At 36.4% G+C, this 121,896-nt stretch overlaps 1 protein-coding gene across 5 annotated transcripts; it reads right to left on the reverse strand.

Moving 5' to 3' along the window:
- Positions 1 to 64,678: 64,678 nt before the first annotated feature.
- Positions 64,679 to 121,339, reverse strand: TCAIM (T cell activation inhibitor, mitochondrial). Of its 5 annotated transcripts, none has more exons than XM_087917763.1 (12): positions 119,213 to 119,378; positions 118,296 to 118,361; positions 117,599 to 117,722; positions 116,288 to 116,441; positions 113,630 to 113,882; positions 112,085 to 112,207; positions 101,848 to 101,945; positions 101,065 to 101,156; positions 99,886 to 100,118; positions 96,553 to 96,684; positions 95,836 to 95,981; positions 64,679 to 65,672 (listed from the first exon to the last, which is right to left on the reverse strand). In XM_087917763.1, exons 2-12 carry the CDS (start codon positions 118,322 to 118,324, stop codon positions 65,602 to 65,604), a joined length of 1,455 nt encoding a protein of 484 aa, XP_087773889.1. In that variant the 5' UTR covers positions 118,325 to 118,361; positions 119,213 to 119,378; the 3' UTR covers positions 64,679 to 65,601. The 5 variants fall into 5 exon arrangements, 4 of the variants coding, with proteins under 4 accessions (XP_087773889.1, XP_087773888.1, XP_026573565.1 ...); XR_015740341.1 differs by lacking the exon at positions 64,679 to 65,672 and adding an exon at positions 93,732 to 94,301 and having other exon boundaries at positions 94,336 to 95,981; XM_087917762.1 differs by lacking the exons at positions 64,679 to 65,672; positions 119,213 to 119,378 and adding an exon at positions 121,298 to 121,339 and having other exon boundaries at positions 93,732 to 95,981.
- Between the last annotated feature and the right edge of the window lie 557 nt (positions 121,340 to 121,896).

Consider the following 121,896-nt stretch of genomic DNA (forward strand, 5'->3'; position numbering starts at 1 on the left):
GAAGAACAGTAGATTATTGACTTTAGAAGGGCATGTCTTGCTGCTGAAATGACATGCTTTCCTCTGGTATAAGGGAACTAAAACAGAGGGGTATTTTAGAAGACATTACATTAGAGAGGCACTGTTTTTGAACTGGGAGAAGATAAAAAGACAATACCACTTAAAAATCCCTTTATGGATATCTACTATTGAAGCTTTTTCTTATCCAATAATATATAAAAAGGAACAAACAGTTAGATATGATGAGATAGAATTAAAAGGGTGAACTTAAATCTATGCAAGCATTGGAAGAACAAGCTGTAAAAATGAATTGGTTTTCATATTTGCAAATACAATCTAGATTTGATAAAGATTTCAAAAGAGAAGGTATTTATGATAAGTTGACTGATTTAGATAAAATTCTGATGGGTACTGATGAAAAGGTAATTAAAAAATTCTATGGACATTTATTAGAATTTGAGTTGGAGGAAGAACAAGTCAAAGAAATGATGATTGCTTGGTGGGAAAATTTTGGATATGGGATTGATTTAGAGAAATGGCAAAAATTGGAGTCTCAAAATTATAAAATGACAATTCAACTGCATAGAAAGAAAATTTGTATAAGACGTTTTACAGGTGGCACCCACCCCTGTCGAGAATTGCGTGAATGTTTAAGAACAAATCGGATAAATGTTGGAAATGTCATCAGATACCTGGTTCATATTACCATATGTGGTGGACATGCTCGGATGCAAAAGATATTGGACTAAAATCCACATATGGTTGGAAAAAATGATAAAACAACACATAGACTTTAAACCAGAGATCTTTTTATTGGGAGTTATACTGGAAATATACAATAAAGAGCTGAAATATTTGATTGTAAATGTTTTAACAGCGGCTAGAATTGTATTTGCTAAGAATTGGAAAAATGAAAAAATACCTATGCAGGAGGAAGTTATTAAGAAAATTATGGCTTGTGCTGAAATGAATAAACTGACATTTGAAATTACAGAGCAAGAAGATAAGCAATTTTATATGATACGGGATTTGTTTTATCAATGGTTGGACAAAAAGACATGGTAATGTAATAGATTAGATAATTTTGTAATAGAAGTTCAGTAGATTGATATAAAATATAATATAGGCAGAGGGTGATGTTGCTGCATGTGGAAGTGTAGACATTTTGCAGGAGACAGTTTCCTCCAAGTCCAATTTCTGCCTTGACAGATCTCTGGAGAACAAGAGGATGAGGCAGGGGAGCAGTGTTCCCCAGTCCTGCATGAGGAAGGCTGGCCCTTCTTGAAAGGGAATCCCCATTTCCAATTATGCATGGAAAGGATGCTGGCTTGTTGGAGCAGTCTTCCCTCACGCAGCTACTCTACCCCTCTCCTCTCCAGAGATCTGTCAATACCATTTCAAATAGGTGGCTGTCCAGTCTTTTCTTTAAAATCTCAAGTGTTGAAGTACCCGGTGATAAAGAACTAGACATAGTAGACCACTATATATAATTTATTCAATAAATCTCAGTGGAAGGTGAGATCAACGCAGTCATAAAATGGATTCCACTTGATAAAAACACCCATGAAAGAGATCTAAAACAAAATGACATCAGCAAGTGGGCCCAATTGGCAAAATAAAACTCAGGACCATATAGGTTGGAAACATGCTGAAAAGGCCTTCAACCTGCAGTGGATAGACAATAGCTAAAATGATGATTCCTAGGTAAATAAGTACTTTGCTCCTTTTCCAAATAGCAATATATTTGGATTCTAATTCATTGTCCATTGACTAAAGGGTCACAAATAGGTTGGATCCAACACAAAGGTTTATGTTAAGCCATGATTTGCTTTAACTATACTTCAAATAAACCACACATTCATACTATGTTTACAATTCATCCTTTTGGTTCCTTGCACTCATCAATGACAAGAAAGAAATCAATTCAGTATGATGGTGATGTGTGAACCCAAGCTAAATTTCTTATTTCTACAAAGGAATCAACCGGCTGAGGAGGGTTGAGTTTCCTTCCTCTAATGAAAACCAAAAAGATTCTACATTACACTTCTACACTTTTTCTTTTTATTCCATTGGCAAAAGCTGTGAAGCCTCATGAATACACAACATACTCCCTGTATGGATTAAGAGACAATTATGCTGAATATTGGATGGGAGAAGAAGAACTGTTCTTACTGTAGGATAAAATTGTTTTTGGAAATATTCTCAGTGCCACAATGTTCATTGGATAATAAGATACCTTTCAGTTTTGTTTATATAAAACAACACTGCCCCTTTGTGGCTATATTTTTAATCACAGGTTTCACCTCTGCAGAGTCTCCTTTGTTTTTCTCAAATGCCATCATCCAAAGCAAGTTGCAAAAGACCCAGATTTGCAAAGTACACTTCATAGAGCCACTAGCAAAACCTTTGAATGTTTTAGAAGGCTTAAGTGGAGGAAAGAGTAAAAGAGACTAGTTTGAAAAATATGGTAGACAATTGCCTTTTTTAAAAATTCACATTCTTAAAAGGATGACATTGTGGATATTTTAACAGAAATTAACAGAATAAGAGTTGAAAGGGACTTTGGAGGTCCAATCACTTCTTTAAAACCTCCAGTGATGGAGCACCCACAATGTTTGAAGGCAAGCCGTTATACCAGTTAATTATTCTCACTGTTAGGAAATGTCTTCTTAGTCCTTGATTGGTTCTTTCCTTAATTGCCTCCATCCATTGCTTCTTGTTCTGCCTTCAGCTGCTTTAGAGAATAGCATGACCCTTTCTTCTTTGTGGTAGCCCCACAAAGCAATGGAACATTGCTATCAACCAATATAACATCTTGCCTTCAGAAGTTGTGGCAGTTAGGCGAGGGGGAGTTGAAGTCGCAGCGGTACAGTGGAGGTTCACTGAATTCCTTCTGCCAGAGGGTCCCAATGGACCAAAGCCACCTTGGAGGGGTGGTGAAGAAGAGAGGACACTCTGTAGATCACAGGGAGATTGCGAACTCCTTGTTTGATCCAGAGGAAAGCTCTCAAATCCAGTAGAAAGAAAAAGATGGCCATTGCATGCCTGACCAAAGCTGTGACAGCCAACTGGAGAAGAATGAGAGAAGATTAAGGAGGAATGGTGTGGCAACGGGGTGAGAATTTTCCAACTTCTGTTGGGGAATTAAAGGAAGGAAGTGGGTTTGTTTATCTGCCACCCCTTAAGAATAGTGGCAAACAAGCACAAAGCCAAAATAGATCTGGACAAGAAATTTGAACTATTTGAGATGCTTTAGAGAAATAAGAATTAAAAGAGGAAAATTGGATTGTTATTCTAAGGAAATTATTAACTGGATTTTTACTGAAGTAAAACCTTCTTTTGGAATATAAATTTAGGCTCTGGAACCCCTAAAAAGAAAAAGAATTGGCTAAGTTAAAGAAAGTTAAAGGAGAAGTGGAGTGTTCTGACCTAGGCTTCCCCAACAGCACAAAACCAAATCCTCATCCTGATAAACCTCCTTTATTTGATTTACAATGAATTCCCTATCCAACAAAGTCCTGGCCAACAGTCTTTCAAAATCGTTTCCAATTACAAACCTTTATCAAGCTTGGAGCATGGGCAGGCTGATATCTTTCAGACATCACAATACTTGGCAAGCATGCTGGAAGGAACTAATTGTCTCCTGCAAAGCCTCACTCCCCCTTCGCTCCTCTTTTATTCTCGGGGGGGCATTCACTGTCCACCTGTGAATTTACTTCCATGTTGGCCCTTGTTCCTCAGCTATTCCCTTCACATGGCAACTCTGCGCATGCACACACTGGGAACAGGCTCCAGTTCTTCTAACTCACTGATGTCTGATTGTCTGATTCTTAAGGCAGCTAATAATTGTCAGATGGCCCTGGACAACCTTGTCTCACTCCTTTCTCAATTTCAAAATCTTCTGTGTGATCTCTATTTAGTAATACGCTCGCTTTTTGATTTATATTTCTTGTAATGTTTTTTCTATGTTGGTGTCGAAATTCAGTTTTTAAATTTGATATAACATGAATTGCCAATTAAGATTATCGAATGCCTTTTGCGCATCTAGGAAAATTAAAGCTGCCTGTTTTTCTGGGTGTGCTTTGTAGTATTCAGTTGAATTTAGGACTATCCTAATATTGATTTTAATTTGGCAGGAAACCATTCTGATCTGTGTGTATAATTTCAATCAAAATTAGTTTCATTCTTTCTGCCAATATTGTCATGAATATTTTATAATCTGTATTTAGCAACGAGATTGGCCTATAATTTGAGATTAGTTGTTGATCAATGCCATCTTTTGAGATTAATGAGATGTATGCCTCAGACCAGGAGCTTGGGAGTCTAGCTTCCATTAATGCCTCGTTATATATTTCTAATAGTATTGGTTCAAATATTTCAGATAAGTTTTTATATAATTTGCCGGGTAAACCGTCTGGACCTGGCATTTTGTTTTTTGTTTTCATATCACCTTTTGTAGCTCTACCAATGTTATTTCTTTATTGAGTATTTCTCTTTTTTCTTCAGAGAATGGGCTCAGATCGTTTCCCTCCAAATAATGTCTAATGCTTTCTTCCATAACTACTTCTTGCTTATAAAGCTCGCCAAAATACCTTTGCATAATTTTCTTTTTCTCCTCCATCTGATGGTATACTATCCCTTCCTCATCCGTAAATTGCTGGATTAATCTTTTCTTTCTCTATCTTTAATTTATGGGACAACCACCTGCCTGGTTTATTTGCTGATTCAAAACAATTATGTTTAACAGTTTTTAAATTGCATACATTTTCCTCTGTAGCTATCAAATTTAATTTATGTCTGATCATCCCTATTTCTTTCTTAGCTTCCATATCTTTTGGATACTTTTGAAGTTCATGTTCAAATTTTTTAATCCTTTCTTGTAATTCATTCTATTTCTTCCATTTTTCTTTGTTTTTCTTAACTATATAAGCTATCGATATATCTTTCACAAAAACTTTTGTGGTGTCCCATAGATTTTGTAAACTAGTGTGTTGTTTTAGATTAACCTTAAAAATATCTCTAATTCATCCTTAATTCTTTGAATATATTCTTTTTCTTTTGTTATTTGTGAGTTTAGTATCCATCTCCTTTTTCTTTTCTTTTGATCTCTCCATGTATTTTTCACTGGGCTATGGTTGGCCCATATATTGGGAATTATTTCTACTTCATTGATATCTTTCTTAATTGCCCCATTCACCCACACCATGTTGATTCTTGACCAGGATTTTTGTAGACTAGAATAGAATGTAAATTTCTTCTCATTTGGGTTTCTCTTCCACCATATGTCTTCCAAGTTGGTCTCTTTCGTTAAATTGAAGAAAATTTTTGGTGGAGTTCTCTTTTTTTTCTTCCTAATCTCTTCCATGCTAACATAATCCTATTTTACGTCTACAATGGCATTGAAGTCTCCTATTAAGCAAATATTTTCTTCACCTACACTAATTATTTTATCATATAACCTCTTATAGAACTTCTTCTGATTGTCATTAGGGGCATATATCCCCACCAATATTAATTGTTTTTGATGTAAGTTGATTTGTATAATTAAAATTCTGCCTTGTTCATCTGCATACATTTGTTTTGCATTTATCCCTTTTTTACATAAATTGCTAACCCCCTTTTCTTTTGATCTGCCAATGCTTTGAATAATACACCTAACTTGGGGTAGTCTAAATATTTTCTGTGTTATTTTTGGATATGTACCTCCTGTAAGCATATAATGTCGACATTTTGTTCAGTTAATTTATTTAGTATTTCTTTTCTCTTAATCTGGAAATTCAATCCATTGATATTTATTGAGAGTAATTTAATTTCTTCTTCCATCATCAGTCCTAGGTCTATCTAAATCTTCTGTTGGTTCTTGCTTCTCTTTGGGGTCTTACTCTTAGTCCTTCTCTCCTTGGGTATTATCTCTCTTCTTTACCTCTCTCTTCTTGAACCTTCTTCCTGTGTTCCCTGCTGTTGGTCTTCTTCACTCTTACTTTCCAACTCTTCTTTGATGCTCCCCTCCTCCTCTATTTCTACCAGTGGGTCATAAAATTCTTGCGCCTTTTCAATACTATCAATTTTTACTCTTCTTTCTTGCCATGTCACCAGCATTCCTTCAGGGACCAGCCATTGGAACCAGATATTTTATTTGTTCAGGAGTATCGCCAGAGATACTTCCTTAGCTTTCTCACCCGCCTCGGGATCTGTTTCAAGGTTGTAATCTCTTTTGTTTGGACACTATTGGCTTGTCCTTTGTAATTCTATATACAATATCTCTTACATTTTTCCTAGTGAATCTAATATGGACCTCTCTTGGCAACTTGTTTCATCTTGCGTAGATGGTGTGAATTCAAAAAATCTCATCTAATTCTTTCACTATCTCCTGTTGATCCCTCTGCAATGCCTCTGCTATTAACTGGGACAATATGGCTCCTAGGTCTTCATCCTTAGTTTCTGGTACATTTTGGAACATTAGATAAAATGCTGCACATTCCATTTCAAGGTGGATGACCGAGTCTTCCAAATCTCTATTCATCTCTGTTACTTTTCTGCCCATCCTTTCCAGTCTCTTATCTGTTTGTTCAGCTGTAATTTCTATATTCTTTATTTTTTGTTAATTCTTCTCTATTGTCTATTGAATCATTCCTATCTTTTCATCCAATTTTTGAATATTGCCCTTCATCTCTCCCATTTCTGTTCATATCTGTATGATTATTTATCATTGTCTCTTGCATTTTGAGCACAGTTTCCTGGATGGCTGACAATATTGCTTGCATCATTTGCATATTAGCGGTGTTGCTTGTTTTTTCTGTATTCAACATTCCTTCTATTGTTTTTTGGCCCACTGGAGAAGCGATGGACACTGATGAGCCTGAAATCATTTTTTCCTTTTTCAAGGTCATTGTCATAATACTGGTCATATTTCTAACTTTGTTATAAATTTCTTCCCGCTATTTAGTTATATCTTTGTTATCAATTTTGTTCAGTGATTTGCCTTAAAATATATCTTTTCACAAATCCAACTTATAATGATACATATCTATGTTATTCAAAACTGATTTTATCTTATATTAAAGCTAAGAGTTAAATAAGTCACCAATATTAGAAAAGAGAGGGAAGACAGAAGAAAAGAAGTGAAAGAGAAAAAATATTATCAAAAGAAGAAGGGGAGAGAGGGAAAGAAAGATATAGGGTAGAGTAAAATATAATTGCTATAGATTATCCTTATACAGCTATATTATTATATTATATTGTACCAACTATATTATTTATCCTTAATGATAGAACTCAATTTATTTTACACAAGTGGTAGATATTAAAGTATAGAATTAGACAAATCTAGATTCCACTTCTTATTTATATAACCTTACTTATTTCATTAATAATAGTCAATCAATAATCATCAAGGTAATCGTTTAGCAATCTTCTCACAATTTCATATCAAAAGAGAAGGGGAAAAGTGGGGTAGAGTAAAATAAAGTGTGATTACTATAAATTATCCTTATACAGCTATATTATATTATTGTATTGTATCAACTATATTATTTATCGTTGATTATAGAACTCAATTTCTTTTAAGCAAGTGGTAAATATTTAAGTATAAACAGACCCACTTCTTATTTATATAACTGTATTTATTTCATTAACTAATAGTAATCAATCAATCAATAATCATCAAGATAATAGTTCATCAATCTTCTCAGAATTTCATATCATTTAAGCTTTTAGGTTTCTAATAAATTCAATCAAACCTTAATCGAAATGTTACTTCATTAATTGCATTCTGGAAAAAAGTCCAATATTATTCACTCATTTTCCCATCCCTTTACATTCACGTTTCATTTAGTTATGGTCTGTTGCATCAGCTTCTCTTTTCTCTATACAGTCTCAGAATGTCACTTCTGTTCCTAAGTTCAGTCCTGTATCTTTCTTCTTCCCACCATTCCTCTTCATTTTCAAGTCACAAGTTCATCAGATTAGACTCCAAATTTCTAAACAATCAGTCTTAATCAACTCCAAATTAATCAGAACATGTCCAAAACACCAGTCAATCTTTAATTAAGTAAATTGGCTTCAATTTTCTGTCTGAAAAGTTCCTTGCTTTCACCAGATTGCCATTTCCACTCAGACTTTTGTCCACTATTTTAAGACTCACGGTTCTGCCATCTCTCTCTGCCATTTCTTCTCCTTGACTTTCACTTTCTGCCTTCTTCACTTTCCAGTCTGATCTGCTGTTTGATGTCAAAAATGCTGTTCATACTCTAGTATCTTCCTCATTGAGTGAGAGCACTATGGCTTTGGTTTGAGATGGCCTATCTCTCACACATCAGAGCAAATGGGGTCTCCCCCGAAGCTGCCAACAGTTGCCACCATCAAACTTCTCCTTGGACATCCCCACACCTTCGTTGTCCCCTCCAGGGTCTACATACCCCTCACCAGGGCCTCTGAATGCACAAATTGGGGATGAGAGAGCAGAGCTTGCTCTTGTCTCCCCACTCCACTGTGGCACTGCAACCGGAAGTCAAAAACCATGTTTCAACTACTACAAGAAGCTATGGCTAAAAATCATGATGACATGGCAGATAAGATGCAAAAGATGGAAAAAAGGATGGAGGATAAAATAGACAACATCCAGCAAATAATTACTAAACATGAACAACAGATTCAGAAAATGGAAGAGAATACTGAACAAACAAATAAGAAAGTAGAAGACATGAATTACAGATTGACCAAGGTAGATAACGAACTTGAGCAATCTATAATTACATTAGAGATGGATAGAGGAGAATACTTTCTGAGATTTCAGAATATTGAGGAGGAAAAAGGAGAAGATCTCACTGAAAAAATGGCAGAATTGTTGGCAGATGCATTGGAAAAGAGTAAGCAGAAAGTCCACTCTGGAACTGATGAAATATTTAGAATATATACAAGTTATGCGAGAAGGAATAAATTTCCCAGAGTGGTATATGTGAGGTTTACAAAGAAGGCAATAAGACTATGAAATACACCAATAAGAAATACTCTAAAGAGCAAAAAATGCAGTGGTGGTATTCTACTGGTTCAGCCCAATTTGGCCAAATTGATAGTAAAAAATTTGCTATCAGTTCAGCCAAACTGGTAGTAAAAAAATCTACTAGTTCAGCTGAATCAGTATTTCCAACAATCAACTGGGCGATGATCAGCTGTGCCATGTGACTTAGATTAGCTAGAAAGCAGGAAATCCTTGGATTTCTTGCTTTGTAGCTAATCTAAATTGCACAGCACAGCTGATTCCTGTCCTGGCTTCAAAATGCTGCTTTTTTTCAGCTCCCAGGAGGCTTTCCTGAGTCCCACTAGGCCAAAAATGGGGCACAGGGTGGGTGCTACAAAAGAAAAAAAGAAAGAGAAAGAAAGCAGGAGGGAGGGAAGGATGGAAGAAAGAAAGGAAGGGAGAAAGAAAGAGAATGAGAAAAAGAAAGAAAGAGAGGAAGATAAAAAGGAGAGGAAGGAAGGATCATAAACCTTGCATCTAGACCAATGGTCTTCAAACTTGGCAAGTTTAAGACTTGTGGACTTCAACTCCTAGAATTCCTGAGCTAATTCCTGACTGGAGGAGGGATTCTGGGAGTTGGTCCACAAGTCTTAAAGCTGTCAAGTTTGAAGACCCTGCACTAAACACAGTTTCAGAGGATGCTTTGAAACAGCACAGCAATCCAGGGCTAGAAGGTACCTGGAGGTCATCCAGTCCAACTCCCTGCTCCAGAAAGTGATTTTCTGTCTTTTTACTCCCCCAGTCACATGTCCACATAGCCCACCCAGTCACATGTCCACATAGCCATGCCCACCAAGCCACATCCACAGAACTGGTAGTAAAAAAATTTGAATCCCACCAAAGAGAGAGAAATAGCACTTCTGAAATAAATTTCCAGAAGAGTAAGAGATATAGGGAAACAATATCAATTTTTGACAAGACAACTCATAAAACACAATGTAAACTTCAGATGGCTAATATGTACTTCTTGTAGGCAAATTATATCAAATTTTAACTTCTCTAATTTATGAAAGATTTTTCTTCTTTTAATAGCTGAGTTCAATCCATTTATATTCATAGAAATCAATTCTTTTTCCTCCATGGTTATGTTTTGTATTTAGGTCTAACAGTTCTCGTAGATCTTACTTCACGTTGTTCTTTGGTCTCCTACCGCACCTTCTTCTTTTCCCATTCCTATTTGGTCTTCTTGGGGTTCAGTTGGGATAGTCTCTTTTTCTGTCTCTATTTCTCTTCTCCCAAAAAATTCATTGTAGAATGTTTCTGCTTTCTCAATTGAATCGATTCTGTGTCTCTGTTCTTGCCATATGAACATTAATCCTTCTGGAATCAACCATCTATAATTCACCTCTTTTTCCAATAACTTTTTGGTCAAAAATCGATATCTTCTTCTCATCTCTCTCACTCTTCTGGGCACTTGTTTTAGAACCACAATCTCTTTGTCTTTGTATTTCAACACCTTATCTCTTGCCACTTGTAGTATTTGTGTTTTAATAGTCTTTTTAGTAAATCTGACATGGACCTCTCTTGGTAGCTTATTCCTCATCGCATATCTTGTGAAGACACGATATATCTCATCTACTCCATCCATCATTTTTTCCTCTGTTATCTCCAAAGCTCCAGCCAAAATTTCTATCATTACAGCCGCCAAATCTTGTCCCTTTTCTTCCTCTATATTTTGAAATCTGAGGTAAAATTCTGACCTATCCATCTCCCACTTCAACATCCCAGTTATATCTTGTTCAACCATTGTTAATTTGCTAACAATATTTCCAATTGTCTCATCTCTTTGTTTGTCTTTCTCTTCAATTTTTTGGAGTCTCTCCTCATGTTTCGCCATCATTTGTTGAAAATTTTCAATTTTATCGTCAGTCTTCGCAATACTCCTTTTGAGTTCTTATATTCCCTGTATAATCGTCACTAGGTCCATTTGTACTTTATCTTGCTTCACCATTATTGATAGTCGTCCTCCAGTTGATGGAGAAGCAGAAGCAGAAGTTGAACTGCCAGGAGGTAAAGTTTTCTTACTCATTTGAGTAACTCAGAATCTTTAGGCTCCTTTAATCCAATTAATAAGGTAGCCAATTATAATCCAATTGGGAAGAAGAAAAACATTTTAAAAAGCCAATTAAAAATAAAAAGTCCAGAATTAAAAAGAGAAGGAGAAGAAGAAGATTAAAAAGAAAAAGGAGGAAATTCTTCAGGTTCTTCTAAACCTTAATCCTATTGTGGGATAGTCAATTATAATTCAAAAATAAAACTTAAGAATAATAAAAAAAAGAAAAAGAGAGTAAAACCCGATAATATTAGAAAGCAATTATAGAAAAAGAAGAAGAAGAAGAAAAAAAAAGAATTCTTCAGGTTCTTCACACCTTAATCCAATTATGAGGTCTCAGAAAATAAAAAAATAACCATAGAAGTAAATAAAAGATGAAAATAGAAAAGGCAAAAATCCCAATAAGAAAAAAGAAAAGTATTCTGAGGCTTTCCCTTTAAGGGGAAAAATAAAAATAAAGTCAAACAAGAAAAAAAAATAGATATAGAAATATTACAAAACACTGTGGGATTGAAGAGGAGGGATGGAACAGCTAAAAGAAAGTAAAAAAGAGAGCACACTGCATCTTGTTTAGTTATCCAAGGCTCTTATTATGGCTTCTCCACAAATTCCAAAGCCAAGCTTCAAGTACTCAATTAATAATAGAAGTTCCAAGGAACACCTGTTAAAACATTCTCCAGTGCTCTTCCCTCTATCTTATCAAGTTCCAGTGTCCTTGAAAAAGGATTTTTTGCCTACAAGAAGTACATATTAAAAAACAACATCAACGATTATTGGTATGACCAAAACTGGAGAAAATTTTTACCTCCTTGACTAACTGTAAGAAAAGAGGAGTGGTCCTGTACATTAAAGAAACTATTGCAGCAAAATTGATTTATACTGATGAAGATGGAAGAGTATTAATGGTTGAAATAGCGGATAACAATACAAAAACACTCCTGGTTGCAATTTATGCTCCGAACAATAAGCAAGAAGAATTTTATAAAAAGTTACATATGAAAACAATTGGACTGGACTATATCAATATAGTTATGATGGGAGATTTCAATGGAATTGTGGATAATAAACTGGACTATACAGCGACAGCATCAAAACAAAATAGAAAGACTCTCCCCAAATCCTTTTCCAAAATGATAGATGAGTTAAATTTAAAAGATATATGGAGAGAAAGAAATGGTAAAACCCAACAATATACTTTTTTATTCAAATAGACATTTATCATGGTCCAGAATAGATATGATTTGGACTTTATCAGAATTAATATCTAATATTCAAGAAATAAATATTGAAATGGGTATATGGGCAGACCATAACCCAATGACAATTAAATGGAAAGGACAAAAAAGAAGATCTAGATGGACATTAAACAATACTATTTTAAAGGAAAAAGATTTTACACAATGGATGGGCAAATAATTGGCTTTCTTTTTCAGTGAAAATAAAAAAGAAGATACTTCAATGCAGAATGTTTGGGATACAATGAAGGCATATGTGAGAGGATTAATAATGGACTATTCAAAGAAAAAGAATATTAGGAAGAGGCAAATTATTAAAGCTTTAGAAGATGATTATAAAAGATTGGAAAAAGAACTGCAGAATATGCCACAGAAAAAAGATATTAAATTCAAAATGGATATAATTAAACATAAGATGGGCCAGGCAGAGAAAGAAGAACTGGCACAAAAAATTAGAAGTGTTAAACAGAACTATTTTGAAGATGCAAATAAACCAGGTAGATGGCTAGCATACAAATTGAGAAAGGAGAAAGAATCTAGGAAAATATTACAGTTAATAGATGATCAAGGCCAAATGTGTTATGGTAATAAGGAGAAAAAGATAATTATTCGAGATTTTTATGGACAATTATATAAAAAGGAGGATTTTGATGAGGAAAGAATTAAACTCTATCTACAAATGCTAACCTACCTAAGATATCTGAAGAGACTGAAAAAATGTTAGAAAGTACTATAACAATGATGGAATTAACTGAAGCATTCAATAGGCAGAATAACGGAAAAGCACCAGGCCCAGATGGGCTCCCGGCAGAATTTTATAAAACATTACAAGAATCGTTGAGCACTCCACTATTAGAAGTCACGAATGAAGTCATGTTAAATAAGAAAATACCTAAAACATGGTCAGAAGCTTATATTACACTTATTCCAAAAGAAGGGGCCGATCCATTACAAATTAAGAACTATAGACCTATTTCTTTACTGAATGCAGACTATAAAATTTTTGCCTCAATCTTGGCAGAAAGGCTCAAAAGATACTTAAATAACTTTATTCATCCTGATCAGAATGGATTCCTGCCAAAGAGACAAATTAGGGATAATATGAGGGTAATTCTGGATACTTTGGAATATTACGAGGCACATCCTGAAAAACAAATGGCTTTGATATTTTTAGATGCCCAAAAGGCATTTGATAATGTGAACTGGAGATTCATGTTTTTGTTATTGGAACAGATGGGCTTTGCTAGAAAATTTATTCAAGCAATAGAAGCCATATATGATAAGCAAACGGCAAAAGTAATGATAGAGGGAGAATTTACAGACTCTATTAATATAAGAAAAGGCACAAGACAAGGATGCCCATTATCACCTTTGTTATTTGTATTGACTTTGGAAGTGCTGAATAGAAATATTAGAGAGGATCCAAATATAAAAGGAATGAAAATTAAGAAGGAGGGATTTAAACTGCAAGCCTTTGCGGATGATTTGGTTTTTATTCTGGAAGATCCTCTAGAAACAGCTTTAAAACTATTGGAAAAGATAGAGATGTATGGTGAGATGGCGGGTCTGAAAATAAACAAAGATAAAACAAAGATCTTGACAAAGAATATGTTACCAAAACAAAGAGATGAACTGGCAGACTTATTGAAAATTCAAGTTACGAATAAGGTTAAATATTTGGGGATACATTTGACGTCAAGATGTACTACATTGAAAGAGAATAACTATATTAAACTTAAACAACAGATAGCATCTGATCTGAAGAAATGGGAAAACATACAATTGTCATTGATAGGTAGAATTTCAACGATCAAGATGAATATTTTACCCAGAATTTTATATTTGTTTCAAACCATACCAATTTGACTTGGTAAAGATTATTTTGAAGAATTAAATAAAATTGTGTTGAAGTTTATATGGCAAGGTAAGAAAGCCAGAATAAAATTAAAACTTCTACAAGATGCTAGAATTAGAGGAGGATTTGGCCTTCCGAACTGGGAGTTGTACTACCAAGCTGCAAATTTAATGTGGGTTAAAGAATGGATAACATTAAGAAAGACCAGATTGTTGACATTAGAAGGACATGATTTATTACTGGGATGGCATGCTTTTCTGTGGTATAAGGGAACTAAATCTCAGGGCTACTTCAGAAGGCATTACATACGGGAGTCTTTATCGTTGAATTGGGAGAAAATTAAGAGAAAATGTTATTTGAAAATCCCAGTCTGGTTATCAACTATTGAAGCCTTTTCTTATCCTATAATATATGAGAAGGAACAAACAGTTAGATGTGGGGAAATATTGGATGAAAAGAGTGAACTTAAAACAATGCAAAAACTAGAAGAACAAGGCATAAAGATGAATTGGTTTTCATATGTGCAAATACATTCAAGGTATCTTATAGATTCTAAAATGGAGGGATTTTATGATAAATTAACTGATTTAGATAGGATCTTGACAGGTACTGATGAAAAAGTGATCAAAAAATTATACAGTTATCTTTTCCAGCAGCTTCAAGGCTGTTTCCATAGGGTCTTCTAAGATAAAGACTAGATCATCTGCAAAAGCTTGTAATTTAAATTCTTCCTTTTTGATTTTCATTCCTTTTATAGTTTTATCTTCTCTGATATTTCTATTCAACACTTCCAAAGTCAATACAAATAGCAAGGGAGAAAGAGGACATCCTTGTCTTGTGCCTTTTCTTATATTAATAGAGTCTGTAAATTCTCCCTCCATCATTACCTTAGCTGTTTGTTCATGGTAAATTGCTTCTATTGCCACATATGGTGAGGTGGCTGGTCTGAAAATAAATAAAGATAAAACAAAGATCTTGCCAAAGAATATGTTATTAAGACAAAGAGAAGAATTGGCAGATTTGTTGAAAATCCAAGTTACAAACAAGGTTAAGTATTTGGGGATATATTTGACACCAAGATGTAGTACATTAAAAGAGAACAATTACATTAAACTTAAACAACAGATAGCCCTAGATTTGAAGAAATGGGAAAACCTACAATTGTCATTAATAGGGAGGATTTCAACAATCAAGATGAATATTCTACCCAGAATCTTATTTTTGTTTCAAACAATACCAATTAGGCTTGGAAAAGACTATTTTGAGGACTTAAATAAAATTGTGTTGAAGTATATATGGCAAGGTAAGAAAGCGAGGATAAAGCTAAAGCTCTTGCAGGATGCTAGAACTAGAGGAGGGTTTGGCCTGCCTAATTGGGAGTTGTACTATCAAGCTGCAAATTTGATGTGGGTTAAAGAATGGATAACATTAAGGAAGACTAGATTGTTGACGCTAGAAGGTCATGATTTGCTGATGGGTTGGCATGCTTTTTTATGGTACAAGGGAACCAAAACACTGGGCTATTTTAGAAGACATTATATACGGGAGTCTTTGTGGTTAAACTGGGAGAAGATAAAAAAACAATGTTATTTGAAAATTCCAGTTTGGTTATCGATGATAGAAGCATTTTCTTATCCCATAATTTATAAAAAGGAACAAACAGTTAGATATGGGGAATTACTAGATGAAAAGGGTGAACTTAAATCGATACAAAACTTAGAGGAACAAGGTATACAGATGAATTGGTTTTCATATGCGCAAATACACTCAAGGTATGATGAGGATTCCAAAACAGAGGGATTCTATGATAAACAGACTGATTTAGATAAGATTTTGATGGGTACTGATGAAAAGGTGATTAAAAAACTATATGGTTATTTATTGGAAATCAAGCTAGAGGAAGAACAAGTTAAAGAAACTATGATTGCTTGGGGGAGGAATTTTGGATATGGGATTGACTTAGAGAAATGGCAGAAATTATGGTCGCAAAATTATAAAATGACAATGTCTACAGCCTATAAAGAAAACTTGTATAAGATGTTTTACAGGTGGCATTTTCCTCCGACAAGGATAGCAAGAATGTTCAAGAACAAATCGGAAAAATGTTGGAAATGTCATCAGAAACCGGGTTCATATTACCATATGTGGTGGACTTGTGAAGATGCTAGAAAATATTGGACTAAAATCCGCATGTGGCTGGAAAAAATGACAAAGAAACATATAGACTTGAAACCGGAGCTTTTCTTATTGGGAATCTTACCAGATGTTTATAGTAAAGATTTGAAATATTTGATTGTAAATGTATTAACTGCGGCTAGAATTGTATTTGCAAAAAATTGGAAAAATGAGAAAATTCTATTGCAGGAAGAAGTTATTAAGAAAATATTGGAATGTGCTGAGATGAGTAGATTGACATTTGAAATTAGAGAGCAAGAAGATAAACAATTTTATATAATTTGGGACCTTTTCTATCAATGGCTGGATGATGAAATACAAAAATAGAATATTTAGAATGTTAGACAATAAGGAATATTATTGACTTCACTTTTCTTTTTTCTTTTGGCATTTGACATTATATTTATAAAATGTTTTTTCTTTTTTTTTCTTTCTTTTTGTTTAGGATAGAATTGGTATGATTATATGATTTGTTATAGAATAAATTACTTAAATTATAGTTATCTCATAAGGCATGATTGAATAAAAGTATAGTCAAATCTTTTTAAAAAAATAATGATATGAGGATATATAAGTTTGGATTGATAATAAGAGTTATTATGTAAGGTAATTGTAATTGTGACTACGAAATGAATGCACAAAACTGATGAACCAACCGACACACTGTTTGTATATAAGTACGGATGAGAGCTGATGTTTTTATATTTTGTTTGTTTGTTTGTTTGTTAAAAACAATAAAATTGTTTTCAAAAAAAAATTATACAGTTATCTGTTGGAAATTATATTAGAGGAGGAACAAGTTAAAGAAACAATGATTGTTTGGGGGAAGAATTTTGGATATGGGATTGATTTAGAGAAATGGGAAAAATTGTGGTCTCAAAGTTATAAAATGACAATGTCAACAGCTTATAAAGAAAACTTTAAGATGTTTTACAGGTGGCATTTTCCCCCGACAAGAATTGCAAGAATGTTCAAAAACAAAATCTGAAAAGTGCTGGAAATGTCACCAGATACCTGGCTCATACTGCCATATGTGGTGGACTTGTGAGGAGGCTAGAAAATATTGGACTAAAATTCGCATATGGTTGGAAAAAATGATAAAGACACATATAGACTTGAAACCAGAGATTTTTTTATTGGGAATCTTACCTGATATATATAATAAAAATTTGAAGTATTTGATTGTAAATGTATTAACTGGCTAGGATTGTATTTGCTAAAAAACTGGAAGAGTGAGAAAATTCCATCAGAGGAAGAAATTATTAAGAAAATATTGGATTGTGCTGAAATGAGTAAATTGACATTTGAAATTAGAGAACAAGAAGACAAACAATTTTATGAAGTTTGGGATCTTTTTATCAATGGTTAGATAATAAAACATAATAATAGAACATTTAGATTTAGGATATATTTTTTTAATATATTATTTTTATAAAACTTTATTAAGATAGATTTGGTATGATCTTATGATTTATTGCAAAATAAATTAAGTAAATTATAGTTATCTCGTTAAAGTATGAGTTAATAAAATTATAGATAAACGATTTCTTAGTGATGATATTGGGTTATACAATTATTGATTGATAATATGAGTTATTATGTAATATAATTATATTAGCATTTAGGAAATGGATGCACACAAAAAAGTGGTAAACCAACCGATACACTGTAAATTTATGAAGAAGGATGATGTTTTTATGTTTTATGTTCTATGTCTTACGTTGTTTTGTTTGTTGTTAAAATACAAAACTTTTTTTTAAAAAAAAAAAAGATGCCTGGAAGCATCTTAGATTCTGCTTTGACTAGTACCGGGATCACTTCCTTTCAGTAAAGAATTCTGTTTGAAGTACCTATCTTTCAGAAGTTCATTCTTTTTGGTTGAAGGGGAAAAGTCCAGTGCTTACATAAAGGAGAATCTGCAATAGAGGTCAACCCAGAGAGGGTTTTTTTTTAAAAAAGAAGTTCATTTTACCAAGGAGACCCTGCAAAAATGTCTGAATATAGCAAGGAGCAAGGGGAAGCCGAATGCTGAGGAGAAACTTCAACAACTATTCAGCCAGACACTAACTTTGTGTACCCCATCGAAGACATTAAAGTGGCCGGTGAAAATTCCACAGAGACCCGATAGTCTATAGGCATAGGAAAGAGAGACAGCTGGGATGGAAGAACCAAGGGAGTAACCCTCACCCGGGGTAACCGTAAACCTGGGTGCAAAATGGAACTGAAGGCCCTCTCTGATCAGGAAGAATGGGTCAAGGAACCACTGGCAGATGACTGACTGAAACAGTACATAAATCGCCTTGTGAGGGAAGCCCTGGAGGACCTCAATGTGTGGGAGGAACCAGGTTGCCAATGATGAAGAGCGAGTGAATCAGAAATTGAGAGAACTTGAGCCATCACCCCGAATCCAGGTGAGAATGATCAAGCAATGGAACAAGCCGGAGGACCAGCAGTCATACCAGGTACCTGACCCCATGCCATCCCAAAGCAGGGGATTAACCCTGGCCAACCCAGAGACATACAACTGCAGAGAAAGATCCCACCCTTGGGGGTAAAATTCAACGGGGACCCCCAGAAACTGGGATTCTTCCTAGTGCAAGTCCCCACTTACATGAAAGAATATGGGGGGAATTTCCTGACCCAGGGAGCCAGAGTGCGAGTTGTCACTCTGGCCCTATAGAAGGGGCAGCCACCAGATGGATGGTAACCCTCCACAACATTAACACTCCAGAGCTGAGGAACCTCGATCATTTCATAACAGCCCTTTGCCACCACTTTTTTTTTTTTAAAAAAAAACTTCAGATGGCTAATACCAGAGGGAATATTGGTGACTTGGATGGAGAAAAGACATAGATTAGACACAATAGAGAAAGCAGAAAAATTCTATTATCACTACTTTGCAGCACATGAGGAAGAAGAGAAAAGGGAAGAAATAGATAGCAAAAAACAAGAGGAAGTGACAGTAGAGGGAAGCACGCAACGAGAAGAAACTGAAGCAGAACAAAAAAGAGAAAAGGGAACAAGAAGGAGCAAGACAGAAAGAACAGAGAGAAATAAGATCAACTAGAACAACAAAGCCTATCTACAAGTAAACAATGGAAGAAAAAAGACAATTATTATCAATTAACATAAATGGACTGAACTCATCTATGAAAAGAAAAAGGATTTTTAATAAATTTAAAAAAATGAAATTCAATATAATTTGTCTCCAAGAGGTACATACTAAAAAAAAATATAGTAAACTATTAGACTGCCCCAAAATTGGGAAACTATATTTTTCATTAGTGCAGCAAAAGAAAAAGGGGTGGTGGTTATATATTAAAGAAACAATAAAGGTTAGACAAATCTTTGCAGATGAAGATGGGAGAATATTGATGGTGGAGGTAATAATGAACCAAAATCAGATATTGCTAATAGCGATATATGCACCTAATAACAACCAAGATGAGTTTTATGGGAAACTTCATAAGAAAATTATAGAATTGGAGTATGAAAATATCTGTATGGTAGGAGACTTCAATGCAATTGTACATGCAAAACTTGACTATAAGAGTAGCAAAACAGATAAAAAATGACAGAAGAAATAGGAATTCAAGATGTGTGGAGAGAAGCGCACGCCCAGAAAAATCAGTATTCATTCTATTCAAATAGGCATAAATCCTGGTCTAGAATAAATATGGCATGGACATCCTCAGAATTGAAAACATGTGTACAAGAGAGAAATAGAACCTAATGTATGGGCCGTCCCTGTCCTATTGTCCCCAATTATTTGTACCCATTTCCTATATTTATACTTATGTTTATTATCTTGTAAGCTATTGACAAATAAATAAATAATAATAAAGATCACAATCCAATAAAAGTTATATGGGAAGGACAAAAACGAAAATTGAGATAGATGCTGAATCAAACAATATTGCAAGATAAAGAATTTATACAAAATATGGAAAAAAGAATAGAATATAACTTTATTATGGTCATAGACCAGCAATAGACATCACTATTTACAATATGAATAAAAAAATGCTGACACATTATAATACATTAATAGTGGATAAAAACATTTGTTAAGAAAATACATGTTCTCAAACAGCTAGGGGCACTCCTTGGTTTATATGAGTGGAGAGCCAATAAGTATGTGTGTAAATATCATTTTCCAAAGATTGTTCTATCTCCAAAAATTGTCACAAATTGACAGCTATAATTCTGTAACCATTTTTTTCTAGTAGAAATTGCAGCAACAAGAATTTTGCCACTGCATGCGTAATAGCTGGGTTTGAATCCTGGAGGAGAAAGTCTACATAAAAATTGTCTACATAAGTCTACATAAAAATTGTCTGCCCTCCCTGGCAATCTCTCTAGTAAGGGAAGAATATACAGTGACCTATACACTCTGTATAACTCACAGTACAATATGGAAAAAGAAACAAATGGCATTAGTGTTTTTAGATGCACAGAAAGCGTTTGATAATGTGTATTGGCAGTTTATGTTGATGCAATTGGAGAAGATGGGTTTCAGAGACAGATTCATTAAAGGCGATATATAACAAGCAAACGGCAAGAGCAATAATAAATGGAGAATTGACAGAAAATATTAACATTCAAAAAGGAACCAGACAAGGCTGTCCACTATCCCGGTTATTGTTTGTATTAACCTTGGAAATATTGAATGGAAATATTAGGAAAAATGAAGAAATAAAGGGAATGAAAATAAAAAAGGTAGAGTATAAATTACAAGCTTTCGCAGATGATTTGGTCTTTATATTGGAAGTACCATTGGAAACAGGCTCTAATAATAGAGGAATTTGGCAAAGTAGCAGGACTGAAAATAAACAAAGAAAAAACAAAATTTTTAGCAAAAAATATGACAGAAAAACAAAAGAAAAAATTAATGGATAAATTAAATATTCAAATTACAAAAAGGTGAAATATTTAGGGATACAAATAAGAGCTAGTTGAGGAACACTTAAGGAAGATAATTATGAGAGATTGCAACAATAGAATGCGATAGACTTGGAAAAAATGGAAAAATTTACAACTATCTTTAATAGGTAGAATAGTGACAATTAAAATGAACGTATTGCCAAAAATATTATATCTATTCCAGACAATTCCAATAAGACTGAAAAAAATATTTTGAAGATTTAAATAAAATGATGTTGAAATTTATCTGGCAGGGGAAAAAGACAAGAATTAAGACAAAACTATTGCAGGATGCAAGGGTAAGAGGGGTTTTTGGATTACCCAATTGGGAACTATATTACCAGGCAACAATATTGATGTGGATGAAAGAATGGATTGTATTGAAAAATGTCAGATTGTTAACACTAGAAGGGCATGATTTACAATTGGGATGGCATGCATTTTTATGGTATAAAGAAGGTAAAGTACAAGGATATTTTAGGAGACCCTACATTAGGGCCACCTTATTGACAGTATGAGGAAAAAAAGAGACTATCATTATATGAAAATACCAGTCTAGTTATCAACATTAGAAGCTTTTACATATCCACAGCTTTTTAAAAAGGAATACATTATTAGATATGAAGAAAATTTAAATGAAAAGGGTGAACTCAAAACAAAGCAAGAATTAGAGTTACAAGGGATAAATATAAATTGGTATTTGTATTTGCAAATACATACAAGGTATGAAAAAGACATCAAGATGGCTGGGTTTTATAAGGAACTGTCTGAACCGGATAAAATCCTAACAGGCATTGAAGAGAAGTTGATCAAAAAATTATATAGATATTTATTAACAGTGAAATTAGAGGAAGAACAAGTAAAAGAATCAATGATTGTTTGTGGGGGGGGGGAAATTTTGGGTATGGGACAGACTTGGATAAATGGCAGATATTATGGCCTAGAAACTATAAATTAACTATGTCAACGGCCTATAAAGAGAATTTGTATAAGATGTTTTACAGGTGGCATCTACCCCCAGTGAGAATTGCCAAGATGTTTAAAGATAAGTCGGCAAAGTGCTGGAAATGTCAGGAGTCATCAGGATCATAGTACCATATGTGGTGGACATGCACAGAAGCTAAAAAGTATTGGACTAGAATAAACATGTGGCTGGAAAACAACCTATAGACTTAAAACCAGAGACATTTTATTGAGAATTTTGCCTGAAGGTTACAACAATGAATTAACATAATTGATTATTAATGTATTAACAGCAGCTAGGATTGTATTTGCACAAAATTGGAAAAATGAGAAAATTTTTCTTTTCTCTTGTATTTTCCCCTTTATTCTTTCACTCCAGTTTTTATCACCCTCTCTATTTATAACTCCCTTCTGCCCTTCGAATTTCTGCTGATTCTTTTTCCCTTTTTAAATTTTCTGGATATTTCCCTCTTTATTCAATTCCCCAAATCTTCAATATTTATTTTTAACTCTTTTCCTCTTTCTTTCCAGAGTTCTTTGTTCTCGGTGGTAATTAAAGATGGCCCCTTCTATGATTTGCTCCATCTCTTCTTCCGTCCTTTGTCTTTGTTGTTCATACTCTGCTATCGCATTTTCAATGAATTTTGAAGCAAAGCCCAGCATTTCATCTCGTTCTTGTAATATTTCTTTTGTGTTTCTAAGTTCCATTTTTAATGCCAGAAGATATATCGCCATTTTACAGCTTTCTAATTAGCAATTTAGTCCAAACAGTGTCTTTAAAGTTAATTTCCAACAGTCAGCTTTGGTTTTCTTCCTCTCAAGTTTTAATCCTTAGCTAATCCAATGCCAAATCCATATCAGAATCAACAATTAATCCAAGGGCAGAATTTCCTGTTTCTTTCTTTGTTTCAATGTTTCAATTTTTCAAAGTTTTTGTTTTATTGTATCAATTTTCCTTACAGTTTTAAGAAACAGTCTTTTTTTAAAAAATACACTTTATTGGTTTTACAATTAAAATAGACCAACAACACATACATAAGAGAGAAAAAGAAAAGAAGAAAAAAAATAATAGAAAGAAAAAGATAGAAAACAATTAAAAACATTTTCATCTTCAACAGTTTGTGAGACCTCCTTTTTATCCTTATTTTATGCCATATACACAATTAATCCTTACATATATCTGTATATCACTACTACAATTCTATCATATCTTCTTTTGCCTTTTAGTGTGAAATCTATCTTTGGTCTATCCATTTGTACCAGCAGTTCCAGCTGTTGTAATATATTGAAGTGTCTTCGTCTTTTAATGCCAAGGTTAATTTGTCAATTTCTGCACAACTTGAAATTTTTTGAATAGTCATCTCCTCTGGTGGAACATGAAGCTGTTTCCAACATTGTGCAAAAGCCAATCTGGCCACTGTCAAAATATGTATTATTATATATTTCACTTTTTTTAGTAGTTGTTTATCAAAGATCCCTAATAGAAAGGACTCTGGTTTAAATTCGATCTGTTCTCTTGTCATTTCCTCCAGCCAATTTCTAATTTTCTGCCAATATTTTTGAGCTTCTGTACAAGACATATGGAAGAAAGTTCCCTCTTTTTTTTCCCATTTCCAGCAGTTCGGACTCATATTGGGATGCATCTTCACTAATCTTGGAGGAAGGTGCCACATGTAAACCATTTTATAGGCATTTTCTTTGCTACCGATTTTGTGATTTTGTTATTTCTACCCCAGAACTTTTCCCATTCTGTTAAGGTGATACTACGTCCTATATTCCTACTCCAGGCTATCATGTTCCCTTTAACAATTTCTTCCTCTAATTCTACCTCTAATAAATAATTATAAAATTTTGTTTGTTTGTTTTTTGCCCGATCCTAATAAAATTTTATCTAATTGCTGGAGTTTATTATTAATTCCAAATTCTTTCTTGTCCTGTTTGTATCTACTTTGAATTTGAAGATATGTCCACCGATCAATTTTTAATTCCTGATCCTGAAGGTCTTACCATGATTTCAGATTTCCTCGCATATGCAATAGGTCTTTATATTTAATCATTTTAGTAATATCCAGATTATTTGGGTGGATCATTGCCTACATTGTTGAGATCCAGATTGGTATCTTTAAGTAGTGTTTTTTCCGTATTTTCTTCCAATTAGTCAATAATGAATCTCTGATTAGGTGCCTGTGAAAATATTTCTGGCTAGTTTTCCCAATATCCCATAAAAAAGCATGCCACCCCCTCTGTAAGCCATGGCCTTCTAAGAGTAATATTCTCTTATTGGTTAAATTCACCCATTCTTTCAACCATACTAGAGAGGTCACACTATAATACAACTCCCAATTTGGGGGTGCCAGCCCTCCCCTGCTCTTCATATCCTGCATTGCCTTTAAGTTTATTCTAGATTTTTTTCCCTTGCCAGATGAATTTTGCAATTATTTTGTTAAGTTCTTCAAAAAACTTTTTGTGTACTTTAATTGGAATCGTCTGAAATATATAGAGGAATTTTGGAAGAATATTCATTTTAATAGCAGCAATTCTGCCTAATAGTGAAAGTTGCAGTTTGCCCCATGTTTCTAAATCCTTCTTTACCCGTTGCATTAATTTGTCATAACTGTTTTCCTTTATTGTCTTACAATGTGCTGTCAACCATATTCCTAAATATTTAACTTTCTTTATCACTTGTAGTCCCATAACTTCTTCTAGTTCTAATTTCCTGTTAAATTTTTAGTCATTAATTTTGTTTTCTTCCTGTTAATTTTTAGTCCTGCTACTGCTCCAAATTGTTCTAATTCATTCATCAGTTTTTGTCCTCTTTCTATTGGTTCTTCATTGAAAAAAGTCATATCATCCGCAAACGCTTGCAACTTATATTCTTCTTTCTTAACCTTTAATCCTTTTATGTCTGGGTTCTGTTTAATTCATGCTAATAATGCTTCTAGTGATAATATGAAGAGCAGGAGTGAGAGTGGGCAGCCCGTCTGACTCCTTTTTCTATTTTTATTGGGCGGGTATATTCCCCGTTTATTATAATATTCGTTTGTTGTGTATCATAAATGATTATTATAATATTTTCAAATTTGGTGTCTAAATTCATATTATAAATTTTTTGGATTAAAAATTGCCAATTTAAGTTATTGAAGGCCTTCTCTGCATCTAAAAACATAAGTGCTATTTTTTTTTCAGGTGGGCTTCGTAAAATTCTAAAACATCTAATACTATTCTTAAATTATTCCTGATTTGTCTGGTCGGGAGAAATCCATTTTGGTCTTCATGTATATGCTCATTTAAAATTATTTTGAGTCTACTTGCTATAATAGAAGTAAATATTTTGTAGTCAGTATTTAGCAAAGAAATCGGCCTATAATTTTGTATATATTGGGGGTCCGAATCCTTCTTCGAAGGAAGAAACAGAATCTTTTGAAGGAAAAATCAGTTAGATTTAACTCAAATGGCACTTTTTGTTCTGACAAGTCCACACACCCTCTTTTCTTTTTTCTTCCCAATTATTCAGAGCTTTTAAACCACAATCTCCCAAAAAGTTCAAATCCAACTGATATTAAATTTTCTATTTAACAATCTATAATTCAGTTTTATTAGTGCCCATATAAAATCAAAATATACTTATCCAAATTGATTAGATGATACCTTGTCCAGCTTCTGCCTTTCTTGGTTCAAAGCCCCACTGCAGTCAAAAGCAATTCACACCATTTTTTCCTCTTTTTATTCACCGCTTTAAGTCCTTTCTTGAAAATTCTTTGTAATGTATATCATCTCGCTCTTCCTGCTGTTTGCTTCTTTCTCTATCTCCTTTTAATATCTGAAAAATTAAAAAAGGGAAAAAGGGTCAGCAGAAATTTGAAGGGCATAAGGAAGCTATAGATAGAGAGGGGGATAAAAGCTGGAGTGAAAAAATAAAGGAGAAAAGACAAGGGGAAAGATGGGGCAAGAAACAGGATTTGGGAATAAAGAAATATGGGAATTCTAAAAAAAATGGGGAGAAATTGCTTAATTAGACACAGAGACAATGGGTGATTAATATTTAGAAAGGAGATTCTGCAAGGTATTGGGGGGTAATATAGATAAATATATAGTTATGATAAGGACATATAGATTGATAAGATGGAAAACAGAATTGTGTTTTTTTTTATAATGGAATCTAATGCTCTTCTTTATACATAGAGATAATTGTAACAAATAATGGAATATTTTTAGAATTGGAATGTTGGCTTTCTTTTTGGTTTAAATATGAATGGAATAATTAATGGAATATATGTATTAAATATATTGAAATAAATGAAATGATATAGGAGGAGAGCTAAAACGGAATTAACCTTAGGGTTTAGGATTGTTTCATTGTTTGAATGAGTAAATTAATATGTCCTTTTCTTTTGAAAAAAATAATGAAATTAAAAAGGAGGGAAACCATGCAGAATCTGATTTATATGTGTTATGTAGTTTTAAAGGGAATATTAAGTTTGATGGCTTAGGTAATAATGTTAAATATTTAGTGGGATTTAAAAGGGGAGATAATTAATGAATATGTAACTTAGAAGTTGAGCACTTATATTGATATTTCAGGGGGGGAAACCAATTTATAGTAGAAGTGGTTTTTTAATTAGAATTTAAGATGAAATATACAAATGTGACAATTAAAAGTACTAAAGTATAATGATTATGAAGTTATTATTAGTGAATTAAATAATGAGAAGTATTTGGAATAATAGAAGAAAATGGAAAATTTATAAAAGCATTTCTAAGATAAGAAACTGGATACAAAAATTGAACGTGTAACTATAGTCATATTTATATGTATATGTGAAACCTGTAATCATGCTATTCACTAAAAAGAGATGTTAAAATGTGGAAAACTGAATAAAACTTGTTTTTAAAAAAACGGAAGCCTACCCCATTTTGTGTTTAATTTCCATTTGAATTTTAATATTTTTCTTTTGTGGATATCTTGTAGGTCTTTTATAAATTTTTATAGTCTTCCTCTAGTATTTGTTGTTTTTGTCTTTTTAAAATGTTCCTTCTTGTGTAGTTTATGATAGGCCTCTAATGTAAGCCTTCATTGTATCCCATACATTTTGTAGTGAAGTATCCTCCTTTTTATTTCTTTAAAGAAGAAAGTCAATTCTTTTTCCATATTTTGTGTAAGTTATTTTTCCTTCCAAACTGAATTTTTCAGAGTCCATCTTGATCTTTTCTTTTGTCCCTGCCATTTGACCCATATTGGATTATGGTCCAGCCAAGTACTTGTTTCTATATTTATTTCTTGCATATTAGGGATTAGTTCTGTTGACATCCAAATCCTATCTATTCTTGACCCTGATAGATGTCTATTAGAGTAGAATGTATGTTGTCTATTCTTAATATTCATTTCTCTCCAAACATCTCAAATGCTTAATTCCTCTACCATCTTGAAGAAGGATTTTGGGAGTGTCTTTCTATTTTGTTTGTTAGCTTTCTGTGTTTTATAGTCCAATTGTATGTCCACTATCGCATTAAAATCTCCCAACATACATATATTATCATATTCCAATTCTATTATTTTCGCATGCAATTTTTTATAAAAATCTTCTTGCTTTTCATTTGGTGCATAAACTGCTACTAAAAGCATCTTTAAGTTATTATCGATTATCTACACCATCAATATTCTTCCTTCTTCATCTAAAGCTTTCTTAGCTTTAATTGTTTTCTTAATATATAACACCACCCCTCTTTTACTTCGTTGTGCCAGTGAGGTATATAAATTACCAATTCTAGGATAATTTAATACTTGGACCTGTTGTTTTTTGATATGGACTTCTTGCAAGCAGACTATATCTAATTTTAATTTTTCTAATTTATCAAATGTTTTTTTTCCTTTTGATGGCTGAGTTTAATCCATTTATGTTTATTGTAATCAATTTTTTTCTTCCATTGTTTATACTTTATATGTAGGGTTAATTGCTCTCATTGTTCTTTGTTCTCTTGGTTCTTTGAATTCCACCCTTCCACCTACTGCACCTTCTTCCTGTATCTTTTCATTTCTTTTTTCTTTATCTCTTACCTTGACCATCTCCTTTTGAAATTTGTCTATTTCCTCCTCTCATCTTATCTCTTCTTCTTTTCCTCTAAAGTATTCATCATAAAATAATTCTGCTTTCTCTATTGAGTCCAATCTATGTCTTTGCTCTTCCTTTTTAATTAAAAATTTAATCAAGAATTGATATTCTCTTCTCAGATCTCACTTTTCTAGGCACTTGCTTCAGGACTATAATCTCCTTTCCTTTGTATTTCAGTGGGTCATCCCTTGCTCTATGTAATATTTGCATTTTGATTGCTTTCTTAGTAAATCTGACATGGACTTCTCTAGGTAATTTATTTTTCATAGCATATTTTGTAAACACTGGGAACACTTCATCTATTCCATCCATAACTTTTTCTTTAGGTATCTCCAAAGCTTCTGGCAGTACTTCTATCATTAATTCTGCAATATTTTCTCCCTTTTCTTCTTCAATATTCTGGAATTTCAGATAAAAATCAGCTCTGTCCATCTCTCAGGCAAGCATTTCTCTTCCCTTGTCCTTTTTAACCACTGTCAGACTGTTATCAATTTCTCCAACTTTTTTATTTGTTCGGTCTTCTTTTTCTTCTATTGTTTGAAATCTCTCTTCATTCTTCATCATCATTTGTTGTATGTTCTCTATTTTCTCATCTGTTTTCTCTGTTCTCTCTTCTATTCTTTCCATTATATCTTGCAGGCTTTTCCCTTGTTCTTGTATTGCTTGCATTATCATTTGTAGTGTAACCTCCTTTCCCCTTTCCTTCTCCCTCTCTTTTTCTTTCTCCTGCTGTAGCTTAGTATGAATTGACTGCTAAGAATTTGGACTTAGAGAGGAGGGTGTCTTTATCTCTGATTAGTTGCTATCCCAGTCAAAAAAAATGTCTGCATACAACACCAGGAACAATTATCTTCAGGTTCTTCTTTACCCTGATCCAATTCTCAAAGAGGAGTGGGGGAGAAAAAGTTGCAAATAAAAAAAGAACAATAAAAAGAGAAGAGAGAAAAAAGATAGACCAATTTCATCCAAAAAAAGCCCAAAGGCCAACAAAAAAAGAAAAGAGACTAAAATATAAAAATGTGAAAAAAGAAAAAAGGGAAAAATATAAAAACACCACATTTTAAAATAGTATATATAAAAAGAGGAAGAGAAATAGTGAGATAAATCCACCAGTAGTCTTAAAAGGGGGAAAGAAAAAACAAAAACAATATATTCCAACAGTGAGGCTGAAGCCAAGCTAATAGCTTAGAAAAAAAAAAAAGTAGGCCAAGAATGGCCACCAGCCAGCAGAAAAAAAGGGAGATTCAATTCTAGTTTACAGATGAGTCACAAAATGAATTACAGCTGCCATACATTGTCCAAGGAACAATATCAAAGTTTCAATAATGTTCAGCAAAGGTCACATATCTTGTCTCTTTCAGCTTCAGTCTCCAGCTGTTAAATTGTTTTGCAAGAGAAGCACCTGCATAAACATTTATTCAGTGCTCTACTCTCTATCTTAATTATAAACAGCCTGTAAGCACTGGACTTTTCCCCTTCAACCAAAAAGAATGAACTTCTGAAAGCTAGGTACTTCAAAAGGAATTCTTTATTGAAAGGAAGTGATCCAGGTACTAGTCAAAGCAGAATCTAAGATGCTTCCAGGCATACAGTAATAGATAAAGGGAGTTAGAACCCCTCCCCTTATTCTGATGTGGATTTAGTCAAACAAAGAACCAATATGTTAATTCCCTCCCCCTCTTTTTCTGGGAACGTATCTTAGAAGAGTTTCCCAGAGAGTATCTTTCAGAACTGGAATTTTTATGGTCCCTTCTCCTCTTACTAACTCTCCAAGAGGTGAAAAGTTTCTAGCCATCTGGCTCTAGTCCTCCAGTTGTATATCATGTGCATGTTATACAGATTCAATATAAGATTTAAGATATTCAGGTTACATCAAAAAGGATTACTTGTACCAACTCCCCCCACCTTCTTCTTCCATTGAAGAATGGCAGATACACGGATCTGACATATTGCCCTCCTCGAAAATTTGAAAAATCCACCTGGAAGACATAAAACATGTGTTACATTTACAACTTAGGATGGTTTGTGTGGGTATTTCAGGTGGAACTTCCATAGTAATGTGGGTGCTTTTACATGTCGTTTGGCTACCCACTCATTTTCTGAGGAGGGAAGGTGCTTCCAAGCTACTAAATATTGTCTGGATATCTTTAATTTCAAAATGTTGTTCCCCATGTACCATAATGGGAATTGGAGGTGTAGGAAGGGGGGCTCTAAATTTTGAAGTGATCTTTGATTTGAGTAGGCTACAGTGAAATACTGGATGAACCTGTCTAAGTGTTTTGGGAAGTAGAAGCTCTACAGTTACAGGATTAATAATTCTGGAGATAGAAAATGGTCCAATGAATTTAGGTCCCAGTTTCTTAGAGGGTTGCAATGATTTTAGGAATTTTGTAGACAAATATACATGGTCCCCAACTTTGAATGGTTTAGGATCACAGCATTTTTTGTCCGCCTGAGCTTTAAAAGCTGCTCTAGCCTCTAATAAGGCTAGTCTGACCACTGGCCAAGTAGTTTGCAAATTAATTATCCACTCCTTAAGGGAGGGAATTTCAGGTTCCTTGGTAGGTAGCTCTGGCACAGGGTTGAATTCTTAGTCTGTGGCTACCCAGAATGGGGTGAACCCTGTGCTACTATGGACTGAGTTGTTATATGCTACCTCTGCAAATGGAAGGTCATTCCAATTGTCCTGTTGGTAATTAATAAAGCATCTTAAATATTGTTCTAATATGCTGTTCGATTGTTCTGCTCTGCCATAAGTCTGGGGGTGATTTGATGACAACAATCCCTGGGTGGAGCCTAATAGGTTTAAAAATGCCTGCCAAAATGTGGATGTGAATTGTACACCCCTATCTGCGACAATCTGTTGGGGAGCTCCATGAAGGTGATAAATGTGTATTAAAAACATCTTTGCCAATGCCTTGGCTGTTGGGCTCTTTTGGCATGGTACAAAATGAAACTGTTTTGAAAAAAGATCAGTTACAACCCAAATGACAATATTTCCTGCACTTTCAGGGAGCTCCCCTATAAAGTCCATAGAGATCTCTTTCCAGGGTGCTGAAGGTTCTGCCACTGTTTGTAAAAGTCCAGGAGATTTTCCTTATCTTCTTTTTGCAGCAGCACAGATGGGGCAACTAGCAACATAATTTTCAATATTCATAATTTTTGAGAGTTGGCCACCAAAATTGTCTTTTGATGAGGTGCAGGGTTTTTACAAATCCAAGGTGTCCTGCTATTTTTGAGTTGTGGCATTGTTTCATGAGGTCCATCCTCTGGCTGGCAGGAAGGTAAATTATGTTTTCTATCCAGGCTAGACCATCTTTGAATAAGCAAGTGTCTTTGTTAGCCTGGAGCCAGTCATCCTTAAGTAGTGCCTCCTTAAATATTGAAGTCGTTACATCATCAGTGATTCTTTCTTCCCTTGTGCCCGGGTGATTACTTTGGCTGCAAGTTGGGTAGGTTGGATCATGGGTTTTATAACTTCAATCTTTTTGCAGTTGTATTCAGGTTTCCTGGACAGGGAATCTGCCAAGAAATTTTTTCTCCCTGGGAAATATTTGAGAGTGAAATTAAACCATTTAAAATATTGAGCCCACCTCGCTTGTTTTTCTGAGAGTTTCCGTGGAGTTTTCAGGGCTTCTAGTTTTTTATGATGTCCAGACTTCAAAGGAGATTTGGTTCCCTTCCAGGAAATGTCTCCATGTGAGGAGTGCCCATTGCACAGCATATGCCTTTCTCCTCTATGGCTCATCTTTCCTTGGTTCCTGTCAGTTTCTTGGAAGTATAAGCACATGGTTACAGCTGTCCACATTCATTCTTTTGGAGTAGGACTGCTCCAACTGCTACAGTGCTAGCATCTGCTTGGATGACAAATAGTTGTTCAGGGTCTGGGTGTTTCAGGATTGGTTCTGCTGAGAATAGTTGTTTAAGTTTTTTGAATGCCGCTTGGCATTCCATTGTCCAGGTAAGGGGTTGCCTTGGTTTGGGTTTCTCTCCCCTTTTCGTTTTTAATAAGTTTGTGATGGGGAGGGCGATATTCACAAAAGCTGGAATGAACTGTCCGTAAAAATTTGCAAAACCCAGGAAGCTTTGCAGTTGTTTGCGAGTATGGAGCAGCTCCCAATCAATGACAGCTTTTACTTTTTGTGGGTCCATCTCTATTCCCTCGTGGAATATTCTATATCCCAGGTAGTCAATTTTTTCTTGATGGAACTCACATTTAGAGAGTTTTGCATATAGTTTGGCGTTTTGGATTTTTGTGAGAATTATTCGGAGTAGCTTGATATGCTCTTCTTTTGTTTCGGTGTAGATTAAAATATCATTGAGATAAACTAGAACCCCTTTGTAGAAAATCATGGAGAGTCTCATTAATTAATTGCATAAATATGGCAGGTGCTACTTGTAGTCCGAAAGGGAGCACTTTAAATTGGTAGCATCCCAGTGGGGTTTTAAAAGCTGTCTTCCACTCATCCCCTCCCTTATTCTGATGCAGTAGTATGCCTCTCATAGGTCTATGTTTGAATTTTTTTTCCTTTAGAGAGGTGGGCTAGCATGTCCTTTATGAGGAGGAGTGGGTACATATTCTCCACACTGATCATATTTAGATTTCAGTAATCCACATATAAGTGCAAAGAGCCATCTTTCTTTTCATGGAATAATACTGGGGCTGCTATTTTTTGTCAGATAGGTTCAATGAATCCCTTTTTAGATTTTTATCGATAAATACTCTGAGTTCATTTAGTTCTCTGGGGGACATGCAGTACATTTTCAGTTTTGGAAATTTAGCCCCTGGTAGGATTTCAATGGCACAGTCTGTGGCATGATGGGGTGAGAGTTCATCAGAAGCCTCCTCGCTAAATACTTGAGCTAAATCCTGGTACTCTTTGGGGAAGTTAATGGGTTCAGCCAGCTAGCCAGCCATGGCTGGTTCTCTGTTCTCTTTCTTTTTCCTCTGGGCTGTTTGCAAATGCTACATGATTCTGGAATGTATGGTTCCTCTCTTCCAGTTTATTTTTGGATTCCATTTCTGTAGCCATGTGAGTCTTAGGACTACTGGCCCTTCCATACCTGGGGCTACAATGAATGTGAGCATCTCATTATGGTTCTCTAGTTATTTTCAACGTTTTTGTGGCACAACTGGTTGGCTCTCCTGCCGCTATAGTTCCATCTAATTGGCAGAAAGCAATGGGATTTTCCATTTTCCTTAATTGGATTCCCAATTTCCCTGCTAGTGTGGGGTTGATTAGGCACCAGATGCATCCCAAATCCAGTAATGCTGCTACTTCCTCCTCCTTCCCTTGGCTGGGGATAAACAATCTTAGGGGTAGAGTGAGTGGTTCAATTGGGTCACTTACCAGTGGGTCATCTTCTGGATCACTTTCAGACTGGGTCAGGTCTCCTCGTGGCATGGAGGATTCTTTCTCTGGATGGGGGGAGGCTGGAACCTCACAGCTTCTTGGCTTCTCAGGCCAGTTTCTTTTCCTTGAGGGTTGGATTTTCCAGGTTTCCCCCCTGATGGGTGGTCTGGCTTTCTGGCAGGGTTTTTTGAATGACATTCTGCTGCCCCTCTTTTCCACACTTAAAACAGCCAGATGGTCTTGGAGTCGTGGTGGTTTGGGGTTTTTCCCTGGGGTGGGGATCTTCTCCAAACTCTGCCACTGCGGTACTAGTTATGGGCCATGTCTATCTCCACCTCCTCTGCCATCAGGTACCATTCATGCAGGAGGTTTGGGGCCCCACAGGCCAGGCAGGCAGTGTACCGGTTGTCATTGAGTCCATCTTTGAACCCTAGATACTAGGATATCTTCTGGCCAGTCAACTCGGCTGGCCAGGTCACAAAATTCCTCAGTGTACTTGGCTACTGAGCGACAGCCTTGTTTTACGACTCTAATGCGGTCACGGGCTTTTCTATCAGTGAGGGGTTCTTCAAAGTGGTGGCATAGGGCTGTTATGAAATGATCGAGGTTCCTCAGCTCTGGAGTGTTAACGTTGTGGAGGGTTACCATCCATCTGGTGGCTGCCCCTTCTATAGGGCCAGAATGACAACTCACACTCTGGCTCCCTGGGTCAGGAAATTCCCCCCATATTCTTTCATGTAAGTGAGGACTTGCACTAGGAAGAATCCCAGTTTCTGGGGGTCCCCATTGAATTTTACCCCCAAGGGTGGGATCTTTCTCTGCAGTTGTATGTCTCTGGGTTGCCAGGGTTAATCCCCTGCTTTGGGATGGCATGGGGTCAGGTACCTGGTATGACTGCTGGTCCTCCGGCTTGTTCCATTGCTTGATCATTCTCACCTGGATTCGGGGTGATGGCTCGAGTTCTCTCAATTTCTGATTCACTCGCTCTTCATCATTGGCAACCTGGTTCCTCCCACACATTGAGGTCCTCCAGGGCTTCCCTCACAAGGCGATTTATGTACTGTTTCAGTCAGTCATCTGCCAGTGGTTCCTTGACCCATTCTTCCTGATCAGAGAGGGCCTTCAGTTCCATTTTGCACCCAGGTTTACGGTTACCCCGGGTGAGGGTTACTCCCTTGGTTCTTCCATCCCAGCTGTCTCTCTTTCCTATGCCTATAGACTATCGGGTCTCTGTGGAATTTTCACCGGCCACTTTAATGTCTTCGATGGGGTACACAAAGTTAGTGTCTGGCTGAATAGTTGTTGAAGTTTCTCCTCAGCATTCGGCTTCCCCTTGCTCCTTGCTATATTCAGACATTTTTGCAGGGTCTCCTATTTAAAAAAAAAAAAACCCTCTCTGGGTTGACCTCTATTGCAGATTCTCCTTTATGTAAGCACTGGACTTTTCCCCTTCAACCAAAAAGAATGAACTTCTGAAAGAGAGGTACTTCAAACAGAATTCTTTACTGAAAGGAAGTGATCCCGGTACTAGTCAAAGCAGAATCTAAGATGCTTCCAGGCATCTTTTTTTTAAAAAAAAGTTTTTTATTTTAACAACAAAGAAAACAACATAAGACATACAACATAAAACATAAAAACATCATCCTTCTTCATAAATTTACAGTGTATCGGTTGGTTTACCACTTTTTTTGTGTGCATCCATTTCCTAAACGCTAATATAATTATATTACATAATAACTCATATTATCAATCAATAATTGTATAACCCAATATCATCACTAAGAAATCATTTATCTATAATTTTATTAACTCATACTTTAACGAGATAACTATAATTTACTTAATTTATTTTGCAATAAATCATAAGATCATACCAAATCTATCTTAATAAAGTTTTATAAAATTAATATCAAAAAAAAAAATTATATCCTAAATCTAAATGTTCTATTATTATGTTTTATTATCTAACCATTGATAAAAAAGATCCCAAACTTCATAAAATTGTTTGTCTTCTTATTCTCTAATTTCAAATGTCAATTTGCTCATTTCAGCACAGTCCAATATTTTCTTAATAATTTCTTCCTCTGATGGAATTTTCTCACTCTTCCAGTTTTTAGCAAATACAATCCTAGCCGCCGTTAATACATTTACAATCAAATACTTCAAATTTTTATTATATGTATCAGGTAAGATTCCCAATAAAAAAAATCTCTGGTTTCAAGTCTATATGTGTCTTTATCATTTTTTCAACCATATGCGAATTTTAGTCCAATATTTTCTAGCCTCCTCACAAGTCCACCACATGTGGCAGTATGAGCCAGGTATCTGACGACATTTCCAGCACTTTTCAGATTTATTCTTGAACATTCTTGCAATTCTTGTCAGGGGAAAATGCCACCTGTAAAACATCTTATATAAGTTTTCTTTATAAGATGTTGACATTGTCATTTTATAATTTTGAGACCACAATTTTTCCCATTTCTCTAAATCAATCCCATATCCAAAATTCTTCCCCCAAACAATCATCATTTCTTTAACTTGTTCCTCCTCTAATATAATTTCCAACAGATAACTGTATAATTTTTTGATCACTTTTTCATCAGTACCTGTCAAGATCCTATCTAAATCAGTCAATTTATCATAAAATCCCTCCATTTTATAATCTATAAGATACCTTGAATGTATTTGCACATATGAAAACCAATTCATCTTTATGCCTTGTTCTTCTAGTTTTTGCATTGTTTTAAGTTCACTCTTTTCATCCAATATTTCCCCACATCTAACTGTTTGTTCCTTCTCATATATTATAGGATAAGAAAAGGTTTCAATAGTTGATAACCAGACTGGGATTTTCAAATAACATTTTCTCTTAATTTTCTCCCAATTCAACGATAAAGACTCCCGTATGTAATGCCTTCTGAAGTAGCCCTGAGATTTAGTTCCCTTATACCACAGAAAAGCATGCCATCCCAGTAATAAATCATGTCCTTCTAATGTCAACAATCTGATCTTTCTTAATGTTATCCATTCTTTAACCCACATTAAATTTGCAGCTTGGTAGTACAACTCCCAGTTCGGAAGGCCAAATCCTCCTCTAATTCTAGCATCTTGTAGAAGTTTTAATTTTATTCTGGCTTTCTTACCTTGCCATATAAACTTCAACACAATTTTATTTAATTCTTCAAAATAATCTTTACCAAGTCTAATTGGTATGGTTTGAAACAAATATAAAATTCTGGGTAAATATTCATCTTGATTGTTGAAATTCTACCTATCAATGACAATTGTAAGTTTTCCCATTTCTTCAAATCAGATGCTATCTGTTGTTTAAGTTTAATATAGTTATTCTCTTTCAATGTAGTACATCTTGACGTCAAATGTATCCCCAAATATTTAACCTTATTCGTAACTTGAATTTTCAATAAGTCTGCCAGTTCATCTCTTTGTTTTGGTAACATATTCTTTGTCAAGATCTTTGTTTTATCTTTGTTTATTTTCAGACCCGCCATCTCACCATACATCTCTATCTTTTCCAATAGTTTTAAAGCTGTTTCTAGAGGATCTTCCAGAATAAAAACCAAATCATCCGCAAAGGCTTGCAGTTTAAATTCCTCCTTCTTAATTTTCATTCCTTTTATATTTGGATCCTCTCTAATATTTCTATTCAGCACTTCCAAAGTCAATACAAATAACAAAGGTGATAATGGGCATCCTTGTCTTGTGCCTTTTCTTATATTAATAGAGTCTGTAAATTCTCCCTCTATCATTACTTTTGCCGTTTGCTTATCATATATGGCTTCTATTGCTTGAATAAATTTTCTAGCAAAGCCCATCTGTTCCAATAACAAAAACATGAATCTCCAGTTCACATTATCAAATGCCTTTTGGGCATCTAAAAATATCAAAGCCATTTGTTTTTCAGGATGCGCCTCGTAATATTCCAAAGTATCCAGAATTACCCTCATATTATCCCTAATTTGTCTCTTTGGCAGGAATCCATTCTGATCAGGATGAATAAAGTTATTTAAGTATTATTTAAAATGTATAAGGATAGAACTGCTAAATGTTGGAAATGTAATCAAACACATGGTTCATATGTGGTGGACATGTCCACAAGCTAAAAAATATTGGATGAAAATATATACCTGCTTGGAAAAAATGATAAAACAACATATAGATATGAAACCAGAAATATTCTTATTGAGCATTCTACTAGAAAACATGATAAAGAGACTATATACTTGATTTTACATATATTAATTGCAGCTAGAATTGTATATGCTCAACAATGGAAGTGTGATTGTCTTACAGACTAGAATGTAATTAAAAAAATACTAGAATATGCAGAAATGGATAGACTAATGCTTACTATTAAGGACAAAGAAAAAACTAAATAGTTTTTGACATGGGACTCTTTTTATTGATGGTTAGACAGTAAAAACAGAAGTTAGAAAGAAAGGGATATAAAAAGGATAAATGTTAAAAAGGAAATTTGTTAAAATGGTAACAAATTATTGTCATAAATATTAATGTTATTGTGATGGATGTTATTGTAAACAGTTTGATTATGATTGCCTAAAAACAATTGTACTGAGACAACACACTATTTGATCGAAATGGAACTTTTATACATTATATTAATAAAACAAATAAAATTCGAAAAAAAAGTTGTGGAGCTTCATCACTGGAGGCTTTCAAGAAGACACGAGACTGCCATCTGTCAGAAATAGTGTAGAATTTCAACTTCTGGTTTGTAGGGCTTCGGCGGCGGCAGGAATCCACAATCATGCGCGGTTTCTGCTTGCGCTCGCCGCTAGAGTGCCCCGAGCCAGCCGAATTCGGGGCTATAGTTACCCCATAGAGGTGACTGAAGATAGGGGAGACCCGGCAGTGGCTGAGGGGAGTCACACCTCCCCTCCTCAGCTGGCTTAACTCCCTTTTCTGAAAGCGGTAAGAGTGGTGGTCAGAAATGGCCACCACAAAGAAGCACTCATCTGGAAAAGTATGAGCAGGAGGAAGCTGAGAAGTGAAAGTTTCGATTGACTGGGATAAGAAACAACATTCAAGATATCCTGGAATTTAAATTTTGGCAAAGGATACGTCACTCCCAAAGAAGATCTGGAAGCAGCGAATGAAAGTGAAAAGGGGAAAGTTTGTTTTTTCTCACTCTCCTTCCTTATGGTGACAGCAGATGAATGAGAAATTGGAAAAACCCGCTTTGGCATCAGCAGGTAATTAAACTGGAAAATTAAAGCCAAGGGGACAATAAAGATTTCTGAACACTGAAAAAAAAATTTCTTTGCTGTAAGTGGGAAGGGAGAGGAAAAGAATTAAGATTAAGATTCGGCTGGAGGAGACTGCTTGGAATTTACAAGACTAGAGTTAAATTGTAACAAGACTTCTAAAACATACATTTTAATTGGAACTTTGTAACTGAATTGCAACCCCAGGAAGAGAAAGTGAAAAAAGGAAAAAAGTATTAAATGAAACAACCTGTGTGTATTTGGACTGCTTGGTGACTTTGGGACTTTTGGAAATTATTATTTGAATAATTAAAAACATTTGGGTTGTTTAAACAATTTTCTACAATGCCATTACTTGTGCATGAACTGAAAATGGAATTTAAAAAATATAAAGAGGAACAAGAAGGGAAAGGCTCTTTTGGGTAGAGTGGAGAAGTAAGGGAGGAAAAAAGAGAAGAGAAGCTACAAAGGTTTGAAACAAGATGTAAAGAAACAGGATTTATTTAGAGATAATGGGTAAAAATATAACTGAAAAAGAGATTCTGCAAAGGTACATAAAATTGTATTGTTGTATTTGTATTAGAAATAATGTTAGAAAATTGGAAAAACATATGATTATAAAATGGGATAAAATATTCAATGTATCTCAGTGAAATGTTCTTATTTTTTGAACAAAATAAATGAAATGAAATATGAGAGAACTGAACTAAGAAGGAATGGGAACATCTTAATTACATAATGTGTTAAAATATAAGTGAAATGGGGTGGAAGTAACTACGTAAAATTTATAAGTGTTCCTATAGAAGTATGATACCTATTTGAAAAGGAATGTGTAAAATGCTCAAGACTTAAATGAATATTAATTTTAATGATAGAGTTTAATTGTTATGGATTGTTGTTTTAATTATATTATATATTTATAATTTTTTCTTATTTTAAAATATAGTGTGTAGCTTTAGGATGTACTAAGCAGAATCCGAATGAAAAATTATGCATTATTTTAAGTGTTAAATTTAGGGGAAAGATGTAAAGGCATCACACTCCAATCAGTGATTACAGGAGAAACGAGAAAAGATAATAGACAGCTGAAACAGGACAGACAAAGGATATAAGTATAATGATTTAAATTGAGATGAAATAAATAAAATAGAATTAAGAGAGTGAAAAGAGGGGAGAAGCTATATCGAAAATGTAGAATGGTAAATAAGATATGGAATGGTATATAAAAGTGAGCATGAACTTGAATTTATGTCTGTACAAAAAGAAGTAACCCAGGATCAAGCTGCTTTCCAAAAAGATGTTTTATATTTTCATGTTTTGTGTTTTGTTTGTATATGTTTGTTTTTTAAAAATTAATAAAATTCTTGGGAAAAAAAAAAAAGAAATAGTGTAGAGTCTTCTGCTTGAGTGGGGGGTTGGACCAGATGACCTACAAGGTCCCTTCCAAATCTGTTAATCTGTTAATCAACCCTACTCTTTCTTTTCACTAGACTAGTCTAGGTGTTGGCAACCCATGCTCCAGAGGCAGATGCGGCTCTTTCATCCCTCTGTTGCGACTCCCTGTCACACTTTGGTTTTTTTTTTCAAGATGGTGTACACATGGATGCGGCTTACCACTCCTTCTTTGAGTGTATGGTGTGTATGATTCTCTGTGTGTTTCGGGTCCTTTCCTTGATTGAATCCTGTGGGGCAAGGAGCATCTATAGTCGGCAAGCCTTGTTACAAATTGGACTGAAATGTGAAAAGGCTACTACGGATGATTTCATACATTCTCATAACATACCAAAGGAGGCAGCTAGGCCCCTGGGGGAGCCATGAATTACTTTCCCTATAGGAAGGAGGAAGAGGTGGAGAAAGAGGAACAGGAAGAGGAAGAGAGGATGCCGTGCTGGGATTTTCTTCAGGCTCAGTAAGTTTCCACACAAGCTTTCAATTCCAAGTATATGTCTTACCAATGCAAGATCTCTGATTAACAAAATGGATGAATTAAGGCTACAGATTGCAAAGACTAAATTCATCAAGAACTGCTGTGTTTTGCTAATCACAGAAACTTGGCTTCCTTCACTCATTCCAGGTGCAGCTGTTGAGCTGGAAGACTACATAGCTCACCAGCAGGACAGGAGTAGAGATTCTGGAAAAATCAAAGGGGGAGGTTTAAGCCTTTATGTGAACAAAAGCTGGTGTATCAATACAAAGACTGCAGGCAGCCACTGCTCCATGGATCTGGAGTATATGACTCTTAAATGTAGACCCATATATCTTCCACGGGAATTCAGTGTGGTTTTGATTACTGCAGTCTATATCCCACCTGATGCCAATACTACCATAGCTTTGGGATTCTTGTATAACATTGTTAGTAATCATCAGAATAAGTATCCTGATGCTGTGCATATCATAGTGGGGGACTTTAATCAAGCTGATTTAAGAGCAGTGCTCCCTAGATTCTATCAGCATGTTAAGTGTGCTACTAGAGGAGCAAACATATTGGACAAAGTATATACCAACATCAAACATGGCTATAAGGTTATACAATTACCACAATTGGGACAATCAGACCATATGTCACTGCTTTTAACACCAGCGTACATCCCTCTTAGGAGACAGGCTCTGCTTATAATAAAGACAGTGAAATCTTGGCCAGAAGATGCTTCCCAACAACTTCAGGATTGTTTTGAGAACACAAATTGGGACATCTTTTGTCACCCTGACCTAGAGGAGCACACTGCAACTGTTCTGTGCTATATCAAACACTGTACAGATACTATCACAGTGGATAGACGTATTAGGATCTATCCCAATCAGAAACCCTGGATGACCAAGGAAGTCCAGCACTTTTTGCATGACAGGACCAAGGCCTTTAGGTCCAGTGGTGGGACAAGATACAGTGTTGCCAGAGCTAATCTGAAGAAAGATATTTGGAAGTCCAAGACTGATTATAAGAGGAGGATTGAGGATAATTTTTATAGCAATAACATGAGGCAGGTGTGGCAAGGGATTCAACAAATTACAAACCATCAACCGACCAATGTCATCCCTGCTGAAGGGGATGCTTCATTGGCAGAGGAACTGAATCATTTCTTTGCTTTGAAGTAGAGATCAGAGACAGATAAAATACAACCACCAGCCAATTGTAGCCCCCACCTCATTGTTGAGGAATAGGAGGTGAGGAGCATTCTGAGGACTGTGGACCTGAGAAAGGCTGCTAGTCCTGACAGTATTTCTGGCCCAGTGTTTAAAGACTGTGCTGATCAGTTGGCTGGAATCTTTACCAGGATCTTCAATCAGTCTTTATCCCAGGCCACTATTCCATCTTGTTTGAAAGCGTCCACTATTGTTCCACTGCCAAAGGTTCCCTATCAATAACCTCAATGATTACAGACCAGTGGCATTCACTCCTATCATCATGAAGTCCTTTGAGAAATTGGTCTGCTGGAACATCATTTCTGTTCTTCTGCATACATTTGATAAACACCTGTTTGCATACAGAAAAAAATAGATCTACAGGACGCTATAGCCATCACTCTTCACACTGCTCTGACTCATCTAGAACAGCAGGGGGGTTATGTGAGGATGCTTTTTGTGGATTTTAGTTCTGTGTTTAACACAATTCTTCCACATAGACTATTGTCTAAACTTCTGGACCTTGGGCTTTCTAATTCAATCTGCCTTTGGATTATGGATTTCCTGTCTGGCCGCTCACAGAAGGTCAGATTAGGTATCATACCTCTTCAGCCCTTATTCTTAACACTGGTACACCACAGGGTTGCATGTTGAGTCCCTTACTCTATACTCTTTATGTTCATGACTGCATTCCCGCTCATGCTAGTAATACTATTGCTAAATTTGCAGATGATACAACAGTGGTGGTAACACTGCCTACCGAGATGAGGTGGACCGGTTGGTTTCGTGATGTGGAGACAATAACTTGGTCCTCAACACCAATAAGACCAAGGAACTTATAGTGGATTATAGAAGGAACAGATCAGATGTCCAGTCCTTGCTTATCAATGGAGACCAAGTGGAGCAAGTGGCCAGTTTTAAGTTTCTGGATGTTACCATAAAAGAGAACCAGATTTGGGGTGCTCACATTGCAGCACTGGTCAAAAGGGCCCAGCAGAGATTTTACTACCTGAGATTTCTCAGAAAACAACAACTGAATGAATAACTGCTAGTGACCTTCTACCGCTGCACCATAGAGAGCATTTTAACATACTGCATTTCTGTATGGTTTGCCAATTGCACAGTGGCAGATAGGAAAGTACTCCAGAGGGCATCATTGCCCAGAAGATCATTGGTTGCCCTCTCCCCTCTTTGGAAGAGCTTTATAGCTCCCACTGCCTTAAGAAAGTTCAAAACATTCTCAAAGATCCATCTCATCCTGGGAATCCTTTTTTTGAACTATTATCATCTGGCAGATGGTACAAAATAATAAAAACAAGGACAAATAGGCTGAAAAACAGCTTCTATCCTAGGGCAGTAGCTCTTTTGAATTCTGTTGTATAGTGCAGTGTTGGTGTGGTGTCAAGGGTTTCCAGTTCAATGTGTGATGGGTGAAGGATGTGTGTCTGTGTTTATTATCATGAGGTGCACTGAAGATGGTGTTTATTTCATTGTACAAGGTGCAATGACAATAAACTAAACTAAACTAAACTGTTGCGGCAGAGGGATGAAAGAGCTGTTGCTTTGTCGTGGTGGTGACGATGGTCAGAGCCTTAGTGTGGGAGCAAAATGCCCCTCTACTTGCCTTTGCATGGCAATAGGATTCCACCTTCGTTGTGGTGATTAATATTTATATGTATGGGTATAGGTATATACATATGTACAGATGAAACTCAAAAAATTAGAATATCGTGCAAAAGTTCATTTATTTCAGTAATGCAATTTAAAAGGTGAAACTAATATATGAAATAGACTCATTACATGCAAAGCAAGATAGTTCAAGCCATGATTTGTCATAATTGTGATGGTTATGGCTTACAGCTCATGAAAACCCCTAACCTTTTAAGTTGCATTATTGAAATAAATGAACTTTTGCACAGTATTCTAATTTTTCAAGTTTCACCTGTATGTATATAGCATATCTATATGTGTGTTATGTCTGTGTACACTGTTGAGAGCATGCAACAGAATTTCATTTTAATGTATGCCAGAGTGCCAACAGAAAAAAAATGACAATAAAGTTTATCTTATCTTACTTTATCTATATATCTATGTGGGGTCCTTCTATCTAGTCTGCAAGAAAACAAATAAGCTCAGAGAGCACCAAGGACCCCTCATTTCAACTCTGAGCTACAAATATTCTCATATGTATGTAAATCTACAACTTCATGTATTACTTCAGAGAATATCACCCAAAACATATCCTAGATTTATAATCTGAATTAGAAGACAGAAATATATATTTTTATATAATTCATATTTTATTTACTTTTCTTTTCACACCATACGTATTTTGTGGACAATATATTGACTGGGTCAATGTCCTTTTTAAAACAATGCTAACAATGATAATACAAATAACTATACATAATCTAATCTCCCAACTTCAACAATACTATTCTTTCTATAATTCTTTCTCATTTTTTTCCTTTATTAATTTTCCTTTATTCGTTTAAGCATAAATACCTTTTCTTTTCACCATGTACTTATTATCCCCTAATAAGTCACTTATATTTAATATATTAAAAATTACATTATTTCACCATAATTTCAATATCCCAAATGTCTAGAACTACTAAGCAATGGCATCCTTCAGTCTCAAAAGACTATGGTATTGTGCTCTGCAAAGAGATCCTAAAAAAGCATTTGTGTGACTAAAAAGGCCAATTCAAGAGTGGCAATCCCTTCCACACTGAGGACAGGTGCAGTCTGTCTCCTGTCCAGCCCCCAGATTTCACTGGTTCCAGGACTGCCTCTTTGCCTCAGCCTACCAAATGAGTGTCTCTTCAAATTGGAGGATGCCATGCTGTGTCTTTAGCCTCCAAGCTGAATGATCAGAGGTGAAGGTTTCCCAGCTGTTAATGTCCATTCCCAAGGCCTTTGGATCCCTCTTGCAGATATCCTGATATCACAGCTGTGGTCCCTCTCTAGGTTGCTTTCCTTGCACTAATTCTCCATACAGGTGGTCTTTCGGAATCTACCCATCAGCCATCCTCACGACATGCCCAAGCCAGTATAGACATTGCTGTTTCAATAGTATATTCATGATAGAAATTCCAGCATGTTCCAAGACTGCGCTATTTGGAACTTTGTCATGCCAGATAATGCCAATAATTCATCAGAGACAATACGTATGAAAGGTGTTCAACATTTTCTCCTGCCATGCATAAAAGACTCACTGCAGTACAAGAGTGTGCTCAAGACACAGGCTCTATAGACCTAAATCTTTGTATGTTCTGTCAGTTTCTTATTAAGCCATACTCTCTTTGCAAGTCTGGAAAATGTTGTGGCCACTTTCCAATATGTTTATTCAGCTCAGTGTCTAAAGAGAGAGCATCGGAGGGGAACTTCCAGTTTGCAGGGCTTCGGCGGCGGCAGGAATCCGCGATCGTGCGCGATTTCTGCTTGCGCTCGCCACTGGAGTGCCCTGATCCAGCCGGATTTTGGGCTATAGTTACCCCGTAGAGGTAACTGAAGATAGGGGAGATCCAGCAAGGGTTGAGGGGAATTGCAACTCCCCTCCTCAGCTGGCTTAACTCCCTTTTCCAAAAGTGGTGGAGCGGCAGTCAGAAATGGCCGCCACAAAGAAGCTCTCATCTGGGAAAGAAGTGCAGGAGGAAGCTGAGAAGTGAAAGTTTTGGCTGACTGGGATAACAAGCAACATTTAAAATACCCTGGAATTTAAACTTCATTAAAGATACATCGCTCCCAAAGAAGATTTGGAAGCAGCGAATGAAAGTGAAAAGGGGACATTTTTTTTTCTCACTCTCCTTCCTTACGGTGACAGCAGATGAATGAGAAATTGGAAAAACCCACTTTAGCACCAGCAGGTAATCAAACTGAAAAATTAAAGCCAAGGGGACAATAAAAATTTCTGAACATTGAAAAAAAAATTTTTTTCTTTGCTGTAAGTGGGAAGGGAGAGGAAAAGAATTAAGATTTTGCTGGAGGAGGCTGCTTGGAATTTACAAGACTAGAGTTAAATTGTAACAAGACTTCTAAAACATACATTTTAATTGGAACTTTGTAACTGAATTGTAACCCAAGGAAGAGAAAGTGTAAAAAGAAGAAAGTGTTAAATGAAACAGTCTGTGTGTATTTGGATTGCTTGGTGACTTTGGGACTTTTGGAAATTATTATTTGAAAGATTGAAAACATTTGGGTTGTTTAAAAAATTTTCTACAATGGCATTACTTGTCAATGAACTGAAAATGGAATTTAAAAAGTATAAAGAAGAGGAACAAGAAGGGAAGGGCTCTTTTGGCTCCGTTTTTCATTTCTTAGAAATAGCGATTTCTACTTATGAGAAACTATAAGAACAAGAAGATTGGGCTAAAGAAGAAGCCATCTTTAATGAACAAGCAACTCTAGCTGGGGAAGAAAAGGGAAAGGGGGGAAAGAGAATGGAGAATTTAAGACTTAAAAAAACAACCCAAAAAGGGAAAAATAAGGTGAAAAGTGGATACAATGTCAGAAAGCAACAGAAAAGAGGAATACAGAAGAGGATGGAGATCAAGAGACAAGGTGGTAAAAAGGGTAGAGTGGAGAAGCAAGGGAGGAAAAAAGAGAAGAGAAGCTACAAAGGTTTGAAACAAGATGTAAAGAAACAGGATTTATTTAGAGATAATGGGTAGAATTATAACTGAAAAAGAGATTCTGCAAAAGTACATAAGACTGTATTGTTGTATTTGTATTTGAAATAAATGTTAGAAAATTGGAACAATATATGATTATAAAATGGGATAAAATATTTAATGTAATTTAGTGAAATTTTCTTTTCTTTCTTGAACAAAATAAATGAAATGAAATATGAGAGAATTGCACTAAGAAGTAATGGGAACATTTTAATGTTATAATACTTTAAAATATAACTGAAATGGGGAGGAAGTAATTAAGCAAAATTTATAAGAGTTCCCATAGAAGCATGATATCTATTTGAAAAGAAATGTGTAAAATGTTTAAGACTTAAATGAACATTAATTTTAATGATAGAGTTTAATTGCTATGGATTATTGTTTTAATTATATTATAAACTTATAATTTTTTCTTATTTTAAAATATAGTACGTAGCTTTAGAATGTACTAAGCAGAATCCAAATGAAAATTATCTATTATTTTAAGTGTTAAATTTAGGAGAAAGATACAAAGGCACCATATTCCAATCAGTGATTACAGAAAAATTTTGTGTTAATGAGAAAAGATAATAGATAGCTGAAACAGAACAGACAAAGGATATAAGTATAATGATTTAAATTGAGATGAAATAAATAAAACAGAATTAAGAGAGTGAAAAGAGGGGAGAAACTATATAGAAAATGTAGAATGGTAAATAAGATATGAAATGGTATATAAAAGTGAGCATGAATTTGAATTTATGTCTGTACAAAAAGATGTAACCCGGGACTAAGCTGCTTTCCAAAAAGATGTTTTATGTTTTAATGTTTTGTGTTTTGTTTGTGTATGTTTGTTTATTGAAAATTAATAAAAAAATTTAAAAAAATAAAAATAAAGAGAGCATTGGAGATAGTTGAGCCAAGGTACACAAAGTCATGGGCGGCCTACAGTTCTTGTGCAGATATTGTAATAAAGGGAGGTGAATCCACGTCCTGACCCATGACTTTTGTTTTTTTCAGGCTGATTGTTAGTCCAAAATCTTGGCAGGCCTTGTTAAAATGATCCATAAGTTGTTGAAGGTCTTGGGCAGAGTGAGCAGTAACGGCAGCATCATCAGTGAAGAGGAAATCCTGCAAAGCATATCAGATGGACTTTGGACTTTGCTGTCAATCTAGAGAGATTAAAGAGTTTTCTGTCTGATCTGATCCAGAGATAAATACCCTCTGTTGCAGTTCCAAAAGCATGTTTTAGCATGACAGCAAAAGAGATCCCAAAGTTGGTACAAGGACATAGCCCTGCTTCACTCCACTTCGAATGTCAAAGGAATCTGATGTTAAGCCATAAAAACTACTGTGTCTTTCATTTCCTCATGAAAGGACCTGATGATATTGAGAAGCTGAGATGGACATCCAATCTTGGATGGACATCCAATCTTTATAAAGACTGTCCCTACTAACCAAGTTAAAAGCCTTCATAAGATCTATGAAGGCTACAAAAAATGGCTATCTTTGCTCGGAATTCACACTGTGATTCTGGATAGACTCTCTCTGCAAGCACCTGGAGCCTCTTCAGTCCGACACAAGCAAGCAGCTTCCCTACAACACTAAGAAGAGAGATACCATGGTAGTTGTTACAGTCACCCCTGTCGCCTTTGTTCTTATACAGTGTGATGATATTTGCAACCTTCATGTCCTGTTGTACTCCACCTTCCCTCCAACAAAGACAGAAGATTTCATGCAGTTCAGTGGGGATGATCTCTTTGCAGCACTTCAAAACTTCAGCAGGGATGTTATCTTTCCTGGGTGCCTTGCCAGAGGCAAGGGAATCCAGGGCCCCGTTGAGTTCTTCTAAAGTTGGTTCACTGTTAAGCTCCTCCAAAACAGGCAGGCACTCAATGTTATTTAATGCTTCTTCAGTTACAACATTTTCTCTGGAATATAACTCAGAGTAGTGCTGCACCCAGTGTATCATCTGCTGTGCTCAGTCCTGGATGACCTCACCTGTAGATGACTTCAGGGGAGCAGATTTCTTCTGTGTTGGACCTAAGGCCTGTTTGATGTCCTCATAACCCGCCTTGATGTTATCTGTATCAGCTGCTATCTGAATCAGAGAGCAAGACTGCAGCCAGTAATCATTAGCACAACTCCTGGTGGTCTGTTGGATTTTACTATAAGCCACTTGCAGAACTGTAGTTTACACTCATTAGAACAGGCTTTATATGCAATTAAAGATCTCCTCTTTTCCTTCATGGCTGGTGTCAGCTCCTCCAAGTGGGCATCAAACCAATTTGCTGTCTTTCTGGTGTCCTTACCAAATACTGACAAGGTGGTGTTATAAACAGCATTCTAGAAATGTTCCCATCGTTCAGATGCATTTGTTTCAGCTGGGCCTGGGAGAGTTTCGTCGAGTGCTTGAGCAAATTCCTCCACTCTCTGTCCTAATTGTAGGTCTTCCGATGCCAATTCGTGGTCTTCCTTCCTTCTTTGAGTGATGCAATCTCTTTGTTTGCGGTTTCATTCTGATGCATACCAAGGAGTGGTCTGTATCACAATCAGCTCCCTGATAATTACATACAATCGTGATACTGGGAAGGCTGGGATGCCTGGTGAGAATAAAGTCAAGGTGGTGCCAGTGCTTTGATCTTGAATGTTTCCAGGAGACTCTGTGGTTAGACTTTGTATTAAAGAATGTATTACTAATGCAAAAACTGTAATAGCAGCAAAACTCCAGCAGGTGTTGGCCATTTTCATTCATCTTCCCAATGCCGAACTGAGCTAAACAAGTGGGCCAAGAACTATGGTTGGCTCCAACTCTGGCATTAAAATCACCAAGGATAAACTTCCTCAGGGATTTTCTTAATAGCGGCAGCCAGATTGTCATAGAATTCATCTTTAGATTCCACTGAAGATAATGTTGGTGCATATGCACTAATAAGAGTAACTAGCCCTGTTGATGAATGGAGCTGCAAGGATAGGATTCTTTCACTTCCTGCAGCAGGTGGAGTAATTAATCCTAATAGGGTGTTTCTGACCGCAAAGCCAACCCCATATTCCCTAGTCTCATTTGATGGTTTTCCTTGCCAGAACAACGAGAAGTTTCTCTCCTTAACAGATCCTGAGTCTGACAGCCTTGTCTCTTGAAGAGTGACAATGTCCATCTGCAGTCTGCTCAGCTCCTTGTCTATGCCTATTGCATTGCCTATTTCCTGCAGATCATCAGAAAGGCTGGGGATCATTGTCTGAACATTCCAAGTGTCCAACTTTAGGGCTAAAGTTTTCTTATTTTTGTTGCGTGGTGCAGGATTATCGATCTGCTTGTCGGCTTTCACCCTAAACCCCATGCACCTGATGAGGTTAACAGACCATGGTGGCAGCACCTTACTGTCTGGGGGTTGTCCAGTTTAAGGCAGGCAGAAGCGGCTTCTAGAACTCTGGCTCCAGATTTTGCCTCAACGTTGACTCCTGAAACATTTTCCAATAATAGATATGCCACAAGGCAGTGGAGTTTGAAATCAGAGTTTTCTTCTCCTAGAAGATTGTTCTACCGTCTATTAGAACTACTAATAAAGCCAAATATTAACCAAATTTAATCAATCCCGGGACTATACCTCAAAATCCCCACAATTTTTAATCCTTAAAAGTTTTAAATTTACAATATATTTTAACACATTGTTAATATTAATACAATTAAATTACCTAATCCTAAACTTCTATTTTCTACCCTTAGCTTACTTTTAAATATAATAAATTCTATTATCTCTTAGTATCTATGCTACTATTTTTCCTATTTATATTTTCTACTTTTCCATTTTATTAATATATTTATCATTATCCACTGTCTCTTAACTTTTTTGGAGTTCCATCATTTATTGACTTTTTAATCACCTTTTTATTTCTTTCTCGGAATCTTATATCTTTTCTTTTAGTATTTTTATACCAAGTATTATCTTCAGGTTGCCCTTTGTCTCTTTCTGCTGCATCCTTTGAACACCCATCCATAAGTCTTTTCTGAAGAGATTTTTCTTGTTTTTCTCTGTTCTATTATAAACTTTTAAGGAGTTATCTATTTGCTTCCTACTTCTCAATCGTTTCTCTTCATTATCTTTGCCTTCTTACATCTCATTTTGATTTTTCTCTTCCACTGCTTCTTCTGCTTTCTGATGAGGCTTCTACACTCATTTCTTTATTTTTAAACAATTCCCTTGGTCTCCTTGTTCTTTATAGTTTCATGCATGTTTTTAAACTTCAAAATTATTTCTTCATATCCCTCTATTATCCCCTGGTAATCCATTTTTTTTACAATTCAATAAAAATTACTTACTCTATAGTTCCAACATTCCAATATTTAAACACTTCCACAGAGACAGTTATTAATAAGATTGAGTCAATCTCTTAATTATATTCCAAATCCCCATAATTTATAATTTTTAAAATTCTTTAGTATTTTACTATCTTTTGGCTTTCCAATTATTTGTCTTCTCAATTGTCCAAATTTTAAAGTCTTATTTAATTTTTCTTCTTTTCTCTTCTATCACTTTTCTTCTTTTGCCTTGTGGGATGTTCTGTCAAATAACATTAGTAATCCAAAATGAAATTAATCCACTATGTTTCCTCCAATCTTTCAAGTTCTCAATCCAATAACTAGATTTTAATTATTTGCAATTTAATTTGTCTTAGAAATCTTCAAGAGGGGAAACTCACTCAGAAATTCAAAATATCCAAGTCATCTTTTAAGATAAAGTCAAAATAGGGCTGCCTTCCAGGTATTATTTACTTTCTTCTGTTATATGTATAAACATTCCTCATTTTTATTGAAAGTTTTCATACTGTAGTGCTCCTCTTCTTCCAGTAGATGGCTCTCCTTCCAAGTTCCAACATTAAACAGTATGTCAAAAACAGCTGATTTTCTGATAAACCCAAGGGTATAAAAATACAAATAAGACAGTTTCTCCCCAAAATAACTTTTCAGGTTGTTTAAGCTTTTTTCCAGGCTTTTAATATTTTAAAGTTTCCTCTGGGCATTCTTTCACCTCTTAATTTTCAATCTTTAATCTTCTCCATGTGTCTAATTGCCGCTTCCTTAGCACTTGGAGATTATTTTTAAAAAATTCTTATATTTAAGATAAGCCTTTAGAGTAAGAGTTGAATATTATCTCACCCAGTTTCAATGCTCTGTCCACAAACTACTTCAACACAAAACTTACAATCCTGATTGTCCCAGCTTGCGTCAAAAATGGCTGTCACCCCTGCTGCTGCTCAGGAGAGCTTGCTTCGGACCTAATGAGGAAATTACGAGTTCCTCATGGTTCACGAAGCATCTCTCCTTTCTTTGCTGCCCCTACAAGGTGGCTTTGACCCCTAGGGTCTCCCAACAGCAGTTGGCAGCTGGATTTTGTGAGGCTCAGCTAATTTCCAAGCCTTTTTCACTGTGACATCAACTGGAAGTCCTAGAAGACAGAAATACTGATGCTATTGAAAAGTCACCTTAGGATTTGTGCTATCAGGCTGATATCAGGACTGAGGACCTTTACCACTTTCTGTCAATACCCAAGCTGTAAGGAAGTCATATTGGCAGCTAGTGATGTGATCTCACTTTGCTGACATTTTAGTTCAAGGCTGCTGTTAGCCAGAGGCAGAAAAGTGAGTAGGTTGAGAAAAGTTCACCATTCTGATTAAACCACATAAAAGAAAGAAGAAAGCATTTCCTTCAGTCTTTTGCTCTTTCAGTAAACTCTTGCATATCAAGGGCTCCCTGATTAGTTAATCAGTATTAACTAAATATACCACACTGATTGGTTAAATCTCTTGTTTATTTTTTCCTTTTCATCTTAGATGTAAAGAACTGAAAGAAAGAAATATTGGGAGTTGATTGACACCCCCCCATGAACAATATATGAGCATAGAAAACAAAACAAAACAGTAGAATTTTGAAACTCAGCCATTTGATTAGAACAGTATTCACCACCGGTATTGGTTGATGAAGTCCTATTTCAGCATATTTGGAAGACAAAGATTAAAACTTGACCTCAATATTAGATCAGAAAGTCTGTGATTCCTGCTCACCTCTTAATCCTTCTTTGTCTCTTTGGGTTGTGATTTTATAGCCTACCTCTCAGGATTGTTCTGAAATCATTGGAGAGGAAAAGTTCTACTAGGATCTGTAGGTTCTAACACCACATTAACCAGGTGCTTTATCTCTTAGATTGCTGTTGTGGACTAAGCCCTGATGTTTAGAAACTAAATTCATGGCTGAATGCATTGTGAGGACACAGACTACTTTCTAGTACAAAGTATAGTAGAAAAACATAACTCAACGTGTGCACCACATTTGTATGTGTATTTGTATGCCTGCATTAAGGACTGTATGTATGTATGGAATTATATATACGTGGTTCAATATTTTACTGTAAGAAAGAACCATAAATATAGTGACTATATTTTCTTTGAAAAAAATACAAGACAATTATGAAATGTGGGCAAATCTGAAAAAGGTTCATAAAGATAAGAAAAATTGTACAAAAGCAAATTCAAGAATGATATCAAGGAAATAAATAATTAAACTATATAATTATAAAGGACAACTTTAGGAAATAAAGAACTATCCTTTATAACATGTTTCATTTGCATGATTGTGCATGCATTATCATGAGCCATAAATAAGCCTTTTGCCCATGTATGCGACCTCTTATGATGGAGTAAAGAGTAAAACCAGCTTCAGATTCAGCCAGTTTCCCATTCTGTCTGCAGCAGAAAAAGATGCTTACCAGTTTGTTTCAGATGTAGTGTATAAATTGGTAAATTGAGATGGGAAACTATGGCTAATTAGGGGTTTCCTGGGTTGCTTGCTTCAATCCCACCCCCACCCCCTAAGCAGGAATGAAGGGGCTGCACAGCAGGCCAAATATATGTGCATTAACTTAAGAATGACCCTCCAGCTATACTTTTTGAAAGCCTCTTTTTAAAGCTTAAATAAATGGAAGACAATCATCAGTGGCTCTTCTACAGGAAAGGTGCTTAAGCACAGGTCCTCATTATAGACTATAGTCACATTAAAAACAAACTCAATGAAAGGCTATACTTCAGCTTTTATTTAAAAAATGACAAGTAATGGTCATATCAAGTTCTAACTATGAACTGGGCCATCCCCTGTTGAAATGTTACATTTTAAGAGGCTCCACAATATTTGGTGCTGCTTTTTAGCACATGTAAGATGTGCATTCCCATTTTACAAGGCTGTCCAGCCTTTTTTTGTCAGTTGCTCCACAGCCAATCAGTATCTATATTTCAAATGAGTGTGGAATTAGGCTGAATTTATATTTGATAGGATTCACAAGTAAATACAAAGAATATTAAATGAATTCCTTAGAGCTAATGTGCATTTAATAAATCTCCCCCTTTGTTAAGAATTTGATTTTTCTTATTTTTAAAAAAAGGCTATATACATACATATATATATATATATATATATATATATATATACACACACACACACACACATACATACATACATACATATATATATATATATATATATATATATATATATATATATAGCGCATGCATATATATATATATATATATATATATATATATATATATCATGCATATATATATATATATATATATATTCTTAAGTTTTCAGCTGGTACTTACATGTATGGCATTCAGCTTTGTTCGGGTATTTTCCCACGTCATTGTAGTTGTGCTTTTAAAGTTGTAGCAACGTTTCGGCACAACTCATCTGCCATCATCAGGCTTCTGTATAGTGTTCATCTGTGAGTCAGGCTTTTACAGTGGTTTCAGATTTAAATTTGGGGCAGCCTATTGCTGTGCCACAATGTTTTTTTCTTCACCCTGATTGGTTGGGAGTCTTGGTCTGTGTTTATTGGTCTTGGAGTTTGCTGTGTTCTGCTTGATTGGTGTTTCTAATATCTTTTGTCTGTTTTTTGGCTCTTTTTGTATCTTGATTGGCTGGCAACATTGTGTTACTTTATTGGAGGCCTTTAGTGCAGCTTGGCTCCAGGTAAATGGACGGCTATCATTAGTTAGGAAGCTAGGTTTCATCTGGGTGCCTGGTTGGGGTGTGTTTGAGCTGGAGGTATCAGGGGGGATCTGTCTGTGCCCAGGTGTTTGCCTGGCTTGTGGGGTGGAGATTTTTTTGTTTGTGAGTACAGGCTTCCAAATGATTGACAATCTGGTGGACTCATCTCTTCTATTCATGCTTTCTGGTCTTTTTTCAATCTCTATGGCTTCTCTGATGATTCTGTGGCTGGGGTTTTTTATAGTGGCTAGGGTTTTGGTGCCATTGAAGTTGATGCTATGACCTGTGGCTTCCATGTGTTGGACTAGGAACAGCTATCCTGCCCTACATAAGAGGTACTACAGACAAAATTAGTAAGATACTACACAGACATCACATCAAGACTGCCTTCAAAACAGACAGAAAAATAGCAGCCATCCTTAGAAACTCCAAAGATAAAATTGACCTGGAAAACCAGGGCATATACGAAGTCCCCTGTGCATCATGCCTGGCCACATACATTGGACAGACCAATAGAAGAATAAGTACCCGCCTGGATGAACACAAAAATGCAGTCAAAAAGCTGGAACACACTTCCTCACTAGTCCACACCACAAGCCAGGCAAACACCTGGGCACAGACAGATCCCCCCTGATACCTCCAGCTCAAACACACCCCAACCAGGCACCCAGATGAAACCTAGCTTCCTAACTAATGATAGCCGTCCATTTACCCGGAGCCAAGCTGCACTAAAGGCCTCCAATAAAGTAACACAATGTTGCCAGCCAATCAAGATACAAAAAGAGCCAAAAAACAGACAGAAGATATTAGAAACACCAATCAAGCAGAACACAGCAAACTCCAAGACCAATAAACACAGACCAAGACTCCCAACCAATCAGGGTGAAGAAAAAACCATTCTGGCACAGCAATAGGCTGCCCCAAATTTAAATCTGAAACCACTATAAAAGCCTGACTCACCGATGAACACTATACAGAAGCCTGATGATGGCAGATGAGATTCTGCCTAAACGTTGCTACAACTTTAAAAGCACAACTACAATGATGTGGGAAAATACCCGAACAAAGCTGAATGCCATACATACATATATACATACATACACATGTTTCAACAGCTATTAATGCAGAATGTGGAAGAAACTCCTGCTGAATGTGGACCAACAAGCCAGATCCATTTTTTCCTTGATCCTTTCTATGAGCCATGCCTATGCTCATTTTATAGAAATTTGAATTAAGTGTCTGATCCCAGCTCAGTTCCAGGAACTTGGATTGGATTTTAGTCTAGGAACAATCACAAAATCATCTAGCTTCTTAAAACCTCTGCTCTGCATGTGCAAATCCCTTCTGCAACTGTGGGAGTTTGGAGCAGTACTTATACTGAGTCTGCTAGTAGCGCTGGCCCACCAGAATCTTCAAGCTAGTATCAGTTCCATCTAGAATTAATAAAATTAATATTTTGTGCAAAATGTCTAAAGGTATAAATGAATAACTATGGTTAAAAATAAGAAATTACATTCAGAGGAAATTTTTCTAAAGAGGCATATTCTAAAGTTATGCCAATTTTTACATATGAAGATATTTGTTATTATGTAATTTCTTACAGGGCACAGGGCACAACTAAAGTTCAGTGATTCACACCCAGTCACACCCAAATTATTTTAATCTTATACTCACAAAACAATATCATATTTTAGTATCTTACTGCCCATTATTATAATTATTTTTAACTGGACTTATCTCTAACTGGCATGAAGTTGCTTGCTTGTTTATTTATTTGCAACATCTACAGTTTATCACCTGCTAGTAAAAAATATTGTTATTAAAGAAGGTTTAAATTGAAATTCTAAACAGATGTTAACTCCAAGTAAACCCTGTTGAATTCAATGGGAGTTATTTCTGATGAGTCATCATAAGGAGCAAGCCGTTAATTGTTCTTTTTAAGTCCCTCTTGCTGATATATACAATAGCTCTGTTGGATTAGGCCAACCAAGGTTTATTGTTGTTTAGCATTTTATTTTTCACAGTAGCCAACAAGATGCTTTTGAGATACTCAGGAATAGGAGATGGAGACATAACTTTCACATTGTTTTTCTCTTGCAACTGGTATGCTAAAATTCAAATTGTAAATAGCTTGGGGCAGAAATTAATGATACCTGCATGCTTTGTAAAGTGCTATACAAGGATAATTAGCATTAGCTTGAGACATTTTGCTGCCTGAAGAGAAGTCTAAACGGTGCCTCTCCAGAGGGCTAATACTTTGTAAAACTTCCTGCATCACCCCTACACACTTGTTTTTCTGTTTTTCCTTGATCTCATTGAACAAGATTGCATTGTTGAATTAGTCCCAGCGTTGATATTGCTACCTAAATAAAACACACCAGTCTGATTCTGCATATACATACATACATACATACATACATACAATACATACATATACATTTTAAAATGTATCATAAATATCATTGGCTCTGATGGTTGATAGTGGTTGCTGCCAGCATCCTAGGTATCAACCTATCTTCTTAAAATGAATGTTGTTCCAAGTAGTGCAGTCTTTTGCAGCTCCATTGGCGCTACCTCAGGAAGCTGCAACTTCTTGATGTATTTTGCAAAATTCTTGGACATAGTACCAAGTGCCCCGATGACAATGCATATCACTGTTACATGTTTCATCCATAATCATGTAGTTTCAATGGCCAGGTTGTGATATTTTGGGATATATTTTTTTTGCAGTTCTTTTTCTTTGACTCTGGCATCTCCTAGTACAGCAATATAAATAAATTGTATATTTCGGTTTTTGACAGCTGTGATATCTGGCATGTTGTGTTCCAAATGACGATCCATCTGTATTCGAAAGTCCCACAAGATCTTCACCTTCTTATCTTCGACAACTTTTTCCACTTTGTGTTTCCATGAGTTTTTGAATATAAAGTGGAAAAAGTTGTCAAAAATAAGAAGGTGAAGATCTTGTGGGACTTGTGATTATGATTATTATCTTCAATTTGATTCAAAGTCTGGGACTGATAAAAGCTTAACAGATCTAAGAGCATACAGGCAGTTCCACGTATGGTGGTTCTTAGTAAAATCAGAAAATCCAGGTGTGATATGTTCAAATTTTCCATGTATCGAGGCAAACCAGACTCCTATTACAATTGCTACAACAATTGATTTCTTTGTCCACAATCGCTCATTTTCAACTAGCAGATCATGATATTTCATTATTTTTTTCTAGTTCTTTCTCTTCAATTTACCTGGTATTGCAATAGCAATGAACCAGACTTTTTTCTTTTCCACAATAGTGATGTCAGGCATGTTATGGGCCAGATGTCTGTCTATTTGGATTAGAAAATCTCATAAGAGTTTGACTTGTTCATTTTCAAATTTGGTGTTTCCAGAAATTTTTGCTGCATTTGAACCCAAACTTCTGGCAAAGCTTCCAGTGTATCATTTTGGCAACTCAATCATGACATCAGTTTGTGAGATTTTCTTACAGCCACTGATAAGGTGATCCACTGTTTCATCTTTCTCATTGCATAAGCAGCATTTGCTGTTGTTACTGACACATTGAATTTTTCATGGAATTGGTCTGCAGGACTTGTTCTTGGGTAGCCAAAATGAAGCTTCAGTTTCTTTCGTCAGCACCCATGATCTCAACCATCTCCATGTTAGCTTTATATCTTATCTTTCCTTCAATGTCCTTCAGGTATTGATTGTGCCTAGGCTTCTTTTTTCAGTTAGAAACTCAATGCTCAATTGTTTCCTTTTCTATATTTTGTTTTCAATCTCATTGTTTTCAAGATGTTTCCCTTGTTCACCTCTTTCAGCAGAAGCTTTTATGCTTTTTAATGTAGTCATTTAAGCCATGTTTTTCTTATTCCAGTTTGTTTCACCTGTAAGAGTCCTTTGCCACCCTGAGTTCTCGGCAAGTACAATTGATCAATATCATTTTTTGGGTGCAAAGCATTAGTTTTCTTGTCTTTTAATCCAAGTTATCAAGTTCTAGCTGAGTCCAATCAATTATTTCAGCTGAGGATCATATTACAGGCACTGCCCAGGTGTTAATTGCCTTTATATTTCTTCCACTTAGCTTTGATCTAAAGATTTTCCAGACTTTGTCAGAGTTTGCAGCAATCCAACCAGCACACAAGTAAATAATTCAGCAGGATTCATTATATACAATAATATAAAACATGATGCATATATACAATACCCAGGCAGCTCTTGCAATGTGGTAGCAAGTACAAGAAGCAGAAGCCAGAACCACCAGAACTCAGGATCACAGAAGCTCTATTTTTATACATACCAATTACCCTAAACTACAGCCAGTCTTCAAGCTGTCTGACATGGCTCACAACAGGTGCTATTTCATAGTCACCAAACAGTTCCCATTGGCTGGCTTGTTGTTATGGCTATCCCAACTCATAATTTCTTATATACTGACACTCTTCCCTTTATGATGAATAGACATAAAACTGAATAACTTAATATTCTTCCCATGGTGCACTCCACCCAACAAGCCATTGGTCATTATATCTGCCAGATTGTCCTTTGAAGTATAGTGAAGCAAGTGAATTAATTTACATTTGATGGCTTCTCTGACATTACCATCCTTAATATCCACATGTTTGCTTCAATTTTTCAGTTCAACTCTGTCACCTGTTGCCATTTTTAATGCATTATCCTCACTGTTACAGCGTCATTTACCTTTATGCTTAAATCCTGTAACAGCTATATATACCAAAGTTCAGATAGAGCTATAAATTCTGCCTCCGCAATAGAAATGGTTTGAGTTGTTTGTTTTTTGGATTTCCAACCAATTAAAGCCCCTCCAAACAATACCTCAATCCCAGAATTGGACTTTCTGGTTTTTACATCATTGGCATAATCACTGTCAACATAACATTTCAATTTCAATTCTTCAGAGAGCTGTATTTGAAGATCCAAGTTCACAGTTCCCTTCAAATACCCAAGAATCCTTTTTATACCCATCCAATGCAATTGGGTTGGTGTACAGGTAAAACTCGAAAAATTAGAATATCATGCAAAAGTTCATTTATTTCAGTAATGCAACTTAAAAGGTGAAACAAATATATGAAATAGACTCATTACATGCAAAACAAGATAGTTCAAGCGGTGATTTGCAATAATTGTGATGGTTATGGCTTACAGCTCATGAAAACCCCAAATCCACAATCTCAGAAAATTAGAACATTACATGCAATCAATAAAACAAGGATTGTACATAGAAAAATATAGGACTTCTGAAAAGTATAAGCATGTGTATGTACTCAGTATTTGGTTTGGGCCCTTTTTGCAGCAATTACTGCCTCAATACAGCGTGGCATGGAAGCTATTAGCCTGTGGCACTGCTGAGGTGTTATGGAAGACCAGGATGCTTCAATAGTGGCCTCAACTCTTCTGCATTGTTCAGTCTCATGTCTCTCATCTTTCTCTTGGCAATGCCCCATAGATTCTCTATGGGGTTCTCTATGGGGTTCAGGTCAGGCAAGTTTGCTGGCCAATCAAGCACAGTAATCCCACGGTCATTGAACCAGGTTTTGGTGCTTTTGGCAGTGTGGGCAGGTGCCAAGTCCTGCTGGAAAATGAAGTCAGCATCCCCATAAAGTTCGTCTGTGGAAGGAAGCATGAAGTGCTCCAAAATCTCCTGGTCGATGGCTGTGTTGACCCTGGACTTAATGAAGCACAGTGGACCAACACCAGCAGATGACATGGCTCCCCAAATCAACACAGACTGTGGAAACTTCACACTGGACTTCAAGCATTCTTGCAGTGTGTGCCTCTCCATTCTTCCTCCAGACTCTGGGTCCTTGGTTTCCAAATGAGATGCAAAAGTTGCTCTCATCAGAAAAGAGGACTTTGGACCACTGAGCAAAAGACCAGTTCTGTTTTTCTTTAGCCCAGGTAAGACTCTACTGATGTTGTTTGTTGTTCAGGAGCGGCTTGACAAGAGGAATATGACATTTGAAGCCCATGTCCAGGATCCGTCTGTGTGTGTGGCTCTTGATGCACTGACTCCAGCCTCAGTCCACTCCTTGTGAAAGTCCCCAACACTTTTGAATGGCCTTTTCCTGACAATCCTCTCCAGGCTGTGGTCATCCCTGCTGCTTGGGCACCTTTTTCTTCCACACTTTTCCCTTCCACATAACTTTCTATTAATGTGCTTTGATACAGCACTTTGGGAGCATCCAACTTCTTTTGCAATTACCTTTTCAGGCTTTCCCTCCTTATGGAGGGTGTCAATGATGGTTTTCTGGACAACTGTCAGGTCAGCAGTCTTTCCCATGATTATGCTTCCTACTAAACCAGACTGAGAGGCCATTTAAAGGCTCAGGAACCCTTTGCAGGTGTTATGGCTTAATTAGTTGATTAGAGTGGGATACTTTGAGCCTAGAATATTGAACCTTTTCACAATATTCTAATTTTCTGAGATTGTGGATTTGGGGTTTTCATGAGCTGTAAGCCATAATCATCTCAATTATGACACATCACAGCTTGAACTATCTTGCTTTGCATGTAATGAGTCTATCTCATATATTAGGTTCACCTTTTAAGTTGCATTACTGAAATAAATGAACTTTTGCATGAGATTCTAATTTTTTGAGTTTCACTTGTAGCAGTAAAACAACTTAAGATGCTTAATGCACAAGCTGTGTCTGGTCTGGACCACTGTGACAAATATAACAAGCTCCCTATTACTGATTGATATATCTCTTGATTACAGGCTTCACTTTTGTCCTCACCCATACTTTTATGAAAATCTGTGCTCATAGGTATTGGAATAGAATTACAATCCTTCATGGTGTATCTCTCTAAGAGTTGTTCAATTTTTCTTTGACTGAGAACATAACCATCTTTCTCAGCTTTTTGTATCTCTACACAGAAATAATTTTGTATTTCACCCAAATCTTTTAATTCAAATTTTTTCTCTAACTGATTAGAAAATTCTTTTACCTGTGACACATCATTTGCAATGAAACAAAGATCATCCACAAATGCTAACAATTGACAATCCCCACCTTGTACTTTCCAATATATATGCAAACATCAGCCTTGCAACTCTTGAACCCAAGACCTTTCAGTGCTGTATCTAAACTAGATATTCCAATTCCTGGCTGACTGCTTCAGCCCATAAATGACCTTATTCGATTTATACACAGTGTTAGGCTTTTTACTTTCATACCCTAGTGCTTGAAGCATGTAAATTTTTTCCTCTAATTCTGCACTGAGGAATGCTGTGGTTATATCAAAATGCCAAATTTTATGGCCACATGCCACTGCCACTGCTAGTGCCAACCTTATGCTTTCACTCTTTACCATAGGTGCAAATATCTCATCATAGTGCACATTTTTTCTCTGTGAAAAATCTGGTGCCACTAATCTTGTTTTATATTGTACCTCATTGTTGGGTAGTACTTTCTTCTTGTATGCCTATTTACACCCTATGGCTTTGCAACCCTGTGACAAAGTCATAGATGTGAACACTTTATGTTCACCCATGAATTTCATTTCTTTGTACATAGCTTGTTTCCACTTCACTTGTTCAAATTTAGGTAGTGCCAATACTTCTTGATAGTTTCTTGGCTCATACCACATATTACACATCTTAACTTTACCAGCAGAATGGAAGGTGGAATCTCCTTGTTCCATCGTTCTGACCTGTGTGAATTGATTGCTCTTGTGTTTCAACACCTTCTGGCTTCATATCCGAGTCATCATCTTTTCCTGGCTCCTTTTCTAGTTCTTTTTCAGTTTCTCCTCCCTGAATGCTGACACTGTCACTGAGTTACTGTCACTAAGTGGATCACCATCACTAAGTGGATCATCCCAAAAATTGGCATCCAATTTTGCTCTGCAAAGCTAGCAGACCTGGAAATCACTATTCTTTTGCTCCCATCACTAAAGCGATAACTCTTTGAGCCAGGCTCATAGCCTGTAAACCTGAGCTTTCTAGCCTTTGGTTGAACTTTTATCCTGATTGCTTTTGGAATATGTACCCATGCATTGCTTCCAAACACCCTTAAATGTGCCAGAGATGGCTTTTTCCCATATAGCACTGCATACGGAGTATCATTAATTGAGGAACTCCACAGTCTACTGGTTAAATAATTAGCAATCAACATGACTTTACCACAATATGACCTGCTCAGACCAGAATCCTCCAGCAGTGAGCTGTTCATTATTTGTAAAACTCCATTTTGGAAAACTTGCGGACATGAATTCTGTTGTCAGTTTTCAGATGACATACCTGTTGTTTATATCTCCATTCCATGAAGCTTACCCCCATTGCTTAAATTTCTGTAGCACCTCTATTTTACTCTTTAGTAAATAGCAGAACCCAATCTGCTCTAGTCATCTACAATGACCAGTGCATACTTTGCTCCTCCCAAACTGTCTTGCATTGGCCCAACCAAATCTGCTCTAGAGCTCTTGTTGTCTGTCTTGTGCTACTTTTGCTTACTGGAAATACCTTGGACTTTGATGATTTACATACTGCACAGTCCAAATATGTGTTACACCCTTTTAAGTTTAACCCTTCTCCAAACTGTAGCATCTTTTGCAAAACTCTGAAGCTGATCAAACTTTCTATGCAAGAGATGAACACATGAATAATGTTGTGCCACATTTCCAAATGTTTGGGCACATTGAATCTTTTGTCCCTGCAACATATAAAGATTATCTTGTTTTATGCACTGTGCACATACACTTCCATTCTTTTTTATGAGACATTTTCCATTTACAAATTGTCTAGACTAGAAACACTCAGTAAATTATGCTCCATTTCAGGCACACATAATATGTTACTAAACTTTTCCTCCAGACATGGAATCAGCACACTGCCTTTTCCTGTGACTTAGCCTTCTGGCCATTTGCTAAGGCTTCTGCATCTCCTCCAGCTGGATCCATCCTGAAAAACAATTTAGAATTATTATCAATTGCTTGACACTGCACTCTGTATTAACCATTTGTCTCTGCTATTACAAGAGCTAACTTTTGCAACAGCAGCTCGTTCATCTGTTGATTTTCTTCCCTGAAAACAGTCTTTCTTCAAATGATTCTTACCACCACAGATGAAACACCGCTCTTCTTTTTCTTTCTCTTTCTTAGTATAAAATATTTGCTGGGCTCTCTGGTCTTTGCAGACATCCTGTCTATTGCTTTTCTCTCTCTGTTTCTTGGGCCCCCACCTCAGGAATTTCTCCTTTTCTTTTGGCTTTTTCTAAAATGGCATGTTTTCTTCAGAAAGCAAACAGGCTTTAAGGGCTTCCATTAGTAAGTCCTGTTCTGGTTTGCACTCAAAAACAGCTGAAATAATGTTCCACATTTCATCAACACCAACAGTACCTTCTGAGATTCAGGAATCTGCATTCCATGCTTTCCCAACTCAATAAATAAAGTCTGCATGTGCAATAAATGCTTTTCCACATTCTCTTGTGGTAGCAACTGGGCTCTGTATAAATGTTTTGATAATTAACAATATTGCATGCTGATGCATTCACATACACACTTCTCAATTTCAGTCAAACTTCCTTTGCAGTTTTTAAATCAATTACATTCAAGAATTGTTCACCTCCTAAACTTAAGATGATGTAGGCCAGTGCTTTATCATGCTGCCTTTGATCTGCTGATGCTAAAGCTGGCTGGTGGATTAATAACAATATCCCAGAGCTTTCAGCTTTCAGGAAGTATTCAAATTTTGCAGCCCAAGCAATATAATTCTTCTGTCCCAATCGAGGCCATGAACTCAACTGCCATCCTGCAAGCCTTCTCACCTTTGTTCCCTTCTTCTTTTAACACAGGCTGTCCTTCAGCTTAATTACAGTTCAGTCTTACTGTGTGCTTGGTGTGCTCTGGGCTCATAACCTGTCAGAGTTTGCAACAATCCAACCAGCACACAGTAAATAATTCAGCAGGATTCATTTATAGAAGAAACAGCTTTATGTACAATAATATAAAACAAAATGCATGTATACAATATCCATGCAGCTCTTGCTATATAGTAGCAAGTACAAGAAGCCGAAGCCAGAACCACCAGAACTCAGAATCACAGCTCTATATTTATACATACCAGTTACCCTAAGCCAGTCTCAAAGCTGTCTGACATGGCTCACAACAGGTGCTACTTCTTAGTCCCATTTCCCATTGGCTGGCTTGTTGTTATGGCTATCCTGGCTCATAATTTCTTATATACTGACAGACTCGCTTTATGTATTTTGTTGAAGTAGCTTCCTTGACCTGGTTGTGCAACAGATCAGAGGCTTTCAAGAATCCAAGTATTTGTACCCCTCTTCTGGTGTTATTGCTTTTATCAGCTCTTCATTATTAATTTGAATCAATCATCTTGAACATTTTTTCCTGCCTTAACAGCATTTGTACATTTGTCAATGCCAAATTGCATTTCAATGTCTCTGTTAAACTCCTCAGTGCTTTTTAGCAGTGAGCTCAATACTTTATTTTTTCAAAAAGTTTTAAATCATCCATGTAGAGCAAATGGGAATTTTTCAACCCTTTTAAGCAGTTCATAGCCAGTTTGCTTTGTTCAAAATGCTTGTTAGTGGTGCCATCAAAAGTAAAAATAACACAAGGTGATAATGAGTCACCTTGGAAGATTCCTTGTTGATTTCAACTTCCCCAAGTTCTTCTCGACAGACCATCAACTTAGTATGCCCTAGTTTCATTGAAGTCTTCAGGAATTTCTGGATGTTGCTGCTAATTCCAAAAAAGTCTAAGAATTTCTCAGTCCAGCTGTATAGAACAGAATCAAATGCTTTCTTATAATCAATCCAGGCCAAGAACCAATTTGTCTTTTCTTTCAGTTCTTCAAAACTAGTTTTATCAATTATCAGTTGGTCTTTGGTTCCTCTTGAATTTTTGCAGCACCCTTTCTGTTATAAGGGCAGCAAATCCTTGTTTCTAGATAATGCAAACCAAATAATAATAATAATAATAATAATAATAATAATAATAAAGATTGCTTATTACTTGTATTAATAGGTGGTTATATAAATGTACCCTCACCAGCATATTCTCACTGATAGCATCTGAAATAAACTGTTCTAAGGTCAAATAATGACTCATACATGATTTCTTCAGACAAATGCTATACTTGGATACTTGCATCATAATGTCTGCTGGCCACAGATGCCAACGATGATGATGATAATGATGGTGACATGGCTTCAGTGTTATCTATAGCTACAAAAGAGAAATTTTGTTGGACTTTCCCTGTTACACAAATTATGTACCTGTAGTAGTTGCAATTGGTTTATTGGTTGAATATTATCAAATTTCCATAGAGTTCTTATGAAAAATCAGTTGGTTACAGATTTGTTTATGCGGGGTCACAAGTTGTTATTTGCATAATTACAATTGAAGAAAGGAGAAATCACAGACACATAATCTATATGAGAATGTAATTTATCAGAACTGGGAGGAACATCTGGAAGCAATGTATAGCAGAAGACAGGATTCCTTCCTGCATCCTTAAGTAGATGAGGAAAATTATGCTTTATATTCAACTTATAATGATAAACTGGCCACTCAATTCAATGTTGCTGTAAGCAACAAAGCAATGGAAAATTGTGGCCAATGGTGCCATTTAGCTAGTCAAAGTTATTTTTAATTCAATATTCAACTCTTTTCTGCATTCCATCTGCAAAAGATAGTATAATAGCTTGTTGATTTTTTTGAGTGTGAAGACTGTTTGAAGGCTATTAAGTTGAAATCACTAGCATCAAGTGACTGACGGAAATTCAGGAAACTCTTCTGCTTTGAGACACTGAGAACATTTGACACCCCTTGAATGGACTTATCTGGGAAATGTATAATTTTGCTTCCTCATCCTTGCTTCCAATTATTACTTGTCATCACCTCATTTAATTGGATCCAAGCCTGTAGCTAAACATTATAGTCAAGGGATAGGTCTTGCAAGAAGGGTGCTAGCTTTGACCTATACAATATCTAATGATCCTTTGTTGCTGAGAAAGGAATGTAACCCTGTAACCCTACAACATTCATGGGTGACAAAGGACTATTATTCAGGGAACCACCGAAGTAGTGCAGGCATCTAGTTTAATGTTGCCTAGCAACTGCTAAAGGGAGTGGGGGCAGGGAAGATCTTGACAGGATCTTCTTTTCAGGATTTACAAAGACATAAAAAAACCTGGGATTCTCATTTTAACAATACAGTTCCATCTTACATGGTTAATAATTGGTGCTAACCCTTACCCTACACTACTCTCTTCATGAGTGAAAATGACATAATAAACTCTTTACAGAGAGAAATGTGTTTGGTGTATGTGAGGATGTGCAGGGTGGGGGTGGAAATAGAGGTTGTGCCCAGCAACAAGTGCAGTAGCCGCTTGCTTTTTTCTTAGGATGTAGGCAGGTCCAGACTTGCTACAATAATTCTAACGAACTCTTTTGTTAGCAGTCTCTTGGCTGTTCCATGCATATTTAAAGAACAAGGGGCCAACAGAATGCATGAAACTAGACCTATTGCTTAGAACTATTCTTTTAGGCCATTTAAAATCTCAAGAAACTATCCGTGCTTTAGTTATAATTAGTTAAAATCTTCAGGCTTTTCTATGTGTCCAGAAGCATCTGACAATTTCATATGGGAAGTGAAAGAGTGAATTTGTTTGGAATTATTACTTGAAAGTAGGTGCCTATTGATTTTGGTGAAATGTGGTTTTGGGCAAAGTGAATTCAAATGACAGGATTGAAAACATAATGGAATGCTGAATAGTCAAGAAGACTGGGAAGGCAGCTGTGAAATTAATAGTGTTCATGCTATTCCACAGTCTTTTAGGAACGCTATTGAGCTTGGAGGTGTCCTGGTCTCTTTATCTCATAAAATAGAATAAAATTCTTTTTTGGCCAAATGTGATTGGACACTCAAGGAATTTGTCTTCGGTATATATGCTCTCAGGGTACATACAGAAAAAATAAAATACATTCATCAAGAATCATAAGATACAACACTTAGTGATAGTCATAGGTTTCTAATAAGCAATCAAATCATACTAGGAAACAAATAAAACAATATAAATTGTAAAGGTACAAACAACACAGTCATAGTCATAAGTGGGAACAGATAAGTAATCTCATAGAAAGATTTCACATTCAGTTAAATTATTCCATTGCTTCTTTCCTGGGTCTCCATATTTCTGTATTGAAAGTTAAGCTCTGTTAAAGTTTTAGCAAACGGACTACTTTGTCTGAAAAAATCTTTGGAACTCTCTGTACTTGCCATTTTAGGGCAAATTTTCTAATATAGAATAATGCAGTAAATTATTTTTATGGGCAAAACAGCTGGGCTGCAAAATCCAGATGATCACTGTAGAAACAAGAGTTATTGAATACCCTTGTTGAAAGAGATCTTCAGGTTTTTGCCAGCCCAGGCCTGGGATGTAAGAAGCCTGATACTTAGATTTAAAGAGTCACAAAAAAACTTTATGAGAAATCTTGTTTAGAATATGGGGATCAAGAAACAATAAATTATTTGAATACAGTTTTCAAGTTTTTTTCAGTTACAAGGAATCTTTGTAAAAAGACAAAGATTGTATATAAAAAAAAGTCAGCATGGATCATTATGTTTTTAATTTTACCTAGTAACTCAGGACAGAAATATATGAAGCATGATCTAATTTCCTCCGTCTGATTTCTTAACAGATTGGATAATGGGAATTTATCAACAAAAATTAAAATCTTACTTTATTTCTTTTCTAAAATTGAATTATTAATAAGAATGAATAAGTATATCTATTCAAACCAATTAAGTACACCATTTAAGAAAAATTGCAAAAGTCACTTCAGAAACTACATAGTGATTAGATTGTTACATATGTATTTTTCTTTAGGCTGAAGACTTGATCCAAGTATTTCATACAATTAGGCCAGGCAGTATGTGTTCATACCACTAAACACCCACTTCTGTATCAAGGTTAAAGATCTGACAGACTTAAAACCATGGAAGAAGCCTGTTTTCAGGATCAAAGGACAACCAAGGATATAGGCACAAATCTGGATTTCATTGCATGACTTGAATGAAACATAACTGGATCAGAAACTGCTCTTATACTCTATCTCAGGAGTGTCAAATTTGATTTCATTGAAGGCCAGCATCAGGGCTGTTTGACCTTGGGGGCCCCGGGTGGGCATGGCCAGCATGAGCATGGCCAGCTCGACGTCACTCATGTCAGGGGTGCCTGGGTGGCCTGAGCGCTTTGCCAGTAAAAATGCCCTCCCAAGCTTCATTTTTGGCTGAGATGGCCTCCTACAACCCTCTGCTAGTGAAAATGGAGCTTGGGCAGTCCTTCCAAACTCCGTTTTTTGCTAGCAGAGGCAATATGGGTCAGTCCTTCACTGTTTCCAGGGCAACCCTATGGGCCAGATTTAAGCACCCCATGGGCCGGATCTGGCCCCCGGACTTTGAGTTTGACACCCCTGCTCTATCCTATTCAGGAGGATCAAGTGATTAGGTTGGGTGGGTAGAAATAAGTTCAGAACTTAACTATAATTCATGGAGAAGCTGTGATTAGCATTTCAATAACCCTTACATTAAAAAAAAATATAGACATATTCAGCAGTTCCTGATAATCTGGGGAAATAAATGAGGGGCTCCTTCTTTCCATATAGAAGTATACAATTTACAGAATTCAATGCAAAACATAAAATTCTTAAATAGGAGCAAAACAAATGTTCCTTTTCAAAGAGTCAACATATAACCTGATTTTAACTTTGATGCCAGAAGGAAAAAGCATTGCAATCTTAAAGAGGGTGCCTAATGTCTACTCAGATTAGATTTTGGACCCTGATCCTAGTACAGATTTACAAAACCACAAGTAGATTTCTCAGAGCAATATTGAAAATGCTAAGCATACTAGTTTGCATGTGAGGTAGTTGGCCCTTAAACTATCTTAAGCCATACACAGAAGTTAGGATAAAATCAAGAGCTGAAATTTAGTAAGTTCAGAGGTAAAACCATAGCATTTTATGTTTGTGGAGTGATTAAGATGGAATTTAATCATTGAGCCTTCACTCTTGTAACTACTTACATATAAAATGGTAACTATCAAGGATCTAAAGTCATACATACAAGCATCATTTTTTGTTTGCAATACTATTTCTGGCACTGACTGAATTCCACATCCAGCTCTGAAAGCAGCAATTGTGGCTCTTTTGATTGACTTTTAGGCCTAATCAAAGACACTCAATAATGCTAAATAAAACTATCCCTTAACTGGAATAATAAAAAAGGAGTCAAGAGCATCAAGTGAGAAGATGGGTGGGGAGAAAATCAGGAATTGACAATGATCATAATAATTAGCTCTAAGCATAGACCATGGAGATGGATTCAGCATCCACAAAAGGGCTATTGCTGCTGCTGCTGGAAGAGGCCCAGTTAAGGAAAAATGAGATTGGAGAGAAAAGCTGTGTTGGAATAGAGTTGATGTCATGACATTTGACCTTTCCATTCCTTTTCCTCTTTGAAACCTGATTATCTCTATTTTTAGGCACATGGATGGGGGAGGAGCAAGGAAGCAAGGGCAGCTGACCCTGGTATGCTAGGCTCACTCAAATTTTCTAACCCACTGTAACCCCATTGTTCACAGAGTACTGTGATCCAGGCTCCTTTAAATAAGCTCCAGCTGCTGCAGAACATATAGCCTCAGTTTAATGCCATAGGTTAGCTCCTTGAAGCCTGTCTTTATGGTAATCTTTTGCAGTTCAAAATAAAGGAATAAATAAGTCTTGTCAACATTTGATAGTTGTAGTGTTATGATCCTAAATTTGCCCTTTCCAATGACTCCTAAATAAATTCCTAAATTTTCTGCAGAAGACAAAGCTGTAAGAAAAAAAAAGGTCACATTAGGACAAATCTTTCACATAATGGAGATCAAGAGGTCCCTGACACATGAATATCTGAATGCTATTTTTGGATATATTTCCCAAGTAATAGATGTGGAAGTTAGACAAACAAAACAACTCTTTGGATATTTATTTTTATTATGATAGAATCATAGAAATTAGTTCTTTTTTCATTAAAAGTGAAGATAGCTGAAAAGCAAGACTAGTCATTTATTCAGATGGCTCCTACTACTCTTTAAGTATAGAATCATACCACTGGAAGGGACCTTGTAGGTCTTCTATCCACCTCTTGCTCAAGGCACGCATCCTGATAATATCCTGGATAATCTTTTCTTGAAGATGTTCAGTGATGTGCAATTCAGGGAGGCAAGTTATTCTGCACTGAATAATAGAACCTTCAGTCCTAAGGGAGGTTCAGCTGTGCTTAAAAGCAGAGATGAAGATCTAAAGGTTAGCTAGAAAGCAAGAAATCCAACCATTTCCTGCTTCCTAGCTAATCTAAATCTCCCAGCACAGCAGAACTGCTGATGGTTGGAAAAAGGAAAAATAGCAACTTAGCAGGCAAGTTTGCCAGGTATGGAGTGAGTAGCCAGGGAGGGTTCCCATGGGCCATGTGGGCGGCGCATTCTTGTGTGTCTGCGCAGCCTGGATTAATTGCTTTGGTGGGTGTTCTGAGGGTGAAATTTCTCCGCGGCCCACAAAAAATTTCTCATGGCCCACCAGTGGGCCGCAGCCCACTGGTTGGTGACTGCTGATCAAAATTGCCCTTCTCTGTATTCTTTTAAGGACCTGACCGTCATTTTTGCATCATGGATTCCAAATACGATCTTATTGGTGCAGTTAGAATGGTACTATCACTTCTTATAATCTTGATCATATTCTGCTGATGCAACCTAGGATTGCATTGACTTTTTTGGCAGCTGCATTTCACTGCTAGTTTATACATAAACAGTAGCCCATCAGGACACTTTGATTTATCTTACAACTACTATTATTGAGGCAGGGACTGCCTATTTTGTATCTGTACATTTGTTTTTTCTTACCTATGTGTAGGATCTTGCTTTTTTTCATCACTGAACTACGTCTTGTTAGATAGATATTTATATCTTCCTCTTGGAAATATCTACATGTCTCTCAGATCACAAGAGTATAAGACTCCACCATTAGAAAATTATCTGAACATATGACGTGGAACAGAAATTTGCCTATTTCATATCATACTTTTGCCATTGTCATGTGACAGTTGCTTGTGTCAATGTCACTTTTATATGTAAATGTAGGTCTATTACAGCTTACACATTTTTCAATTTGAACAGAAGTGCTCATTCATTTTTTAATGTGAAGGCACTACTATATTCTGCCATAAGTGCATCTGCTACTATTATGTTACTCAGAAAGAACTTATGGTAATCTATGTTGCCTAGGTCTGAATTACTATCATTATTGATTACTTAAATCTCCTGGGGAGGGAGATTCAGGCTGGACAATTTTGAGAGTTCAAGTCAAGAAATGTCTTAGTTGGAGAAAGATAGATTAGGAATATCAAGTTATTCAAAAGAGAAGACCCAGTATTGTAAGGTCTTATTTCAGGTAGGGCTAAAGTATAATGGCTACTAATCTTTTTATCATCTGTCTATCTATCCATCCATATCTACATCTCTCTCTCTCTCTCTCTCTTTCAAAGCCCTGGATGCTGCTACAGAATGCCACAAGCCTTCTAAGAGAAAGAGCTAGTTCTCCCCCTGTTGTGTACTCTGGATAGCGCCTGAGCAAACTACTTTGTATTAACAGTGTAGTCTCCTAGCTAATGCAACATCACAATAAATATAATCTATATCTATTATTTTTCTTTATTTATTTATGTCTCTTTCTTTCTTTCTCTTTTTCTTTCCTTTCTTCCTTTCCTCTCTCTCATCTATTCACTTATATATTAGTAAAATTTATATACCAGCCCATCTCAACCAAAGAGATTCTTGGTGGTATACAACAAAATGAAGAATTAAAACATTTTGTAAACCCTTTAAAACAATAAACAGATGAAACAAAATTATAAGATGGAAGATGTTCATATATAGATCAATCAGCATGCAGGCTCCCTATTGCTAGGGAATCCTTTTTGGAAAACAGGTTTGTTCACATTTGTGGAGTCTTGAAATTAAAATTTAAAATTAATATTTTGTTACCAATTGGAATTATTTCTGTTACAGGTAGGTCTTGGGTTACAACCATTCGTTCAGTGACTATTCGAAATTACAATGGTTCTGAATGAATGGTACTTATGACCAGTTCCTTGGAGTTACAGCTGTCACAATATCCCCATATGATTATTATTCTTGAGTTCTCTGCCAGTTTTTCACAAGCTAAATCAATGGGAAAGCCAGCAGAGTTGGAAGTTACAATCATGTGAGGTCTTTACTTAGTGACCCATGTGATCCTCACTGTTGTCATTAGGATGAAAGCTATTTGCAGATTTAATGTAAATGGACAAACCTACCATTATTATTTTTGTAAAATTTTGGTTTACTATTTTTTCTTTTTTAATTTTTATTAAATAAATATTAAAAATTAAACACAGTGTGACTTTCTTGGCCATCATTTTGGCCATACATATTTTTAGCATAGAAATAAATATAACAGTTAATTTTCCCTTTTTCCTTATGTTGTTGATATGCTAGTTACATATTTGTTTCTGTTTGCATTTATAAACATGTATATACATATTTGCAACCTGGCTTATCCATCTCCTTTTTCCCTTTGTAGTTTTTATATTCATATCATATTGTCCATTATATTTCATTTTCTTTATTTACAAAGCTTTAACTTTCATTCTGATAAAGCAGCAACAATTTCTTTTTTTCCAGCCATTGATAATTTTACTCCAGACTTCATAGTATTCTTTTTCATCCTTATCTTTAATTTCTAGATTTAGTCTGTTGTGGTTCACTGGCAGCAATCAGGTGGACGTTCCCGAGAAGCCTGTGTTGGGTGTGAGAGCAGGATGATTCATGGAAAAGCAGCACAGGCGACTCAGGAGTAAAAATGCTAATTAATGGCCCCTCCCTCTAGGGAATATAAGCATAGTTTCAAACAGCTTTTGCCTTTGCAAAAGGCAAAAGTTCAAAGGCATTAGTATGATGTTTACAGACTCTGATTTATTGGACAAATTGGCTGCAAGCCATCTGTTATCTACAAAGAGGGTTATTTGTGGAATAAAGCCATGAAGGTTTCAGTTTTGGAGTTTATCTGTGTTTGCTTTCGGAAACTTTGGCTGGGACAGAACAGTTTGCCTTTTGCCAAGACGTAATTTATTTTTCTTAAGAGATGAATTAGCTGCGAGCTGAGAATGCTTTGCTGCAAGAGCAGCTGGCTATGTTAGCTACACAGGTAGGCCAGCTTCAGGCTCTTGCTGCTCCCTCTCCTCCTCCTCCTCCTCCTCCTCCTCGAAGAAGATGCCCAACTGCTGTGCCGGACAAGTTTGACGGCAACCAAGATATGTTTCCAGAATTTTGGGGACAGTGCCAGCTATTCATTAGCTTGAGGGCAAAGGACTTCCCCACTGACTGGGATAAGGTGGCTTTTGTAATTAGCCTGCTCTCTGGCTCTGCAGCACGCTGGGCCACACCCTTGCTGGTGCAAGATAGTGCTCTGTTGAATGACTTCCAGGGGTTTTGTGAACATCTGAAGGTAATGTATGAGGACCCTATTAAGACCCAGACTGCTGCTCGTCATTTGAAAGACTTGCAGCAGGGACAGCAATCCTTGCAGGAGTATGTCAGCGAGTTCCAGCTGCTTAGCCAGGATTCAGCTTGGAATGAGGCAGCACTTATGGACATGTTCCAAGACGGGCTGGTGGATGAGTTGCAGGATGAGCTGGCATGAGTGGACTGTCCTGCGACCCTCACTGAATTGATTCACCTATGCCTGAGAATTGATGCCCACCTGCAATGGCGGAACCGTTGTCATGCTTCCCAAGCACTTCCTGTGGCCCCTGTTGTCTATGAAACCTCATTCCCACAGGACTACGAGACCCTGGACATTGGGCCGCTCCATGCCCCAAGAAGCAACAAGGGGTGTCAGCCCCAAGGCCTACTCTTTGGACTCAGCAAACTTGTTCAGTTCCTGTACCCACTCTCCAAACTGGAAATCCTTGGATTGGACGCACACAGGATTTGGATCATGTCCTTCAGAAGTGGATTCCAGACCCCCTCGGCATTTGATCCTGGTGACCCAAGTGTTCCTGGCCAATAGTTCCCAGGGGATTCCAGTGCATGCTCTGGTGGCTTCCAGCACCACCACGAACTTCATGTGGACGTGGCCTTTGCAGAAAAGTATGCAATTCCCAGTGTTCTGTAGACCCTCCCCTGCAGGTTGAAACCATGGATGGCTGGTTGCTTGTGTCTGGGCCTATCAAGGCTGCCACACAGCCCTTGCATCTGACTATTGGTGCACATGAGGAGGTGTTGTAATGACAAGGCAGTCAAGTTGTTTGATCATGAACAACTAAATCATGATGATCTTTATTGGAGTCTAGTCTTGCATTTATACACATTTTTAGTTATCCTCCATAAAAGAAAAACTGTCTGAGCCAAGACCAATCAGGGAGCCAATTGGTTAGCCACTCAAAAGGTGAGTACTGAGCATGGATATTATTTTGAATGTATGATTGTAAATTGGCAAGCTCATCCTCAATAGTTTTATTCAAAGAATGAAAAATTCTGAGGATGAACATTAGTAGCATATTTATCAAAAAGAACCACATATTAGGATCCTTAAGCTGCCAACCAGCCCATATCGATCCTGTATTAGATTGATCAGAGGCATTAAAAATAGGAAAATTGTCAGGATACATATCAGGAGCTATATTAATTCCATGCAAAGAAGAATTAAAGGTACCTGACAACCAATAGTAGTCAGAACAATAACTATAATTCCCTAGCTTTTTTAATATGTGCTGAGCAGCATCATAATCAGACCAATTATGAAGCCAAGGGTGTTTAGCGTGACAACAGAAACACAGACCCCTTGTAAATTGACTAACTTTCAAGTAACGCCAACGGACAGAATTGCATAGGGGGTGTAGAAAATAGCCAGGAGTGTGAAATAGATTGTAGTTGTGAGACAATAAATGTAGAAGACATGACCAAGTTAGGGGTAAAAGAAATTTGACCAAATGCCATTGGGGGCTCATAGTATAGAGTAATATTTGTGCCATGGATCATAAACACGTATTGGGCATGATGAACCCACAAATTAGGGTTAAGACGAACCACAGAAGTGTCATTTTAAGCAGAAACACCATTAACCATAAACAAGAAAATACAAAGTAAAATGGTAACAGAGTTAGCGGTAATAATAGCAAAAACAGCAGCAACAAGATTTTCAGGAGTCTAAGGTAATGAAGCCTGTTGCAGTTGTTGTTGAGCTTGATATATAGTATATTTAACCTGGCCCCAAGTGATGGGTTGCGGGCGCGTTGACCTTAGAAGACAGACTTCCGTGTTCAGATGAAGATTGAAATCCGGAATCGGGTTGTGAAGGCCATGCCATCATACAGACAAACACAGCACGCTGGAACCCACACTGCTTGTCCAGTAGAAGGATCTTCCACGGCAGTGTAACCGCGACCCCAGGTGATCAGTGGTGCAGGGCCTTTCCAGGTTGGATCTGGAGCTTGGCGATACTTTACCAAAGGCCTTGCTAAAGATTCAGTAGTTCGAAAATGCAAATTAACAGGTGAGTCTGCAAGAGAATCTAAAAAGGTTAAATAATTCCAAGTATATAATGCTACAGCAATGAGATTTTTGAATCTTTCGCAATTTGTAATTGTTTCTGAAGCAATGCCTTAAAAGTACGATGAGCTCGCTCAACTATAGCTTGACCCTGAGAGTTGTAAGGAATTCCGTGCACTAAAGTAATATTCCATTTCTGACAAAAGGTTTGAAATTCCTTACTAATATAAGCAGGGCCATTGTCAGTTTTAAACTGAGAAGGCCAACCCATTATAGCAAAAGAGGATAGGCAATGAGAAATAACATCCTTTAAGGATTCATCTGCCTTCCAATTTCCTTCAGTCAAGGCATTAGTAAAGGGAGTATGACTTCGAATGTGTTCTACATACAAAGAATACAAGCGAGTTTCCAAACTATTCTTTAAAGATAAAAACAAGGATAACAAATTCTTATCCAAAGAGAGAGCACAATAAGAAAAGGGAAGAGATTGCATAGCTAAATACACATACTGAGTATCAACAATCAAGTTAATAGGTTGGTCATTGAACAATCGTAAAGCCAAAATCATAGCAGCCAGCTCAGCACGTTGAGCTGAAGTCTGCATGGCAGTAAATTTAGAATACCATTGTTGTTGAATCTGCCAGACAACCACACCCCTTGTAGGTGATCGATCAGTAAAGACTGTAAGAGCTTTAGAAATAGGATTTCGCACAAAAATGGAAGAAAAGGCCGGATTTAAAGTAGTAGTAACCACTGTTCTAGGATCCTTGGGTAAAGAATACATATCATATCATATAAATCATATAATAAAAACAGGAGTATTCCAAAGACTAGTAGAAGGTTCTATATGACCAGCAGCCAATTGTTCTTGAACCAATTGTTGTAAAGCAGCAAGTTTTTCCCTTGATAATGGCCATTGTTCCACCCAAACTGGCGTAGAACAGAGCCATTTAAGAGGAAGAGCCATCATCAAGAATCAAATGGGCATTAAGAAGAGAAAGGATATAACGGCCCCAAATATTAGTATGAATATCTAGAATGTATGGTTGTAGGAAAAAGGACTTACCAGCAGATGTTGTAACATTAATTTCTTGAACACTCTGCTAAGCAGCTGTAGATCCTCCTATTCCCCACAATGAAGAAACTATCGTTTTTGGCCACTGTACTGGCCACTATAAAGAGGAGATGACAGTAACATCGCCTCCAGTATCCAATAACCCTTGAAATTGTTGTTTATTAAGGAAGAGCATTAACAAAGGATGAGAGGAGTTCAGCTGATGAAGTAAGCCTACAGATAAAGAAATTGATCCAAATCCTGCATCCACACGATTACCTATACCAGGAGATGGGATTTTCATGTGGAAGAAGAAGCAATTGAGCAACAGAAGAATTACAAGGAAGAACTTGAGGAAGATTCACCCAAATCTGAATCATGAGGATACCAGTGTAATCTGAATCTATTACCCCAGGCACAAGAAAACAGCCCTTTTTGTGTGCAGAAGAACAAGGCAAAATTAAGCCAACTAATCCCGAAGGAAGAGGACCTTTAAATTGAGATGGAACTATTTTAACTTCCATGGGAAATTTAAACTCAATTTCCTCTTGAGTGATTAAATCGATCCCAGCGCTACCGGCTGTGGCTGGGGAGGTGTGAGAGAGACTGCTGGAGGAGTCAAGTAATATTTGCTTCCAATCTTCAGGGATCATTGTATAACCATTTTTTATTCCTTCTACAAGTCCTCTTGTAAAATTACCACTAATCCCATAGTCTGTAACTGCCTTTTTTAACTCTCTTAAGATCTGATAAGTCAGACCCTCCCATTCTGCTACTTGCAGTCCAAGCTGTGGCCCCTGACCAGGATGATATTGTACTGGACAAACAGACAGTAATTCTGCAAGTTCTGTTCCTGAGACAGAGGCATCCTTTTTACAAGTCTCTACCATTTTCTGAAAAGAAGACTGAACAATAGAGTCAGGAGGCTTTTGCCCTGTATCTGCAGGAGCTGAGGGAATGGAAGACATATATTCAGGTGAAGGGGGACAAATGACAGCATTAGTATAACATGAAGGTGGAGGTGTTAAAAGAGAAAGTTCATTGTGACCAAATTTTCAATTGCATGCCTACATAAATGCCACACCTGCAAAACTTCTATTTTTGCTCAAGGTTCGGTATGCAATGTTTTCCCTATACGTTCCCAATCAGTTAATTTTAAAGACCCCTTTTCTGGGTACCATAGGCACTGAGCTGCAACCTCCTGGACCAACCTTAAGAGATTTCTCTGTGGTACCTTGGTATTATTTTTCTTCAACAAATAGCCTAATTCATCTACATGCTTCCTTTGTTCCTCAGAAAGCGAACACCCCATACTTACAGAAACCAAAAGGTGGAAGAAACCACAAAGGGTTGAAGGTGCACCAAATCCTTGCCAGATGAAGTAAGAGGGTCCCTGTTCATGCGCCACTTGTTGTAATGACAAGGCAGTCGAATTGTTTGATCATGAACAACTGAATCATGATGATCTTTACTGGAGTCTAGTCTTGCATTTATACACATTTTTAGTTATCCTCCATCATTGGTTAACTGGTTATGCTTAACTTTCCTTACTGTTTAGCACAGTAATTAATACAATTAATTATCTCTAGTTAAAGTCTAACATATGTTTATTTCCTCTCTCTAATCCTCCTTTAGATTAGTGACTTTGTTTGCCTTTGTTTGCTTGAAAACATTCTTTATCTGAGGTTTGCCATCCGAGATTGGAACATTCCTGCAATTACAACTCTACAAGGAGGTGATTCAGTTTTACCTCACTTCTGGATTGCATTTCCCTGTGATAAGTTTTGCATGGCTTTGGTCTCATGACCCCCAAATCTATTGATTCCAGAATATGATCACATTCCCAAGTCTGCAGTGCATGGACCACACCCATCACATCTGTGCAGGGATGGTAATGAGTTCACCTGAGGTGTCTGTGCCTTCGGAACTCCAGGATTTTGCAGATGGGTTCAGTGAGCAGCAAGCTTTGAGGCATGCCGACACACATCGTCTGTTTGTAGTGGAAAAGCCTGAGTACCTGCGTCCAGAGGATCAACTCCCACTCCGGACAGTACTGCCAGTAGAATTGTCTTCCACTATGTGGGAGCCAGTGGATTTACGAATGCAGATTTGGGAGGCGCAGCGGCATGATGCTTGGGCAGATCAGTGGAGGCAAGAAATGGGACCCAACTCACTGTGGTCATTTGAAGAGGAACTCTTACACCACCGCAACAAACTCTGTCCCGGCAGGGCCACTTCAGGTCTTATCTTGTTGCAGTGCCACAACAATCCTGCGGCAGGGCATTTTGGCCTGTTCAAGACATTGCACCTTGTGTCTTGGTGGCCCTGATTACGACACGATGTGCAGTCTTATGTAAAGTCTTGCATGCGTACCGGAAGGCTACGGCAGATTATAAGCGAGTTGCAGACCGCTCTTGGAGAGCGCCGCTGCCATTGGCTGTGGGGGATCAGGTGTGGTTGTCTACTCGGCATCTTCTGTTAGACAAGCCAGTGAGGAAGCTTGACTATCAGTACCTGATTGAATGGAAATGGAACGGAGGCATTTATGTGGAAGGATGCAACTTCCATCCATGCTCTGGATTTAGTGAAAGCTTTTCACAGTCGATTCCTGTCTTGGCCACATTCGAACTGTCAGATCCAGGGGAAGGGCCGTGCAGTGAGGGATAGTGCTGTGGTTCACCAAAAGCAATCAGGTGGATGTTCCCGAGAAGCTTGTGTTGGGTGTGAGTGAGAGCAGGATGATTCATGGAAGAGCAGGTCAGGCGACTTGGGAGTAAAAATGCTAATTAATGGCCCCTCCCTCTAGGGAATATAAGCATGGTTTCAAACGGCCAAAGTAAATTAAATTAAGAATAAAGAACTGCAAAACAAGAAATGAGACTGTGATAACTTAACAGACTCTGGGTAGTTTTTTTTTCCTTTGGAGAACTTTATGAAAGACGTTAGTAACAATCTTTAATAAAGGGAAAGTGACTAACAGGCAGAGCTGGCTGAGATTGACAGAGCAGTTTTGGCACAGAATTCCATTACAAAAGAAGCGTAAGAGAGACATTTGTTGACTATTTGTTAATAAAAAAAGGGGAAACCTATCTGCAAAGTGTCTGATTGAAGAAATTGAGAACTGAATACATTTGTGGATTTTGCTGTTTGAGAACCTTTTGGAAGAAGAAAGAAAGACTCCATAGTAGTGGCAATTGAGAAAGAAGAAAAGAAATATAGAATAACATCGATAATGTTAGAATTGTTGGTATATTTGGTACATTTCTGATATATTATTACTATTATTACTAAGCCATTACTGTATTATTATTATTATTATTATTATTATTATTATTATTATTATTATTATTATTATTATTATTATTATTACTATTATTACCAAAATAAAATTATAGCTTAAAGAGTTTATATGATTGTGAATTGGGTGAGATCTTGATATTCTTGAGACTAATATTTATATTTAACATACTTCAATATTTCTTAAACAATATAATTTAAAAATATATTTAATTTTTACCGCTACTTATGATTCTCTCTATAGATACTTCTATTGTTATTGGATATTATACATAGTATATAATTTATATTATTACAACTAGATAAATAGATTGGTCAGACAAATTAATACAAGGATTGAAGATACAGAATTAGGATAAGGTTTGTGAATCTGTAATAAAACGGATAAGTAAAAAGGATTAGAGTGACAGAGGGATATAATAGAGGGAAGAAGTGGGTGTATTGGTTGAAAAAGATATTAAATATGAGGAGCATTACAAATCTTGGGATTGGGACAAGAATTGGGACAAGAAGAAAGCAAATGGCACAGACCTTGTTGGCCAACTCATCGGCTACTTCAAGCCCATCTAGTCAAAGGTCAATCAAAGAATTATTGCAAAGAGTTATGTCCAACTCGTTCAAAGATTTGTAGGCCATGATGCAATCAATGCAGGAAGCCATGTCGAGAAATCACAAAGAAATGAAGAGAGAGATTGGGGAGGTACGAAGCAACACTGGTGAACTTAAAGAAAAGATACAAACGATGGATGGAAGAGTGGAATCCTTTTAACAACAAATTATGAAAAATGAACAAAAATTACATGAAATGGAAGGAAGAATGGAAAGAGAAGAAAAAAGAGTGGAAGAAATCAACAAGAAATTGATTAGGACAAACAAAGAATTAGAAGCAATGGTCATGGTCCTGGAATCTGAAAAAGTGGCCCATTATTTACGTTTTCAAAACAAAAGAAGAAAGAGGAGAAGACCTACAAGAAATGATGGCGGAATTGTTGGAGAAAGCTTTGGGAATAGAAAAAGATAAAATGTTGATGGAAATGGATGAAAATTACAGAAAACATATTAATTATGCAAGACATCATAACTTACCAAAAGAAATCCATGTAAGATTCGTCAAAGGATCAATCAGAGACGAGATTCTTCATAGAACGAGAGATGATCCATTAGAGTATAGGGGGAAACAGCTGATAGTACTGAAACAAGTGCCAAAAAGAATTAGGAACCTACAAAAAGCATATCAATTTTTGACATCTAAACTGACCAAGCACAACATCAATTTTAGATGGCTGATTCCAGGGGGAATAATAATTACATAGCAGGAAAAGAGAATTAGAGTGGACACCCTGGAAAAGGCAGATGAGTTTTACAAAGAGATTTTCGGCAGTGAAGAAGAAATAGAAGAAAGAGTAGTAGAAGAAGAAAGAGAACAAGAATCAAGAGTATTGATTAGAGAAGAGAAAGAAATACAAGTGAGGGAAAGGGAAAATGAAAAAAAAGAGAAGAAATTGAAAGCAAAGAGAGAAAGAAAAGAGAATTGAGAGAACTAAGAGAAACCAGAACAACAAGGGATATAAAAACTAGATATAAGTAGGAGAATTCAGGAAGAAATATGGAAGTTGTCATTGAACATAAATAGACTGAATTCTCCTCAAAAAAGGAAAAAAACTTTTAACAAACTCAATAAAATGAACTTGGGGGGGCGCTGTTGGAGACAGTGGCAGTGCGAGCAATCTTCTCCGCTTCACAAGCCATTTTTCCTGTGTTTGCGGAGCTCGTAGAAGCTGACAGAAGTCCTGGAGGGACAGCTGAAGGAGTTGGGGTGTCCTGTGGACTGTTTGTGAGTGGCAGCTGGCAGTGATCAGCAGGAGAAACCAGGATCTGAGTGGACTGGGAGAAGGCGACCAGCTGAGATGATCTGACGGCTGAACGGAGCAAGCGGTCAACAAGCGGAATGACAGTGATATACATTTGACGGAGGCTTTTTTTCCCCTAGGCTTTTTGTGCAAAGCAGTGGAAGGGAGCATAAGCAAGATTTTGGAGCCATGGAACCTGGTGAGCGGTGAGATCTGTGAAAGTTTTAAGTGTAGCAACGAGAGTGCTGGACAGCAAAAGAACTAGTGAAAAGGAAACCAGGAAATAATAAGAACTGAACAAAGCTGAAAGGGGCAAAAAGAAGAGAAATATAAAAGAAACTTCATAGAGCATTAACTTTTTGGTATTATATAGTCTGAGAAATAGAAAAGAGATTAAATAGAGACTTGGAAATTTTGAAACTGTGGTAAATTCTTAAAGAAAAATGGAGTCTCTACAAGAACAATGACTTTGTAATATAGAGTGTGACAACTAGAAGAGAGAGACATCTGCTGAACATCTGTTAGATATAATTGGTAGTGTAAAAAAAAACGAGAAGAAAAAACAAGCCTGAGAAGTGACTGTTGAAAAACTGTATTGTACTGAAATATAACTATATAATACATATTAAACTAAGTTGCATTTTGAAAAAAGACCTTGCAAATCAATCTATACCTTTATAAATAATATATCTTTATATCTCTATATCTCTTAAGAATATAAACACTTACAATAATTTATAATCTATTCTATAAAATCTTCATTGATTATTGAATATAGTTATTATTAAATATTAATATAGGATATATCTTTGATAAAATTGTTACATAGGAATAAGATAGCCTAATCATACTTTGGTGATATTGAAGAGAACTCTATTACAATTATTATAATTAATAATCTTATAAGATTAAAAATAGTAACATTGATACTGGGATATTTTTACTGTTGCTTTCTGATTGTTGATCTCTTATTTAGGGCTTAAACTTCTCCCACCCTTCACTGAATAAAGGGTTTAAAGGGGCAAAAGGGAAAAAATAGTTAAAAAATACCCTCAATAGATGATTGGTTAATACCCAATTAAAAGCGTAAAATATAAAACAGTGGAGGGCCAAAGAGGTGGAAGCCATAAGTGGGATATTTTGTTAAACAATAATTTTTGGAAAAGTCTATTTAATATGGCAAGCAACCCAAATTTGACAAAGATAGGGGCAGAGGAAAAAAATACTACACAAGGCTCTATACAAAAGTAAATCAAAGATATGATTCAGAGGGAATGATCTAACTCCTATAAGGATCTCCAAGTCATGATGCAGAACATGCAAGAAGTTGCTAAAAAAAAATCAAGAAACCATGTTAAAAAATCATGAAGATTTCAGAAAAGAGATTGATGTTATAAGGAATGACACAAGCAAATTAAAAGAAAGAATGAAATTGATAGGCAGGAAGTTTGAAGCCTTCCAGTACAACTTACTAAAATTGAACAAAAACTGGTGGAAGTAGAAGAAAGACTTCCCAAAGAAGAAAAGAAACTCATGGAGATGAATGAGAAATTAATTTCAACCAACAAGGAATTAGAAACATCAGTGATCTTCTTAGAAGCAGAGAGAGCTGCCCAATACCTTAGGTTCCAAAATATAATAGAAGAAAAGGAAGAAGATGGCTAAACTGTTGGTGGGAGCTTTAGGGACTAGGAAAGAGGAAATGATCTCTGAAATGAATGAGATATATAGGGTCTAAACAAGCTATGGAAGAAAACACCATCTCCTTAAAGAAGTTCACGTGAAATTTACAAAAAAAATTGATTAGAGATGAAATTTTACATTGAACACCTGGCGAACAACTTGAATATAAAGGAAAACAAATATTAGTTAAAACAGGTTCCAAAAAGAATGAGGGATTTAAGGAGAAACTACCAGTTTTTGACGACAAGTTTTTAACAAAAATAACATCAATTTTAGGTGGTTAACACCGGAAAGGATAATGGTAACCTGGCAGGAAAAAAGATATAAGCTTGATACCGTAGAAAAGGCTGAAGATTTTTTACAAGCAACACTGCAACATTGAAGAAGATTCAGGAGATCAAGGAGAAGAGAAAGATATAAGAGAAGGTTAAGTAGGACAAATAATAGAAGAAACAGAAAGACCACAAGAAACGGAAAGTCCTAAGAGAAGAAGAGATGGAGATAAGATAGAATACTATGGAAGGAAATATGAAGAGCCCAAAGAATCTAGAATCACGAGAAGTACAAGAATAAGATACAATTAAGAAAACAGATGAAAAATGTGGGATTTGATTAACTGACTCAACTCACCAATAAAACGTCAGAAAATATTTGCCAAACTACAAACTGAAAACCGATATAATTGCTTTGCAAGAAGTCTATATAAGACACGATCAAAAACATTTATGATAACAACCTAAATTAGGGAACCTGTTTGTATCATTAGATCAGGAAAAGAAGAGAGGTGTGGCTATATATGCGAAAAATAAAATTAAGGTAAAACAGATTTACAAAGATAAAGAAGGGAGAATTCTAATCGTTGAGATCAAATTAAATAACAAAAATATAATAATTGTCTCGATATATGAACCAAATGGAGCAGAAGAGTCTTTCTATAAAAATTGGCATAATATAATTAGTGACATAGAGTATGATGGGTTATGCATAGTTGGGAACTTTAATGCGATTGTAGACAGGAAAAGAGACCATAAACATGATGGCATGAGTAAAAGGGAAAAAAAACACTTTTTTGCAATGACTAGAGATTTGAGCCTGATAGACCTATGGAGAGAAAGGAATAATGAAAATAATTATTATACATTTTACTCAAATTGCCACAAAACCTGGTCTAGAATTGATATGGTTTGGATATCCAAAGATTTAGATTCCGAAATACGTAAAGTGACTATAGAGACTAATACCTGGGCCGATCACAACCCCATAAGTATACAGTGGAAAGGACATAAAGCTACACCAAGATGGACTTTTCAAAGGGCAATTCTCAAAGAAAAAGAATTCAATATAATGATAGAAAAAGAATTGGATATCTTTTTTAAAATAAACAAGATGATATCTCAATCCAAACTCTCTGGGACACTGCCAAAGCATACATAAGCGGTGTAACAATTTCATATACTGCAAAAAGAAATAAGGCAAAAAAACAACACTGAGGAAAATTGGAACAAGAGCTCAAGCAAATGGAGGCATTGCACCAGAAAGAACCTAATAATCAAAATTTGGAAAGCACATCAGATCTTCTTAAACATGAACTACATATTTTAGAGACAGAGGAAATAGCACAACAAATTAAACTAACTAAACAAAATTATTTTGAAAATGCTAATAAACCTGGACAGTGGCTGGCACAAAAATTAAGAAATCACAGAGAAAAATAATGAATAAACAAATTGCAAGATGAAGAAGGGATCATACATTATGATGAGAACTCTAAAAAAGACATTGCCCAGAGATTCTATGCAAAATTATGTACAAGAAATGAAAATTACTCAGAAGAAAAAATTAGAACCTACCTAAGGAAAGCTGATTTACCAAAGATTCCAGAAGATATGAAATTAATGCTAAATGAAGAAATTACCATGACAGAAATAGCTAAAGCAATCAACAAAAAAACAACAAAGCATCTTGCCAAGATGCTATACCTGCAAAGCTATAAAAAGAACATCAGAATACCCTGAACCAACATTTATTGATTGATTGATTGATTTAGTTAGTTAGTTAGTTAGTTAATCAGTCAGTCAGTCAGTCTTCAATGCTGTGCTCGATGATGGCAAAATACCAAAATTTTGGAGAGGCCAATATAGTATTGATTAAAAAAGAAGGTACAGACCAGACAAGAATCAAAAATTACAGGCCAATATCTCTTTTAAATACAGATTACAAAATATTTACTACGATCATTGCTGAAAGATTTAAAAATTATTTAAATGAATTCATACATAGCGATCAAAATGGTTTTCTCCCAAATAGACAAACAATGTGAGAATAGTATTAGACGCTCTTGAATTTTACAAAGAACACAATGATCGACATCGTGATTTCTAGATGCCCAGAAACCCTTCGACAACGTAAATTGATCTTTTCTATTCTCCTGGTAGGCAAGAGAGGTCAGGAGTGGGTGTTGCTCTTGTCCTAGCTGCTTGGATTGAGTCTAAAAGGCTTATTAGCCTAGCTCCACCCACTCTGGGTAGCTCCTCCCAGCTTTCTACAAAGTAATCACGACAGACAGGACTGCCTCTGAGAAAAACAAAATAAAAAAATTGTTATCAGTTCCCCACTCCCCTAGGCCTTGGAAGAACCAGTTCCATCAGGCTGACCTGTCTTGCCCACAAGGAGAACAGATGTTCAGGTAAACCAACACCCATCATCCCTTGTAAGGCTGTGACAGGTCAGGAGTGGGACATACCAAAACTGGGTTGTCCTCAGGACAGTTAAGACTGGTTCTGGTTCCATGACCACTTGTTGCAGGACCCTTCTGCCAAACACCACATCCGCTGAAGCAGAGGTGTCCAGCCAGTAGTGGTGGATGAAAGGCAATGGGGACGTCCAGTGGCTGCTTTGCAGACCTCTTCCACAGACACCAGCGTTGCCCAGGCCACAGTCATCGCAGCGCTGAGAGTTTTAGGGCCCTGGCATGAAGCCTGGCCCAGGGAACAATACCAATACAAGAAATCATCTTACCCAATAGTTGAGAGAGATGAGCTAGAGGAATAGAACCCACACTATGAAAGCTCCTGGCCAACCCTTGCAGGCTGTCCTGCCTTTTTTGTGAAAGAACCTGACACACTCCTGTGTCAATGATGGCCCCCAAATGAAGTAGATGAGTTGATGAATTGGCTTTTTTTAATGCTAATAGAAAAACCAAGATCCTGCACCACTGAGATAGTGGTCTGTAAGTCCCGCTGAGCCCCTTGAAAAGACGACAATATCAAAATGTCATCTAAATAACATAGCAAGGAACAGAGATGCATTGCAAGGGGAGCCAAAACTTTGGTAAAAACTCTAGGGGTGGAAGATAAACCGAACCATAAGAACTTCCTATGGGAAAAACAAATGGGAATGTGTAAGTAAGCTTCCATCAAATCAGTGGATGTGAGGAAGTCCCCCTGCCTAACACCTTCCAAAATGGTCTGGAGGGCATTTTAAAACGCCTGTAAACAATAAACCTATTGAGTCATTTCAGGTCAAGAATTGTTCTCCATCCCCACCCCACGAGGCCTTGGGGATAACGAATATTCTGGAGTAGAACCCCATCCCCTGTTGGTCCAGAGGGACCCTTTGGATGGCTCTGAGTTCCAGCAGGTGCTGGATAGCTGACTCCATGAGCCTCTTTCTCCCTGAATCCCTAGAAACTGGGCAGGAGATGAAAAACCTTGGAGGAGTGGAGTAGAACTCGTGAAAGACCTGATCTTACAGTGGTTAACACCCAGGCATCAGAAGTAATCTCTCCCCATTTATTGGCAAACCAAGCTAGACAACCTCCAATAGGGAAAGAATGGGCAATGCTAGCATTGGCGATGGTACGGGTGACTTCCTCCTCCTCTAAAGGGCCGTTTGGCCTGTCTGCCCTCGCCTGAACAATCTAGAGGAAGCTCAGAACGCTGGCTGGGTGCTGGAAGCTGGAACTGGATTCACCCCTAAACGAAGGGCACTTGAAGTATGGAGCAGGCCGATGTTCTGCTCTCTTGAACTGAGATGGAAGCAGCTTCCTCTTATTCTTGGTTTCGACCAGGAATGGTTCCAAAGCTTTCCCAAAGAGCTTGTCTCCTTGAAATGGAGTATAGGCCAGCTTCCACTTCCTTCTTCCATCAGCTTGCCAATTGCGCAACCAGCACATGCGTCTGGCCATCACCAAAGAAGCAATAGCTTTGGTGGCAAACCAAGCCCCATGGAGGGTGGCATCAGCCGTGAATTCCATTGCAGCCACAATTTTATTGAGATCCTGATGGGCCCACATATCTGTAGTGGGGATCCTGTCCTGCAATTGTTTAAGCCATTTAAGCGATGTTCCGGTGAAGAACGAAGCTTCAATAGAAGCTTTGACTGCCCAGGCAGCCACCGGTGAGACCTTTGGAACAATTGCTTGATCCGCTTTTCCTCCACCTTGAGGCCATCATTTGCATCAGAAGGGGCTGAAGAGGCCAAAGCAACATTGAAGAACCTGCGATCTGAAGACAGGGGATTGGGCCCTGAGACAGGTGACTCCAGCTGTTTCCGAACAACCTTCAGAAAGAGCCTGGAGGATGGGACCACTTCCTTCCTCACCTCAGTTCATTTAAGAGGATATCCAACTCACAGGAGGCTGGGTAGCTGCTTCTTCATCATCTGCATCCCTCAGGTTGGCTGTGTTTCTCGCTTTGTACAGCAAGGAAGAGAATAAGGCATGCTTAAAACATCCCATGAACCTCATGGGAAGGCCCTTCATTTTCTGACATATCAGATTCCCTCTTATCAGGTTCACCAACCAGAGTTTGCTCAGCAGCGACTGCAGGAGTGTAGGCTGAAGCCGAAATAGAAACTGGTTCCTGAACCAGGGAACCTCTTTCTGAAAGAAGAGCCTCTTGAACCCGGGACCTTCTCTCTAAATCTAAGAAGTTACCAAAGAATGTCGGGCAAATCTCTGCATACCTTCAGAGATACCTTTTCTGATGGCCTTGTCAATCAAGAGCTGCAGGTTGACTGGGACATCTGGATCAGAAGGCTCAGCAGGCCTAAGTCCTGCTGAAGTAGGGGTAAAGAAGTCTTCCATCCTAGGCCTATTGCACACACGCTCCTGCCAAGATACAGCCCTGAATCCACCATGGGAATTCACCTTGATGACTTCCCTCCTCTGAGGGATGAGGGGAGGCCTCTCTTCTGGTTGCATCTGGGGACAAAGTTTGGACAATGGCCCTGGAGGAAGGTCCAGGTTCCTGATCCTGAAGATCCACCTCACTGAGATATGAAACAGGAGAAGACTCTCTTTCTGGAGATCTACTTGTAGAGGACTTTTGTACCATGGCAATATGCTTCTCTAAGGCCTGATGGCGCCTGGAAACATCTCTCCTCTGCCTTAGAGACCTTCTTTGCAGGCTGCTTTCCTTTGTTACTTGAAGCAGCAGGAGCTGCCCTGTGATATTTAGCTGCTCCAGATGATCTGGTGTCCCTATGGGCTTCAGCCATCTTGAAAGCAGAAAGGCCTTTTCTGAACTGAAGTCCTATGCAAGGAGGAGAAACACACAAAGTGATTTATATATGAACTTCAGGGGAAATCTTCCTTCCAATCCCCTACCTCCAACAACCATTCTTCTTCAGCCCTATACAATCTTCAGTAGGATATTTTAACACTTCCTACTGGGACTCATACCCTCCTGGGCCTAATAGGGCTAACCAATATAGACCAGGCCCAGCCTGGAGGCCCTGGTCTACTTCGGGACGGGGAACCAATCCCCCACTGGGATGAAAATGAATTAAAAAGTGCCTACCCTTCGGTGTCTTCTGGCCAGCAACGACAAGAAACCAGTGGCCTAGTGCTGGCAAGGAGCAGGAGTGGTTGGAGGAGCAGGCCGAGCCTCTTCAAAATGGCCACCTTTGGCCCAGGAACTCTTCAAAATGGCCGCCTGGCCACGAGGTCCTCCAAAATGGCTATTTCAGGCCACAAGGCTGCCTGCTTCACCTCCTTAGGGACCCTGACCTTTCGCTGGCCCCTGGATGGCAGGGGCAGCTCCTGAGAAGCATGGTTTCCTTCTTTGCCACGGAGGCTCCGAAACAGCCCTGTGGCTCCATTAGAGAGGGTAGAAACCCCTGCTCTCGAAAATGGCTGTCCAGTAGAGCAACGGCCTCCTTTTCGCTGCAGAGGGCCGAAAAACAGCTGAGAAACGGAGCCACGTAAATTCAAAAGTGAGGCATTTTGAGGTTTCTTTTTTCCTTTGTAAGGATGCCTTTGGAGAAAAAAACTTCCAAAGGCAGGAGAGGCAGTGACTTGCATCAGTCCTGGCTGAGGACTGAGTCAAAAGCTAGGAGGAGCTACCCAGAATGGGCGGAGTTAGGCTAATAAGCCTTTTAGACAGACTCAGTCCAAGAAGCTAGGGCAAGAGCAACACCCACTCCTGACCTCTCGCAGCCTTACAAGGGAGAATAATAGGGTTACCAGTGCATGTAACATAGATGTTTGTGCAGGTAGGTTTATTAACCTTGCTGTCAAGCAAAACCAAGTACTTAATAAATGAATGCCATACCATGTGCACAAATCATACAGGTGGCAAGAAAGTAGGGGCAGTCAGGCAGAAAACAGGTTATGTAGACAGTAAACACAGTGTCAGACATAAGATCTCAAGTGCCTATATAAAAATGTACAAAGTCTGGGGAACAAACAGGGTGAACTCGAATTACTAATACATGAAAGTAGATATGATATTGTTGGAATAACAGAAACTTGATGGGATGAAACCCATGACTGGAACATACTGGTAGAAGGATACAAACTGTTCAAAAAAAACCAGACCCCATAAAAGAGGAGATGGAATTGCACTGTATGTAAAGGACCACTAACTATATTGCTACAGAAATGCATGAAACCAAAGATGAAAATCTCCTAGAATGCATATGGGTCGATATAAAAGAAAAATAGAATGACATGGCCATAGGTGTATATTATAGGCCACTCAATCAAGCAGAAAAAATAGATGTCCTTTTTGCCAACCAACTAACAAACATATGCAGGAAACACACCGCAATAGTAATGGGGGACTTCAATTATTCTGATATCAATTGGAAAACTAATTCTGCACCAAGTGAGAAATCAAATAGGTTACTAACCAACCTAGCTGACAACTTTGTTGTCCAAAAGGTAGAGGATGGAACTAGAGGGACAGCCATACTGGATTTAATTCTTACAGAGAAGAGGTGATAGAGGGAGCTGAAACTGCAGGAACCTTGGGTGAGTGACCATGTCATACTAGAATTCAACATAACACAAACACAAACAATAGAACATATTGACACCAGAGTCTTAGATTTTAAAAGAGTTGATTTTAATAAAGTTGATTTTTATGATCATAGAAGTCCAGACCAACACAATACCACTGAGAAAGAAAAACAAGAAATCCAAGAAGAAACCAGCATGGCTGCACAAAGATCTCTTTAGCAAATTGAAAGGAAGAAAAAGACAAGTACAAAAAATGGAAAGAGGGACATACAACTAAGGCAGAATATCAGCAGATAGCCAGAATCTGCAAAGATGAAGTCAGGAAAGCAAAGGCTCAAAATGAACAAAGACTTGCAATTGGCAGATGATACTAAGGTGGCAGGAATAGCTAACACCTAAGAAGATAGGCTCAAGATCCAGAGGGATCTTGACAGACTTGAACACTGGGCCCTATTTAACAAAATGAAATTCAATGTAGAGAAAAATAAAGTCCTACACTTAGGCAAGAAAAACCAAAAGTACACATATAAGACTGGGTGAAACCAGGCTCAATAGCAGTAGTTGTGAGAGGGATCTTGGAATCTTAGTGGACAACCAGTTAAATATGAGCCAGCAGTGTGCAGCAGCCGCCAAAAAAGCTAATGCAATCCTAAGTTGCATTAACAGAGGGATACAATCAAGATCAAGTGAGGTATTAATACCACTCTATAAAGCCTTAGTAACACCACACCTAGAGTACCAAATCCAGTTTTGGTCACCACACTATGAAAAAGATGTTGAGATTCTAGAAAAAGTACAGAGAACAGGATGATTAAGAGACTGGAGACTAAAACATGAACGGTTACAGGAATTGGGCATGGCTAGTCTAATGAAGAGAAGGACCAGGGGAGACATGATAGCAGTCTTCCAATATTTGAGGGGCTGCCACAGAGAGGAAGGGGTCAAGCTATTTTCTAAAGCACCTGTAGGGCAGATAAGAAATAATCGATGGAAACTGAACAAGGAGAGATTTAACTTAGAAATAAGGATAAACTTTGATAGTGAGAACAATCAACCAATGGAACAGCTTCCCCTCAGAAATTGTGGGAGCATCGTCACTTGAGACTTTCAAGAAGAGATTGGACTGTCATTTATCAGAAATGGTGTAGGGTCTCCTGCTTGGGCAGGGGGCTGGACTAGATGACCTACAAGGTCCCTTCCAACTCTGATTATCTGTTATCTAATTTAGTTTTCTCTAGAGAGCATTTAGACTCAGCTTTCTACTAAAAGCTATCTAGGAAATATCTCCCAATAATAGTTTCCATTTTCTTTGCTGAGAATCACCAAATCAGCAGGGTATCTGTTTACCACATCCTTGCTTTTCATTATGTATGGACTCTTCTAGCTTTAAGATCACTAAAAAACTATTTGAGAGAATTGTTTTCCATATGAACATAATGACTAGAATGCTACAACACAGTACAATCTTCACACCATAAAAATTAGATTTTGACTGTTGAGCTCTAATAATCTGAAGCTGTAAGATAAAATCATTTTAGTAAACACTGATAGGCATTTAAATAGTACACATTTATCTTTTTTTAATTTTAGCAGCCCTAAGAACACAATTAAAAAAATATTGTTAAATGTAAAATTAACAATCCCTCCCCCTGAAAATTTTGTTCTCTAAAAATTATTTATTGGCATCAATACCTTAAGGTTTATTTTCAGAAGATGAGGCAGCAAGAAACTTGACAACACAGTAGAGAAAGGAAAACTGGACTCTACCTATGAAATCCTTCCCAGCCAGGTCTTTGCATTTTTACCCTATCTGGGATTTCCTCCAGGATTCTTTTGGAAAGTTCGCCCTCTTCTGATAACATCAGGAATAACGTAACAGGAATAACATAACAGAATTCTTAAACCAGTTGGGTCTTCAGCTTTCAAGGCTTGTGAAGATGGAAATCTACACTATTATTTTCCTGTTCTAATACACCACAGCATGTTTTGTGAGATAAGCTGTCATGAATTTATCATTTGCCATAATGCAACCAAAAAACCATGTACCATGGTATTACAAAGTATCTTATAAATCCCCTTATTTCTTTCTGCAATTTTTATTGTTGCCAACTAGAACATTGCAAACAAAATAGTTACTCAACCTCTGCTAGAAAACAAACACAGTTTGGCAGACTGCACAACAAAGACTTTTATAACCTATTTTTACTAAAATAATTCAGCCATAAAAAGTAGCACACTCACTGATAATTTTAAGACTCTGTTTTATTTTTAGAACACACAGATATCTCATTATGAGTCATTTAAACATTTTGGCACAGGTCAGTAAAAACTCATATTATAACATCAGATAACAGTAAAAGATGTATCTTTCCTGAAGTTTAGGATTGTTTTTTGAGAATCTGCAACATCAACAGCCCTTACTTAGGACAAAAGTGCTTCATCATTTATAGTAATTAATACTAACATCTTTCTTCAGTCTTTATTCAGAGTTTTCATCAAGACAGTCATCCATTTTAAACAACTTGTAAGTGCATTTTATGAAATGTATTGAGAAGGTTAAAATTTTAAAAACTTTAACATTTTAGTTCAATAATATTCAAAACAATGTGCCCTATTCAAATACTATTTGTATGTAGATTTTTATCAAAGCCTCTCTTCTTCAGGTAAGACATACATAAACTCGGATAAGAACAAATATGTCACAATCTCTTAGCAAACAATTGCTGTTGGTTCTTTTCATGCTAGCAAAATCAAATTGGTAAGGTTGCTCTTGATCTGATACATATGACTATCCAGGAAGGAGCAATCTGTGGACTCTAGATAATGCATATGTTTATGCCTATGTTACTCTAGATAATGCAGATGTTTATTCCTCTGTTACCCTAGCTAATGTATTTGTACATTGGTACATTGGCAAGGGTAACAGAAGTTGGTGGGAGCTGGAATGCAAAAATCTGCAGGGCCATAATTGGGTCACCTGTGAATTATTCATATATGTCAGCCTTTCCCAACCTAGTGCAAAACTGAGTGGCCTACAATTTCTATCAACCTCTGTCAGGATATTAATTGTGGCTCAATGTGAAAGATACAGCACTCAACTGGAAAAGAGTAAACTATCTAAAGATTGTAAAACGTGCTCAGCATGCTTTTTCCTTCCCATAAGTCCATCCTAGTCCCAAACACTGGGAACTTCCATGTAAGGTAGTCATCTCCACTAGCTTGCATGCCTAGCAGAAAAAGACCTTAATTAGCACAAACAGCTTTCTCCTCTGCCATAGTAGGTCCTAAAATATTTTTCTTTAAATACTTTTACATAGCATCCAATGATCATATATGCAGATGGATTCTGTAAGGACACAGTCTAATCTATATTACTGATGAATTAGCATGTAAGTATATCAGGGCTATCCAGAAGGCTTCTCCAGCCTAATCAAGCTGGATCTAATATGAAAAATATATGACTGAATGGCAGCAAGGCTAATAGGTCCTCAGTGGCTATTCTCTGTAAAGGCATGAGGTAAACTGACCTAAAAGCCCCAAATAATATCTGCTGAAGTGTCTACAAAGAAGCACATATTACTATCTTAATCAAAAGCAGAAATGCTTAAAATTCATGTTCAGAAAGAATTGATCATATACAGAGCTACTTTTATTTACATCAAAAATATAAAGTGCAAGATCTAACAGACAAAACATTTCAATGGACCTTTGTAAAAGCTTTGTCAAACAAGGTGTACAATAATTTGCAAATACAGTATATCAGTAATATTTACTAGGATTCTGCAGAAATATTTATTTTCAAAAACATTTCCACTACAAAATAATTTCAATTACCTTCTTTCATTCTGAGAATGCTTCTCCAAACACAACTTGTGCATACTGAAATCTTTACCTTCCTATATTACATGGGGATATATAAATTTTAACATTTAAGATTCACATTTGTGTGCTTCTTAGATTACATTCCAAGTTTGTGTACCTCATTTCCCACTATACAGTTTCATTAGTCTTGAAACCCAGTCATATTCAACTTAACGGAGTGATTCACCCCGCTTTATATATAGAGCCTTACCAAAAAAAGCGTAGACATAATACATTTAGATTTTCTGAACAGCAGGAAAATCCAGAGAAATGCTATGCCTTATTTCCTAATACTGGCCTGGAATTTTTGTTCATAATTTACTTTGGAAAATATTCAATTTAGTTGATTAAACCAATGCATAAATAACATTTGTTCTCTTTTACATTGAGTATAGCACCATTTACTTTCAGTTTTTCCAGTTCCAAGGGATACAGAGGTCTCCATCTTGCAGAACAGAAAAGAAGTGGGAAATGCAGAGATGCATACCTTGTAAATATGGCAATGATTCTTCCAGTAGATTGCTGCATGAATGAATCATTTGTGCACTGGAAACACTGGGTTCTTTATATAGCTGTTGAAGACAAAAATTTTTTGTGGCAGCCTTGATCAGCTTCTTTTCTAGTAGTATGGACCTGAAATTATACATGCACACCTTAATAATATTATAAAACACAAAGGAAGATACCAAATCAGTTCTTGGCTTTAAAAAGACTGCATTTTTGGAATTACTAAAAAAAATCTTCCCTTTCTCAAACTGCAAATAATCTGCAACATTCTTTCAAAGGTGATTTTAAAGAAATATGAAAATATATAGTAGTTGAAGCATTTCTCAATTATCTTCTCAAGTACTTTCTCAAGTGTGCCCTATTCCACATTTTTTGCCAATTGAAATTCAATTTTATAATTAATTTGAGAGGTTTACTTACTATCTGGCTAATACTGATTTCAATTACTACACCTCAAGTTTATTATTCCCTAAAATCTGATTTATATGTGTGTATCTATTATTATGTACATACATTTAAATATACATATATGTACACTACTCTATAAGTTAAGACTCAACAGCATAAGAAACCTCTGAGTGCAAGAGAATCTTGTAGACTAATATTCATTTCTATTTACACATGCTTTGGAGTGTTGCCTTGGAACCACTCAAGTTATCAAATACAGACTGGAATGTGTGTTTTGAGTAATACTTACTCTTCCTTTCTTTTCAGTTTTTCTCTTGCTTGTTGAGTTTTGTCCATGATAAACCACTGGAGAGTTACTAGATCACACATTACCGGGATGATGAAGTGACCGAGTTCATGAAGACTTGGTGCATATCTGTCACTGCATAAACGATATAACAAAGAAATTGATCTTGCTATTTGTAGCCAAAATTATGTAATGTTCATATCAAAAAAGATTAATTCAAAAGAAAATGAGCTTTAGAAATTTGGGAATATGCAATGATTTAACATAATACCACAATATAATTTCCACCCAATTAAAAATATTAAACAAATTACATCCCTAGTACTTTTGCAGCTTTGAATTCATAATTAGCAGCCTTTTGTATTTATCATTTGATCTTTCTGAGTTCCAAGTCTGCTTTGCATACTAGAAGATTACAAAGTGGAGGATGGAGGTTCATTTCATATCATGTGTATTTTAGGTAATGCAGAAAATTGTATGTTTCTATGATTCTGTAACCCTAACATCTTCTACCAGTTTATTTCTGGAATAAGAGAAAATAATTATGCTACGAAAATTTTATAACTGATTTAAAACTCAGGGCCCCCTAAATTCCTTCCTGGAGAACATGTGAAACATGGAGAACTCAAGGAAAGGCTTTTGTATTGCTAGCTATTCCAGTCTACGGAATGTGGTTTGAAGAGCGTTGTACAAGAGAGAAGCTGAAAATGCATTATTTTAAAATGATTTATAATAATTTTTATTTGTAGCCTGTTCTTCCTTCATTTTAAGTGACTGCTTTTTATTGCTCTATTTTTAAGGAAAGATCTGAAGCAGGAAAGACTTTAATTAAAATAATTGTTGTTTAATACATAAAATGTTCAATACATAAAATGCCAGAATATTTTGAAATTATCCTTTTTCAGAAGTTCTGCAATAGAAATCCTTATAAAGAAATTTGTAGCTTTATTATCTTTTTCTAAATTCAGTCACAAACGCAGACTGATTAGCCAGTGACATTCATTAAATACATTTTACTGTAGTCTGATAAATAATCTAAACAAATATAGAGGAGAACTGAAACATACACGCTTATTATTTAAAAGGCTTCAAGTTTCTAATATTCTGACAATGTGCCTCAAAGCCAAGTGAACCATAGTCACAGATATCCCATCCATAATAATAGTTTTGTGATACTCCAAAAATTAATAGGAATTTCCTAAAGCCTAATATAACTAGAACTCTGCCAATTTTCAACACGTACATGCCTTTCAAAATTTATCTTATGGTTTAGCCATGCTTTTAACATTATGTCTCCAAATTTGTTAATAACATTAAATAGTCTATTTGTCCTCAACTACAAAACTGCCTGCTACATACAATTTATTTGTTCTGCAAAATAGGGATTTCTTTGTGAAAATGGGAAAGTTGGCTTAAATTAATTTCTGTGGATCATATGGTAAGTATTCCTTTTCTAACTTCTTGCTATTTAAATATTTTCCAAAATATATCACTTTAAAAATATTTTGATATGCACATAAGTCTTCTGAAACAAAGAACCAACATAAGAATTAAACTGAAATAATATAATGGATATGCATTTGTAGGAAATGAAGCAATGGAAACAGATGTAGTGAACTGGGTGACAAATATGATGTTCCAGATTAAGATTGACCTTATTTATGAATTAAAAAGCATTGAATAAAGTTTTATGTAAAATGGGAATAACAGCAGGAGTCTTCTCTTATTTCAAATGAATGTACAGTATCAAAGTTAGATTAGCACAGCTCTGAAGTAATAGTATGTGCATGCATGCAGCTATGTGTCGTGTGTGTGACAGAAAGTAAGAATGAGAGAGAAAAAGAGAAAGAAATTAGGAAAGAAATTTCACTCCAATTATAACTATAGCATTTCACATGAAACACTTAATAGATGCAGAAATATTTTCCAGTGGAGCTATGCCATGATTAGGCTCCCATTTAAAGAGGGTGTAAGATATGATATTAACCAACCTTGTCCTGATTCAAAACTCCATTAAGTTTGTACTGATGTTAAGTTCTGAAGCTTCACTTTACTGCAAATAGCTACATCAAACAGAACAAAAACTTTTGCTGCTTATGTAAAACGATACGTTGGGAAGGGAAGAAAGAAGAACAATTGGTCAGTGATCAAAGGTCTGTCTTTATTCAAAGAGATCTTTGTAATCATACCACAATCAGTAATCACAATCGCAGCATGAAGGATAGGTGACAAGATCATGTGAGGCAAAGAAAAAGACTGCTCTGCCAGCTGATGACACTGAGTAATAATAGGAAAACGAAAGGTCTATTAATGATACTGGAAATTCTAGAAACACTATGGAAGCAAGTAGTAAAGTTTCGATACAAAAGAAAAATAAGACAAGCCAGGAATATTAATTTGTCAACAATTAAAAAAAATTAGTCCAATCTTGAAAAAATCTCTTGTTGCATAAAATATCAAGATATCCTGATAATTTAAATAAAAATATATTTTGCATAGGAGAGGAATTACTGCCTGAACTGTGTAGCATGATGTATCTATAACATGATGTCAGAGTCAAGAAAAGGTTTTGATCAGTTAGGGAGATACTGAAGTTGCTACTGTCAAAAGGAATGGCAAGAAATTCAAGAATATGATTTGGATTGAAATGGTTTCTCCTTGCGCAAATAACCAGTTCATGCCCACTTTACAGAACTGAGCAACAAGACTATGATGCAGGCAGGCAGAGTGTTAAAGATGCTGGATTAGAATCTGAGAGATTATAGTACATTCTAATCCCATGTTAAACATATAAATCAGCCAGGTGACTTTGGTTATGTGTTTTTATCCCTAGGTACTAGGAGACTCTAGGAAGAAATAGCAAAGTCATTTTCAAAAAAATTATCAAGGGAACTGCAGAGACTTGTCACCAAGAGTCAGGGTGCAACTACATCAATTGGAGAAAAGAAAAATAGATGACTAAGCACAATTTTTAACAAATAATTTGTGGCAATCTTAATGAAAACAGAACATTGTTATTGTTGTTTTTCCATAAATTATGCTTCAGGATTGAAAATAAATTAGAACACATTACCCCTACAGCAGCCTGGGGAGACTGGACAATTCTCAAAGCATGAGATTCAGCCCTTGAAGTAAATTAGGTGGCTTCCTGCACAAGTCTCCTTTTCAGCAACTATATCCAACAGCAGAAAATAAATTTCCTTATGTTCAAGCACTTTCCCTCCATTGCCCTCCAAGCTTAGTCAAAATAAGTATTTCAGAAAAATCAACTGACTACAACATAGCTATCATTAAAGATAAACCTAGGAAACAATATCTACTTCTTTAGATACACACCTTCCTAGAATCATCTGCAATCCACGCAGACTATTAGGGTGAAATGGAAGTCTCTTATTATGCACTTGATCATAAAAGTTGTCAAGAATAGAGTAATACTCTTCAATTGTCAACATTGGCTGAAGTTCTTCAACATGAGTTATTTGTATGCCTCCCAAAAGTTCACTAATGCGCTCCTCTAGAAACAGCACTTTTTTTTGCAGTGTAGAGTAACTTGGCAACCTCTCAAAAATCTGCACAAAATGAAAGATTTTCTTAAAAGTTCATGATAGTAGTAAACACTCCTACAATTCTCCAAACTAAGCAGTTTTAGAAAATACGTAAGCATTAAGCTAGTTTTTAAAAAGATAGACACCAGTTTTCAGTTGTTACTATAACGCACATTGCTATATATTCAACACAATTTGCCCAGAATATGCTGTACAATTTTCACTTCTACCCATTGGCAACTTGTTGGAAAAAGCTGGTGTAATTTTTAAAAAGAAATAGTATACACAGGGGACACTAGTATTACTATATACAATACCCTACTTGTTATTTAGTGCTTATATTATTTGTTCCCCAAATAACATTAATGTGCAGAAACATGAGAAGTCATACTTGCAATTAACTAAAGTGCTGATGCTTATGTCAGCTTTTATTTGAAGCAAGGGAAGAGTTCAGAAGTCAATCAGAGAATAAATGCATCCCAACATTGTCCCCTTTACCAGGGTTAAGAAACACATTGAAACTAATTTCAAACAATTTGTTTTAATGGTAAATATAGATGCTGATTTATCAAACTATCATTAAGATTTCTAAGTGACAATGTTTGCATCTACTTGGTCTGATTTTTCTTGCTTTCTATAAAGCAACAAATATTTCAGAGAGCATTCTGTGCAGGGAACACCATTGAATGGAACAATTATCAAATGGGAAATGATTGTTTAGAGATGAGATTATGTTTTAATGATTATTTGACTCTGTGACTATTTTTTGTTTGTTATTGTGGTGGATAAAAGCCACCTAGAGTGTATAATGAATACAACCTCAGGTAATAAATAAGATGATAAATAGATAGATAGATAGATAAATAGATAGAGATAGACAGATAGACAGACAGACAGACAGACAGACAGATAGGCAGACTCACCCACTTCACCCACCCACCCACATGTTGAGTACTAAAAAAAATCCTACTTTGGTCCAGTGGTGATGAACATCCATTGTTCCTAGCATAACATAGCCTGTTGCATTCATTCCTGAGCGGTCTGTAAATATCACTGTTTGTCCTGTTGGAAAGAGAAATCATAGTAGAAATGGGAATGGTCATTTCACAGAAAAGAAACAAGTATGTGAGAGAATGAAACTTTCTTGAATAGACTGAGATTTTTCCCCCAAAATGGGTCAAAAGTGTACAGCATATATAAATATATATGGGCTGGTGGGAAGACAGAATAGTATTTCAATTCTCTTTCTCTGTGAAGCAGGAGCAAAGATATTTTTTAATTCTAGGAGCTGCCATTATTCCAAGAATTAGGGTATTGAATTAAATTATTTTTGTACTGTGTTGGTTAACTAGAAGAAAACTAATTAGTTCATGGTGTTCTCTGTCTATTTCCAAAGTTTGAAAGTTAGCAAAAGATAGAAACAATTAACACTGATGAGGAATTAGTGGAAATAGAAAGTACAAATGGTGCCATGTGGAAGTGTTCTAAGTTAGACAAACAGGTTAAGACTATAGTAAGAAAAGGTAAATATTCTTATTTATTGGAATACAAGATAAACTGATGAGGAAAACTCTGCTTATAGGGTGTATAAAGTGAGTTTCTTAGGACAAATATATTACTCTAACTTCTATCCTGAAGAAAAGCAGGTACATTTACTAGATCTATGTTAATACGTTTTGTATTAAGCTTAATGTTCTGAATTATTTTTGTTAATGAAATTACAATTAAAGAAAATTGCAATATAAAGATGTACCTTTAGCATTCTTAGGTACTTCTGGACTCTGGTGTGCCAAGCGACTTAGGCTATGTAACTGGCTACATCGATGAGCAATACCCCAACTCCTCTGCCATCTAAAAAAGCAATTCAAATTTGTATTTATTTCAAAATTTTACAGCCATACATAATATTGATAATTGATTGAAAAAACAGTACTTTAAATGTTACTGCAATGTAAATAATTCCAATTTCATAATATTATTTAAATGATTGTTTAGGAACAGTTTTCTTCTATTTAGACTATAGCTACAACCTTCTGCATAAGTAATAACTTTCACAACTGCATTTCCCCCAAAATAAGCCCTAGCATGGTTTATGCACATGTACCAAATATAAGCCCTACCCCTAAAATAAGCCCTACTTAAGCGCCTGCAGTCACCCGGCTACCCATTCTACTTGCGGATAGACATGAGGTAAGGTGAGAGAGGGTGGAGCTACTCCACACACACACATCAGCTTACTTCAGGGCCCCCACAGCCATGCCATCCACACCCCGACAACTGCCTTGTGGTGGCTGCACAAGCAGTCATGTGCAGAAGGAGCCCACATGGCAGCTGATCCACTTCTTTTGGCATAGTGCTGGAGCAGGAGGCTTGAGTGCCGCACCAGTGCTGCAGACATGAAGCGAGGCAGTGGGGTGGAGCTGCTCCACATGCCCTACACTGGCTTACCTCAGGGCCCCCGCAGCCGGGCCATTCATGCCCCGACAACTGCTCTGCCTCATGGCTGTGGTACCAACACATCATTTGGCCTCCTACTCTGGTGTTGCTCCAGTGGCAAGGCAGGTGTCAGGGTGTGGATGGCCTGGCTGCAGGGGTCCTGAGGAAAGCTGGTGCAGGGCATGTGGGACAGTTCCATGCTCTGCCTTGCAGTGGCGGCACTCAAAGAAATAAGACATCCCCTGAAGTGCTTATTTTGGAGCCAAAAGAAAATAAGACTGGGTTAGGATGATAAACCCTAACTCTAACTGGGTTTTATTTGGAGGTAAACATGGGTATCTAAGATTTGGCTAAAAACATTTTGTTATTAAAGACAGGAGGTTTTTAGTAAGTGCATCAATGCAAAAAAATGCATCATATTTAAATGTTTACTTAGTGATAGATAGGAAATAGGAAGAAATGGACCAACTTGACTTTGTCTAATACTGACAGATATATAATAAGGGCACCCAAGTCTTCTCTTGTAGTAATTCTCATTTGAAGTTGTCTTCTCAGTAAAATAAAAATACTAATTAAAAATACTAATTGTTCATAGGTACTAAAAGGATTTAATGATTCAGCCTAAATTTTCCCAGTTCAAAAATAATTTCATTTGTTAAAAAAAATAACAAAGGCTATTTTTTAAAAGAAATCATATTTGGAAAACAATATATGTAAATATGAACACATTTTTTTCAGCGTTGGTTTCTGCTGGCTATTCCTGTACTTGCCCAGCCAGACAAACATTTTTTACATGACCAGGTAAGTAAAAGCTGAATATAGAAGAGATTTCCTGTTGAAAATGTTTCTGCAGAAAAAGGAAGAACTGTTGGTTTGACATTAATTACTTAAAAAGTAAAGACAGAGGACTGGAAAGAATTAGAACTTTGATAGAAGTAGTATAATAGCAGGCAGAATTTAAGAGTTTTGATAGGCCCCAGTTTGTTTCTAACTCCATCTCCTTGACTACAGGTTCCACAAAGGGCTTTTGTCTTGAATCCGCTACCGTTCACCTTGATGTCCCATGACTGCTCTGCCAAATCTGCTATCAATAATACTGTGAAGTAGGAAGAGGGGAGGAGCTGGCGCCGTAACGGTACGGCTTGCAATCGAGCTCTAAGATTGCAGCCGACATCTTCGCCCCTGGCCGGTCCAAATGGACCTAAACCGTCCTGTAGGGATGGTTATCGTGAGGGGTATACCCTGTGGATCCCAGGGACACCGCAAAATCCCTGGTTGACCCAGGAGAAGTCCCTTTTGCCGGCGGCGGAGAGGCAGCCCCCAAGCTGCTGAAGTCGGGGCAGCTCCGGAAAGGAAGAGGCTGAAAGTGAAAGTGTGTCGGCTGGGTGAGAAACTTTTTTTTTTAACTTTGAGGCTTGAAAGGACACTTTGATTGTAAGAAGAAATCTGTGAAATTTTTGACAAAACTGAATAAGCGGCGTTTTTTAAAGGGAGACGTCAAAGCGAGGCTTTATTTTTATTTTATTTTTTTGCTATCGGACTTCATTGTTACTTAGTAGATAACTGGACTGAACTTTCTCATATATATATATATATATATATATATATATATATATATAGAGAGAGAGAGAGAGAGAGAGAGAGAGAGAGAGAAGGAGGGAGGGAGGGAGGGAGGGAGGGAGGGAGGGAGGGAGGGAGGGGAGGGAGGGAGGGATGGATGGATAGATAGATAGATAGATAGATATTTCTTTTATCCTCCCTTTTGATTTCTTAATCTTTTTTTTAGGCTAGAGGCTCCCTTTGGTTATTTTTCTTTTGTGTATGTATATATATATATATATATATATATATATATATATATATTTCCCGTTCTTTTTAACCTCAATTACATTTTTCTGGGATGAGAGGGGAAAGTGAGAACTAAGAAACTTTGTAACACTGCCACCTAGAGGCTTGAACATATTTCACTTGAAGTGGAAAGAACTGTGAAAGACTTCTTCTCAAGGACATCTTAACTTGATAAGATAGAGGGAAGAGCGCAGTAGAATATTATTACAGGTGCTCTTCTGGATTTCTATCAACAATTAAATATCTGAGGTTTGGCTTTGAAGCTTGTGGGGAAGAGAAGAGAGTCACAATAAGAGCCTTGGACAACTAAACAAAGTGCAGTGTGTTGTTTCTTTTTTTCTTAATCTTTTTTAGTTCTGCTACCCCTCCCTACCAGCATCACTGTACATTTTTACTTTAGCAATGTTTTTATTCTTACTTTTTATTTTAAAGGGAAGCCTTAGAATTTCTCATTTTTATTTTTATTTTTACTCTTATTTTTTTCCCTTTTTCATTGGGATTCTTGCTCTTTCTACCTATGCTCTTGGATTATTTTGGTTCCCTTTTTTTTCTTAATTGAGATTTTTTAGCTGGATTAAGGTGTGAAGAACCTGAAGAAATCTTTCTTTTGCTCTGTTTTTTTTTTTTAATTATTATTATCATTATTAGGTCTTCTTCTTTTTATTTTTTATTGTGGATCATTTTATGATTGGATTAGGGTCTCAAAGAACCTGAAGAATCTTTTCCTTTTTCCTTTTTCTCCTTTACTATTGGGCTTTTTACCATTGGATGTTTCCATTTTGGATTATAATTGGCTACCTTACTATTTGGATTAAAACTTGAAAGAATTTGAAGATTTTGAATTATTTAAAATGAGTAGGAAACTCATACCTGCGTGTGCTTCTACATCTATTTCTGCCTCCCCACCATCTGGAGGACAACGTTCAATCCAGGCAATGTCAAAGCAAGACAAAGAACAAGAAAAAGTAACTTTACAGATGATTATGCAAGGAATTCAAGATCTTAAGATAAAAACAGACACCATTGAACAAAGAACAGGGAAGACTGATGAAAAAGTGGAAAATATTCAACAGATGGTGAAGTATGATGAGAGACTCCAAAAAATCGAAGAAGAGGGTAAACGAAGAGAGGAGAAGATTGGAAATATTGATAGTAGATTAATAGTGGTTGAACAAGATAAAAGTGGGATGATGAAGTGGGAGATGGAGAGGTCAGAATTCTATCTTAGATTTCAAAATATAGAGGAAGAAAAAGGGCAAGACTTGGCTGTGACAATGATAGAAATTCTGGCTGATGCTTTGGAAATAACAGAGGAAAAGATGATGGATGGAGTAGATGAGATATACCGAGTTTTTACAAGATATGCGATGAGAAATGATCTACCCAGAGAAGTTCACATCAGATTCACTAAAAAATCCATTAAAACACAAATTTTACAAGTGGCAAGAGAGAAGAAGTTGAAATATAAAGGCAAAGAAATCCTGGTCTTAAAACAAATACCCACAAGAGTGAGAGAGATGAGAAGAGAATATCGATTTCTGACCAAAGTGCTATTGAAAAAAGAGGTGAATTACAGATGGCTGATCCCAGAAGGACTGATGTTTACATGGCAAGAACAGAGACATAGAATTGATTCAATCGAGAAAGCAGAACTTTTTCACGCAGAAATTTTTGGAAGGAGGGAGGAAGAGGCAGAAAAAGAGGTCACATTAATTGAATCCCAAGAGGAACAAATAGAGATTGAAAAAGAAGAAGGCGTAGTAGGTGGACAAGCGGATATCAAAGACCAACGTGAACCAAGATGTACGAGAGCTGCTAAACCTAAATATAAAATATCATCATGGAAGAGAAAAAACTGATTACAATGAATATAAATGGATTGAACTCAGCTGCTAAGAGAAGGAAGATTTTTCATAAATTAGGGAAATTAAAGTTTGACATAATTTGTTTACAAGAAGTACACATTAAAAAACAACATGAACAATTGTTAGTATAGCCAAAATTAGGGAAAATATTTACTTCTTTGACCCAATGTAAGAAAAGAGGAGTGGTTTTATATATTAAAGAGGCCACCCCAGCAAAATTGATTTACACTGATGAAGATGGAAGAATATTAATGGTGGAAATAATGGATAATAATACAAAAATACTCTTGACTGCAATCTATGCTCCGAATGATAAACAAGAAGAATTCTACAAAAAGTTACATATGAAAATGACTGGATTGGACTATGCTAATATAGTTATGATGGGAGATTTTAATGGAATTGTGGACAATAAACTGGACTATATAGCAACAACAGCAAAGCACAATAGAAAGATTCTTCCTAAATCCTTTTTTAAAATGACAGATGAATTAACTTTAAAAGATATACGGAGAAAAAGAAATGCTAAAACTAAACAATATACTTTCTATTCAAATAGACATTTATCATGGTCCAGATTAGATATGATCTGGATCTCAACAGAATTAATATCCAGTGTTCAAGAAATAAACATTGAAACAAGTACTTGGGCAGACCATAACCCATTGACAATTAAATGGAAGGGACAAAAAAAAAGATCGAGATGGACGTTAAATAATACTATTTTAAAGGAAAAAGATTTTATACAATGGATCGAGAAAGAATTGGCTTTTTTCTTTAAAGAAAATAAAAAAGAAGATACTTCAATGCAGAATGTTTGGGATACAATGAAGGCATATGCTAGAAGCTTGATAATAGACTACATAAGAAAAAAGAATATTAGAAAAAGGCAAGCCACTAAAGCCTTGGAAGATGAGTATAAAAGACTTGAAAAAGACTTACAGAATATGCCACAGAAAAAAGATATCAAATTGAAATTGGACATAACTAAACACAAAATGGGCTTAATAGAGAAAGAAGAACTGGCACAGAAAATTAGGAATGCCAAACAGAATTATTTTGAAGATGCAAATAAGCCAGGTAGATGGCTAGCATATAAATTGAGAAAGGAGAAAGAGTCAAGGAAAATGTTGCAGTTAATAGATGACCAAGGCCAAGTTTGTTATGGTAATAAGGAGAAAAAGGAAATTATTCGAAATTTTTATGGACAATTATACAAGAAAGAGAATATTGATGAGGAAAAAGTCAAACAGTATTTACAGAATGCAAACCTACCTAAGAAATCCAAAGAGACTGAAGAAATGTTAGAAAGTAACATAACAATGATGGAATTAAGTCAAGCACTTAAGAAACAAAATAATGGGAAAGCACCAGGTCCGGATGGGCTTCCGGCAGAATTCTACAAAATATTACAAGAATCATTGAGCATCCCATTGTTAGAAGTTATGAATGAAGCTATGTCAAAGAAGATGATACCTAAAACATGGTCAGAGGCTTACATTACACTTATTCCAAAAGAGGAGGCTGATCCACTGCAAATTAAGAACTATGTTGGGTATAACATTGATACACCAACTAAGTTTGGGTGAATAAATATATAAACCAAGGTTTGGGTGTTTGTAACTTGTAGCTTTAAGCACCAAACTGCTTGTAATTAACTAATTAAGGGTGCGGTTACAAACGGCAATAAAAGGCAGTAAGAGAAACGTAACTCTCTCTCTGCTTGTTTTGTCTGCTTGCTACTGTTTGTTTGCTACTGTTTGCTACAACTGTTTGAATACCTGAACGAAAGGACTATTTCATTGATGTGCTGATATCCTGTGAATACTCAGCGTTGTCTTCAAAAGGAAAGGTATCAAAGGAGAAGATATCTTTACAAGCAGATAAGGATATAGAACTGACTAGTAAATGGACTAAGTTACTGAATGGATATATTCGTGAATGACATATGGACTGATTGACAATGTTTAAACTCTAATAGGATTAAACAACTATTTAAACTACAAAACAGTGTTTGTCATCAGTGTGTGTAAACTCTAGGGCCCTTCCTCTCTCATTTGGCTGCCTGGCTTGACTGCTGCTGCACATTCTGTTTTTTGGGGGGTTTGTCCCCAATAACTAACAAACTATAGACCGATTTCTTTATTAAATGCAGACTATAAAAATTTTGCTTCAATATTAGCAGAAAGACTTAAAAAATATCTGAATAATTTTATTCATCCAGATCAAAATGGATTTCTGCCAAAGAGACAAATTAGAGACAATATGAGAGTAATTCTGGACACTTTGGAATACTATGAGGCGCATCCTGAAAAACAAATAGCTTTGATATTCTTAGATGCCCAAAAGGCATTTGACAATGTGAATTGGAGATTTATGTTACTCCTATTGGAACAGATGGGCTTTGCTAGAAGGTTTATCCAAGCTATAGAAGCTATTTATCATGAGCAAACAGCAAAGGTAATGATGGAGGGAGAACTTACAGACGCTATTAATATAAGAAAAGGCACAAGACAAGGATGTCCCCTATCTCCTTTGCTATTTGTATTGACTCTGGAAGTGTTGAATAGAAATATTAGAAAAGATAAAAGTATAAAAGGAATGAAAATTAAAAAGGAGGAATTCAAATTGCAAGCCTTTGCGGATGACTTAGCCTTCATTTTGGAAGATCCTTTAGAAACAGCTCCGAAGCTATTGGAAAAGATAGAGACATATGGCGAGGTGGCTGGTTTGAAAATAAATAAAGATAAAACAAAGATTTTGTCAAAGAACATGTTACTAAGACAAAGAGAAGAATTGGAAGGCCTGTTGAAAATCCAAGTTACGAACAAGGTTAAGTATTTGGGGATATATTTGACATCAAGATGTAGTACATTAAAAGAGAATAATTATATTAAACTTAAACAACAGATAGCCCTAGATTTGAAGAAATGGGAAAATTTACAACTGTCATTAATAGGTAGGATTTCAACAATCAAGACGAATATTTTACCCAGAATCTTATTTTTGTTTCAAACAATACCAATTAGGCTCGGAAAGGACTATTTTGAGGACTTAAATAAAATTGTGTTGAAGTATATATGGCAAGGTAAGAAAGCGAGGATAAAGCTAAAGCTCTTGCAAGATGCTAGAACTAGAGGAGGTTTTGGCCTGCCTAATTGGGAGCTCTACTACCAAGCTGCAAACTTGATGTGGGTTAAGGAATGGGTAACGTTAAGAAAGACTAGATTGTTGACGCTAGAAGGTCATGACTTGTTGTTGGGTTGGCATGCTTTTTTATGGTATAAGGGAACCAAAACACAGGGTTACTTTTGAAGACATTATATACTGGAGTCTTTGTGGTTAAACTGGGAGAAGATAAAAAAAACAATGTTATCTGAAAATTCCAGTTTGGTTATCGACGATAGAAGCATTTTCTTATCCTATAATCTATAAGAAGGAACAAACAGTTAGATATGGGGAATTATTAGATGAAAAGGGTGAACTTAAATCGATACAAAATCTAGAGGAACAAGGTATAAAGATGAATTGGTTTTCATATGTGCAAATACACTCAAGGTATGATGAAGATCTAAAACAGAGGAATTTTATGATAAACAGACTGATTTAGATAAGATCTTGACAGGTACTGATGAAAAGGTGATTAAAAAACTATATGGTTATTTATTGGGAATTAAGCTAGAGGAAGAACAAGTTAAAGAAACTATGATTGCTTGGGGGAGGAATTTTGGATATGGGATTGATTTAGAGAAATGGCAGAAACTATGGTCGCAAAACTATAAAATGACAATGTCTACAGCTTATAAAGAAAATCTGTATAAGATGTTTTACAGGTGGCATTTTCCCCCGACAAGGATAGCAAGAATGTTCAAGAATAAATCCGAAAAATGCTGGAAATGTCATCAGACACCTGGCTCATACTACCATATGTGGTGGACTTGTGAGGATGCTAGAAAATACTGGACTAAAATCCGCATGTGGTTGGAAAAAATGACAAAGAAACATATAGATTTGAACCCGGAGTTTTTTCTATTGGGAATTGTACCAGATGTATACAGTAAAGATTTGAAATATTTGATTGTAAATGTGTTAACTGCGGCTAGGATTGTATTTGCTAAAAATTGGAAAAATGAGAAAATTCCATTGCAGGAAGAAATTATTAAGAAAATACTGGAATGTGCTGAGATGAGTAGATTGACACTTGAAATTAGAGAGCAAGAAGATAAACAATTTTATAAAATTTGGGAGCTTTTCTATCAATGGCTGGACGATAAAATACAATAATAGAATATTTAGAATGTTAGATAATAAGGAATATCTTCGTTTTTTCTTTTTCTTTTGCTATTTGACATTACATCTAAAAAATGTTTTTTTAGGATAGAATTGGTATGATTATATGATTTGTTATAGAATAAATTACCTAAATTATAGTTAGCTCATAAAGTAGGAATGAATAAAAGTATAGTCAAATGATTTTTTTAATAATGATATGAGGATATATAAGTTTGGATTGATAATAAGAGTTATTATGTAACATAATTGTAATTGAGACTACGAAATGAATGCACAAAACTGATGAACCAACCGAAACACTATTTGTACATAAATACGGAAGAGAGCTGATGCTTTTATGTTTTGTTTGTTTTGTCTGTTTGTAAAAAAAACCAATAAAATTGTTTTCAAAAAAAAATAATACTGTGAAGTATGTGGATGACACAGCAGTGGTGGGTCTTATCCATGATGACAATGAAGATGCTTATAGGAAGAGGTGAAGGCTCTGGTGGACAGATGCAATAAAAGCAACATGGTTCTAAATGTTAATAAAGGAGCTCATTGTAGGTTTTAGAAGGAGCCGGCAGTCATACTTCACTCAGTATCAAGGGTGCAGCTGTAGAAGTGGTCGATATTAAGTATCTGGAGGTGCAGATAACTAAGTATTTATTTATTTTGTCATGTTTATGTAGAGTATATTGGAGGTGGTGACCCTTTGAGAGCTGTATGCAATGACATTTCATTTTAATGTATGTCGATCAGTGCACATTCAAAGTGACAAAGTTGTTCTAAAACAACAGTAATGGCTGTTGAAAATTTATAGCTTTATGGAAGACTGCCAACCTAAATGGTCTGAGTAATGCTAAAAGCTGATTGGCTTGTGTAATTTCACAAAAGATTGAAGACAGTTGTTTGGTAAGAGTCAGAAAATGCTTCTCAGAAGAAAATACATTATGGATTTTTTTTTTTACTTAATGCAAAGGGATTCTCACAAATTGATGATGACTGATAGTAAGATATTCTACCAGTGAGGTGTTTTTTTTTTTACCTTAATTAATTTTCTTAATAAATCCTTCAAAATATAAAACAGGTTCATTTGCATTATGTATTTCCACAAATCCTGTGAAAAACCTGGTCACAAGCTAATTACAAAAAAAATGCATTTTTGAAATAACTTCCTTTAGAAATCACTGAATTGGTAGTTTATAGACAAGAATAGTCTTATCTTTTAATATTTTTACTAAAATATTAGATGTATAATTAATCTTTATGTAAATTAAAAAAGATTAGAGAAACAAAATAGTTACAATACTTGAAGCATTATAAGCCTTATATAAAATGTATCCACTACATTATAGAAAAACTGAGCAAGCAATTATTTCTTGGAAAAACACTTGTGTGATGCAAATAGTGCATTTTTTGAAAGTAGAAACTATTTTTCAACCAAGCACATGTTTTAGCATAATTTAAAATGTATTTGCTAGGGCCAATTTATTTTAGGTCTATTTTTCTATTTATCCTGAAACTTATATGAAAAGTTTGTTTCTTTCTAAAAAGTTAATGTATTACCTAATATCAGAGAGCTGTAACTGCTGACAGAGTTCATTTTTCAAACGATCTAATTCTTTTCTGAGTGGTAAGCTGTCCTCCAGTTTCTTCATGGCACTTTTTTCATTATTATCTAACCAAGAGCTACATGGTAAGAGATGGTAAGAAACAAATACAGATTACCACTGCATTTAAAAATTAGCAGCACAATAGATAAGCAAAACATTATTGTTGGAAGTCTGCTATTCTCAGTTAAAAAGTTAAAACCATGAGAGAACAGGAGAATATCTAATGGCTATTAGCACTAACAATATATAACTACTATAAAATTAAGACCCAGTACAAAATCCATTTTATACATAATTTAAAATTAGCTGTAGTTTAATTTTATAGAATATTGAACTGGGAGTAGTTTTTTGTGTGCATGTAAGTCAGCTACTCCCTTTCTCATCCCTCCAAAATTCTCTAGCTATAAACATGCATTTAAGATTTTAATGCTATCTACACTTATTGCATATAGAAAGATTGTATTTCTTTACAGCGTTTTCTCATACAGACTCTTCTCTATTCATGAGATGTTAAATGAAAACACATTCCTGTTTAATATTTATATTTTTAAGAAATTTAAATCTAAAAAGCAAACACATTCATGTCAATATTCACAGTGAAAATTGGAGGATATAAAATATCTGATGCAGGTGAAGACATTTTTAGGCAGAAATCCTGTCGTTTCTTGATATCAAGTTTAAAATACAAAAGTGCATGGTCAAAGAAAGACAATGGGCTCATTGGCTAGGAAAGAGCTCTGCCTCAAACAGAATACCGTATTTTTGGACTATAAGATGCTCTGGACTATAAGACACACCTAGCTTTTGGGGAGGAAAACAAGGGAAAAAAAAAACCTGCCTCTGTCTCTGCCTCCCAGTAATTTGCTTCCACCAATTTGCTGATTGGTGGTTGGATCTACCTCCCAGAATACCACCAATCAGATGTTCCAGGCTGCAGGGAACTCCACCAGTGCTGCCCCTTGCTGCTGCTTCCTATCATCACCTCTGTGCACCCCATTTTCAGCCTCCACGCATCCTGTTTTTGGCTCATTCCAGGCAGCAGGGATTGCCACCTTCGCCTGGAATGGGCAAAAATGGGACATGTAGAGGTCAAAACAGGGCATGCAGAAGCCAAAACGGGATGCACAGAGGCAAAAAATGAGACACACAGAAGCCGAAAATGGGGTGCATGGAGGTGGTGATAGATGACACCAAAGGGCGGTGGTGATCCCAGCAGCATGTAACAGTTAATTGGTGATATTCTGGGAAGCTGATCCAACCACTAATCAGCTGCTCATGCTAAATCAAGCTGTGCTGAAGCTGACCATGAAGTTTGCTGTTTGCTGCAAGGAGGCAAATTGCTGGGAGGCAGAGGCCAAAGGGTAGGGGCTGGAGGGGCTTCGGCAACATTCGCTCTATAAGACGCACAGACATTTCCACCCACTTTGGTGTGGGGAGAGTGCATCTTATAGTCCGAAAAATACAGTAGTTTGTAAAGAACATGTTTTTACATCATTACCTCAGGGTGGTTTCCATCCTCTGGGCTTGCTCCAGTTCTTCCTCAGGATCCTTGAATCCAGTAAAAGAGTAGTATGTCTTGTCCCATTTAATAGGCCTGTGAAACATTCTTTTGGTTTCCTGTTTAGACTGAGTATTTACATTGCCATTCAAGCTTTGGACATGATCCGTAGATAAACTGCAGGAGTTCAAGATATCTAACACTGTGCTTAACAAGTCTCTGGTGTGCAAAGTAAAACTCACTGCTCGAAATCCTATGAAATGCACAGAACAAGGTTGTATTTAAATGAATGCATTTATATTGTTTCTATACTTGCTGTAAAAGACAATGCAAATCAAAATTGAAGACTAAGCTTTTATTGTTAATCATAATGCTAAGTCTGAGATTTTTATAAAGATCTGATTTCTATTGAGAATACTGATACTAATTCTGCCTCATGAATTCAGCAGAACTTGTACCAAGATTGATAGCTATAGATTTTCCTCTAAAGAGCTTTACTTATCTTATTTTTGATTATTATTATGTTTGGTCAGATATTTGATCTTTAAGAGCTTGATAAAAATATATAAATGGATACTATTTTTATATAAGCCACACAACTCAATAAGTGTGTGACAACATATAAACTTTCTAAATAAATAATGCTACTATCGGTATATAAACATAATTACACTGACATTTCAGAATAATTATCCATTTTATGCATAATTTATCTATTACTATATTTTACAACTTTCTGTAATTCTGTAATCAGTTAAATGGTATACAAATGGAATAAAACAAGCAAACTAGACATTAATCATTTACAGCAATCTCACCAACCTGGTGCATTCCAATTATCTTAAGCTGAAACTCCTATAATACTCAGCCAGCATGAAGGACACCAGATTGGAGAATATCTTAATCCCCCCCCACCAGATGATTTTTAATTATGCAATTATTTCCACAGTAACATTCTGAGGGATTTTTTTTCCTGTTTAATCAGATACTGCCTGGATAAATCCCTGTAGTTTTCCTGACAAAGTTTTTAAGAAGTGATTTCACATTGCCTCTTTCACATTGCCTCTTTCCTAGAATTGAGAAAAAGTAACTAGTCCAAGGTTAACCATCTGGCTTGGTGATTAAAGTGGAATTCATGGTCTTCCAGTTCCTGGCCTGATGCCTTGACCACTATACCAAACTGCCCCTCACAAGGAAAATATTAACGACAGAAAAAGGCTAAGCCCCAATCTACCATTTGGAAATACAAGACTATAAATACAAGACTATACAAGACTGTAACTTTTAGTTTCAAATGAATATCCTATCGCTAAATCAGGCAAGATATTATGCAGTTTTACAGATAGTCCTCAACTTACATTCATAATTGAGCAAGGCAACTTCTTGCTGGCTTTCCACAATCAGTCAGTGGTGAAGCCTGATAAAGTTGCAGATTCCAACCAAGCAGGCAAGTAGTTGCTGCTAGGTAAGGAAGAGAATAAGGGGATGTGGAGGAGGTCAGGAAGAATGCATGTAGATGCATAAGAGGTGCCATGCAGATCAGAGAGGGTGCACAGTGATGCATAAAGAGGTGATTCAGAAGTTGGGGTGGGGGTTGCATAAGATAGACAAAGGGCATTAAGCAGATCAGGTATGGTACGCAGGGATTCATGAGAGCCCTGCATTTGTTTAAAAAGGGTATATGGTAGGGATCTCTTCACTTTTCCATTGTTGTGCAAATACAATTCTAGATGCAGTTAATACATGTATAATCAAATATGTATTCACCTTGTTATATTTATCCGATAAAATGCCCAACCAATTTTAAAACTAATTTCTGGTTTTAAATCTATATGTTGCTTTAGCATTTCCAACCAGGTATGTATCCCTACAGATGAAGATGTGATTAAAAAAATACTAGGAATGTGCAGAGATGGATAGATTAACACTTATAATTAAGGAAAAGAAAGAAAATGAATATTTTCTGACATGGGACTTATTTTATCAATGGTTAATAAAAACAGAAGTTAGAAACATGGAAATATAAGATGATTAATGATGTAAGGGTGATTTGTTAAAATGAATAAGCAAATTTTATTATTGTTATTACTATAGAATACCATTGTGATGAACATTGTTGTAAACACTTTATTTTCTAAAACTATTTGTATCCAGACAACACACTGTTTAACTGAAAATGGAATTTTTACAAATTGCCAGCCTAGCAACTTTCCCTATTGGTTTCCCTATTATCTTTCTGGGGAAAACAGCAGAAAAGGTGACAAATGACAATCATGTGATGCAGATACTTGGCAATTGGTCATATGTACAAATGGATATCCAAATGCCCACACTGAAATCATATGATTATGAAGGTGCAAGTGCTTAGACAGCTATATCTCCAAGAACCAATTATAACCATTGAACATTCAGCACCATTGTAACTTCTAACAGTTATTGGATGGTTATAACTCAAGGACTATTAGTACATATTGCATTTATATACAGACAAAAGGAATAGTAAAGTCACAATGGATACAGAAGGAAATTTGGGGTTATTTTAAGGAGATGTATTGAAAATTTCCTGGTACATAATGTAAAAATATTTCAAACACAAGAAGAGTGTCAATTATTCATAATCTGTCAGTGATTTAGTAAAATTCCAAATATTAAAAATACCTGCAGCACCAAATGGTTCTTGGACACTGGAAGGGCTTTGTTCTCTCTCTCGTACATAAAAAGTGAGTCGAGTTGGTTTAAATGATCTGAAGCCTGGTTTCTGGAGATTCTCCAAATACCCATTTAATCTTTTCAGAGAATTTTCATTGATTTCCTGAAAATAAGAAAATACTCAAATGCAGAGACCGGTTACACTGAAGCAGATACATCCCAAGAAATAGATTACAACCACCTTGCTTAATAAAATATATTCCCGATGATCTAATGTTTTTCTTTAACTTGATTTTTTTCAGTTACACTGAAATATTATGTGGTGCATTGTTTAGAACATTGCAGAATTTCTGTTAAGGTAAAAAGTAACACATTATGATTGCTTCATTGGTATATGAAGAAAATTCACTTGTGCCGTTATCTTTGCCAAAGACTCCCAGCGATCATTCAATTAATGAAACATTGTTTACGTGTTTTTTACATGTTTATTTTAGTAGAATTATATGCTAACTTCTATCTATGAGGCGATTGTATACCTAAATAAATATACAGAATATAAAGAACATAAAACTAACAAAAACTATATAGCTATCATGTGTCTGGGCAAACCAATCAAATAAAGAAGTTATCTAAATTGCTCCAAAACAACAAATAATGTAATTTCCATTTTCCAAGTCTGCCAAAAACAATCAAATTTTAATGGCTTTTCTAAATCTAAGAAGGTTGGGATCAGCCAAATTCCAGGTGTTTTGTTTTACAGAAGGCTCCAGTTAACTGTATACATTTTAATTTCTTTATAAGCAATATTTTTCTCATTTCCAAATTCTTTCTGAATGCGTGCTCTTGGTATTTTCAAGGCCATTACTTTCTTCCTAAGGTTGAGAGGAAGTGACTGGTTCAAACTAAGCCACCTGGCTTCATGCATAAATCAGGATCAGAACTCATGGTTTCTTAGTTTCTCCCAGTTTTTAGCCTAGTGCTTTCATTTTACATCAGTCTGATTTATCCAATCTGTCTGATCTATAAATACATGTATATGTTCCAAAAGCATATCTGAAAATCTTTATCTCTTACAAAAGTATGTCTCTTTAAACAGATAGGCCACAATTTAATAGTAAACCACTTGCACATGTTTTGTGTGTGGAAAATACTACATTATAATATTCACGTCAGATTAACAAGCTACTAGTTAAGAACAGACTTCAGTTAACCTAGAAGTATTAAATAGTGCAGTATTAGTATTAATAGTATTAAATATGTTCAAAATTTAGATTTGTTTAAATACATAGAATTGTATCTCAAAAAACGTAAGTTTTTTACCCTTTCTCTGGGATGCTGACCAAAAAAATCTGGATGTACTGCAAAATAGAACGGTCGCAGAGCATTTATAGCATCAGCCCCAGATAACGCTCTCGCCTGCAGTTGTAGTTTCTTGAAACATAACCTTAAACAAACAAATAAGCATTGTTAGCCAACCAAACAGAACACAAAGTTTTGCTCAGGGTAATGACATGTTACATTAAGGATGTATAAGGCAGTAAAATTAGATTTGACCATTCTAGGTTACAACAGCATAGAAAAAAGTGACTTATAACTATTTTTCATACTAATGAAAGTTTCTACATTCTCACTGTCACATGATCAAAATTTGGATGCTTGGCAACTAGCTCATATTTATGACATGGGATCATGGGATCATCTTTTGCATCTTTTTTCTGAGAAACAAAGTCAATTTAGAAACCAGTTTCACTTAACAAGCATGTTACTAATTTAATAACTGCAGGGATTCACTTTACAATTATCTCGCTTAGCAATGAATTTGGACTCAATTGTGGTCATAAGTTGAGGACTACCTATTTTTTCTGAAAAGAAGTACTTGCTTAACATAAAAAATGTAATTTATAAGATTAAATTATTGAATCAAGTTAAGAATTCTAGGAACTCAATTCACTTTTTATTCACAGGAATATAATCATTTAAAATGGTATGTTAAAAACTGTACAAAGAACCACTTTACCTCCTTATTGTCAACCAATGGCAAAACATCTTTGTTTAATCTGGATTCCAAACTGAATCTAAATTTCTATAACCAAAGACAAAAATCATTAATGCATATTTTCTAGTGCTACTTTTATTTCAAGTTACAAAATATAACTGAAAAATATTTGATATTAAATTATTTTAAGTGGTAATTACTTTCTGCTTATCATTGTGAAACCTTGATAGCTTACAAATTGATAAAAAAGATGTGTCCTCAAAACAATAAATCCCAATCATTCTTATACAAAAATATTACAGCTAAATTCATTGGCTAAATTCCTTCAAAGTTAAGATGAAATGGATTAGAAGGATCAATTGTAAACTGTCTTCTCCATTATTTGTTTGTGTACTTAAAAAATGTAAGGCTACTAATAATTGTCATTTTCTTTCAACAATACAGAAATTGTTAGCCAATGCCTTCTTTCTAATTTACAGCACTGGGATTTTCTGGAAGCTTCCTATAGAAGGACTGAACAGATCTAAACATGTTTAATTTTTCAAGAACAGCAAATACTATCTAGGTGCTATTTTATTTAAATATTATGTCTACCAATACAGTTACGATATTCATCAAAGATTCTTAATTCTTAATGTTGTATAAGTTTTTCAGAAGATTATGTAAGGCAATTAATTTAATGCACTTAAAAATTCAGATAAAATATACTTATTATATACACAGAAAATGGTATACAATATAGACTGTATGCTATTCCAAAATACATTTATTTCTTGGCCTCTTTGGACATACACACACACCGCCAACTTGGATTCAAGACTTTAAAGACCTAAGCGAAGGACATCAGCGGAGAGAGTCGTACAACAACCCAAACAAATGCCTAACAGGTTTTCAAACCTGAAATTACTAAAGCAGTGAAAACAAATCCTTTTTCTTACAATTCAGTCATTAGGCGCTTGGGGTATTACACTAACAGTTTCTTGTCACAGTAACCGCCCGGTCTGCTGCCACTCCCCATCCCAGCTGCTTCTTCAAGGGATCGGGATACCATGGCTTCACACGGAAAAGCCCCAAGGTGCAGATGGCCTGACACAATCCTTCCGCAAGGAACCTCCTCTGCCCAAGACCTTTTGAGGTGTAGGAGACGCTCCGCCCGCCAAGCAACGTCAATGTATTTCTGCCGCCCCCTTTACGTCACTGCCACCGCCCCTAACACCTCCCCAACTCAGCGTTTTGAAAGGCGGAGTGGCATCGCTCACAATTCTGCGCCGCTGCCGTTTCAGGAGGCCGCATCGCATAGCTGACGAATTTAGCTGCATCGAGGTCCCTTTATAATATCAGTTGAAAGGCTTCGATTCCTTTAATTAGAATTGGAATTCAGCTCATCAGCCTTGTCTTTATTTGGGGGATTCGTGGAGTGCGTGTACAAGGGCCAGCCCTCAACCGGCTGGCAGGCACGTTCCCTGCAAGCGTTTAGTGCTCATTTCATTCTAGACTTCAGAGGAGATATATCGTAAGCAGGCCACCATCTCTACTGAGGAAACAATGAAGTTCCCAACCAACTATCTACAGCACAAATATTAAGTCAGTCAGTGCAGTTACCGTGTAGAATCTCCTCCAGTTGGCCTTGGCCAGTAGCAGCTAATAGGGACACATCAGAATTTTAGCAGCACTTGGAAAGTGCATTTTATTTTAAAGGCATTGGGTTTCCTGAGCTGAAGTTCATTCTGTTAAATGTGATGGAGAAAATGCAGTTTAGGATGCAGTTGATGCCTTTTGAAGAAATATGTGTAATCTGAAAAGATATTACCAAACTCAATTTTTAGCAATATAGTCTTGTTGGAAGAATTATCCTGGGTTCAGTTCCAAGTGGGGAAAAACACTGGAAAAATGGAGACTGTTTGGAAAAATAGTTTAATGGTGGATAGGACCACATGGCTTGGAGCTCCAAAAAAGGAAGGGCTGAGATGCTGAAAGTGCCTGGTTTTATACCCTCTGTTGGGATTTGAATTTGAGCTTGTATTCTGATTGTTTGTTAGACTCTCATTGGGCCATGCAGGGGCAACTCTGTAGGCTGCCCTGAATCCCAGACTTGGTTGAGCCTTGCTGGGTGATGATGTAATAAAAGGGCTTTGGGCAATTCCTATAGCTCTACCTGGAGATCTTTGTTATGTAAAAAAGGCTGGCCTAGGCCAGAGTAATGGCCCATTAGCAAAGGGGGCGGGGGTGAGTTTCTGCTTCTGAGTTTTTCAGTTATTCTGCCTTTTTAATATTTCCTAGGATATTTCAATTTTCTAGGAGCGGGGTAGGTTTTAACTTCCAACAGTCTTACATAGCTTTCCTAACTGTCTATGGTGATAAGCACACAGGGTTTCTTTTGCCTTCCTATAAGTTTTACTTCCAAATTTAATCTATAATCTTGAGATTTCTTGATGGTCTTCTATCAAACGGGTAACAAGGTCTGAACAATTGGTCAGCCAGGTGCTATGGTGACATCCTGTAGGAAGTTAGCACCCACCCCTTTCCTAGTGTGGAAAGGGAACTTCACGAAGACAGTAGTGTCACAAAAAACAGGAAAAGCCCAAGGGGAACATCAGGTCAGCCAGAAAACAAACTTACATAGGAAAAGGAATCAAATAAAAAGTATTAAAGAATCCCTATAGACAAAAGCCTAAGTAATTAAGAAAACTAGACAAGTAGGAAAAGGAAACAAAAGATAATTTAGAAAACCCTTACAAACACAGGACATACCAAATAAGCAAAACAAACAGACAAAGGACACAAAACATAAATTACAAAAGGGGCAGACAGGAGATTGCCACAGAATAAATATGAAAAACTATCTTAAAGCTAAAAGAGATTACAGAAAACCAATAATACAATCTGGCCACCCCACGGAGTTTGCCTACCGGCGGGAATAAAGACAAACTTGAACAGGATTTGAAACATTAGGCACAAACTCAAACACTCACATAAAAACAACTTACAAAGGGAGAAAAGGGTATAAAAAACCAGGGACTTACCATAAGAAGCTAGCTAGCCCAGGAACGCAGACTTCTCGCTGTTCTCCACCTTCCTGAAAAATAAAAAGATCCAGCTTTCAAGCAGTTGTCCGCATCCTTGCGCCGGAGCTCTCCCATCGGGAAAATTGAATCCTCGAGAGAAAGGCATTTTAACACCTTTCAACAATTGGCGGCTACGAAGGTTTCCCAGCCAACCCTGCCACTGGACCGGGCCTGCAGATCCAAACCCAGCCAGCATGGACCTTCTTTGTCCAGGGACAACATCCACGGACCCAGCCCAGAAGGTATAGGGTAGTAAAGGGAATCCTTGGGCTTTTCCACTCAACAGCTGCTTGAAAGCAGGTGAGTACCACTTCAAATTTATAATCTTACTAGTGAGGGGAGTGGAAGCATGAGTGGACCAGGTGTGTGATTGTGGGTTTTCTCTGCGGAAACAGCAGGACCTTACCTCCTCCATGATTGCCAGCCGTACCCCAGACAGCTGCTAGATCAAACACGAGCTGTGACTGGCTGGATTTGGGAACGCAAGGGGTGATCACAGAGTGTGAGTCCTTCTGAAGGACGTAAGAAAAACCGAGCGGGCTGCAAAAGGAACTGGT

The sequence above is a fragment of the Pseudonaja textilis genome, chromosome Z (assembly GCF_049901715.1).
Source record: "Pseudonaja textilis isolate UNSWEBS1 chromosome Z, rPseTex1.2, whole genome shotgun sequence".
Lineage (NCBI taxonomy): Eukaryota > Metazoa > Chordata > Lepidosauria > Squamata > Elapidae > Pseudonaja > Pseudonaja textilis.

Coding starts and splice junctions, on each gene's coding strand:
- TCAIM (XM_087917762.1), bottom strand. CDS start 118,324: ATGTTTTGCCATTGGTTGACAATAAGGAG. Junction 113,883..116,287: donor AGAACCATTTGGTGCTGCAG/GTATTTTTAATA, acceptor TGCATTTCATAG/GATTTCGAGCAGTGAGTTTT. Junction 101,157..101,847: donor AGTACCTAAGAATGCTAAAG/GTACATCTTTAT, acceptor TCTTTCCAACAG/GACAAACAGTGATATTTACA.